The sequence below is a fragment of the Biomphalaria glabrata genome, chromosome 5, assembly GCF_947242115.1.
Source record: "Biomphalaria glabrata chromosome 5, xgBioGlab47.1, whole genome shotgun sequence".
Taxonomy (NCBI): Eukaryota; Metazoa; Mollusca; class Gastropoda; family Planorbidae; genus Biomphalaria; species Biomphalaria glabrata.
Window position 1 is genome coordinate 11,229,735 of NC_074715.1, and position 142,562 is coordinate 11,372,296.

The 142,562-nt window shown below is 33.4% G+C and overlaps 11 protein-coding genes and 1 long non-coding RNA gene across 29 annotated transcripts; 7 read left to right on the top strand and 5 right to left on the bottom strand.

Annotated features, from left to right (window-relative positions):
* The first annotated feature begins 8,425 nt into the window (after positions 1–8,425).
* On the top strand, positions 8,426–17,144 carry LOC106062425 (calcium and integrin-binding protein 1-like). The gene is made up of 7 exons (XM_013220696.2): positions 8,426–8,534; positions 10,374–10,408; positions 11,112–11,211; positions 12,369–12,513; positions 13,206–13,315; positions 14,498–14,586; positions 15,718–17,144. Exons 1-7 carry the CDS (start codon positions 8,484–8,486, stop codon positions 15,737–15,739), a joined length of 552 nt encoding a protein of 183 aa, XP_013076150.2. The 5' UTR covers positions 8,426–8,483; the 3' UTR covers positions 15,740–17,144.
* A 918-nt stretch (positions 17,145–18,062) lies between these two features.
* On the top strand, positions 18,063–19,756 carry LOC106062423 (DNA-directed RNA polymerase III subunit RPC9-like). Its single transcript, XM_013220695.2, has 2 exons — positions 18,063–18,182; positions 19,098–19,756. Exon 2 carries the CDS (start codon positions 19,198–19,200, stop codon positions 19,636–19,638), a length of 441 nt encoding a protein of 146 aa, XP_013076149.2. The 5' UTR covers positions 18,063–18,182; positions 19,098–19,197; the 3' UTR covers positions 19,639–19,756.
* Positions 19,757–21,120: 1,364 nt separating this feature from the next.
* Positions 21,121–38,948, bottom strand: LOC106062420 (TLC domain-containing protein 4-B-like). 5 transcript variants are annotated; one of them, XM_013220689.2, is made up of 9 exons: positions 38,806–38,915; positions 31,381–31,485; positions 26,930–27,061; positions 26,237–26,320; positions 25,939–26,028; positions 25,747–25,805; positions 25,014–25,108; positions 24,776–24,849; positions 21,121–24,130 (listed from the first exon to the last, which is right to left on the bottom strand). In XM_013220689.2, exons 3-9 carry the CDS (start codon positions 27,016–27,018, stop codon positions 23,746–23,748), a joined length of 876 nt encoding a protein of 291 aa, XP_013076143.1. In that variant the 5' UTR covers positions 27,019–27,061; positions 31,381–31,485; positions 38,806–38,915; the 3' UTR covers positions 21,121–23,745. The 5 variants fall into 5 exon arrangements, with proteins under 5 accessions (XP_013076143.1, XP_013076139.1, XP_055884801.1 ...); XM_013220685.2 differs by lacking the exon at positions 31,381–31,485 and having other exon boundaries at positions 38,806–38,948; XM_056028826.1 differs by lacking the exons at positions 31,381–31,485; positions 38,806–38,915 and adding an exon at positions 37,661–37,684.
* Positions 29,200–45,994, top strand: LOC106062422 (UDP-N-acetylglucosamine transferase subunit ALG14 homolog). The gene is made up of 5 exons (XM_056028830.1): positions 29,200–29,391; positions 31,923–32,074; positions 42,621–42,743; positions 43,131–43,190; positions 43,783–45,994. The coding sequence occupies exons 1-5, from the start codon at positions 29,241–29,243 to the stop codon at positions 43,945–43,947; spliced, it is 651 nt and encodes a 216-aa protein (XP_055884805.1). The 5' UTR covers positions 29,200–29,240; the 3' UTR covers positions 43,948–45,994.
* A 30-nt stretch (positions 45,995–46,024) lies between these two features.
* LOC106062421 (all-trans retinoic acid-induced differentiation factor-like) lies at positions 46,025–50,994 on the bottom strand. Of its 2 annotated transcripts, none has more exons than XM_056028829.1 (7): positions 50,758–50,994; positions 49,645–49,796; positions 48,294–48,371; positions 47,680–47,751; positions 46,503–46,618; positions 46,305–46,402; positions 46,025–46,183 (listed from the first exon to the last, which is right to left on the bottom strand). In XM_056028829.1, the coding sequence occupies exons 1-7, from the start codon at positions 50,815–50,817 to the stop codon at positions 46,067–46,069; spliced, it is 693 nt and encodes a 230-aa protein (XP_055884804.1). In that variant the 5' UTR covers positions 50,818–50,994; the 3' UTR covers positions 46,025–46,066. The 2 variants fall into 2 exon arrangements, with proteins under 2 accessions (XP_055884804.1, XP_055884803.1); XM_056028828.1 differs by having other exon boundaries at positions 50,752–50,981.
* A 1,603-nt stretch (positions 50,995–52,597) lies between these two features.
* Positions 52,598–66,794, top strand: LOC106062436 (methylthioribose-1-phosphate isomerase-like). 6 transcript variants are annotated; one of them, XM_056028884.1, is made up of 6 exons: positions 52,598–52,762; positions 53,573–53,751; positions 59,693–59,928; positions 60,650–60,819; positions 62,364–62,765; positions 64,083–66,794. In XM_056028884.1, the coding sequence occupies exons 2-6, from the start codon at positions 53,620–53,622 to the stop codon at positions 64,214–64,216; spliced, it is 1,074 nt and encodes a 357-aa protein (XP_055884859.1). In that variant the 5' UTR covers positions 52,598–52,762; positions 53,573–53,619; the 3' UTR covers positions 64,217–66,794. The 6 variants fall into 6 exon arrangements, with proteins under 6 accessions (XP_055884859.1, XP_055884858.1, XP_055884856.1 ...); XM_056028883.1 differs by lacking the exon at positions 52,598–52,762 and adding an exon at positions 52,780–52,920; XM_056028881.1 differs by lacking the exon at positions 52,598–52,762 and adding an exon at positions 52,838–52,963.
* Positions 54,128–57,778, top strand: LOC129926245 (uncharacterized). 3 transcript variants are annotated; one of them, XR_008777871.1, is made up of 5 exons: positions 54,128–55,454; positions 56,571–57,032; positions 57,151–57,215; positions 57,371–57,452; positions 57,560–57,778. It is a non-coding gene; the product is annotated as an uncharacterized LOC129926245 (long non-coding RNA). The 3 variants fall into 3 exon arrangements; XR_008777870.1 differs by having other exon boundaries at positions 54,128–55,007; XR_008777869.1 differs by having other exon boundaries at positions 54,131–57,032.
* A 138-nt stretch (positions 66,795–66,932) lies between the features above and the next one.
* Positions 66,933–83,178, bottom strand: LOC106062418 (ceramide glucosyltransferase-like). Of its 3 annotated transcripts, XM_056028879.1 has the most exons (11): positions 83,013–83,178; positions 82,508–82,739; positions 76,488–76,626; positions 76,258–76,360; positions 76,087–76,104; positions 75,472–75,573; positions 74,417–74,529; positions 73,523–73,701; positions 73,046–73,132; positions 72,561–72,750; positions 66,933–71,709 (listed from the first exon to the last, which is right to left on the bottom strand). In XM_056028879.1, the coding sequence occupies exons 2-11, from the start codon at positions 82,603–82,605 to the stop codon at positions 71,521–71,523; spliced, it is 1,218 nt and encodes a 405-aa protein (XP_055884854.1). In that variant the 5' UTR covers positions 82,606–82,739; positions 83,013–83,178; the 3' UTR covers positions 66,933–71,520. The 3 variants fall into 3 exon arrangements, with proteins under 3 accessions (XP_055884854.1, XP_055884853.1, XP_055884855.1); XM_056028878.1 differs by lacking the exon at positions 83,013–83,178 and having other exon boundaries at positions 82,508–82,776; XM_056028880.1 differs by lacking the exons at positions 76,087–76,104; positions 83,013–83,178 and having other exon boundaries at positions 82,508–82,775.
* A 10,564-nt stretch (positions 83,179–93,742) lies between these two features.
* LOC106062417 (ribonuclease H1-like) lies at positions 93,743–107,424 on the bottom strand. Of its 3 annotated transcripts, none has more exons than XM_056028658.1 (10): positions 107,286–107,424; positions 106,634–106,743; positions 105,979–106,073; positions 101,285–101,527; positions 99,703–99,798; positions 98,772–98,889; positions 98,268–98,322; positions 96,355–96,439; positions 95,660–95,784; positions 93,743–93,992 (listed from the first exon to the last, which is right to left on the bottom strand). In XM_056028658.1, the coding sequence occupies exons 2-10, from the start codon at positions 106,738–106,740 to the stop codon at positions 93,900–93,902; spliced, it is 1,017 nt and encodes a 338-aa protein (XP_055884633.1). In that variant the 5' UTR covers positions 106,741–106,743; positions 107,286–107,424; the 3' UTR covers positions 93,743–93,899. The 3 variants fall into 3 exon arrangements, with proteins under 3 accessions (XP_055884633.1, XP_055884634.1, XP_055884632.1); XM_056028659.1 differs by having other exon boundaries at positions 107,301–107,407; XM_056028657.1 differs by lacking the exon at positions 107,286–107,424 and having other exon boundaries at positions 106,634–107,154.
* On the top strand, positions 107,323–111,079 carry LOC106062966 (40S ribosomal protein S7-like). The gene is made up of 7 exons (XM_013221277.2): positions 107,323–107,454; positions 107,737–107,811; positions 108,379–108,450; positions 108,698–108,838; positions 110,187–110,251; positions 110,730–110,880; positions 110,969–111,079. Exons 2-7 carry the CDS (start codon positions 107,737–107,739, stop codon positions 111,044–111,046), a joined length of 582 nt encoding a protein of 193 aa, XP_013076731.1. The 5' UTR covers positions 107,323–107,454; the 3' UTR covers positions 111,047–111,079.
* Positions 111,080–112,924: 1,845 nt separating this feature from the next.
* Positions 112,925–124,000, bottom strand: LOC106062414 (peroxisomal membrane protein PEX13-like). Of its 2 annotated transcripts, none has more exons than XM_013220680.2 (6): positions 123,866–124,000; positions 120,065–120,410; positions 117,106–117,266; positions 116,801–117,000; positions 116,246–116,371; positions 112,925–113,836 (listed from the first exon to the last, which is right to left on the bottom strand). In XM_013220680.2, the coding sequence occupies exons 1-6, from the start codon at positions 123,946–123,948 to the stop codon at positions 113,502–113,504; spliced, it is 1,251 nt and encodes a 416-aa protein (XP_013076134.2). In that variant the 5' UTR covers positions 123,949–124,000; the 3' UTR covers positions 112,925–113,501. The 2 variants fall into 2 exon arrangements, with proteins under 2 accessions (XP_013076134.2, XP_013076132.2); XM_013220678.2 differs by having other exon boundaries at positions 120,065–120,413; positions 123,866–123,990.
* LOC106062416 (trifunctional enzyme subunit beta, mitochondrial-like) lies at positions 123,980–137,669 on the top strand. Its single transcript, XM_056028656.1, has 15 exons — positions 123,980–124,108; positions 124,262–124,376; positions 127,254–127,307; positions 127,762–127,894; positions 128,619–128,650; positions 129,347–129,414; positions 130,012–130,099; positions 130,679–130,962; positions 131,353–131,440; positions 131,830–131,954; positions 132,795–132,922; positions 133,817–133,904; positions 135,198–135,272; positions 135,975–136,139; positions 137,526–137,669. Exons 2-15 carry the CDS (start codon positions 124,334–124,336, stop codon positions 137,559–137,561), a joined length of 1,407 nt encoding a protein of 468 aa, XP_055884631.1. The 5' UTR covers positions 123,980–124,108; positions 124,262–124,333; the 3' UTR covers positions 137,562–137,669.
* The last annotated feature ends 4,893 nt before the right edge of the window (positions 137,670–142,562 follow it).

Here is a 142,562-nt window from a genome sequence, read left to right on the forward strand (position 1 = left end):
TATTTACTGTACACATTGTTAACTTGATCCGTGAGGCCCGTTCTTCCCTACGTTCGATAAAAAAAAATGCAAACGTTGACTGTGGTTGCAGAAACTGTTAATAACTTTACTAATGAATTGCTTTTCGTCGCGATGGACAAGCTGGCGATGAACGCGTATCGTGCAGTTCTGATATTCATCTTTTGCATTGCAGCTTTTACATCGTTTTAGGATGAAGACCATTATCATTGCTCGAGAAGCGAGACGTAATGAAGAAACTTAAGAATCAAGATATGTAATGTAAAGCCGTGTTCAGAAATCAAAATCCAAACAAGTGTTGTTGTTTTTTCTCAGTGTGTCTGTCGACTATGAATTCTCGGCAGCAGTAAATCAATATCTGGTTCTGTCGTGTTCCTCAGGATGGTCATGTTGGTTTTTGATTATGTCATTAATGTGGTTGCTGATTTGATGTTGAGCGACCACTATGTCAAGTTGGAAAGACTGCAACATCAGAGAAACTGGTTCAAGAACTGATGACTAATTAACGACACTGAAAAGATAAATCAGAAAAAGCAAGAAGGAGAGGCATTTACAAAACATGTGCAGTTTGTCTGGTTTCACTTGCAGACGTTATTTTAAGATCTGCAAAACAGTCAAAGATCTCAAAGTTGAGACTTAAAGCTCGAGTGGATTAATATTTTTCAGTTCATTGTGTCTCACACAAAAGAGGTAAATTTAGCAACCAACGCTATGGCTAGGGAAAGTTACGAGAAAAGAAGGCTAGCCATCACAGGGCAGCCATGGCTGAGTAGTTTGTCTATGTCGAAACTGTACAATGACGTTAGACACATGCAGTGCGTTTCTCTGAACCACAGGAACTAAAACAATGAAGTCGATTACAATCTCAATAAACAAACCGAACGCTCAAAGACATCTGCACAGTGCCTGGGATATCTGCAGTTTCATCCCTAAAATACCCAGCAAATGCAGTTAATTCATGATGCAGCTGCTCGTATTTTTCCTTTCTTGCTGCTGCCAGTGCTCCATTGATCCAAATCGTTAGCATACATCAGTATACCTTAGCAGTGGACGACCAGCGGATTTCCCGCCTTCTGTTAATACACAGAAGAATGTCTTGTGAACGTCAACCTTGTGGCATTTATAATAACTATGGTTATGTAGAAATGAAAACAAATCGTCACGCCCTTGGGCCTCTTTTCTTGGGCTTTATATGCCTTTTTTTTTGGGGGGGGGGGGCCCTCCTGTCTCTTTTGTGTGCTTTTTAAAATCTTATTTTTTAATTATTTATAATGTTTCACATTTAGCAAATATTAACTTATAGAGATTAATTAATACTGCGAAACAGAAAACAAATTCTAAATTTGCTGTTTTATAATTATATTAATAAATGTATCTCAACTAGCGAAAAATACCGTAATATTAAAGAAAACAATAACATTTTAACATAAAAATACAAACATAATTTATCTAGTAGAGCACTTTTATATTGAAAACAAAATTTTCATTATTATTATTAATATATAAATTAATTTTCATTCTATTATATACAAAATCCAACACGTAAGAATGTAATGAAACGCTGTATTGACAGTCTAAAAGTTACCGCCCTTTAATAGAGTTTATACTACAGTATTTTGTTCTTTTGATCTATATTAAAGGGAAATAAATTAAGAACAATAGATATGCAACGATAAAATAATTTAACAATTCGGAACATTTAAATTCTTACATGCCTACAGCCAACACATTTTTTTCTCTTACAAGAGCCAGTTTGGTCACATGTTGGTTGTGGGCCCGGGCACAATGAACCCCCTCGCTCCATGGCTGCTACGCCACACCTATTTGCTATTGGTTATCCTAACCCTGCTCTATAAGGTCTTTTATTTCCAGTTTTAACTTGGCAATGTATTTTTTATGAAGTCACAAAATCCATCCAGTAGAATGGTATAGATAGGCTATACTAAAGGGGTAGATCCCAGTGGTCGCCAAACTCATCAGCCAAAAGAGCCATATTTAAATATTTACAGCATTTAAGTTGATTCATAAAGCCCTTTAAAAAAACAACAACTTTAGTATAGACATTTTTAAAATAGAAATAATAAGATTTAAAAGTACAATGTTGAGCTTGTCTTTGCAAAATATGTCTTAGTTTATCTAACTGTACATCAAATAAAACTTTGTAGGCCTATCATACTTAGGCCCATACGAAGATAATGTTTATTTAAACATAGAACAAGATAAATAATATACGCTCCAAAATATCTACTAATGTTAACTATGGCCTTAATTATTTATTTTTTTAAATAAATAAATAATATTTTGTGAGACCTGCAGTTTGCGATCCCCTTGTATAGGCTAATCCATTTTTACAGAAAATGTGGCTAGAATTACACAGTAGTATGTAAACAAATAAGTCGGGTCCATTTTTCGGTCAAGCTGGCCCATTTGGGTACCTGCCCACCGGGCATTGGCCTAAAGGCCCATATAGCCACTCCGCCCCTGCTCGAAATGGATTGACGGTGTACTTTTTTTTTCACCGTTCGGTAAAAGCTGGTTATGATACAATGGTGAAAGTATTCTACTACGTGTGTTACTTGGAAATAATATTTAGGTTATTTGTTGGGGAAAAGTTTGAATCAGAAATTGAATATTATGTGCATTTCATTGTTTGGGATACTTACTAGGAACATTGAACATTAACCCGAATTGTATATTGTCTTGATAGTTCTAAGTTTTTATTTACAAATGAACTAGTTTGTGGCGTTAATTTTTATCCCGTTCCTTACAAACTTGTTCTTCTTGGGGTATGGGCCTACAATAACTTTCAATGCCTAGTTTTCCTCGAGAGTTCGATGGAATAAGTTCTTCCGCCCTAGAGTATTTTGTATCATCATTTGCATTCTGTTTTTTTACTTTCGGTATTTTTGGTTGCTATAAAAAAAATGTTTAATGATCCTTCAATTTTTCTTAATTTTTATACCAACCACATAGAAAAAGTCTAGGCTTTCTTTTTCTATTTTCGTTATGAATTTAATTTTAAACTGAGGGTAAAATTTAATAAAAATGTATTTAAAATTTCGCAAAATCCTAAAAACTAATAAGTCAATTTATCACTTTATTTTAATAAATTAATTCAAACTATCCACTATGTTCACATAAATGCAGTCTTAATATTCTGATATCTTCACCATTATTTATTGTTTACTAAAACACTAATATAATTAAATTCAATATTAAAAAACATTTAATATTTATAATCACCCATTAAATACATGCAATTGTATTGTCAATACAATTAATATCTATAATCACCGAAAATCACTGTGGAGTATATTTCTGTCTATTAAAATAAAAATGTTATTTTGTTTTTTTTTTAAATTAAATATTTGATTACTGCTTGCGGTGAGGGGCTATTTGGCTAAACATTAATATTTATTATTTTTCTATGTAGTAAATAGTACCTATGTGTTGACTGATCTGGTTCTGTAAGCGTCTTCCAAAACATATATATAAAAAAATATTAAATCAATCCTGATTATTAGAACTTTGTCAAATATTAAAAACAACAACTTAACGTTGGAATAGCGATGATCGGACCACCCCCTAAAATGTGTCTGCCTACATAAAATGCACACATCGCACAATAGCCGTAAATAGGTATAGCATGGTCCCTGCCAAAGAATAGGCCTACGTTGTTTCTGTCGAGGCTTCTGTTTTGATTCAAAAGAGAGATCTTCTCTTCGACAAAAAAAAAATATGTAACATCATTTTTTAAACCAATATAGTCTAGAACGGTGATTCCCAAAGTGGTTTATATATAGACCCCCAGGGATCTACGACGACTTCCAATGGGTCTAAAAAAGGGAAAAAAATAGGGGGGGGGGTGAGATGTAAACAGGGGTCTACTAGAGAGGGATCTCATTTATAAATGTTGTGACTATGATTATGATCTTACATTAATGTAATTAACAACTATCTCATACAATCAAAAGATTTATATCTTATTTTAGGAAATCTTATATACATTTTAATCATATTATTCAAATGAAAAAGTATTTTAAATGTTAATACCTTATTTAAATACCTTATTTTTGTCTACATGTAACTAATATTTATTATTTAATAATATTTAACACGGGCAAAGCTAAAAATGAAATGTAGACAGTACTGTTGATTATTTGAAATTCGTCTTCTTTCCTTGTCGAACCTATAATGCCTATAATGGACTATGTGCCTTATATGTAACAAAATTTCATGAAATGAAATTATGAAACCAACCAAGCTGAAGGATCACTTGAGATGATGCTGCCTTGACAAAATAGATGAAGAGTTGAAATACTTTTGAACAATCAATGACAAAGTTGAGAAACGACCTACGGTGGAAAAAAACTTTTGATTTTACACAAACCTGCATCTCATATCATTAAATAATGAATCTAACCTACAAAACAATTTATGGGCGTCCTGGCGTAACAATTTTTAGCATTGAAAGATTCTTAAGTAAGTAATTATATAATTATTTCCAAACGACATTATTCTTTATTCAGCAAGCTGAGTCCATCTTGTCTTGTAAGGAAGCATTAATATTAACAATAGAGCCTTTGTTCGTTCTATTATGGATTAAAATGTTTAAAAATCTGATTGGTAGATTATCTGAATATCAACGCAGTTGACCAATATTGAAGCAACACGTTCAATATGCGATTGTCAAGAAAATAAGGATAACTTTTATCCAATGCTCCTTAACATTTGAAGCAAGATGGCTGTCGAAAGACTTTAATGTTTGACACGACTTTTTTTTTCTTTATGACACTGTTTCTGACTTGTTGGATGCTAAAGATTTAATTTTAAAAAATTAATACAAGCTAAATTCGGTATATTAGACATTGTTACAGACCTTTTTTATAACTTCATTCAGGTTAACTTGCATATGTTGTTTTTTTTTTTTTTTTTTTTTTTGGTTTTCATCCTGCTACTATATGAAATCATAAAAAAAAAATAATACACTCTTGAAGTTGATGAATCGCCAATATTAGTTGTGCCGGAAAACATTGCAAGGGGTCTAGGAGACAAACAGTTTGGGAACCACTGGTCTATAACCGCAACTGCATATAACATTTTTCTATTTGTAGACATAAAATGTGTTTGAGATGTAGCTGTTCAGTAGATCAGCATTATCTCGTTTGCCTGAGGATATTTAGATACTGAGTTCGAATCTTAGTTTTGTTCCTTACAATGGATATCTTTGAAACGTACTGTAATTTTAGTGCATAATACACTTATTCACTTTCTCAGGTTTTTTTTTTTTATTCCTAACAATTTCATAATTTCGTTGTCGGATTAAATATAAAGGACTTTCGGAGTACCGAATTTCGGATTATCGGGACTTCACCTGAGAGTTTCCCACAATGGGGGAGTGGTTTGACGAAGGTTTTTTGATATCCCCAGTATCAGACTTGTCACTGGGTACGACGCATTCTTCTACTACAACGTCGGGGGACTGGCTAGATAGAGCCTAGCTCATGGGCGCAAAAGAGCCACCCGACTCAGCCCGCGAAGGCCGTGCCAGTCAGCCCAATTTTGCCCATTAGTGAGACCCGCGAATCAGCCGAGTCCCAGGAGAACCCGACCAACCCTCGAGTTGGTGTCCAGCGCTATCCGCTTTTCGGAAATCCCGTTATGTCTCTTACTCACCGTTGCCCCGGGGCCCCACAGGAGGGGGGGGCTGGACATAACCCCTTTGTTTACCTTTTACACTTGCCGCTGCTCATTCATCAGCGGCAAGCAACCAGTACCCTTGGCCACCCATCTAAGCACTGGCGGATCCAGGGGGGGGGGCGGTAGGGGCGATCGCCCCCCAACTCGGCCGACCCCCCCCCCCCCAGGGGGGGGGCGGACGAATTTTAGTATAGAATTCACACAATTTGTATACAAATTTATTACTTATGTTAATAATATATACTAATTATTTATATTTCAACCTATTTTTTTATTATTTCGCCCCCTCCTCTAGTATATGTTGACCGATTTGGTGGGGTCGGGAGGGGGCAATGGTATCAATCCCGCCCCCCCCCCCCATACACTTTCGAGTGTGGGGGGGGGCGGTCCAATTTATTTGTAGAAATCACAGCTTGCTAACAGAATCAATTAAATATCTATATGATTAAAACTTGTTATTGATATTTTAACCGATCTTTATATTATGTCGTTCCCTGTTTACCGTTTGGGGGTGCGGGGGGGGGGGCGTATACCTCTACTGCCCTTCCCACCTAAACCATTTGAGTGGGTGGGCGGTCCTACTTTTATGGAGAAATAATATAAACTACGTATTGATATGTGAACCCATTGTATATTGTGTCGTACCATACTCTAATCTCAAATTTTATCATTAGTAAATTTAAATGAAAAAGGGTTGCACCAGGTGTGAAGGGCGATATATGCAATTGCATTTCCCCCATCGGACAAACCAATACTTTTTCTTTTAGTATTATAGTTTAGAAATTACAAAATGTAAAAAATCTGCCACTAATATAATTTATATATACTATAAATTAAATTCTTATATCGAGTCGCCCTACTTTTTTTTTTTATTCTTTAATGCCAAATGCAATCTTTAGCAGAAATTATTAAAGGAGCGAGCATTAATCGTTTTCATTCTACCGCCCCTCCAATTTCCAGAGTTTATGTAATTTCACATGAATTTATCACAATTATTTTAAGAAAGACTTTGCATTGGAAAAGTTAGAATTCAAACGAAATTTTTCACTATAAGAATCATGATTGAGATGAGTTCTAAACCGAAAAAAGATATATTTATAGTCGCCTTTTCCCAACCTTTACTCAATCGGATATTTTTCTAGTTAAATAAATTTGGGAATATAACTCACAACTTATACTACGATGTTATTGAATATTATTTATCGAATAATTTTTTTTCGGCGGCGATCCTCAAAGCCAAAATCTAAATATGTGGGGTATCTTATCTTTTCAAGGAACAAATCGGTTTTATTTGCAATGTATTAAGGGCCTATAAATTCATATTAGAATATCTTTCAAGTACAATATTATTCAAAATGTACTTTTTTAATAGTATGAATAATGAGCTTTAGGTCAGGAGAACGCGTTTCTGCAGTGAAGAATGCAGGAAAACGCTTTTGTCGTCGGGGCTTCGCCCCGAACTTCATTGATGAATAATGAGCTGTAGATGTCAGGAAAATGCGTTTCTGCAGTAAAGAATGCAAGAAAACGCTTTTAGCGTCGGGGCTTCGCCCCGAACTTCATTGATGAATAATAAGCTTTAGATGTCATGAGAATGCGTTTCTGCAGTGTAGAATACAAGAAAATGCTTTTGTCGTCGGGGCTTCGCCCCGAACTCCATTGATGAATAATGAGCTGTAGATGTCAGGAAAATGCGTTTCTGCAGTAAAGAATGCAAGAAAATGCTTTTGTCGTCGGGGCTTCGCCCCGAACTTCATTGATGAATAATAAGCTGTAGATGTCAGGAAAATGCGTTTCTGCAGTGTAGAATACAAGAAAATGCTTTTGTCGTCGGGGCTTCGCCCCGAACTCCATTGATGAATAATGAGCTGTAGATGTCAGGAAAATGCGTTTCTGCAGTGTAGAATACAAGAAAATGCTTTTGTCGTCGGGGCTTCGCCCCGAACTTCATTGATGAATGATGAGCTGTAGATGTCAAAAGAATGCGTTTCTGCAGTGTAGAATACAAGAAAATGCTTTTGTCGTCGGGGCTTCGCCCCGAACTCCATTGATGAATAATGAGCTGTAGATGTCAGGAAAATGCGTTTCTGCAGTGTAGAATACAAGAAAATGCTTTTGTCGTCGGGGCTTCGCCCCGAACTTCATTGATGAATGATGAGCTGTAGATGTCAAAAGAATGCGTTTCTGCAGTGAAGAATGCAAGAAAACGCTTTTGTCGTCGGGGCTTCGCCCCGAACTCCATTGATGAATAATAAGCTTTTAATGTCAGGAGAATGCGTTTCTGCAGTGAAGAATGCAAGAAAACGCTTTTGTCGTCGGGGCTTTGCCCCAAACCCCACTAGGGAACCATATAGCGTTGCCCCACTTTTTCGCCGAAGGTTGAGAAATGCTGCTTTTTAAAATTCTCATATATATATATATATATATATATATATATATATATATATATATATATATATATGTGTGTGTGTGTGTGTGTGTGTGTGTATGTGTATGTGTGTTCTGTACACACGTTTATGCATAGGGTTAGGGTTTACTGTGCGTTAGGGTTAGGGTTTGGAAAAAAATCGCCCCCCCCAGTCCAAAGTTCTGGATCCGCTAGTGCATCTAAGGAGCGGGGTGTTCACTCGACGACCACGTTGAGGTGGTACTGGAACGCCGAGATCGGGACGTCACTGTATGTAGAAAATTTTAAGTAAAATAAGATACTTGAGTTGGCAGCAAGCTTTGTCTACTTGTTGAATCAATGTTTTGTAAACAAAAAAATGGGGGGATCACAAAGTGTATTTACAGACGAAGAACTTGATGATTACCAGGTAAGATCTAAATTAGATCTATCTTATTTATAGATCAAGCTATTAAATTCTAGATATATATATTATAAATAAAAACTAGAAGTCAATAATAAGATAGACCTATATCTTGTCTTGTCTGACAAAAGTCAGACTAAAGTAAAGTCAAGTCGGACTCAAGTGAACTCGTCTCAAGTGCTTAGAGTTTGAGGCTTAGACTTAGAGTACTTAGACGGCTTAGACTTTAGACTTAATCTACTATCTAGTGACTAGACTAGAAAATAGATTGATCTAGTCTAAAGTTAAATAAAATGTAGACTAATTATAATAATTAATTTATAAATTTAATTTAAAATATTTAAATTAAAAAAATAATCAGAAATCATATTGATAATTGATATGATTATGATATCAATCTCATACATAATAATTGAATTAAAGCAGAATTCCACATCATTTCATCATGTTAAATCATGATAATCTCATTTATAATTGTATTACATTTATTCTTTCTGGCTGCCTTTGGTCCTGTCTGGGGCATAGCCATAGGTCACCAGTCATCTTCCGCTAGGAGTCCAGGCATCTCCCATCTTCATGATCTTGGTCACTGTGCCATTTATTCCTCTTCTGTGCTGTCCCCTCTTCCTCTTTCCTTGAGGCTTCCGGGTTAGGCCTTGCCTCATCATTTAGTTGAACAAACTTATTATACAAAACAAAATGAAAAATGCCAAGTTTAATTTCATTATAAAGCAAAACATGATAGTTTTAGACAAATGAAAAGTAAATCAGGTTGTCTGTGGGAGAAAATGGAAACCACTAAGCTATATATATTATATATAAGCCTTAGTCTACATACTATTTACTATTCATTGGACTTTGGAATTTTATATGCACTTGACTAACTTGAGACAGATCTAAATCACAATAGGCCCTCTGCATCTTAAATGTCTATCAACTTCCTATGCCATATCTATTCTAATTAATAATTAATATTTTGATGTCCCTATAAATTTCTTTTCTGTAGTTCTAGGGTTAAATTTGAGTCTAGATCCTAGTAAGTCCTGGATCAGTGTTTCTGAGCCGTTTATTTAGCATATATTCAGTGTATTAGCTTGTTTAACATAAAATGCAAGTTAACTGATTTCATAAAGAACTCCCTGTTCTCCATGCAAGGAGATAAAAAAGAGGATATATATTGATTTCTGTTGAAATGTCTGAAATGTATAAGGCTCATCTTCTTAGAACTTGAACTCACTCTTTAAAATCATTCATCATCAGACTCCATTTTAGTGAGGGCTTGAGAGGTTAAAATCCTCTCTTTCAAAAGCCCTGGACAGAAACCCTGCTGTTTTGCATAGTACATATATATCACTGTAAAGGTAAAAAATGTGTGGTTTCCAGACCTGTCAAGACAAAAATCAGCAAGTCTTGGACAGTTAAAAAGAATATGAGACATGCTTTTATCTTTTTTTCCTGCAGCGGGTTACTGTGATTTTGGCCATAGCCATTTGAAATATTAGCCAACAGGGCAGTGGGCTGTCCTGCACTGTGCAATATTAGATTGCTCTGGCCTGGACACCCTGCACTGTGGGAAAGTGGGACATGTGGTCATGGCGCCTCATGTGCTCCCAAGTTCTGCAGGCTTTTTGGGACTTGTCCCAGTACTCAAACCACTTTTCCTTTTCCAATATTCCATTTCTATTTTTTTTATTCTTGCCAGAACATGATGAAAACTCACAGCCTGTTGTGTAGGTGGTGTTACACCTTCAAAATTATTAGTACCATATTCAATGTAGAACATATTCCATCAGCTCCTGTAGGGAATCCTTACATTTTTTTGTTTGTTTGTTTGTTCTTTTTCAGACTTTGACTTATTTAACTAAAAAGGAAATTCTTCTGTAAGTATTAAATTTTATACATTTTCTTGTAGCGGCAAAACTAGTGATTTTATTTTTAAAAACCGTTGCTTCTAACACTGTTAAATATTTGAAATGAGGCTCAAAAACTGCCATGGCATAAGAAAGTTATTTTAATTCTTAGAATAATATTTATATATAATATTTATTCATTTAGAACACTCACAAAACATTTTCATATTACGATTTCAAATATTATTTTATTATTTTAAACAACTTGTCAATTAGAATAGTTTCAGGATTCACAAAAAAAAAAAAGCCTACAAAAGATTTTATTTCAGAAATGAAGATTATTACATCTTAACCAAAACTTTCTGCAGGAAAGAATGGGATGGCAGGGTTCAAACTTAGGGCCATTGTGATGACAGTCTGAAACACATACCACATGACCATAGCACTAGTTATATATGTTTTGCATTTGCCTTGTTGTTCGCATCCTTTTATTTATTTGCTTAAAGTTATTAATCTCTAGACAATTTAGTTCATCCCTAAGCCTGTTGAACCATTAAGGCAACCCAGTAATGGAGATTAAAACTGGGGTTGATAATAATAAAGAACCAGCTACTGTCCAGAAAGTCATGCCCCTTTGTAATGCTACCATTGTACTTTATATTAAAGGAACTCTTGTGTACAGCTTTTCATTTTAGATATCAGAGTAACTACTGATTTCAAATTTGTTTTATAGTGTATATAAAAGATTCAAAGTCCTCGACCCAGAAGCTGTTGAAGCAAATAAAAATGCAAGACTTCCACTTGACAAGATTAGAGAGCTGCCAGAGCTTAAAGTTAGTTTGATTATGTATATCTTAAATACATTAAACTTATAACATTTAACACAATTACATTTATAGCAATAATATTAATGTCTTTGATTCTGAAGATTAAGGATGAGTGCAGTGTTTGACATGACTACATGTCGAGTTATTGTCATGAAAGATGAAAAAAAAGAGGATTAGACCAGAATTGATTGATTAATATAGCTTCCTAGAGGATAGTATAAAATTAAGTATATAGAGACTGATTAAACAGAGCATTTTAGCAACTATTATAAACTCTGTTGGTCTCAAATCTTTCATATGCTTTTATAAAGAATTATTTTAAGTGGATAGTGTTAACCTTAGTTACATGGCTTGGAACTGCCCTTCCAAAAAAAAAATAATTGCATTTTAGCCTAGTTTTCTGTTGGATATGACACCATCTGTCCAAAGATTACTTTTTTTTTAAGATTAAAAAAAAAGACTCTAGTTTAAAATATTTCATCTGCTCAGTGGCTGTTTGTTTTGTTAGGTAATAGTAAATAAAATAGAGTAAATATAGAAACTGTGCACTTTAGTTAGAGATGATAGAAATAGTGACGTGACCATACAGACTTTTGGATTTCAGAATAGGGCACATAAAATAAATGCCAGTGGATATTTATAGGCATTTGAAGGAAAAGTATAGTGAAATGGCTGCTAGTTTAGTGTAGATGGATTTAGTGACTAAGACAGTCATCTCTCATTGTAAATAAACAGTTGAATTTTTCTACAAACAATTATAAATCTACTTGTTTGTCTTGGATAATCGATATGTGTTGAACTCATATACCAAAATAATGTTATACCGATCAAGCAATCAAAACATAGTTTTTGTTTTTTTAACCAAACCAAATAAATAAATATAAAGGATAAATACATCCACAGATCAGTGTTTAGCCCATACTTCCTTTCAAAATTGTAAAAAAGTGATTGATTGATTGTAGTGGTTACTATAACTAAAATTGTTGCATCATGTGTTTATAGTTTTTATTGTTATCTATGATTTTACATTAGGAACCATCAGATCAGTCTATTGGAACTTCCTATCAAAAGCATGTTGGTTCCTCATTGATTAAATAACTTGTCCATAAGCTCTTTGTCTATAACAAACTTGTACAATAAAATTCATTTTTATTTTTATACAGGTGAATCCTTTCAGAGATCAGATATGTAAAGTATTCTCATCGTCTGGTGAAGGCATGACATTTGAAGATTTCCTGGATATGATGTCAGTGTTCAGTGATGGAGCCCCAAAAACTGTTAAAGTGGAATATGCTTTCAGAGTCTATGGTAAGCATCAGTTAGAAATAATAAATACAAATGACTGTCGCAAGAAATTAAGTCAATACCTAACACTGAAGGTTAATGGTTGAATCAGAGCAACTGTCACTAAACATGCACCTTTTTCTTTTTTTTTTTCTTCTGATCTATATCCAACATTACCTTCCCAAAAAATGACCATCAATAGCTTAATTACTTAAAACCAGTGAGTACTGTTATAGGGAATAAAAGTAAAGTACCCCTTTCAGACCTTGTGATCTTTAGAACAGACAATGTAAAGGTCATCTGTTTCTATGGATGACGTTTAACTAGGGTGTCTTGTGGCTAACATAATGACCAATCATTTTTTCTTTTTCTCCAACTAAAGTCAGGTGCCCATTTGAGGTGGTTGGACTAAGGGGCTAAATTGGGACTAAATCCCAAAATTCAAAATTGAAGTATCGCCAAGATTCAAACCAGAGGATGCATGTATGTATTTTCTCGGTGCCTAAAGATTTACATTGGAGAGACTGATAGATAACTACACAGCTGCTAGAAGATCTCAGAGATATTAAAAATCACAAAAAATAGGCTGTGCTCCATTCACTTTAATATTGCTATAACAATAACACCTAACTGCTAGCTAGAAAACAATAGTTTTTTGTCAGTTCTCATTCTTTACTTAATCACGTATGTATAATTTTTATTTTCCCACCTTTCAGACTTTGATGGGGATGACTTGATCTCGGATTCAGACATCAAACAAGTGATTGAATGTTTGATTGGTAGCAATGAACTCACTGAGGATGAAATGCACCAGCTCATTGATAATGTAACTATATTGCATAGATTGTATAGCAATAACACAGTATAGTAGATTGTATATCGATACCACAGTATATTACATTGTATACCATTACCACTGTATAGGAAGCTGTTGTTATTGTTTTTTTACAGAGGTAGATGTTGTATGTAAAAATGTATGTAACTTGCGATCTATGGGGCAGATAATGCCAGGTTCCCATAAGAATAGGGTGATCCAAAATCTCAAAATTTAGCCATCATCAAGATTTAAACCCACCCCTTGGTTCAAAAGCCAATTGCTTTACCACTCAGCCATCATGCCATCTGTAGATGTTGTACAATTGTACTTTACAAGGAGTTAGTTGGAAAGCTCTTGTGATTTCAGATTTGTGGACTCTAGGATGGCTACCTGGTTGTGTGACTCTGTAGTCCCAGGTTTAAACCCTGTCTGCCATCATCCCATAACTTCCTGCTTGAAGTTTGGGTTAGGATATATCTTTTTGTACATAATCTCCTTGTCTAACACTATCATGTATAGTAGGATTCTAACAGAACATGTAAAACAAATGAAACAGACAACAGTAATGAAAGCTCATTAATGTGTAACAAGTCTTGTTATTAAGGTGAATGTGTTATCTGAATAATACTGTCTTTCCCAGAAGCCAACTCTATCAGTTAGAAATGTGATGAATACAATGAAACTCTCTCAATATATAATAGCTTATCATACCCATAAATGTATGTATCAAATTTAAGCATGGCTGCTTCTAAAAGTAAGCTATTTAGGGTAAATTTTTATTTAGGTGGTTGTTTCTACTATATTATATATAAAATATTAATTAGACCAATAAGTACCCACTTAATTGCGAACCATTTAATTTAATTTTACAAGTAGCTCTTTCAGACTTTGTGATATGAAGGTCATCTCTCTCTATGGGCACAGAGTGTTATGTGGCCATCACATCCACCAACCAGGTTTTCTTTCCCCAACTAATGTCATGTACCCATTAGAGTTGGGTGAGCTCAGGAGGATCATAAAAAATCCTGAAATTCAAAATCACAGACTTCACAGAGATTGAAACTTGAGACCCTCAGTTACCCCTCAGATATCTCGCCCCACAATTAACATTATTCTGCATACTATCTGCTATTTAATAGTACATTCAATTACTACAAATATTGTTCTCTTATTTTTCTTTTGATTTGAAAGATTTTGGAAGAGGCTGATCTGGATGATGACAAGGCTCTCTCATTTGCTGAGTTTGAGCATGTTATTTCTAAGTCTCCTGATTTTGTTAAGTAAGTCGACTTGTGATTTTGAAATTTTGAAACCTTACACACTTTTAAAAAATAGGGTAACAGGTTAAAAGTGTAGGAGGTAATTCTCTCTTCTTCTTTTAAAAAATTCTACATGTTATAATGCTATTTAAAGTACAATGTCTCTCATAAATTTAAAAGCTTGCCTTGAATTATGTGAAATTTACTCTGCACATTTTTTTTTTCCAGTTAATTTTTTATTTTCAGAGTATAGAAATCAAATTATATCAACAAGATTTTTTTTTTATTGTTGTTTTTAGTTTTACTGAAATAGAGGTTGGAGAGGGATTGTGGTTTTGTAAGTTAAGCTAGTTAGGTACAGTTTTTTTTTTCTTTATGGGCACGACATGGCCTAAATTGTGCAGATGTGCCAAAAACCCAAAATATCAAATATCATATTGTATCTTTACTGATTTCTTTTCAAATTTTATTTATTAAACAACTTGTGTATTATAGTCTGCTTATCAATGCAAGGTCATGGCCTCACTAAACAGCTACAAAACACTGTACTGATTAGCAACCCTCTAGAGAAATAAAGATATCAGTAATACTTTTTTATTACAGTTTTATCATTGGTTTAAATAAAGCATAGCTTCCCTCTATATCAAATTTCATAAGGACTTCTAATTTTCTTGAAGAATTACCATTTTCCATCTTTTTAAATTTCTTTTATTCATTTAGTTTGAAATACAAAATATTTTTAAAGAGCAAGTTTGTTTTAAGAACTTAAACAACAAATTAACTATATAATTTCATTAAAATAGTGATTCCACTCATCCTATCTATTTTTTCTTTTAGGGCTTTCTAAGGAGCATGTAGAATACTTTCAGCCATTTTTATGATAAAAGGCTTAGAAGTTTAAAATATTATTTGCATAATCCTAATAATATAATTATTCTTACTTTCCTTAAGAAATTTCAGGTATCGATTAATTTTACAAATTTAGTATTTTAAATACTGAGTAAAAATGGTACACCCAAATGTTGTCAACATTGTTAAGCTTTGGAGCAAAGTTTTCTGTTATTTAGGTTATCTACCCTCATACTTTTATTTCAGGGCTTTGTTCATCAAGGAAATTAATGACTAAAAACATATATTTTTTTTTTATTTCAGCTCTTTTCGTATCAGAATGTGATGAAAGGAGAGTTGGCAGCTTAAAGCTGACTGCAGGGTTTTTCTGGCCGTCCTATTTCTAATGGCTGTTATATATAATATACATTTAAGCCTCTTCAACTATTTACTTTCCATGCTACTAAATATTTATTGGTCAAAATTTGTTTTAATGCCTGCTTTATATTTATTCTGTACCAGTAGTATGGCCATCTACCATTCACACTTCATAGAATTTTTTAGGATTGCAGTTTTCAGAAAGCTGAAAATGTCTATATTTTTTAACTTGCTGCTCACTTAATAAGTTTCTTTAAATGATGCATAAGGTAAACACTGCTTAAATCTAAAATAAAAAAAAAATTTTTTTAAAGTAAAAATTTGTTTTGGTAAGATTTTTAGGCTTCATTTTTTGCATTTCTTTGCTTTAAATACCTACTAAATTAAGTGATCATAGTTCAGTTAAAGATTAAAAAAAAACAACCCTATATTTCAAATTTATAGAATGTTTTTACAGTTTGAAAACTAAAATGAAAAGATTGAATATAAGTCAATAAAAATCTTATCACATTTACTTACAGAAATTTTAAAAGTACCTTGCTTGTATCCAATGTGTAGATATATCAATAATTATAAGAATTACAAAATCTTGTTTTGGTACTTAATGTATGAATCTCACTTTTTTCAATGGTAAGATATAAACTCAAAGATTATCTTCCTTCTAAATATACTCATTTTAATGTATATTACTCTGGTTAGATGCATGTATTTCACAATTATAAAAAGAACTACTGCATGTATTTTTGTTATTACTAAAAACAAAATCAGTTGTACTCAATTACACTGCACTGCTATATTATTAAATGGTAAATTTAAAGGCACATTCAAAGTAATTGTAAAAAAGACATAAATAATAATTTGTTATGATTAGGTAAAAAAAAAATAGTTTCGACCTAAGATTTACACTTTATTTCATTTTGATTTAATTTTAATGTTTTAATTTAATTTTTTTTTTTGTATCATCCAATTTTCATCTCAAATGTTGACAGACTTGCCAAGTTCTAAAGCAGAACATTTTATCTGTGATATTTTGATTTACTAAGAAAGAAATGTTATGCCTTATATAAAATATTTGTTATTTACTGTTGTTATTAAATCCATCTAATCATAAACTCTGTTGTTTTTTAATCACAGAGAGCATTTTTGTGAGACCCAAAAATTTTAAGTCAGTCAATCTCACTTCATTTTCTTGCCATTTTATTATTGAATTTTTAATTTTTTTTTAAAAATTGATTCTCTTATATTTGTATATCATGGACTTTATAATAGTGTTTGATTATGCAAAAAAATATTATTTCTTCTATATAAATGACACAAATTTTTTATTCTAATTATAGTAGACATTTTACTGAAATAAATATATATATACACAATTTTTGGTTTTGTTAATTTTTATCTGTAAAGTACTTTTTATTGTGGAATAATTTGTAATATTTAATTGATACAATAAACAATAGTTTTCTCAACTTAACAATATTTATTTACAATTTGTTTTTATTTTTCCTAAACCCTGAAACTTTGATAATATGGATGAAAATTTCAAGTTTTTAAAATGTTAACATAATATAATAATAAAATGTTAAAAAGCTTAATGTTAGTTAGAAATAAAAAAGGCCACATAGTTCACTTAAAAAAAAAACACTTCTAAATTCACCTGTCCATTAGCACTCTGATGTTTAGATGTTTCAAGAAAAGTAATCATATCAAACATTTAAAATGCTGTAAAAATGAGATCTGAGTTCTTCAAACCTTTTCAATTAAATTTCCTTAAGTAAATAGCTCATATTATCCATAGAAGCTAATAGAACTAAAAATAAAATTGTATCAATACCAAATAATTGTATGGCTATCAACATAAAAAACAAAAAACTTTCACTTAAAAGAGAAAATTATATTTAACTTGAATAGTAAAAGAATGACATATTTGTGAATTTTTTTTAGCTGTTTATTTATTGACATTAAAAAAAAAATATATGATAGTTGAGCTACTACTTTCAACTTCAAAATTGTAAAATATTTTAAATATAAACTTACAAAAAAAATATGCTCTGAAGCATAAACAAAAATGGGCACAAATTCTTTTTCACAGACAATAAAACTGATACCCAGGGCCTGAGTAGGTTGGGTTAATTTAGCTTAGTTTCTTTGCTCAAACGGCTTTTCCACTTTCGGGGGCGTTAAAAATGTGTAAGTGCATAGCTAGTTTGGCAACACCAAAGACATAAAAATGTATATAGGTCTACGCGATATCTAAAATGGGAGATCTTTAGTAAAAGAAAATTAGATTAGAATGACAGCATTAACGAATCTTTAGTTCCAAAGATCACATATTTTCTAGATCTAACTACCTAACAAGATGATAAACAATGCCACGGTTTGAAAAAAAAATCGTCGAAAGCATTATAAATTTTGTATGTAATTTAGTGTCATAATCTGTATCTTTCCCTTCTATATCGGTACATTTGTTTTTGTTACATTGAATCTAGATAAATAGATCTAGGTCTAAGTAACTTCGTTAGAAAAAAAAGGCAACAAATGATGTCAAATTGACTCAAATGCGTGCTTGTACTTGCAAACTTCAATAACTTGCAGTGTGCAGGAGTTGGTCACTTGCTAATTGCTTTATTTTATTATAAACTAGATTTCTAAATGTTTAAATCTAGATCTAGTATTTAACTACACATTAGACATAATATTAGTATAAGATCTACATCTATATAATAATAATTAAACTTGGGTTACTTGCTATAACTCTGTCTCTGTAAATCAATGATTGTTCCATGATACTACTGATACTGATAGATTGGAATCTATCATCTATTAGTCTAGTGAAACTAGAGTAGTGATACTATTTGTTCTATTATTAAAATAAGTAACAAGTGTTCTTCACAAAATAAATATATAAAAAATAGTATTTCAGAATAAAAAGACACAAATTGCTAAATATCCATATCCAATATATTATTGTCTTGTTTTAAAGAGGTGCTGTAGCTGAGTGGTAAAGCCATTGGCTCCCAAACTTTGGGACCTGGGTTCAAATCTTGGTAAGATTGGGATTTTCAATTTCTGGATCTTTGGGTGCCTTTGAGTCCATCCAGCTCTAAAATGGGTACCTGACATTAGTTGAGGAAAAGTAAATGCGCTGGTTGTTGAGCAGGTCACATGATACCTTTGTTAACTGTGGGCCACAAAAACAGATGCCCTATAGATCATATGGGTATCTTTACTTTCTCTACTTTATTGTCTTGTTTTAGAAATTTGCACATTCTTTATTTTCTAATAATCTATGATTTTAATATATAAATTTTGTTTGTATTTTTCCTCAGATATTGATTGCATTGGTTGTGCTTGTCTGGTGTTTTGTTATAGCAGCAGGAAGGCAAGCTTCCGCAAGGTATATGTTAACTCGCTAAAAGTGGACTGACCATGGAAGTCAAAAGTGAAAACTATGCCATGCTAAGCAACTTTGAAGTTCTTGGCTTACTGAGAGACATCCAAGCTGGTAGAGGCCAGAAAAAGCCAAATAAATATCAGTCCAATCTGGCCACCATCACCTACGAAACAATCAAGTGTTTGGAAAACTGGCCTTGCTCACACCATTCTGCAGAAGGCATCACCCAGGTCATGAAGGCTCTGTCCAAGTTCAAACTGACCCCTGCGGAAAAGCTACAGCTCATTAACCTCCGACCCAGCACAGCAGTTGAGATTCAGCTTGTGGTGGAGGAGAGTGAGGAAAGGCTCACAGAGTCGCAGATTGAAGAACTTTTAGATCTAATAGCCACCTACTTACCTGGCAATGAAGCAGAGAAAGAAGATGAAGGTGAAGTGATGGATGAAGAAAATGACATTGAAGAAGACCAAGGCTAATCAATACTTTTAGATTACAATGTCTATTGTATCTCTTTTTTCTGTATTTTATTTTTTTTTCTATCTAACTGATAGTGTACAAAATCTATTTATGTAATAAATATATTATTTTTAATCATCTAGCTTGTTTACTTTTCATTGAATATGTTATTATTTGAAGAAAAAAAAAATTCTATACATGTCTTTAAATTTTTTATTTGAAATTTAGTAGCAGAAAATAGGCACAACTATACATTTTGTTCATTTACATTTGAATTTTGGGTGTCTTTCATGTTCTACATTCTCTGTATCTACCTTGCTTACATCTTTCCAACATTTCCTTTAGGTCCTCTATACCCCTGAATCCCAATCTACAGCCTGCCAGCCGTATCTGGCCCATAAAGTAAAACTATTAGGCCCCTTGTAAGTTCTGTGGGAAAAAAGTGGCTTGTTAAAGACAAAAAAGGGAGGTAAAGTATTGAATCAGACTAAGACCTCCATGTTAGAAAAGTTATGACCCTTTGAACACAAGAATGAAGAAGACAGATTGCCAAGAAAGCATCTTTTAAGAATTACTGTCATCTTAGTTTCTAATTTTTGTTTGATCATTAATTCACTATTGATTTATTTATTTATTTGTTTGTCTAAAATATTGTAAAGTTAAACTTTGTGTAGCAGGCATGGTGGTTGAGTGGTAAAGCACCTGGCTTCCAAACTGAGGGGTATCAGGTTCGAATCTCTGTGAAGACTGTGATTTTGTTTTTCAGAATATTTAGGATGCCCCTGAATCCACCCAACTCAAATGGGTACTTGACATTAGATGGGGAAAGGAGATAGAAACATGATCATTACTTTGTCTACCCTATAGATCTGAAAGGGATACTTTGAAAAATACAAACATTGTGTATACATGAATAAATATATATAAAACCAATTGTATATATTATCGGTATAGAAAATACTAAAAACATGCATATATGTAACCCTGCCGGACCAAGTATATTATCGGTACTTGTGGTTTTAGTTATAACAATAAAAAAAATAAGATTTACTAATATTGTACTTGATGTCTGCTTTCACATCAGTTATAATCAAGGTCAGAGTTAATGCTTTTTTTTTTATTTGACAAGGTCAATTAAAATAGACTTTGGCCACTCAGGATTGTATGGTGTAGATTTGTTGCACTTAGTTTGCAAACATTTGAATAATGGTTAATTTAAGCAGATACAAGAAAGTTTTTTTAAGCATTAACCCAGAAGTACCTATTGTATAGTGGAAAAAAAATGTTAAACTAATGAGCAATAAATTTTATGAAAGATTATAAACAACATTACAACTTAATTAGTGGACACAAAATGTGCCAAATATAAAAATTAACAACTTAATTAGCATCAAATATTTTTATAAATAATTTACAGCCATAAATGCTTTGAAGGTTTTATCTGCCAGGCAAATCTCTTTATATAAATTAAGAAAAAAAATTAATAACAACAAACGCTACCGTTGGCTTTTATTACAGTAACATTTATTAAAGACACTAATAAAATTGCATTGATTGATATTGTAAGTTTCCTTTAAATTATTATAAACACAGATCTATCACTTTTCCTCTTATCTTTCTAACCCATTTTGGTCTGAACAAATTTGACTCAGCTATGCTTCTACAATAAATATCAGAAATCTGATGGCTCACAAAATAGTAAAAAATCATGTAACTCATTTCTACTTATATCCTTAAGACAATGCATATTGTGTGACGGGATGGCACATACAGCTGATTTCTTAGCTGTTTTGTGGACCATCATTACAATACATTTTTTTTAAAGCCAATTAGAACATGGATGCTCAGCTCAATGGATGAATTAATTGAGATACATTGACATAGTATTGAAAAGGGGTGAAGGCGAGTATCATGCGCCTAAACTAGTAAGCTTTGGGCAATAGGGGTCTCTTTAACAATTGCTGGCTACCCACCAAAAGAGAAGGAAAACTGAATTCAAACCTCTGCTGCCTTGCAGCTATACCCAATCAGGGGAAAGGCTTTGGGAGTCAACTCTGAACAAAAATCAGGATCTAGCAACCGTTATGCTGTTAAATCAGTTTGCACCACACAGTGCTACAACTTGCCAGAGCCTGCGACGCTGGTGACACCAAACTGTATAGGCACTAGCCGTTCCTTTGGATACATCAGCTGCACGGAGAAGGGGAAACTGTGGTGTGGGCAACATTGTTCCGATACCCAGACATTCATCTCATTTCCATGAGATAATCCATACTCGCCTCGCGACTGTAGGAGGCCATACTATATTGAAAAGTTAATTTCAAAACAAAGATTGAGCGCCTGATGCTGGGATACCATCTTGGTTTAGTTGTCTTGAGAGGGGAAAAAAGGTGGTTTTTCTGTATACACAGAAGTTGTGTTTATAACTGAATCTTTCAAGTTAAACAGCTCAAAGCCAATCTCAACAAAGAGAACTTAACAACAACATGAACATTAATATTTAATATCCAGTGGTTCAAGAGTGCAACTAAAATTTTAAAACAAAACATGATAAAATTGAATATGTTAATAAGAAATATAATGTCACAGAGAGTAATATTTTTTTAAAAAGTTGTAAAATAACAAAAACTTACAAAAATGAAATGCAATTTCCTTGCTACGCTGAATTTTTAATCACAAACAAATGATATCAATATTCTGTGTAAGAAATGTATTGATATAGGATACCACAACATACTATAAAATAAGAATTTTTTATTTATTTCTTCTCTGCTTCATAATAGTAGCAAAAAAAAATTGGCCCCACAAAGAAATACATTTATGATTAAAAGTTTACAAATTTGGTAAGAAAAACCAGACACAAACTTGTCAAAATGAAATAGTATTGAAGAAAAAAAACAAAACAAAAAAACAAATTTTTAAATGTTATTAATGCCACACATTTTTTAGAATTTAGTATTTTTTTCATTAAAGAAAACAATAATAAATAAAGCATTCAGCTGTAAGATTTTAAATAGATTTAAAACTGAATACAAGAAAGTTATAGACATGGTAAAATAATGCACTCTTCCCTAATCTTCAATGTTTCATTGGCTTGAGAAATAATTCCTTTGCACTGATAAATATAAATGAGATCTCATGGCCTAATAACCCTAATTGGTCCTGTTCTTAAATTATTAAACAAGAAAAAAAAATTCATACTTGAACTGTAAATAAGATGGCTGTAATAGCAATGAAATAATAAACCAGTTTTTGAAAGCAAGTCATCTACAAAAAGTTCAACGCTAAATAAAACAACTGAAAGAACATAGAATACCATATCTGAATATTGTAATAATAATGTTTATTGGCTTCTACTGAAGTTACTATATTCTTGTCATGCCTAATTTTCAAAGACATTATTCTAGACTCAATTTGATAACAACAATGAGCCACCAGCAAAGGGTCAACATAAAGATTCATTTGAACTGAACATATTTTATAAGTATTGTTTATATTGATAAATGAGCATGCTACACACAGAGTGTGCTCAATGTGTTTACTGTTAGAGTTTTCAATGGGTAACAAAAAAAAAATATTGTAAAGTGTACAGAAACTGAATAGCAGAATTACTTGTATAAGCTTTTTGGTTCTTCTTTTATATATTTATATATACAATTAGTGTGTAAATGAAAGATTTATACTAAACTATCAGAGCCTTTCAGAACTTTCTTAATCATTGGAAGCATAAATCAAGTTGTACAGGAAAAAAAAAAAAACAGTCGATTTTGTTGGTACCTTAAAGTGTATGTATACGCACAATGCTTATGAAGATACCAATTTAAGAAAATTCTGTTTATTTCTATGTAGTTCTATAGTTCCAATTTGTAAGTATGAGCCTTAAGTTTTCCTTTTGTCTACTTTCTGGTTTCATGACTAGGACTCTTAGCTAAGATTTTTAAATGCAAAGCTCAGCTGAAGATTTGTGCTGACAGACCACCCATTTCACAACTAGCGCAGCATGCTGCCCCTTACACTGTATGGCTGTAACATCCACATAAAACTGAAGCAGATGGATACATATTAAAAATATGTTGAAGTCAATTTAAAAAAATCACAGAAAGAAAGAAAAAAAAAACACAGTAAATTTAATCAATATGTTTATGACTGACTGGGTGATTTGTCTTTGTGAATATTGTTTTAAAAGTGTTGCTGATTAGCTTGGACCCTGATGAGTTCTTACCATCAAATTTTTCTTTCTCAAAAAACATGCAACAAATTTTATACGCCCCAACACAGATTTTATAGAACCAGTAAATGTTGATGATGTCGAGGATGACGCATGGGATAATCAAGCACAGCTGAATGTATCCCAGGCGATTAAATGCAGGGGTGTTGTAGACACTGTAAACTCTGTGCCAATAGGACGGCATTACTGCAATGCGGACAATGAAGAAGGTCACTGCCATGGCCACACCATTGGATACAAAAACAAGGTTTGCTTTGTCATAACCGAGCTGTGACAGAAACCACCTATGAAGAGAAGTTATTAGCAAAATTATTAGATTCTTACTATACAATCTAAGTATTTAAATGATGAAAACATAACTTGTTTTTCAAAACTAAATATTTTAAAACACATGTAACCAAACTTTGGTAGTGGTTGGGAGTTGCTAGTTGCAAGGTCTCTAACTCTGTTTCTAATTATACAGTGTATTCTAGTTAATGTATCTATTGTAATAGGAATTGTCTCCAAGACCAAAGAATTTGAACAAAAGTATATTCCATGCCCCTTCAAAGACCCAGCTCAGACCTACATATTTAAAAGTTTACTGCATGTGAAGCTAATAAGTAATGGTTTTGCAAGATCTTCACTTTGCTGATAAACGTATCTGAATGCAATAAAAATGTCATAACCAGGCTGCGGATGTATCAATAGGACTGTTACATGCTTACACAAAAGTCCACAAAGATTGACAATCACACACATATTTGAGGTACTCAAATGCATCTAACATCTCTACTGTGCACAAAAATTAGGCTATTCACATGTGTATTCATACTAAAAAATATAGGTTAACAGATGTTATGAATCCCAGTAACAAAGCTTTGAACTGAATCAACAAAGAGTTGGACTGAATAAATGTTAGAAAAGTAAATGTAATACTTATCTAATACCTTTGATTTACAAATGGTGTAGAAAATTCAGCAACTAATCTATAATTGGCAAAGTAAGGTAAAACTCCATAGGTCTGTAAACATAATAGTCGAAAGCATCAATTATTTACTTGTTAACCAATAAGTTAAATTATATATTGTATTCAGTACAGGTACTAAAATTATATCAATACTTAAATAAATATATAAATATTTAATATTTTTTCCCTAATTATTCATACAGTGAAATGTAACTTACCATGACATAATAATATGCATAAATTGATGCACCATGATGGAGCACATAGAAAACTTCCCCAATCTGCTTATAGTGGATGGTCATGATTATAACATCTATAAGTAAAAGTAAAAACAATTATGCACTCATCAGAAGGCTTTCGAATTAATATTGTAGAAAATCCATTTGAAATTTTCAAAGAAAATGAGCCTGGTAACTAATCTGGTAATCATGGTGTGTAAGTGTGTGTGTGAAGATTATAGATGATCAAACACCTAAAATTTAAATGACTAAAAGGCTGATCAAGACAAACCCTAACTGTAAAGCCCCAGGGAGGGACAGATAAAGGGGGTAGCAATAATAAACCTCTGCCTAAAGTATTTTTTTTCCTTTTTAACCATGATATACAGGTGTGTTCTGTTCAATGATCAAGAAATATTGCTTTTTTCAAATGAGTTTAAATTTATAAATATACTTATTCATTTTAAGTACTAACAGCAATCACACAACAGGCATGCAGAAGAGCCAATGTAAAATTACCCTATTCTCATTTCAAATATATATCCTCTCTACTAGTTATTCCCATAAATACAATATTGTCCCATGTAGACCTTACCTTTATACCTCAATACCTTTTTCTTAAAATGTAGACTATACTTAAGTAGGAGGGGGGGGGGGGGGGGGGGGAATGGAGGACACATACTTCCAAGTTTCATTCTACTTTAATAGTTACTAGTATGAGTATATTTCATACCTGATGTCATATAACCAGCTACAATAGCACAACTTGTTCTGACCAATGGGGAATCCCACCTGTTATTTAAAAACACCAAATCTATTATAATTTTTTAAATCACTTTTTATTTTAACAAGTGCTACATGTTTTGATATAAACTCCATTCCATGCTTTCTATATTTTTTGTAACGTTTACAAAGAAAATATTACCAAATAGGATTTTCAGTAATTTCATCATCGTTAATCATTGTATATGCACACATGCAGCTCACGACAACAGAGTGCACAGTTGAGTTAATCCTGAAACAAGATGTTAAACATATCTTTGAAGATAATTTCTACATCAATACTGGAATTACTAAAAAGCATACACAGAACACCCTAACCAAAGAAATGGCTGTAAATGATCTGCTAATGATGTAATTAACAATAAATCTAGAGAATTAAATTTATAGTTATATTATGTGTCTACCTGTCTTTTTTTTTTAATTAAAAAGTTAATAATTACCTATTGTTCCAATCTACTTGCTCAGTATCAGACAGAAGGCTATATTTGGTACATATCTTTGATGATAATTTTGGACTAACATACCTGCAGAAAAATACAGCACAATCAAACGAACTAGTTGGACTAATTGTATATATACATTTTAACCAATATGATCTACTTTCCTTGGACAAATTGAAACAAAGGAATTAAGTATATATGTCATGCTATTTCAACCAAGTTCATGCTCAATGCTGTTGAGTGACTTTCTAACCCTAACTTCAAACAATGTTTACTTTCACTGTACATTTTCAGTATCCATTAAGAGCTGGAAGGACCCAGGAACATCATAAGAATAAATTGATTACTTCTTATGTGCACTAATGTTTCAAAGAAATATCTTATGTTTTTTTAATAGTCAAATACAGTACTATATGGCTAACACTTTCAAAATATTTGTCACACTAGCCTCATATGCAAATTAAAAAAAAGCAAAGTTGTGTTATGGTGAAGAACATTCTCAAATTCAAATGAATAATTCTGGTCCCCAACCAAACTAATATGTTGGGCTTAACAGCCAAACACTGTATTATTTGTCTACCACTTTTAAAATAACTGGTGAAAAATGCAAAAATGCAATTATTTTTAGCATCATTATATTAGCACTGAGTTAAAACTACCCAGAGTCAACACTAATGTTTATAGATCAATTACCTATACAAGTACAAAAAGAAAGCACAACTGAATGCTGCCACTGGATAATAGGTAGTGTCAAAATACAGGTTGTCTAGGCGACGACCCATTTTCAGTCTTTCACTTTCTGTCCCCCAGTCCTAAAGATACATGCTGAAAATGGAATAAAAATTAGTTAATTTCACACAAGTCAATATTTTGGTGAAGAGTAATGATGCCATTTATATGACCTCTGAGCCCAAAACAAAAAATATGAGTTAAACTTTCAGTTTAAGGCTTGCAATAAAACAAAAGGAAAATAAATGAATGTGACTGAACTAATCTAATGATTTAAGAATACAATGAATCAAATGAAGTAAATTATATGTTTAACATGCACCGTCTAATAACATGACTTATGACACGATGTTCCGCCATTATGTAGATTTCATACATTGTAAACAATAACTGCTACAAAAAGTTTCAAAATTTAGCAAATTTAAACATATATGTTAATAATAAGAAAAAATAAGGTGGGGTGAAAAATTAAGTAATAATTATTTTTGAACTCTCTTTAAACTATAGAGATATAGATTACTGTTTAGGTCTAAGTCTAACAGTTAGTACTAAATTAATAAATCCTATCTTAATAAAGAACAAGATTATCTTAAGATCTTGTTAGGTTGACACTTAAAAGTTACTCAAAGTAGGTCCTAAATTAAATTCAATCTTGAAATATATATACCTAGAAATACTAAATTAGTATTTTAAAAATATTTAAAATTAGGTTAAGAGATCTACGGGTTGTAAATCAGATTGAGATTCTTTACTCACACTAGTTGTTCTATGGTAAAAAAAAAGTAAAGGTCCCTTTTCAGACCTTGCGATCTATAGGGCAGATGATGTAAAGGTCATCTGTTTCTGTGGCCCATGGTCAACAAGGGTGTCATGTGGCCAGCACAATGACCAACTGCCTTTACTTTTCCCAATAAATTCCTGGTATCGTACCCATTAGAGCTGGGTTGACTCAAGAGGTGCCCAAAGATCCTGAAATAAAAAATCCCCGTCTTCACCAGGATTCGAACTCGGAACCCTGGTTCGGAAGCCAAACGCTTTATCACTCAGCCATCATGCCTCCTAGTTGTTCTATATTTCTATAACATTAAGTCTGTTATTTATCTTATTTCATTTATATAACAAGTGATTCACAACAAGAATTGTAAACTAAAAGAAAGTCTTATTTTTCACTGTTATTTTGTTAATCAATGACTAGATCTAGATCCAGATTTACCAATCCTTTGATTTATTATCAATGCAGCAACTGTTCATTAAGATATAACTTCAACTTCAAGTAAAAAAAAAGTATTTGATTCATACATTTACAGACAATACAGTTTTATTCAGTATGAACTAGATAGACTAGAATCTAGACATTCTATATCTATATCTAGTATAATCTAGAATTAGAATAATCTAGAAAAACTAGAATCTGGCAAGACAAACAACTGTCTGGTCTGGTGTCTTGATAAAAATAACATCATCATCATGATATGATGATTGATAAATTAGTTTTAGCAGCATTTATTTTAATGATACTTAACTCTAAACTACTAATGATCTAATTAAATCTAATTCTAATACTTCAGAATCAAGTTCACTCTTCAGTGAATTCAGTCACTTGGCTGACTTGGACTTGGTAAAAATTAGGTTACTATTTTAGTATTTATTTTACGCAAAAGCAAGCCGACTTTAATAGGTTTAGGTTTTTTAGGTTTAGTAGGTTTAGGAGCTTATTCAATAATGTCTACAGTAAGACCACCTAAAGAACCGGATCAGGCGTGGGCGGCATAATATCGCCTATTACCAATAAAATTATTATCAACGTGCAAATGTCTACTAAATAATATCTTATTCAAATTTAATGCAGCTGTACAAACGACAAATAATAAAATACAGCCTACTTATTTTATTAAGAATAATAAAATTAAGTCCATTGCTTATGTTGACGCCGATGGCTTGCCAGGATAAACAAAACTGCGTACTATTATTTTTACATACGTTAACGAAACTAAGAATGTGTAATAATTAATGGTACTTACTCAGACGCAAATATAAATTATAATCGCACACATACTTTAACAAGTTATTCTATTTGTTTCATGCCAACAATTAATATTTAGATCTACATAGATTTAAACATTAATCCTTTTTATTTAGTATTATATATCAAAACTGGCAAACTACATCTTTAGTTAAAGAAGATTAGAAGTTTGGATTGTTCTGGGTCAAATAGAGTAAAGCCCCTTGTTTTAGTTTATTTGTTTACATTTTCTAGACTCCTATTGTGCAGTTTATGATGTCGACTTCTTGCATTTTAGTAATCGTATGCTTCATTGCAATTTTTATAGCTATTTTTAAAACATTTTATTCAAAAAGATCACAAAAGAAAAGAGATAAAACTAAACCTGAAGATTGGGCATCGGTTCTTATCGTCATTGGTTCAGGTTTGAGTTTTTGAGTCAGTTTGGTTTGACTTAACTTAACGTCTTAACTTTAAACTTTAACTTCATTGCAACTGAACTTGTAACGACTTGTTATGATTACTGTGATTTATACTAATTTGGCTAAATCGATATCTAGATTAGATCTAAATTAACAAATTTATGTCACTGATCAACATGCATAAAACGCTAAACCTTAGCTTACAAATAGAAAAACAAAACCTAATCAAGGCTAATCATGAAATACTCAGAAATACACAAGGATAGAAGAGCACATTTATTATTCCATACGCTAGAAAAAATTTATACAAGTGCTTCTTCTTCCCTAGCACCATTAGAGAATGGAATGGGTTGCCTGAATCAGCCAGGAAAACCAATGACTTAGCCGAGTTTAAGTCATTGATTAACATGCATGACTAGATTGACACATGAAATGCGTAGGATGTACAATTTTTTTGAAGTAATGTCTGTAATATATAAGATGAGAAGATAACTAGATTGTCATATGAACATGCGTATAACATAATTATCTTCTTTTTTGAAGTAACATCTGTATTTCATAAAATAAGATAAAGTTAAGCCCTTTAACTTCACCATGTCCCCTTTGATTGAATTTTAGTTTCGGATGTTCATTCAGAAACGAAAATTATTAGGTCATTTAATTTTTAAATCCTGGCTCAAATCTCGTACACTGCCTTCAGTGGCTACACTCAACAAGGGATAGAAGGAGACAGTGTTCGAACCTGGGATCATCATGATGATAGTCAGTCCAAAGTGCATTCCATACAACCAAGCATCCATCCCTTAGTCTTAGTTAGTTTTGTTTAATTCCTGCTTTTACACAAGCTCTAGATTTTGGTGAGTCTAATAGTTTATCTCTATAATATAAAGCACCAAGTAAGGAGTATGTATGTATGTCCCAAATAAAAATCAAATACCGTTTGACCAATCTTGATAAAAGTTGGCATAAATGTTCCTTAGATCATGGTGGAGACAGTAGTGTATGTTTAATGTGATCAGCATAATGACCAACTGCCTTTTACTTTCTCCAATGTAAGTCAGGTACCCATTACAGTTGGATGGACTCAGGGGCATTCTAAAAATCCTGAAGTACAAAATCCCAGTCCTCATGGAGATTCAAATGCACAACCTCTCAGTTCTAAAGCCAAGTGCTTAAATACTTAGCTGCCACACCCCATCTGGTTCCAGATAATATGAATAAAATGCTCTGTACACTTTATTCATCCATTGATACAAGCCAGAAGTTTATTGGTGTTCACCAATCTATCAATTGATTTTTAGCATCACATTATTTCTGTGCTTGGCTTATTTAGTATGTTATACCATGTATTGGGGTTAATAGCCTATTCTGGATAGGTGTGTCTAGTGACTATTAATTCATTGTCTGGCCAACTGGCACCTCTCCCATTTCTCCTTGATCTCAGAGTCTTGTGTCACGCTCCATACATTATGCACTGTGTTGTAGTAATAATCACTTACTACTGTATACTGTGGGAAGCGTGGAGGAGAGGCTAAGTGCGCTTGAACTTGGCTTGGCTTGGCTACCTATGAAGGGGGCTCGAGGTTCGACACCTGACTCAGGCAGAGTTGTGTTTACTGAGCGCCTGAAGGAAGCACGAAACAACCTTCTCCTAGATCCCCACCTCCCGCCCCACTGGTCCACAACTGATATTGGACCAAAGTGCTCTGAGCATGCTATAAGCATGAAAGTAACGCTATATAAAAGCCATAATTTATTTTATATCTATATTTTCTAAGTTTTAGCTAGAATGGCCTTGTTAATTTCTTAAATTCAAAATCCTTTGAAGAGAAAATACAAATCTCTTGCAATTGAAAGGAAAATGGCATAGAAAAAAAAAACAAGAACATTGCTCAAGAAAGTAATTTGCAGAGAAATTTTGCATTTCAGCAAACATTCTCAAAAAAAAAGTAAAAAAAAATAATTTTACATTAAATGGAAAATATCCTCACATTTGATGAATTCATCAATAAGGGATGTAAATTTGTAGAACATCAATTTTATTCAGTCAAACCTGTGACCCTCCTAATAGAAACGTAGCTGTTTTACTGAGTTGGCTGCAGAAAAATTATATTACTACAAGTTAATTTGATCTTCTAATACTCTTTTTTTTTATTTTAGACAAGAAAATTAGAACATAGAATAATATTATATACTATCCATCCATCTCAGTGGCACTACAGCCCATGGAGGGCCCTGCCCTGTTCTAGCATTCTGATCTATCCTGAGCTTTACATCTCCAGATATTTATATACTAGCTTTTTCAATATGTTTTAAAAAAAATGTCTACATATTTGGTATTTCCAGTTGATCAAAAAGCTCTTATTTTGTCTGTTTGAAAAAAACAAAACAACTACTACACAATTTCAATTAGACTAGTTCACTGTTTGCTCAATCTTTCTATTTGATAATTACAATATTCTAATTCATTGATTTACATTTGTAATCATTCTAAGAAGCTTTCACGTTTTTGTTTTAAATTTCTTGATTTCAGGAGGTCATACAACTGAAATTTTAAGCTTAGTAAAAGCAATGGGAAGTAACTATAGCCCTCGGTACTACGTTCTAGCAGAAACTGACACAACAAGTGAAAATAAAGTAAAGGAATGTGAGAAACTAAAGGAAAAATTAGGTCATTCATCACAGGTAAGTTTTGATTTTATTGATTTTTCTGTGTTTTTGCATCTCAAAACATTTCTGTCAAAGGTTCCCACATTATAACATGCATAAGAAGGCAAAACTATAAATAATGATGTTGTGTTGAACAATATATATAGGTAATACTAAACTAGCCCAGTTTTAACAAGATATCTGAACATTGTCAAATAACAATAACTGACCGTAAATTAAATTTCATCTCAAAATCATTATTTGTCCTTCTTCTGTCTTCTCATGATCAAGTTGGTGGGCTTAGGTATGAGACAGCACAGAGTTTTCCAGATCAGGCATCTCTCTATACAGTTTAACTAGTACATGGGTGTTTGGGCCTCTTGATAAAGTATACAGCTTTTAAGGGCATTCTTAGGAGATAGAAGATATGTGTCCCTTACAGAAGTAATAGATTTTTGGTTGATTGTGTCAGGATATCAACAAAGAATGCATCATCATTTGTACAGCTTTTAAAACTTCAATGGAATTCTTTGGACATTAAAAAAAAAAGATTACTTGTATGTACATTATCAAAACAGTTATTAAGGTGATAATCACCAAGATAAAATAACCAATGAGGAAGTACTACAAAGAGCAGGGTGCCAGGACATCCGCTCTGTTATCAGCAGCAGACGCCTTGGCTGACTTGGCCATCTTCGTAGAATGCCACTAGGTCGACTTCCACAAGACATCCTGTATGGCGATCTAATAGAAGTCAGGATAGCCGCTGGTCACCCACTTTTATGGTATACAGATGTATGCAAACGCGACAGGAAGCTCTTCAAAATACACACTAGCAGCTGGGAAAAAGTAGCACTGGATAGATCCACATGGAGAGAGAGCATAAAGGAAGGGTCTCGGATTGCAGATGCCATACACAACAGAAGCAGAAAGAAGGGTGAAAGTACAACGGCGCCTGGTGATTACATATGCCCAACCTGCGACCGCAACTGTGTATCAAGAGTTAGCCTCATTAGTCACACAAGAAGTTGCAAAGGGAGAAGGGTATTAATCAAAACGTAAAATGCCACAGAACAGATATCACTATTATTTATATTATTTTTGGAAGATTGAGGCAATTTATGATTTTTTTTTACAAAGCTTATATCAACTCTGTCTGCCCCAAACTCTGAACAATTTATTTGTTATTGGTAATTAATTTAATTTAGTTCGACATTGATTAAGGGAAATAAATCTTATCATATTTATAAATAGGGTTATTTGTGCATAGTTGTTTCCCCTTTATAATCTTTTGTTGTTTTAAAAAAAAAAAAGGGGGGGGGGGTATTTGTTTGGGTTAGGTTTTCGTGATTTTTCCTGACCCAATGTTTTCTTGGTGAGACTGTATATGTCGACCAAGTTTTGGGGTAGTGAGGAAGGTTGACTAAGTAGCAATGTAAAATGTGTAACCTACAAGTCACAAGATGGGTTTTTTCTCCACAAATGTGACCTATGGTATAGGACTGCTGCAAGGGTAGCACTATGACCAACTAACGATCTAGCCCAGGTACTACAAGCATAACAAATAATCTCTTTTTACTCGACCAGTAGCGCATTGAGCATGCTTATAGCATGACAGACCCGCAATACAAAATAATAAGCCTTTTCATGATGCTTCCTTATCATGTGTTCAACTTTACTCTTTCAGAAATTTCAAATAGTTTCCAGGTCATTAAGTGTTCTATTCGAATTAATTAAGATTGCGATTGTACTGTGGACTGTTTTGTACAAATTGAAACCTTCTTAAGGCCTCTAAGTAGTCGAAGTCTATGTACATGTAGAAATGAAATACGTTTCGTAAACTCACGTCTGCATACATGCGTTCACCTTTCGTTGCATCATCATGAAAGTAGGTCACAAAAGCCGCTGGTCGTCCACTTCTCCGAGGCATGCTGATGTATGCAAACTTGCGACATGAAGCTCTTCAAAATCGACACTAACAGCACTGGATAGATCCACAAGGAGAGCGAGCATAAAGGAAGGGTCCCAGATTGCAGATGTCATACACATACACAACAGTAGCAGAAAGAAGGGTGAAAATGCAAAGGCTCCTGATGCCCAACCTGTGACCGCAGCTGTGTATCAAGGATTGGCCTCTTTAGTCACACAAGAAGCTGCAAAGATCGTCTATTGAGACGTAAAATGCCACAGGCAGGTACCAAAAGAATGAAAAGGTGTACAGCATATGGCAAGCAAGCTGTGGTCTGGATTGTTTGGTAATGCCGGGGCCGATTTTGACACCCAGTCCGCCCCCTGATAGATACACATTATTGTTACAAATTGCTCAGAAATTCTTTTTTTTTTTTGGGGGGGGGGGGGTGCCCACAGAAAACACATTACACTTCTAACAAGTTTCCTCCACTATGCGTCTAAGAACACTTGTAGCTGATAGCATTGAAATAGTCTATTCATCCACTGTTATACTCCCCAAATATTCTGTTTATCTTTCGTTCTCTAGACATTGTGTTTTGGCTACCATTCTCACGAGGCTGATGTCACTAACATGTCATTGTTATCCATACCCACCCTCCCTCCAATGTCCCTTTAAACTCAATGTAAACAACACATCTGTCACACTCAGGCAGCATCTGTCTTGTTTCAAGCCGTCCACATTTGAAAAATAACGTAAACTACATTTGGTCACCGAATATTTGCCTCTAATCTACTCTCTACTTCTAGGAAGTTTGTATGTTTATAATTCGCTTGAAACTTATTAGCTTAAAAATCAATTTTTTCAAATGTTTTTATCGACTCGTGGTTTTTCACGTTCTCCAAACAAGGGGCGGGGGAAATGCCGCTATAAGTTGTGTGTGGTCTGTCTGTATGTTTCGTTACGGATATAGGCGAATAATAGAATATGCATCCTCTGATCGGGACCACTCAACTCAAGGAAGCAATGAGATTCATAACAAACGAATATTCACATTTGATTACAGTAACACCTGTAGTAAAATCATTAAATTTAGAGACCCTTCAGGATAGAAGACTTTTAAGCAAAGTAGCAATTAGGCCTATTCATAAAACACTGAACCATAATCTTCAAATAAAAAAACAACAACTAATTAAATAATAAACAAAAGACACAAAGATAAAGGCACATTCTTCGTTCCAAATGCTAGGACAAATTTGTACAAGTACTCGATGTATTGCCTTAGTCAGCCAGGAAAACCATTGACTTTGTAGGGTCTATGTCATTGATTTAACGTGAATTAATACATTGACCTAGGGAAACGCGAAGGACGTAATCTTCTTTTTTTAAAGTAACGTCTGCATTTTATTCAAGATAAGGTAATAAAAAGCATTGAAGATGTACAAAACAGGAGATAGCTTGGGAGAATGGTAAATATTTCTACAGGTTGAGCTCGAGCAATGGTTGAAAGATGAAACTGCTTGGGAGAATGGATTTGGTAGATATTTCTACAGGTTGAGCTCGAGCAATGGTTGGAAGATGAAACAGCTTGGGAGAATGGTAGATATTTCTACAGGTTGAGCTCGAGCAATGGTTGAAAGATGAAAATGCTTGGGAGAATGGATTGGTAGATATTTCTACAGGTTGAGCTCGAGCAATGGTTGAAAGATGAAACTGCTTGGGAGAATGGTAGATATTTCTACAGGTTGAGCTCGAGCAATGGTTGGAAGATGAAACAGCTTGGGAGAATGGAAGATATTTCTACAGGTTGAGCTCGAGCAATGGTTGGAAGATGAAACAGCTTGGGAGAATGGTAGATATTTTTACAGGTTGATCTCGAGCAATGGTTGAAAGATGAAACAGATAGCTTGGGAGAATGGTAGATATCTCTACAGGTTGAGCTCGAGCAGTGGTTGAAAGATAAAATATGCCGGGCGGGGTAGTTTATAATTAGGTTCTAGTTAAAAGAGCCACCAGCAGTTATGGTATTTTGCGTTGGCGATTATCACATATGGAGGCAAACCCACAAATAACAAAGCTTTTTGGTGTATCCGGTGTACAAAATACGGAATCGATACGCGAAATATTTTAAACAAACTATTTTTTTTTTTGTTTCACTTTTCTTAAATGTAAAATCAAAATTATGATCACGTTCGCTTGTAATTTTTCAATATGGCATTTTCAAAAGTTAAAGTAATTAAGTCCCCTTTGAGATCTATAGAGCAGACGATGTAGCAGAAGGGGGCCTAAGCCCGATGATTTTCAGATAAATGGCTGTAATTAGCGGCTGTTTCCCTTAGATAAGCTTTTTTTTTTTAAGTTTTTCGTTTAATTTCCGAATTTACGAAGTGTCCCGTTTGTAGAAACAGTTTGGGAGACCCTGACCTTTTAGTCTGTTTGCTGAACTGAAATGAAGATGGGGGAAACACAATACGCGTAATGTCAATAGATCAGTCTTAATGTAAACTCTGGACACAGGAGACTTTCATTAACGTCTGCATCTGTTGCCTGGCAATCACCTCGTCATCCAATAAATTGTACAACCCTACTAATGTAATAACAAAAAAAAAATATTTATAAGCATTGGCAGACTTTATTTCAATTTCATACAATAGAACGATTTGTCTTGTAAGCCTTGTCCCTCCCCCCTTTCCTCATACATCCCAGGCGTCTGCTTTTTTATATTTTATAGGCCTATTTATATTGAAAATGGTGGCGCGGTGGCCGAGCGGTAAAGCGCTTGGCTTCTGAACCGGGGGTCCCGGGTTCGAATCCTGGGATCTTTGGTCGCCTCTGAGTCCACCCAGCTCTAATGTGTACCTGACATTAGTTGGGGAAAAGTAAAGGGAGTTGGTCGTTGTGCTGGCCACATGACACCCTAGTAAACCGTAGGACACAGAATCAGATGACCTTTACATCATCTGCCCTATAGACCACAGGGTCTGAAGGGGGAACTTTTATATATATTGTAAATGCCCATTCGTAGCATATTAGGCTAACACAGTTAGCTCTTTTTATAAAGCTAATACATTAACTCACTCTGCCTGTCTGGTATAATTTTTGAACACGTTATTTCTCCCTCACCCATTCTCGGATCAAGTTGAAACTTTACACAATATTTCGGTGTACCGGTACCTAACAAAACACTTCAATAAGAAACAGTTAACCAATAATTTAATTAATTATTGGTAATTAAATTAATTTGCAAGGGAAATAAATGCTACTGGCTGAGAGATGTCACCATATGCTAGGACAAAGTTGTACAAAAGCTTCTTCCCTAGTGCTATTAGAGCATGGAATGGGTTGCCTGAGCTAGCCAGGAAAACCAGTGACTTGGCGAAGTTTAGGTCATTGGTTAATATGCATGACTGAATGCATGACGCGTAGGACGTAATAAACTTCTTTTTTTTTTTTTTTTTTTTTTTTTTTTTAAAGTAACGTCTGTATCATATAAGATAAGATGTCGCTGTATAACTAAGTTATTCCCCTTTTAACGTTTTGTTATTTCTCCCACTTCCCATTCTCGGATCAAGTTGAAATTTCGCATAATTATTCATATTCGATGATAATAAACGAATCAATAAAAAGAAAACCTAACAAATTAGTTAATGAATTAGATCTAGTTGAATTAATAAATTAATTTTCTTTTATTTAGAAAAAAAAAACGAGCTTACTCATCCAATATTGAGAGATATGCCAGTGCTTTTGCGGGTCTTCCACTTAGATAAGCTTTGATTTTTAAAACATTTTGCTTGTTAGGATAACACATTTAGCTTAATTTTTGGATGACACATTAGTCACATGTTGGGATCAAAACATTTAGCGGGCTGAAGAGTGAGGGGGAAGCAGACAAAACAACTTTGGGATGTTTTCTTTCAAATATCAACCTGGCACTGAGTGGTTAGCTTCGACGACTTGAATAAGGAGGGCCCGCGTTCAAATCGCTTGAGAGGATTTTTTTTTATTCGAATAACGAAAAGACCTGATCTACTGTAGACCTTATTTATTTTCACGACCTAATTTCTTGCAACTTAACTTCAGCTGGTTCAAGAAATAAACAAACAAAAACCATACAGATTTTTTTGTTTTCAGTAAAGTTTTCGTATCAGACCAATTACATACTTTGCACTTTGTGTTGAGGGACCCCCCCCCCCCCACTCCCCTGGTAGACTGATGATGGCTTCCTGGACTGCGCTTCGGTCCAGGAATGGATTTATACTTGATAAGGCCCTAAGTTATTTGAGTTGCGAGGCCCCTTGTAATCGACATAAGGCAATTTATTCCTTTCCTTTATCTTCAAAACAATATTGAAGGAGGGGGGGAGCCCAAGGCAAGTGGGGGTCCCTAGCTATACAGGTAGCTTATGTTACCGGTATGTAAATGCAGCACTGCTACGGACTGTCGTCACGGTGGTCGCGGGATCACTGTCCGAAGCCATCCCCCCGTCGTCATGCGGGAAGTTTCTGCTAGGGATTAATAGGAATGGCTGCCTGGTCGCGCGGTTTGCGCGACGGACTGTCGTTCTGACTTATCGATGGTCCTGGGCTCATACCCTGTCCGCTCCCACCCCCCGTCGTCCTGCGGGAGGTTTGGACTATGAAGTAAACTATCTTCAACTCTGAAGGAACATCCGAAACATGTCAAACATTTTACAAACAATAATCTCCATTTCAGAAGGAACATCTGATAAGTTACAATAAAGTATTAGCCAACCTCCCACCACCCACCCCACCCCCTTTTTCAGCCCTTGCCTATGTCAGAGTTTTGGTAAACATTGGCTAAAAGTAATTACCGGTATATCATAAATATTCACACTTACCCGGCAGTGTTACGCCACTCAGCAATACTTACAATCGGTAATGAAGTTTATCTGATCTAACAGTGTATCTATTTGATTCGTGCTGTGTATGACCCATATGGTCTGCGTGCTTGTTAATTTTTTATTATTGGTTGCAATAGACTTTATTCTAACGAAATGTAAAACAAAACTTGTGATGTAATTGAAATGGTTCTCGAAATATGGGAGCGTGTAGGCTTCTTGGCGCCGGTGGGGGTAGTCAAATGCACCTAGGTGCCCGCTTTAGACGGTGGACTTTCCCCATCCAATTAAAGTTAGGCCCCTATTCGCCAAGCTTTTAATTTTTTTGCTTTTTAGATTTTATTTAGAAACAAACGTCTCGAGCTCATTCTGGTAATAGGACTGCTTAAGAAGCAGAGGCGTAGATAATAAAGTGCGGGCCGCAAGGAGTATCATATACTCTAGATATGCCACTGACTCAGAGACACATTGATTATATTTAAGAGAACTGATAATTTAGAAAAGTGTATTCTCAACACGGAAGTCCTCTATTTGTGATTTTCTTCTTTTGACTAGATCTCCGATCCTTTAATCATTTTTTACAAAGCTTATATTAACTCACTATGTCTCTGTGTCTGATTAATTAAGAAATTTTACAAAGAGAATTAGATGAATTACAGAAATGGGAATCAAACTGGAGCATGTCTTTCCACCCAGAAAAATGTCAGTTGTTAAGATTAACAAAAAAACTAAAACAAATTCATTCCACTTATCTTATTCAGGTTAAACCAGTAACACAGACTAAAAACGCAAAATACCTAGGTGTTATAATAAATGAAAAACTGTCATGGAATCCCCATATTGATGAAACTATAAATAAAAATCAAACAAAGCGTTTGGGTTTATTAAAAGAAATTTCTATAAATCAAATAAGAACATAAAACATGTTATTTAACCTTGTTTAGGCCAATAATAGAATATGCCTCTGTTTGGGACCCCTCAACTCAAGAAAACATTAAGAAACTGGAACAGACACAAAATAGAGCAGTGAGATTCATAACAAACGAATATTCACATTTGACTAGAGTAACACCTTTAGTAAAATCACTAAATTCAGAAAGCCTTCAGGACAGAAGACTCAAAAGTAAAGTAGCAATTATACATAAAACACTGAACCAAAATCTTCAAATGCAAAAAACAAAATTTAATAAAATACTCAGCAAAAACACAAAGATAAAGGCACATTCCTCATTCAATATGCTAGGACAAATTTGTACAAATACTCCTTCTTTAGCGCTATTAGAGCATGGAATGGGTTGCCTGAGCTAGCCAGAAAAACCAGTGACTTGGCAGAATATGGTTAATATGCATGACGCGTAGGACGTAATCATCTTCTTTTTTGAAGTAACGTCTGTATTATTTAAGATAATTACCAGAAATTTATTGACTAATTAATAGATGTCTTTTTATTGATTCGTGTATTGTATTCGCCAATAATTGTGCAAAGTTTCAAATTGATTCGAGAATGGGTGTGGGGGAAATTACGTGTTCAAACGTTTTACCAGACAGACAGAGACAGACATGCAGAGTGAGTTGATATAAGCTTTGTTCTCCTCCCGCGTTCATATTATCATGTTGGAGATATTTCCTCCTATTTCTGAAATTAACTGCGCAGTGGTTTCCAGGTCAGACATCTCTCCATACAGTTTTTCTTCTATATTTTTGTTTCGGGAACAGCATCGATTCCTGGCCTAAACTCTTTAGCTACTTTTTACTTTGTCCGTGGACCATTCCCAATGCATCACCACGCGCCGATTGGTCGTGTCCAAAAGTGCCCAATGAATTCGAAATGTTGAGAACCATTTATCTAGGAATGGACAGCGTGTGTTGTTACATCAGGTCGCCGTCCTCAGCACAGCTAATTTAGCTCTAGATCCGATGGCTGTGTTCTGTAATGATGTCATCCGCTGATTGATAAAACAAGTTTGTTTTACGTGCGTAGCGCTAACTACCGTTCAATAACGTGAGGGGTTAAATCTTTGAACAAATTTTGTTTACAAAACAAGTTATTTACTGCACAGTTCCTTTGTTTTTATTTCTCTTGTACTAGGTCTAGATCTATTTTAAATGTTGGTTGTCTAAAATTGTTCTTTTTATTTTCAAAATTTATCTTTTTTTTATGTTAATCATAGCCATAGCCTGTGCAGTGATGTTGACATTTCGCATTATTGTTTGAAATTAAATAAATAATTCTTTAAAAAAAAAATCAAAGCTCACTGGCCTATATTTTATACCTAAACGGACCTATCCTTTCTTTGCAAAAAATACGCCACACTTACACTTTTATTCAACACTCTTATCTTAGCCACACAACGGCGAGCTTTTGTTTATCTATGCTAATCTGATAATGTGACATACTTTGTATGTCATGATGGTTAGTACATGTGGACTATGACCTTCAATCACAGCGCCCCCTAACGCTTTATGTTTGAGAACGGATCGGGTTAGGCTAATACTTAAGATAGGTCGGCCACTCTTTGGCAATATTGTGCACAAGTAGAAGTCTTTAAAATCTTCAAGGGTCAAGAAATAAGCAGTGAAAATCTTACCAGTATCACAGACTAAAAACGCAAAATACCTAGGTGTTATAATAAATGAAAAACTATCATGGAATCCACATATTGATGAAACTACAAAAAAATCAAACAAAGCATTAGGATTTATTAAAAGAAATTTCTATAAATCAAATAAGAACATAAAACTAAAATGTTACTTAACCTTGGTTAGGCCAATAATAGAATATGCATCCTCCGTTTGGGACCCCTCAACTCAAGAAAACATTAAGAAACTGGAACAGACACAAAATAGAGCAGTGAGATTCATAACAAACGAATATTCACATTTGACTAGAGTAACACCTTTAGTAAAATCACTAAATTTAGAAAGCCTTCAGGACAGAAGGCTCAAAAGTAAAGTAGCAATCATACATAAAACACTGAACCATAATCTTCAAATACAAAAACAAAATTTAATAAAATACTCTGAAAGACACAAAGATAAAGGCACATTCCTCGTCCCATATGCTAGGACAAATTTGTACAAATACTCCTTCTTCCCTAGTGCTATTAGAGCATGGAATGGGTTGCCTGAGCTAGCCAGGAAAACCAGTGACTTGGCAGAATTTAAGTCATTGGTTAATATGCATGACTAAATGCATGACGCGTAGGACGTAATCATCTTCTTTTTTGAAGTAACGTCTGTATTATATAAGATAAGATAAGATAAGGTCTGACTCATTCTGAGGGGAAAAATCAAGTTGCCATTTTTTTCCCTATGTGCCTATTTCTGAACATTTTGTAGTAACAAGAAAATCTCTTGCATAAAATGGTTTTAATAATGGAATGATTAACACTCACTCACACACAAAAAAACTGCATTGTTGCAAATAATAAAGTTGTATATAAGTGCAATATAAAATTACAGTAGGCTATATATCAATGTTCATGACATTGATTTCTTTGGCCTTGTGGAAAAATTGCAGCTCATAGAGCATTTGAAGCTATTTTTTTTTCCTTTAGTCAGTAGTGTGAGATTTAGATGGGGGAAGGCGTATGAGATGCTAAGGATTCAAAACAATATGGCAACATAAAAAAAAAAAACACAGTGGTATGAGTGGCTAAGTTTGAGCAAGTCTTGGCTACAAGTTTTAGTTTTTATGCCATTAGCTTTTTCTTTTAGTGAGTAGGCATATTATTTAATTAATTTAATTATTATTTAATTAAGCCCCAATGTTTATAAATGTTATTTTTATTTATAAAGTGTTTTTTTTTTTTCAGTATGAAATCTTTTACATTCCTCGAAGTCGTGAAGTGAAGCAGTCCTATTTGACCAGCATCCTGACGACACTGAGAGCAATTCTTTATTGTTTGCCTTTAACCTTCAAACTGAGGCCAGAAGTGGTGAGTTTAACCCTAACAGTTGAACTCTTTACAAGGTTTGCTCTTTCAAGTAACCTAGCACAACGACCAACCACCTTTCCCCAACTTAAGTCTGATACCCATTAGATGCTGGTGGACTCATGGGCAACCTAAAAATCCAAGTCTTAACTTAGATTCAAACCTGTAATGTCTCAGTTCAGAAGCCAAGAGCTTTACCACTCAGCCACCCTTACTCTTTCAAGATAGCCTAAAATTTATCAGTGTGAGTGTTAAAAAATTGGCATAATTGAAATCCAATACTTTGATTCATATCTCATTAAATTGAATACCCTAAATATTTATCTTTAAACGTTTACATTACCTATTGCCAAATAGTTTTAATGCACTATTGTCTGTTTTTTTGTTTAGATTTTATGCAATGGTCCAGGTACATGTATACCCATTTGTATTGCAGGGATGTTTTTAAAGGTGAGATGTGTTAAGTTTTGTTTTTTAGTATTCTTACTAGGTAAGAATACATTAAAAAATTGAATAGTGACTTCTCAGAACAAAACATTAGTTAAAGAAGTGTCTTATTAAATAAATAGTTTACTTAAAGTAGCTCAGTATTTGCTTAGGGCAATTATCTAAAGGTTGCCAGGTAACAATAGCAGGAACAAAACACCAAAAGTTTTTTTGTTTTTTTTATCAAAGCAAAAATTCTGATCCAAATTTATTGCTGAATTTGTCTCTAATAAAAAAAATTACTGCATTATTCAGGTAAATGTTTTGCAGCTTTATTTAGCATATTTCATTGCAGCTATTTTTCAGAAAGGAAAAAAAAAATATTTTTTTATTAATTGTCTGCTTAAAAAAAACTTATCAAGTAATTTGTAGTCAATACTTTAAAATTTTAAGGAATTCTTTTTATTATTAATTAGTTTCGAACCATTTCCTAAATCATCACCACCAAAAGTTAATACACTGTTTTTTTTTTCTTTATTCCATACTATCACCCCCTCCCCCTCTCCCCCAGTGTAGTAGCAACTTATGAATAAGTTTTCTTTTTCTAATATTGCAGCTGTGGCAGACAACATCAATAGTTTACGTTGAAAGTTTCTGCAGAGTACAGAGCCTTTCGCTATCTGGGCGACTACTGTATCCCTTTATAGACAGTTTTTTTGTTCAGTGGCCAGAGCTACTATCCAAATATCCAAATGCAAAATATGTAGGACGTTTAGTATAACCCTGTTATTATTATGAAAAAGTATTATTAAAAAATATAGTGTAATTTATTAATAAATTATCAATTTTAATGAACTTGTGGTGTTTTTTTAATATTTCAAAATTTAGAGAACTGGTATATTTGTTGGTTCGGTTTCCAACCATTGGCCATGATTTCCTCCCAGATTGGGAAAAAAAAATGTTTGGGAATTATTTCAGAATACTATTATCCATGCATACACTTATGTCACAACTTGTTTTGGAAAGTAGTATTGTCTCCTTAAGACCATGGCAAATGCAAGGTCGAAGGCACCTCTACTTAAACACACATAGAAACACTGCATAGAATACATTTTCCATGAGTTTTATGCTTCAGGGATAAAGAAACATGAAATATAAAAAAAACTTGTCCATATAGAATAATAATTTGATTGACATATAATATCGTTGAATAAAAAAAAGCACAGTAAAGATAATGCCAGTGGATAAATATCAATCATAAAATAATGACCCTGATAAAGTTTTACTTCCCTTTTATAGTGTCCTATTACATCATCATCAAACTCCATTTGAGTGAGGGCTTGAGAGGTTCAAATCCTCTCTTGCAAAAGCCCTAGTCAGAAACCCTGTTATTTTGCATAGTGCATGTTTGTCACTCATTTGTGGTTATCAGACCTGTTGAGACAGAGATCAGCAAGTCTAGGGCAGTCAAAAAGATTATAAGACAGTTTCCTCTTCTCCCCCGCAGCAGAGGCACAGTGACACGAAGTTTCATTTTGTTTTATTTATATTTTTGGAGTTTAGCCACACCTGCACAATTTTAGGCCATGTTGTGCCCTTATGACAAAGTTTGGCCTGAGCCTTGCAAAATATGAACCAATGGAACAGTGGCCTGTCCTGCATTGTGCTATCAGCCTCCAGCAGGGCACTCAGGGACTTCGCAGGCTTTTTGGGAGTTAAAAGACTTTAATGAATCGATTATATCATTGTTAATCTTTTCTTCAAGCTTCTTAACCTTCTATTTTTCTCGAAATATTCCTAAATTACATTTGTTTGCATCAATGTCTTTCCAAGGTCTGCAAGCCTTATCAGTCCAACAATAAACAAGTTTTTTTTATGACACATACACAATGTGTCCTAATAATCAAGTCAGTTCTTCTATGTCTGGCCAGCTGCTATGTGTACTGTCAAGTGTGACACTACAGATATATATATTTTAAATCTATGTATATGCAATGAGCATAATATGTGACTCTATTAACATGTATTAAAAAGAAATAGAAAAAAGAAAGCCATGCTTTTATTTTACAAAACCTTTGTATGGAAATGGTTTATATTCATAAACTTTATTGGTATCATGTGCAGTTTTGTGACTTCATGAATTTTTAATTTTTTTTTTTAAATAAGGATAATTGTAAAAATGCTGAGACTTCAAAGTAGATATTAACTTTTTATGTACAAAGTAGCATTTTATGAAAACACATTGAAATGTAACAAAGTTTACAAAATCATGAGTTGTCTGAGAAAGAAACAAAAAAATCTTTAAGGCAAAGTATAAAATTAAAGTCAATTAACCCCAGAGCACATGCAATTAAAAAAAAAAAAAAGAACGAAAAAGATAAGAAAAAAAAAATTCAAAAATAAATTTCAATGAAATGCATTCTCAAATGCACACACATCAAAATCATGTCATCAATACCAATGTTATTAGAAATACAATACTAATTTCAAGAAAATGTAAAAGATAAATAATTGAATAAAAAATGGTGAAAGACAATTTTGTACATTATAAAAACTCAAAATGTTTAGTTTAAACAGATGCCAGTCCTTTCATTCATTGCACCACATTGTGTGTTATGTTAAATGTTTATCTTAACATACTTTCAATATACAATACATTACATTATAAATTTTTATGCTAGAATTCACAGTATCTGGAATGTATGTGGCTAGAAGAATGTGGCAAGAGGGGGGCAAATTGTGAAAAAGGACCTTTCTTTATTAATACTTAACTTTATTTGCCATAATTAATACCTGAGATCCAATCATAGCAAGGTTCTTTCTTGGCATTAATTTAAAAAATGTAGACAATTTTTAAAAAAATTAAATTTGAAAAGCTGGTTCTAGCATCATGTCCCATATTATTTGTTCTTCACATCACTTTTCACATATCTCCTCTGTGTGCACCAGAGAAATATACAAAGTGCTACAGTTGAAGCAGTAATGCCTATAGCAAATGGCACTGTTGGAAATTTACCCTGAAAATAAGAGATCAACAAAAAAAAAAAATATATAAATGTGCAGTGACTCAAAGAGTCATAAAGTGTGAGCTCATAACTATTATTATTAATAATCTAGCTTCTAAATAAAATGTTTTACCTTATTCATACACTTGTACCCATGATAATCCTCATCACATAAACACTCAGACATATCTATACCAGAGTGAACACAGTGGGAGTTTAGTGGGCAGGTCACTGGACAAAAAAATAAAATGCAATCATTAAACATCAGCATATCTTTGATACATTACTATTAGACAACACTAAGATACATTACTGTTAAGTTAACACTCACACTTTTCACTAATGCATGGATTTTTCTCTCCGACACATGTTGTTTCTGATGTTTTGATTTCTATGCTTTCCCAGGACTTGATACCACCAGGACAACTCAAATTGACTGGTATTGAACTGAGATTTTTAAAAAATGTTACTCAGAAATGTAACAAAGCAACATTAATGTTTTAACCTGTCAGCTTCAGCTGAAAAAGGCTGTGGCTTTTAAAACACCCTAATGCAATAGTAAAGGCATTAAAACTTTTCCTGTTGAAGAGCTCCTCTGCCTCAATCAGAACATTACACACAAAAAAAGCCTTGGCGTGGGGAAAACTAAACATTTTATCTTTTTTTTTTCCTCAGCATCAACAAACTTGGACAGATAAAAAGTTTCTATAGCTCAGTGTATAAAGCAGTAAAAAAAACTGACAGTAATTTCTATTTTTTTTTATTTAAGTATATAAGCATTTATTGAATTAAAAAGAGTGGCTACCTTTAGGTTAGCAATTAGGGCTTAATAGAGTTCAATAAGTAGCCTGGTAAGCAAGCTTTACTCAAAGCAACTTAACTTTGTTTTCAATTGTAATGGAATAAACAAACAAGAAAAACATATAAAAATACTTTTAAAAAAATATATATATTATGCATACTTGTATCAATTAGTTTGGATCAGTCGTAATTAAATTTGTAATAGAACTAGACTAACAATAAAAAAGCATTTATAAAAGTAAATTTAAAAAAAAAAAAGGAAAGACCTGAATTCGAACTTATGGGCTAAAGCCTTCTCAGGCTTTTCAAGTGACGCGATAACCACTCTGCTAGCGAAGAGTCTATATACATGGAAGATTGTAGATTTATCTATTGTTTCTATTTTTTTCAAGTTTGTGTTCACTAAACTTGGGACAGCAACCTGATATAAAGGGCACTAATCCAGCTTATACCACCACTTTAGTCAAGTACTATTTCTTTCCCTTGTTTAAGATACCAAAAAAAATAATTCAATACCAATAGTTAATTAACTAATTGATTAATTTTTTTTTATTGATTCTTCTGTTGTAAGGTAAAAGAAATAATTGTACAAAATTTCAGCTTGATCAGAGATAGGGGTGTCAGAGAAATAAAGTATACAAGCTTTTGACCAGACAGACAGACAAAGTGAGTTGATAAAAGCTTTGAAATAAATAGCTCCTACATACAGATTTTGTATTCCAGTGTTCCTGTGAAAGTCTGTGATATTCAATGCATCAATGTCATTACCTTGTAAATAACTACAAAACAAAGATGTAAAACGAAAGTATTATCTATACTTGTATTAATAGGAACAAAAATGACATAAATAATGCAAAAAAAAATTATAATGCATTTAAATAGAATAAATGAACTCAACAAGTATATATTTGTACAACTAAAATTAGCAACTATGTTCAATAAAAAAAAAGTGGTTAAAATAGTGTTCAAGTATTTAAAAATATCAGAATTTCTAAATAATAATAAGGCTTGTTTTCCAGTCCAAAGATTAATGAGAAATGCAGCATTTCCTGTATTTCTAAATAATATACATATAAAACTTAAAGTATGAAAGTGTGTAAAAAAAGAATTAAGCAAAACTATCACAATGATGTAACAATGTTTGATTAAAAACACCATTTCTTGCCAGGGCTGCAATAGATTGTGCCACACATATGTTGAACTATACAACATCTAGAATCACAGTAAGCATACTAGATTCACTTGATTAATCAATTCAATTTTACTAAGAGCAAGGACTCCCTGGTCTCAAGACCTAAAGAATATATTACAATGAACTTACATGAATTGTAAAGTGTTGATACCATCAATTCCTTGGGAAAATTTCTTTTGTGTCATGCCGCACTGCTGCAGGTCAATCCTAAATAGCAGACAATCACACAAAATAGAATGTAATAATAGCACTAGTAATTTATCACAGACATATTTCAATCTGTCAGAAAATCACCAAATCACAAAAAAAAATAAAAAAAATTAATGTAGCTTTACAAAGGTTTTTGCTTTGAGGATACGACAAATAATGTATAATAACTAATAAATGAACTGGAAAAAAAATTATTTAACCACTTAAACTCTATGACCAGATCACAGGGTCCTCAGGGATCGCAAAGACCTTCCTTCAGGGAACAGAACCAGGAAAAAGAAGAAGAGGCAGACAGAGAAAGCAATGGGAAGACAACATAAAAGAATGGACAGGCCTGTCATTGTATGTATGAAATTCCGTCCAAGGAAAAGACAAAGATGAATGGAGAAAGATGGTCAACAGATCTTGCGTGGTGCCCCAATGGCTCAAAAGAATAAGGAATAGGTGAAATGAAACTATAAATGTATGAATATTTGTATAATTTGATATGTATAAACAAGCAAACTTGAAATTTCCAGCACTGATTTGTCATAAGCAGAAATAAAAGGTTTTTTAACAATCACACCATAGCAGTCAAGTTTTACTTATATTTCATAAATGTTATTTCATTAAAGTTCATAACATTGATATTAGGTACAAGAGATACAGCACTAACTTAAAGCAATTTCTCCCAGACGTCAAACAAAATTGTATCTATGAAGTGTAATTATTTTCAGCAAATATTTACAATAAATCAGACATAAAAAGAACAACCCACCACTACCAATCCAAGTTTTCAAGATTGTTTATTTGATGCATGAATTTTGGGACATTCCCAAGTCTATCCTGTTCTGATAGATACCTGACATCTGTTATAGGAAGTGAAAGTGCTGGCAGTTGTGCTGCTCTATAACACTCTCATCAACAAGTGGTTATAGAAACGGGTGAGTTTTACATTGCATAGATTGACAGATCAAGAGACTTTACTTTTGTTTTAATATCATATATATAGGTGCGTGGTGGCAAGTTAAGCACTTGACCTCCTAACCAAGTGGCCTTGATTTTTTATTAATTATGATTCTTGGGACTCCTCTGAATCCACCCAACTCAAATTGGTACCAGACATGTTCAGTAAAGGTGGTTAGTTGTTGTACAGGCCACTTGGTAACTATAATATTATATCATATATACACATTGTAACTCTTCCTCTTGGGACAATGAAATTACTTTCATTAATAAATTGCACATACAAAAAAATTAAAAAGATTTTAAATTAGAAATAGAGACTTACCCAATGATGTCCAACTGATCAGGGGATGTTGTGTTTACACAACATCTACCCTGCAACTTGAAAGCACTTGCTGAACAAAACTTGGCTAATACTGTTTTGTTTATATTAACTTGGCAGTCTAAGTTACAGATGGCTGGAAGACATGTTATACCCTATCGAAACAGAACACAAGTTGAAACAAACAAGTTTTATGTCATTGTTCATACCTAATATTAAAATAAAAATTACCCAAAACAAAAAGTCAAATTTTACAGGGTTTTTTTTTTTTCATAAAAAAAAAAAAAAAAGAAAAAATTATTTTTTTTGGCATTACATGTTGCATTGGAATCTTCTGCCTTTAAAAGAAAGTAATAATGGTCTATTATTATGGTACTAAATACCACTCAGTATGAGGCTAATCAGACAACTCTAGTTGGACCTAGGACCCACACATCCTATCATTTACCCTATTGGGTTCAGCTTTCAACATGTTTTTACTGAGGCCTTATGTTCCATGGGGAACACAAAGGAAAGATGATGATGATGATTAAGCTCTTAAAGCAGAAAAAAAAATTGACTTCTCATCAAAAGAGGTCAGCACTTCTAAAGTGAGGTTTTAACTACTACAACTTTTGCCTATTATTAAGACCTTCAATATAGCAGATTCTTGTGTATCATCATGACTGTCACCTGTGCAAACTAGCTTAACGTGCTCATAGGATCTGAGAAGTCTTCCAATAAATAAATAATTACATTGCAATAAAAACAAAGTAAAGTCGTCAAAGTTAAATCAAAATCAAATAAATCTCCCTAATATTATCTGTTTTAAAGAAACTAAAAAGCAAGTTCTTAGAATGTAACGTTAATATTTAATAATAAGTAACTAGTGACAATACTAATAGTGAGTAATAGTAGTAATAGTGAAACAGAAGAACATTTCCAAGCCGACCAAGCTGAGTTACAGTAGTTTTACACTCAACACAGTGTCAACACTGTACTTGACTCTTACACTTACTGAGTGATAATCTGATAATCATTATTGTCCAATCTTTTTTTGGGTTATTGAATCTTCATTTTCAATATTTTCATACTTTTAACTTAATTTTAATTCTTAATTTAAGTTCTTACCAATACCATAAAATGAATCAACGCTGTAAATAATAAAAAATCACAAGTAATCCTGTGTAGACTCATTTTCTCTGTTTACAAAAGCAGGTTGAGGTTCTTGTAGATCTAGATTGGGTAGACTTCCCTAGATCTATGGGAAAGGACCAATGGCGAACGCTTTTGTGCCAGTTTTTAGTTTAGAATTTATAACTCCGCAATGGTTAAACTTATTAAAAAAATGAAAACATCTGCGGACTCCTCAGCTATTGGGCGATAAAACTAAATTTGACTCTTTTTTTCCAAATCAGCTATTAAATTTATAATTCAAGTCAACTTACGGTAGGGGTCTGACCTTATCAGCGAACGCAATTTTCGCGGGAGTCATAATGAGCGAAAGGCCGTAAAAAATAGCGAAATAGCATGTTAAAATATAGGAAATTATGCTTCAATTAGTTCTATCATTTAACTTCTTCCATGAAGCATTATAACTATTGTCTCCTTGAAGCATTAGGGCTAATTTTTTTTCTACTAATCTTGTGCTCCACATCTCCTTTCTCTGCTTGGAACTGATGTCTATATATAGCCTACGAAACTTGCGATCAATTTTTTTTTAAAGAAAGAAACTACAAAATTCTATCTCGCCTCCTCCCTATAGGCTAGTCCACGTCGTTTTACTCTCCATTTCATAAACTCTCGTAACTGCGACTATTTTTTTTAAGAACACATGTTCAGTGCACTTAATCACCAATAACTCGATCCCCCCCCCACACACACACACATATACACACACGCGCGCTGATTGACCCAAAGGCAGATCCCGAATGCGATGGATTGATGATGTATGGGAGGCAGATCTACAACAGCTTGGGTTTCGGGCATGGAGACGAAAGGCTCAGGAGAGATCTTGTAATTTTATACATGTATATTATATGGTAATTCTTATATTTATTACTAAATATATAGTTCGTATTTTTTCCGCTCCTGAGTACGAATATTTTCTCCTGGAAAACTCTTGGAAATCTCCTGAAATCCTAATCTCAGAATGGTGGGGGAACCCTGTAAAAATGAATTCAGATCTTTTAAACATTTATACACATATTAATATCATTTATTAGTAACAATTTAAGAGGTTAACCAGCCCCAGTTAAAAAAAAGGAGGACGGCAAAACAGAGGTCAACCCCCATTTCCCCCCCCCCCCAACGTATAAGCCGTATAGGCCTAAGCGCTGTTAAGATCAATTGAAGCGTCATTTCACCCTCACTGGCACAGAGGAAAGTAACTGCCGCCAGCATATGACATCTGAGAGACTGTTGGAGAGCTGCGAGTCAAACATTTTAGGCGGAAAGAAAATGCGGGAAAATATGCTGGTCGTAACTGGGCGTAGTCATGTGAAACACGTAATGCACTCATCCTTAATCTTCGAAATCGAAGACATTGGGTTAAGGTTAAAAATAGGCCTATTATTTTAATATTTCAGTTTACAAACAATAACAATAGATAAGACAAAAAGAAAAACAGATTAAATCAGTCATTAAATTATCATTAAATGGCTTTTTAAGCTTATTATAGGGGCTTTCGCTGAATAGGTTTTCAGTTAAAAAGGTAATTTTGAGCGAACACCCCATAATATATTTTTTTCAACGGAATAAATAGCCTTAGCTATTATAGTTAATTATTCCCTTATGTATTTAGAAGTACAATATGCAAATCTTTTTCGGCCAATGTCCATTGTTGCTTTAAAATCGCCTTAAGTTCGGACCTATTCTCGTTTATCCGGAAACGTTTTGAGAATGAAATTTCCATACATGTCAACTTTGACCTTCAGCTATGCTTTATTGTATGAGGGAAAACGAAAGTGAACATGTGGGAAATGTAGAAAAATGGTGTCTTTGTAATACCATTTTATTAGTTCTGCAGTTACTTTTGAAATAAATAAGAATGGATAAAAATTACGGGGAGGTGTTCGCTTTATATGCCATTTCGCTGATGGGCCTTTCCATAGAGATTTCTAGATTGGAGATCACACATTCAGTTAGTGACATTCACTTTCTTGATATATCTATAAAATTATAGTATAGATATGTAGGTCAGGTCTGTGATCGAGACTTTCATCACTGACCTAGATCTAGGTCTAGTTTTTAGATCTAGAAATCTACAGGCCATTAACCTAGTGTTAGAGATAGAACTAGGTAACAGGATTATGAAGATATCTTACTGAACCGGTGTTATATGGTAATGATCAGTAGTAAGTAGCTAGAGTAAGCTCAAAGCTGCAGTGATACTACTGATACTCACTTATGATACTGATCATGACTGATGGACTCAAGTTCAGCTCACAACTGGTCTGAGTCTGAGTGATGGGCATGAGGATTGCCATGATTTGATTATTCATGTTATCTCACAGTGATCACAGTGTCAAGTGTCACTCACTCACTGTCAGTCAGTCATAATTAAGTTTATTAAGTCATATCATAATCAATTCAATATCAAAATTTAAGCTTCCATTCATCTCTAGAGTCTAGACAGTCTAAGTCTAGAGTCTAGACCTATAGAAAGACATTCCTAACTCATTTTTTATACTATAATGTTTGAAAATGTTCAAAGTAATAAGTAAGACAATTATGCCTTTACTTTAGTCTTTAGTAGTTTACTTTATATATCCACTTCTAGTTAGACTATAAAAAAAAGGGTGACAGGTAGAATCTAAATCTATCTATATACATTTTTTTTACAACATTTTTGATGAAAAAGGTAGATTAGTAAAAATTAGTTTTAGAAGCTGCAGTTTAAAATTATTTTTAAGTTGTCTTTAATACTGTCTGGGTTTTTTTATATTCACAGGTAAATATAAGTAGTAACCTCTTGTACAACAATAAATAGCTCTAACAATGACTCTGCAAGCTATACGCTATCAGCGAGGTAGCCTTGAGATCTTGGACCAACTGCTTTTGCCAGAGATTAGTAAATACATCTCTATAAATAATACAGATGAAGGATGGAGAGCCATTAAATCAATGCAAGTAAGTATATCTGGAGGTGTGGTGTCTGAATGGTAAAGCGCTTGGCTTTCAAACCAAAGGGTCCCGGATTTGAATCCTGGTGAAGACTGGTGTTTTTAATTTCAGAATCTTTAGGGCGCCTCTGAGTCCACCCAGCTGAAATGGGTACATGATGTTAGTTGGGGAAAAGTAAAGGCGGTTGGTCATTGTGCTGGTTAACCATGGGCCACAGAAACAGATGACCGTTACATCATCTGTCCTATCAAAACAAGAACGGAGCGGTACAAAAACTCGTTCGTACCTCACTCGGTCAGACTCTATCACCGCCACTCATTGATCAGAGAACATGAAATGCACCAAGATACCTGTGTGTAGTCGCTGAATGAACTCTTTATGTTGTCTGTTGTATTTGAGTGTTTCTCCAGTACTGGTTACAACTAGGTGTTGGTTCACTAAAAAGTCCGTATTTCATAAGATTGTTATTCAAATGTGACAATTTGCATTACATTGCATTAAGAAATGGTTAATCTATAAATTTTGATATTTTGAGCTCATAAGGTGCTAGGGAAATATTGAAATTGTAAAAAATGTGTGAAATTACTACCCAAAATGGCAGCTTTTGATGTAACACGGAACACCATGGTATGATTGAATTAATATCGTACTAAAACCAAGGGGCATAAAACTTCCATCTTTGTTGGAATATGTTAACAAGATCCTCATATTTCAATGTCATTATTTAGTTTTTCTCAAGGTTATCAAAATATTGATTAAACACGGCCACAAAAAGGCGTTTGAGGCGCATCGCGATGTGTCCCACTTTATACGGAATTACAATCCTCTATGAATTGTAAACAAGAAATAAATAATACGCTCAACATTGCATTTCTGTTACAACAAGCATTAAAGATTTCTTTTAAAGTATTTTTTTTGTTAAAAGCTTTCTAAACATGCATAACGAGCTTAAAATAGGTCGAGGTGTCCCAGATGAAGCGCCTGTGCTGCGTGTGTTAAGAATGGGATTATTTTTCCCACAACACTACTTTTTATGAATGAGAGTTCTTTTGAGCATCACAGGTATTGTGTAGAACAAAAAAAGTGCCGCTTCCGCTGGAAATACTAGCGTAGTAATTAACAGGAGTACGTAAACAATAGCGTGTCCCACAATTAACCATTGATGCGCCTCAAGCGTCGACACGATCAATCGCCGGCAATCTTGCACAAAAACCTCATTTAATCTGTTTTTTGTGATCTTTTGTGAATCAACAACCCATCAGGTACGTAGATATTTCATTATTCTACTGAAATTTAAGCTTATTACAAATAAGTTTGATTGCAATATCCAAATCGAAGTGCTTTTTTTATTACGAGGTTACTAAATTTAACCATTCAATCATGACGTCACGTGAAGCGTCTTGAACACAATTTAGTCTTAAATCGTAAAGTTAATCAATTTTAAAGCCTGTTACTAAACAAAAAGTTTATATTTCTAAAACAATTATGTTGATGTAATAGTAGACGTGTGTAGCGATTTAAAATAATTAATTTGTTTTTATTTTGAGAAGTAAATTGGATTAGGCGTTGAGGCGCTCCTTGGGACCCCGTGCTGGTGTTTTCCATGCATAAATTATGGCGTCACATGTAGCGTCTAATGCGAGTTCAGGATTTGTTACGTTTTCTGTATTCATGGAAGTTTTAATTAAGATTAAATGATTTTAATATATGTAATAAACTATTTTCATAATTAATCATTTTAAATGAACATTTTTTGACATCTTTTATTTTATATTTTTTGTAATTTTACTTTACATCGTTTGGGGCGTTTCAGTGGACACTACTCCGTTTGTTTACAAATGGTGTCCTAGTTTGCGTCTGTTAAGTCCAAATAGATTTTAGTGATAGTTTGTTAAAGATTTTACAGTGTCAGATAATATTAGCTACATCTAAAAGAAATAAAGCGGTACTGTTTAAGAAATATTAAATAATTAAAATTTACTTATTACTGTAAATAAGATTTAGAACTATTAGATCTTTCGTTTGAGGCGCATCTCGGACACTTGTCTTTAAAACTTTAAAGAGCTTAACTCTAGATCTAGAAATCTAGACTGATTAGACCTCTAGACCTAAATCTAGATTTACTCTAGATCTAGATCTAATTATGTAATTCATTATCTAGATTTACTCTAGATCTAGACCTAGATCTAGATCTAATTATGTAATTCATTATATTATAGCTAGATTTACTCTTGAGTCTTGATCTAGAGTAGAGTAGAATAGTCTAGTCAGTCTAGATCTAATTCAATATCTAGATTTAGATCTAAACTAGATTATTAGATTAGAAATCATTAGATCTTTTATGAATCTAGACTAGTGACTCTAGACTAGATCATTTATGACTAGATTAGAATCTAATTTTAGATTTAATAATATATTTTTCTTTAAATTGACCAGTATCTAGAAAAATATCTAGAGACTAGATCTATAATCTATATTATAGACCTATTCTATATTAAAATGTAGATAGTATCTAAAACAAAGTTTGGTTTAACCTGCACTTAATTTCCATTGTATTGTTTATACAGTATATTCAATTATATTGTATTCAGTTCTTTCAGTCTACCACTGAATGATTATAACTTAAGTTAATATAATTAACAGTACTAGTCCTATACTATTGATTGAGTCTATCCCTATCAAGCAATTATGGGCATTACTAGACTAGATTTAAATAATGCACCAATATATAATATATTATATGTTTATGAAATTTATTAGTAGGCCTATATTATATATAATAGATCTATTTATTTAGATACTTATACATTTTTTATAAATTACAGATTTCAGTAATGGAGTATCTGTTAGAGTTTCAAGGCGTCTACAAGCCAAGAAAGACTCTAAATTTACAAGCATCAAAGCCTGAGTCTCTAACACGTGTTGCTGTTTTAGAGCAGAGAGAAAAGGAAAGGTTGAGAAAAGCTGCATACAGGGCCTAGTTAAGCCCACATGAAAAAGCTTGGATAAACAGAAAACGCAAAGAAAGAAAACAGCAAGCTAATAGTCCACTTAATGTCATCTCAGCAGAGGTTGGTGAATCACTAGGTACTGGATTCCAGACTCCAGTGGCAAAAAGAATAAAGAAGGATCTTTTAATGACCTAGTGAGAGGTATTACACCTAACACTATTGCTTACAGAAATAGAAGCTGTTTCTGCTATCCATACAGAAATTCATATGGCAGTCAGTGCCTGCATGATGAAACATGTGGCTCTTGGAAGGTGTTCAAACTTCAGAAACAAAATGGTAAGTACTTGTATTTATTTATTTTTAAATAGCACTTTACAATTATCTGAGAAAAAAACATTATTCATTTTAAAATTACGTAATTGATTTCTAAATGAAAGTGTTTCTTTTTCTTCAGTAGTGCAATCTCAGTCAAATCTTGAAGACTCTTTGGATGTCAGTCCCATATGCTCAAATTCAAAGGTAAAGAGCTTTTACATATAAACATTTTAAACATTTTCATTGAATCTTATGTTACCTGTATTGTATAAGTTGTTTTTTAATAATATACCTTGCTAAATAATTTTAGACTCATTTTAGAAATTAAGTATTTCAGCCTCATGTTGTTGTTTTTTCAGGCCCAAACAATTTTCTTCACTCATCAAAAGTACATTGTAAATAGCTGTGTGATTGTCAAGTATGGGGAAATATTCTATCCAGGTATAATTTTTTGCACTGTGTACCTTTTAATTTCAATAAACAAGTTCAAAGTATGTTTTAGATTGAAGTATTAACTTTTCAACATTGCTGGTAATTTTTTCTAACAGGAGTTGTGATAGAAGTCCTGGATGATCAGCGCAGAAATAATTTTTTAAAAAGGCACAGAAATTAAAGAAATATATAAATATATATATCCAGAAGTGCAGGACATACAGTTAGTGTATGCAGACATGATTGTTACTGAAGTGATGTTGATACCAATGGCAATAGTTTGAGAGTGGAATGTTTTGATTTCTGAATTTGTCAAATAAAATTTGTGTACAGTTTTATGTGTTTTCTTTTCTTTCTTTTTTTTTTCAAACCTTTTTCTGTGTGTTAAAACTAACAAAAGATATAAAATATATATTTGTCAATAATTAAAAATAATAATGATCATTCACTTGTGCACAGATAAGACAAAAATATAAACTTATAAACATTATTTTAAAAAATGGTGTCCCATGAAGCACCCGCGACATTTTGTGAAATTAAAGCAGCATTTTTACAAATGGGTACTTTATGACTAGAATAGTGAACTTAATAACAAGTCTAATGGATCACTTTAGTGCAAAAATAAAATAATTTCTATATTCTCACAGAATATCTTTTAAAAAAACTTTAACTTGTAGTGTCACAGGTGCTACGGTGTCCCAAATTTTGAATTAAGCTCAAATCCACTTTTTCTATGCAAAAGCATAAATTTCAGTATCTAAAGACTAATATCAATAAAGACAGTTATATTATGCTAAAATACAATGAATTTATCAATTGGTCATTGTTAAATTATCAAGTGGTGTCCCGGTGATGCACCTGTGACGCAAAAGGGGGTACCCCTTGAATAGACACTGCTGTCAAAATCTACATCTTGCAATTCATTTTCTATTGATAAATTCTTAAAGTGAACTGGTTGAAGAAGTGAATACAGTTGAAATGAAACCAAAAACTTCAACTTTAATTTTTAGCATAATGTGACACTTTTTGGCACCAGTACTGGAGAAACACTCTTTTATGTGTATTTTTCTGTTGTGTTGTCTTTATATGAGAAACGAGTCCTTGTAATCACAACAAATTTCCGTAAGGATCAATAAAGCAGTCTTAGTCTTAGTCTTAGTCTTAGTCTATAGATCGCAAGGTCTGAAAGGGGTATTTTTACTACTACTTACATTAAGTAAGAAAATAAGTACCTAGTTTTTAGTGATTCCACTTTTTTTTATGCTTTACTTTAGACATTACAACCTGGCAGATCAAGAAGAAAAAAAAATTAAAAATACAGCCTGTTTAATAACTTCTCGTACAAATACATTCTTTTGTTGTTGTTTTTTACTGGCGCTTTATGTGTGTCTGGTATTTTTTGGTTACATGAAAAGCTAAGGTCTATTTAACTAATCAGTACAAGTTTAAGTGTTTTTTTTTTAAAGTTTAAGTTTATTTCAAATGTACTTTTTTAAATCATTGATCTAGAATGACATTTTTTAAAGCTGCATTATTGAATAAAATTGATTAAACTTTCTACAAGTATATGAGGAGAGACAATTATTAAATCTGTGAAAACCAGGATAAAACATGTATGTGTCAATTCATACAAATTACAAATAATGTGACGGCATTAGAAAACTTCACTGCATGCACTTCCAAATAATTCAGTGCATAGTGAAGCAAATCAAAATACAAACTGAGAAGTAAAAACACAATTAAAATGCATAATATGAATGGACCTCATTCACCAAAATGAACAGTCACGTGATGGCTATAGATAAAACAATGAAAAATATGGTCACATGATATCCATTTTCGATTCGAATCAGGTCGTAAGCTGTATAGAAAAGATATGGAAGCAGATGACTCAATGATGTTTGTTTACAATTGGTGAATGAGGTCCATTGTTCTTAAAGAAGTCTATAAAACATTACCACAGGAAATTAGATTGAAATAATCAATCACATTATATCAGCATGAATATTGAGACACTAACCAGTAGAAGCCCCACTCAAAGAAAATATATTGAAAACTGAATGCAATGGAGACTACAGCAGTTCATCACAAATATTGAACTTTTTTTTCTAATCATATCCTGTATTTTAGGACCTTGAGAAGGAAAGATAAGGTTTTCTTGGATAAGGGGCAAGTTATACTAGTGATACAAATAAAAAAAAAAGCAAAAATAAAGTTCTTTTTTAATCACCAGCTCATTTTTTTTTCAGGTGAGAGGGGCACCAGCAATAGCTATTGTTGGTTGTCTAAGCTTGGCCATTGAGCTCACAAATAAAGAGTTTCAAAGTACTCAAGAACTGAAAGATTTTGTTGTAGAAAAACTTGATTACCTTGTTTCAGCACGCCCCACAGCTGTAAATATAGCAGACGCTGCGGACAAAGGAAAATCAATGATTCAGAAGTTAATTGATGATGAAAAATTGGAACTCGATGAAATTAAGCTCAAGTAAGTGGAACAAGGTTAGAAAAAGGTAAACAAAGAAATATCTTAACCTTTATTGTTTGTTTTGTTTAGTGTTATAACTTTAATATTTAAAATTTCTTATTGAATTTGAATTAAATGGCCTGTTTTGGCACCACCTACACTATTTTTAAAGAATGTTCAATGCACTTTTCATCTTTCCTGTTTAATGACATTTGCTGAGGGTGAAGGGTATTTGTTAAACATTTCTTTTGCTACCTTTACTTGCTTTAGATGTACATCTTAGCTTGAATTAAATACTGAATTTAAAATTCCTAACCTCAGTTACCCTATCTCTGTGAAGAGAGCTCACCGCCCTCTGTGCCAAACAGCTTAGGAGGACGTAAGTTAAACCTCAGAATTTGAACTCAAGACTCTTGAAGTGTTGCAGACAAGTGGCTATTCTGCAGCTTGACCCTCTAAACTTTAAGTGAAAAAAAAAAAGCAGAGGGGCAGGGATCTTTTGTTCTGAACGATATGGCCTAAATTGTGCCGATGTGCCAAAAATCCAAATATATTTGTCCTGCTGCATTATATTGATTTTACACTCTTAGACAATCCTGATAGTATGGATCATAGAAGATCCTTGCAGCCTATTCACAGGGGATACACTGAACTATTGTTGATTGAAGTTTAAAAAATTAATGCTCTTTCTTTTTTTTATTCTCATTCTTCATTGAAAAAAATAAAATAATTTTATTTAAAGACTTGTCCAAGAATTTGAAGCCATGCTTCAAGCAGACATTGATGTCAACAAAAGAATAGGCCAACATGGTGCCGACTATATCCTGGGTGAGAACAATGACCAGCCAGTGAAAGTGATTACTCACTGTAACACAGGATCTTTGGCAACTGCTGGCTATGGAACTGCTTTAGGTTCGTTGTTGTCATTGTTACAGACTTAAATCTCACATACATTTGTACACATTTCTATCGCAACTCTTATTGTATCTTTACTTTCTATCTTTTTAGTGACTCAAAGTATGTGTGTGGTAGCCTAAGTGACCTACTTTTTAAAAAAGTGTGTTTTACATTATAGAGACCTTTCATTCTATGGGGGCAGGTGATGTCTATAAATCTCATATGTTTCTATGACTGACAACTAACGAGGGTGTCATATAGCCAGCACAATGACCAACAGCCTTTACTTCCTCAGCATATGTCAGCTGGATGGACTCGGGGGGTGTCCCAAAAATCCCAAAATTCAAAATCCCTGTCTTCACCAGAGTTTGAATTCAAGAGCCCTCTGTTAGGAAGCCAAGCACTTTAGCACTCAGCCACTACGCCCCTCTTTAGATTATAGAAAACGACATGAGTGAGCCTTTACAAAACATATATTTTAGCTTGGGCACAGTACATCGAATTACCAAAACGGCTCATGTCTATTATTGTGACATTTTACGTCTGGAGACATTTGCACCATCTTAAGTTAAGTATTTAAAATCACAAGAGCAGGGTGCTTTATACACAGGTTGGATAGATTAAGGGTTTAATAGTAATAGTAAACAATACATTGCCCCAAACTCAGTGGGGCTCATTGCCCTAGCTATCCTGTTATTAATGTCCTTATCAAGTAGCATATCATTGGAGATAATGAAGCCAAGGTAGGAAAAATTACTGTAAGAAAAAAGGAATTTTTTTTCTTTTGTAAGAAGTATGTTTGGCTGAGGTTGTCAGTTTGTAAACTTAGAGACGTGGCGAAAATCTTGAACTCACCTATCTCCTCCCTAGTGTGTCTAAACAATAAAAAAAAAAGTGAAATATTTTGCTTTTTAAGTTAAAATTCCTATCACTCTGTTAGTGAGCAGGGAAGTTGAGGGCTGATGAACTTATCAATCTGTTATTGATACAGTCTGATGGTCAAGCTGCTTATGTAACTCCGCTTCTAGTATCTTATATATAATATGGGATATTTTACAGTTCATTTCCTTCTTGGGCTGACCTTTAATAAGGATATCATGTGACCAACACAATGACCATTCACCTTTACTTTCATACAACAAATATCATCTACCTTTGGAGCAAGGACAAGCTGCCTGGTCGCGCGGTTAGGGTGGTGGACTGTTGTTTGAATTTATTGATGGTCCTGGGTTCAAACCCTGCCACTCCCATCCCCCGTCATCCTGTGGGAGGTTTGGACTAGGAAGTAAACTATCTTCAACTCTGAAGGAACATTCAAAGCATGTAAAACATTTTACAAACAATATCCTGAATTTAAAATCTTTCTTTATTTGCAGTCCTTTGGAAGTCTAGTGCTTTTCCATTTTTCTACCCTATCTGTTGTTTATACTTGTTTACAAAATTAATATTCTACTTGTTTACAGAGTTATATTCTACTTGTTTACAGAGTTAATATTCTACTTGTTAAGCTGTTATTGCAATATTTAGCTGTATTTCATTGAGACATTACTGCCTTGCAGGAGTTATACGCTCACTTCATGAGCAGAATAAGTTGGAGCATGTGTACTGTACAGAGACAAGGCCTTACAACCAAGGTGCTAGACTAACTGCCTATGAACTGGTCCATGAGAAAATGGAGGCCTCCCTGATCTGTGATAACATGGCGGCAGCATGCATGTCTTCAAACAAAATCCATGCAGTCATTGTTGGTGCTGATAGAGTGGTGGCCAATGGAGACACTGCCAATAAAATCGGAACATATCAACTGGCCATTGTGGCCAAATACCATGGTGTCCCCTTTTATGTAGCATGTCCGAGGACGACATTTGACCCTCATATCAAATCTGGCAAGGATATCCATATAGAAATTCGACCTCAGGATGAAATGACCACACTTAAAGGGATACGAATAGCTGCCCCAAGTAAGTTGTATATTTCGTGCAAAGTGGATATTTCCTTGTCTCTGTATAAATAAAACATTTATTTTCATATTTCTTAATAAACTTGAAGATTTTAATGTTATGCAAATATGTGTTCATTTTATTTTACTCATTCATGGAATTTAACATTTTTATTGTGTTACTTAATATTTGTTTTTAGCAAGTTTAGAAAGTAATTTGTATATGTTTGTCTTTGCAAACAGAACAATCAGTGAAATAGTGTCTCTTTATATTCTTCTTATTTTTGTATTTATAAATTATGGTTTGAAACATGTGCTTGTTTGATTGAATAGTATGTTGCTTTTGCCATTTCCCTCTGAATTCTTCTTCTTTGTTATCATTTATATATTGGCGGGTTCAGACAAGTTGTTCTATATCTGAGGTGAACCATACAGTGGTTTCCAGATCAGGTAGTTCTCCATATAGTTTTTATCCTAACGGAGGGTTTTGGGCCAGTGTCTTGTTCATGCATGCAGCTTTGAAGGGCATGGTTTGCATCCTCTGGTGATGCTCTACAAGGGCAAGTTTCACGAGTCCCAGTTTTTAGCTTCTGCCTCTGAATTGAAATTCAAGTAAATTCTAGGTTATATAAAACAATTAGTTGTAATTGTAATAATGTTGTAGATTTAGAGTTGGTTGTAGACTTGTATTTAGAGTTGCATTCTCAGTCATTCCTATGACTTGTTATGGAGAGTATATTGTCTCCCAAATTGCATGACATATGCTACACTGAAAAAACACAGTTTAGAATATGTTTTCCTTGAGTTTAATACTTTCAAACTTAGTTTATTAAAACAAGCATAGTGAAGATAATGATAATCAATAACTGTCCATCACAGAATAATGACACTGAATAATCTCCTGAATGACTTGGAACAATGACCCTGATAGCTAGCTTTGTTTTGCTTATATAGCTTTCTATAAAGACTACACTGCATTGTTACTAAGTATTTTCTTCCATGTTCTATCTTAAACTTCTATCATTCTTTAAATATTTCTAAATTACATTTGTTTACATATCTCTCCAAGGTCTTTGAGACTTTTCAGTCTAACAATAAATAAGTTTGTTTTTTTCTGACACATACACTATGTGACCTAATAACCTGGTCATTTGGTCATTTCTCATATATGCCTGGCCAGCTGCTATGTGTGCTGTCAAGGGTGACTATTCCTTTTCTGCACTGATTTTACAAAAACTATTAATTTATCACATAAATAAAATTGATGTTAAAAATTACTACAAGATTTGGGTAGCAAAGTATATTGTTAACCTTATTCTCTTTCAATTTATTTATGCAGATATTAGATGCTGGAACCCTGCCTTCGATGTCACTCCAGCAGAGCTGATAACTGGGGGAATCATCACAGAGTTTGGTGTTTTCAAGCCTCAAGAGTTGCAGAAACAGATCTCCAAAATATTGGGCAGTGGATAATTTAAGTGCTAGATTTTTTTTCAGAATATTAGCCATAAATACAGATTTACTTTTTATGTCAACTGTAAACAGTTGTTTCTATTTGTTCGTTTATTGATCTGAAATCTAGTCATTTTCAGAATTTTTTATTTTTTTGTTATTATACCAAAATAACCAGCATTTTTTACTATTCTTCTTATAAATTAATCAAATATACAATGTAAATGTTAATACTGTGTGATTGTGGGCTAAAGTAAATTTATTTCATGATTTCATTTTTTTTTTTTTTTTGCTTAATGCCTTTGTTAATAAGGAATGAAAACAATGTTGTAATTGAACTTCTGTACTTAGGTCCTTGGTAAATCAGACTGAATTCCGCTATTTATTGCACTGCCCATTTTGAGGTCATAATATTTACTCAGCCCTGCACTAAAAACAAATTATTTTGCACAATCAAGAAGATTAATAAGTCATCTACCAAGCTATGTAAATTCTTCTGCATTTGCTGTCATATCTTCCATCTGGTCACCCTAAGGCTTTTGTCCATCTTTTTAAAATACCTCTATTCAACTCAACCTTCATGGAACCTGGGTGGGTGGAAAAAAACGTGCACATGGATCTAAAATTTCCTAGAATTTTCCTAGAAATTAGACAGTTGATTTCATTGGAAAAAGAATTTCTAGCTCATTGGACACACTGGGATAAATCTAGTTTGACCATTATAATTTTTCAAAGTATAAAAAGAGATTAAATTTGGCTAGAGAACCAGGGTTAGTGTTTGGAGTTAGTGTCTTTGGGTATTTCCATGTGTAGTCATTATATTATTCATGAGTTTAAAAATTGCTCTATAAGTAGTTTAAAAGATGTATTGTCTTTTTAAAAAAGTATTTTTTTACAAGTATTTCTTGTTTAAAACTATGCAAATAATATTGCTTTGAGCACACATACAAACAAAGCTTGCTTTTCTATCTTTTATGTAGAAAAAATATCAAGAAATATAAAAGTAAAGTTAAGTACCCTTTTCAGACCTTGTGATGTATAGGGCAGATGATGTAACGGTCATCTGTTTCTGTGGCCCACAGATAATGAGGGTGTCATGTCAACTTATCTTCCCTAACTAATGTCAGTTACCCATTAGAGTTGGGTGCACTCAGAAGCAATCTAAGAATCCTAGTCCTCACCAAGATTTGAACCTGGGACATCTCAGTTTGGAAGCCACTTGGCCTCCTTGCCTCCAAAAGAACATATAAAAGCAATAAGCATAATGTTAATAAACAAATAAATGTCATGAGCTGTATACGCCCTTGTGAAGTTTTTTTTACATTAACATAATGTAAGAATGTAGATCCAGCAGCTGCCTCAACACTTGATACATCAGATCAATATTCTTTTGTACTTTAAATGTACTAATGAAAGGTTTCTATTTATGCTTAGGCTTTTTGTCATGTGTTTACTTTGATGTAACAGATGGTCTAGGTGCAGGAGCTGATAAAACACACAAGTGTCCCAATGTATTATTGCTTTCATTATGTCATCAACTTTCTACAAAGCTTATATCAACTCACTCTGTCTGGTACAAATTTTGAACACCTTAGTTCTCCCACTTCCCATTCTTTAATCATGCTGAAACTTTGCACTATTATTCATTGTTCCTAACAAAATATGAATCAATAAAAAAAAATTAACCAATTAGTTAACTAAATAGTGTTAATAAATTGTGTTTGATATTGATAAGGGGAAATAAATCTTACAGTATTGATATATGGCTGTAAATATAGAGTTTTTCCCTTTCAATGATTTTTTTTAAAACTACATATTATTGTTTTTTTTATTACTCTTCCTTGTCCCAGCAAGTTTTGTACTTTCCTAGAGCTATTCAATTGTCGGGCTTATCAAGTTATGTAATTGTCCATAACAAGTTCATTTGTCTTGCAGGAATGGATAAAAAGTGTAGATCCAGAAAAATAATGAGAAAAAGTATGTGTATTCTTCTTCTTCCAATTTGAATTTGGCATGAATTAAATTTGAAGCACTGAAGCCTAGGCAATAAATTGGCAAAGTGTTGTCCCTAGTGTTTCTAAACATGTGTACTAGTGGAGTATTTCAAATACTTTGGTGATAGGTTTTGTGCTAAATGACTTAAAGTCATATTAAAGTATCATAGTTTAATCATTTCTTTTTGAAGGTGTGTGTTTAGTGAGGGATCACATTCTTGTGGCTCGAGAGGTTCTGTATAACATTTACTATTAAGTTTTGACTGTCATAATATGTATTACATTTTTACTGTTAGTCCCACTTTATGTATGAAGACTAGATGTTTTGTTATATCCAAAGATAACTTTTTTTTTTTTCTGTTGTTGCTTATCTTTTCACTTGGTCTGAATTTGCTCAAGTACCTGTTTGACTATAAATAAATATATATAGTTTGTCTATCGTGGTTCCACTTGACTAAATCCTTTATTGACATTACTATTTCTAAATCATGAAATTGGCTACAAGTGACAAGCATATGGCAACTGCCATGCTGGTTTGCACATTTACTACTATACCATATTCAACAGAATTGGTGATTTCCAATAAATGTTTTATCTAAACAACACATCTTCAGAGTTGTCAGTTCATGTTATACACTACCAGTACTAGTGTTCCTACTCCTTGTTGCTTGCTTTCCTTTCATACTTCACTAAATAGTTGATTGCCATGGCTTACCCAATAAAAAGAAAAGATGATACTTAAGTAAAGACATGTTTGTTTATTAGATGAATTAAGTAAATGACTATGGAATACAAATCCAGACATTTTGTCAGTGACTAAAAACATTGATAAAGGAAGGACAGGACTAAAAAATATCAAATATTGCTGGTGAAGGCTGACAGTGAGCCCTTATCATCAGGGTCTCTACACCATTGTACAATCACATTTTTAAAAGTCTATTAGACGTGAGATTTTAAAAATAAATTATAAACTGTTCTCCCTCCACTTTTACGTCCACATGGAGAGGTAGAGATGACTACAATGACATAAGTACATGTACAATCAGAGAATTTCATCTTCAAGAAACATGGTATAGGCCAAAGCCTCACCACAGGGTCAATAGTTTACCACATGCATTTCAATATATTTTTAAAATACCATTGTGTAAAGCACCTTATTTTGAAAAGGAAAAAAAAGGTTACATAAAATATAGAAATATTATTAGACTATCATAATATGAGTATTAAAGAGTGTTAGGCCACTGAGTTAACAAAGAAATCAACTTGTGAGGATTCACATGTGTGTTGGGTTTGACAATGTTTTGTGTTGAAATGATCAGACTGCAAAGATCCCATAAATACATGGATATTCATTTTTCTCAGAATACACCCTCTGCATATATCCTTTCTTACCAAGTTGGTTAATTTACTAGGTGTATATACAGCTAATAAACTCTGCTTGTAAAGTATATTCATTTATAAAATAGACCAGTTTGTGGACAATAAGAAATAATATTAAAAAATCAGTAGGAGAAATATAAATGCTTATTTGTTTGAGAAAATAGATGCAAATAAACATGCATAATTATACATTACATTACATGAACTACAAAAAAAAATAATTCTGAATATCCATGTATTGATGTAATCTATGGCTAAGATAGATTAGATTTTTTTTAAATGTGGGAACATCACAAATGAATGCATTCACTTATTTGCTCATCAGCCCCATAATATATATATCAACTTGATAATTCTAAGTCCTGCACCACAATTTCAAAATATTGATACAAAAACTGACATATTATTTGGGCTTCATATAAGCAACAACAAAAAAAAAAAAAAAAAAAATGGAACTAAACTAAAAAAAAAATAGAACAACAAACCCTGACAAATCATGAAATATGCTATTACACTAGCAGGACTAACTGAAGACATTATAATTAAAATTCACTTAGTTTACCCTTCTATTTTTGTCTTCCCCCCCCCCCTTCCAGTATGTAATTTAAAAGTTGACAAACATTTGTTATCATGCTTTTTTTTTTTCTGGGTAATAATAACAACCAAAATCTACTGTTTGTTTCTTACTCATCAATCCTGAATTTATAGTAATAATAGTACAACTTTGCATTAGAACAAATACCACTCTTGTTAAGAATATAATGTAAAAATAAGGGTTGTTAAAAATGGAAGAAGCTACATAAACAAAATACAAAAACAGCAGCAAAAACCAATACATATTTAAAACCAATAGAGCTAAGGAATATGTGAGGTGATTTTGTTTTTATAGCTAACATTTGACTTTTCTTTGAAAAATAAAACAAAAAACCCTAAACTTCAGAGAGATTCATATTGAAAGTTCCTCCATAGTTATGTTCTTCAATTTGTGCAACAATGAGACAACTGAATAGAAATATATGTACAGCATATTATTCAACTGGATGAACACATATCTAAATGCTTGAACTAGTAACATTAACACACTCAGGCAAGAACATGATTTACTTATAATGGCAAGATCATAGGAGTACACTCTTACTTTATACATACATACATACATTTTTAAAATGTTTTATTTTGAATGAGTATTTGAAATGACTAAATCTGAAATGAAGATATAAAAAAATAATTAAAGTACACTGGATTTCTATATATTTCTATATATATATATATATTTAAAAAAAAAAATGAAATTAAGTAGAACTTGAGAAGGAAATGAAAACTAAAAATGTAACAATAATTGAATGTTTTTTTTTAAACTACTTTCTTTCAATTAAAATAATAATTGTAAAAAAAAAATATTTGTAAAAAAAAAAAATAATAATAATAATAATATTAAAAAAAAAAAAACAATACAATTTTGAAAAATATTAAAACCATTACAAAATATTTTGGCAAGAATACTACTCTTTTAATATCAGTAAAACAAATAGAGTGAAACATCACAAGTTTCGTAGTCTGACTAGTTTGGTAAAATGCACAGCTTCAGCAGTGAAACAAGGAGGAGACAAATAGCAATGACTTAGTGTGTTAATAAAAAAAAAAATGAAGGCAATTGACATTGTAATGCTGGTTCTTGAATTTTTCTACCATACAACAAAAAATTGTCTAGGACTGTTCTTGGCTCATTTTAACATTTTACTTAGATAAACCTTTTAATCTCATCAGCATTAATTTAAAAAGCCATTATAAATAAGTGAATAGTATTTTGTTTTCAATTGAGAATGACAAGTAATCAGATACTGTAATAACCTTTTTAAGCCTACATGGCAGGGTTAGTATTTTGGTTTTAGTTTCTGTGATAAGCATGTAAAAGTGTGGTATGTGGCCAGCACAACTATTAACTGCAAATTTGTCTTGAATTAGATAATGTCAGGTATAGTCCAGGCTAAAGATTCCAAATTTTAATATTTTTTTTAATATTTCGCTTGCACAACCAAAATGTAAATTCTCAACTCATTAAATATAGGTCTACTCCTCTGTACAATAAGTCCTACTGCCAAGCTAAGAGCTGTGATTGTACAATAAATAAGAAATAAAGAAAAGTATAAATGTTATTTCTCTGTACATGCAAACAAAACCAGCATTGGCGAGTGAATGTAACCGAAAACAAACTATACATTGCAAAAAGGTATTCTTCTGAAAACTAAAAATAACATCATAGCCTGCCAATGGTGGCCATTGACTAGCATCAGTTATTCCTCAGAAAGTCAGTGGAACAGACAACCACATCATATACACCCTCTGGAGCTCAATATAGTCTGGTAGTTCTGATCAATGATCACTTCACTCAGCATTCAGATGAACCAATTCAAACACACAGCAGGAATAAATATCAAACTGCACAGCATGGGCGTGGCCAATGTGTGCTTTAAGGAAAAACTCCTGAGGCTAAAAAATGTGTCGACAGTATTATTGTTTCATTTGTGATGCATGATAAATGCAAAGAAAAATTATTCCATTCCCTTTATTTTAAATATCGTCAATGCAATTCCAAAACTTTTTTTTTCATGCCATTTAAATAGAAAAAAATAAAACTAGATGTCTAATTATACTTGAAAAGCAGCCAGATTAAGAAAGAAAAAAAGACTTCTTGTATTCACTCATTGTGCCAGAGATAAACCAAACAATATTAAGACAAAGTCAAAAATAAAATGAGTATTTACACTTTTGACTTGTCATGGTATTTGATTTTACTAATTAATACCAAAAAAAAAAAAAGGTTAAAAAATAAAAAGGTATTGTATAAGTAATAAATAAGAAAATAAACAATGCAAAATACACCATAATAATTTGTTTGCACTTAAGTTATATGTACTGGGAAGATCTACAAAAGTGTTATCCACAATTGTAATTATTGGAAGATACATCGTCTGGTCTAAATACTGAAATATCTCAATAAATATCTGTTTGTTGTATAAATTAACAAAGGTGACTAGGAGAGACAAACTGCATAACAATCTCAATATTCAAATAAAATAGTTACAGTGAGAAATGAAATAATATCTTGCAAGTAAAATTTATTTATTTCAGATGTGTCAGGATAAGGGGACAGCACTGTTAGTGTTAATTGCTAACAGCATGATGGAAAATCCATTTAATGCACACGATTTCTTTTAACCTTTTGTTTTTACAATTATTTATAATAAAAAAAAAAAAAAAAAGAAACGTAGCCCAACATCCTTTCCATAATATGTGTAAACCCAAATGTAAATTTTGTTATCACCCCCATCCAATAACATATCAAATTCATCCAATTCTTTAAAATGTTCAAATAACCTATCAACAGATACCAGAAAATCTATTTAAAAAAAATAATAATGTGTTGGTAAAGTGAAAAAAAGCAAATGGCAAGACAATAAAGAAATAATATTTTTTTTAATGTGCTTCAGAAAATGTTTTCATGATTAGGATAGACTGTAAGATGGAACAGCCTAAAAAATAGTAATTCAGGATGTGATTGTCTTTACAGACAAAGCAGAAATACAGATCTAAACTGACATCTGGATAGTATTCAAGCCTTTAAACTCAAAGTGTCTTCGAAATAGTGTATAAATAGATAGTCCATTCATTTTGTTAGGGTTAAAATTCATTACATAGAGATGTTATCAACATGCTCTTGATGTTACACAAGTGACTCACTCAGCAATAACTCATCAGCAAAATGTGTTACTTTACATATTTACAAGTTTCATTAAATGTTACAGCAGTGACAAGTCTCAGCGGGGTAACATTCTATGACAATACAGTTCAGAATGTTTCATGTAATCAACTCTTGTAGTTTATCCACGCTGCCACTAACACTCATGGTAAAATATTGAAAAGTTCAGCAGAAAGAATGTCGCATTTTTTTCACTTGCTTTGGCTGGGGGGTGCAGAGGTGACCTCAGTTGTTATGCCACCCCATCTAATTTTATACTTTCTGGAACGCCAAGTGATGATGGGATCCCAGTGCGCTCGACACACCAAGATTGGATAGGAGATTTCATTCAGAATCCACCCAACAAGAAATTCAAACTTGGAAAACGGCAAAGGACCTTGCTGGAAAATTTGAAGAAAAAACAAATTAAAAAAAAACAAACAAACAATTACAATAATAATTGTTTTTTTTTATACTTAGAAGCAACAAAAGAGAACAAGTGTATAATTTACATGAGATTTTTATCTGCAAAAATATTATTAAAAGTGTATAATTTACATCAGATTTTTATCTGCAAAAAATAGCAGTCTAGTAGAAATAGGAAATTTTTGTGTTGAGCATGCGAGACTCCAGAACACTTAACAGGAAATGAGTGCTAATGTAATTTTTTAAGCATTAACATTCATGTCACATTGTTTTGTTCCTGGCAAAATGAAATTTACATTAAAAAAAACTTTGTTTTGAATGAGATATAAATATTAATTAGATCTTTACAAGTATTCCTGACTCAGTTGAATGTAGCTCAGAAAAAACAAATCATTGGACTAGAGTAATTAAAAAAAAATAAGTTCATAAAAATCAGGCAAGCTGAACGCCAGGTAAGCGAATACACAAGTCGGAGTCAAACGAAGGAAGCTAAGAATGAGCTGTGACAATCAGACTTTGTAGACTTATTACTTTAAGAAAAGTCATTCAGGGGTATTATATAAAATCAGCCTTCTCCAAGAGACCATGACAGTGATCACAAATGTCTGACGATGTCAAAGACCTTTTTTATTTAACATCACTTTCTATAGAGAATTGAAAACAAGTATTATCAGTTTCAGTTAAGTGAATCTAAACAGTAAGAGCAGTACAAAGAATAACGTATCTTCAGTAAATTGTATTTATGCTTCCATTCCTGATTGAAATGTGTGATACCCTGTATAATGAAAAAAAGATGGACATCTACTAGGAATATTCAGTCACCTACCTGGATAATAGAAAGAAGGATGTAATCCAATAGGAACCATATGAGCACATGAACCATAAAGAAGACTAAAGGAGACCAGGAAAATAAGTATTCTGTGACGAACGCCATAATCAACCCTTGTACGATACACTGGTAGATGGGTTCAAAGAACATGGTTGTGACCACTGTAGCATTGCGGAGTTTGGTCCATCTAAAACATTGACATGGAATATTTTTAAATTAGTGAACATAATGCTTCAAGTATCAGGAGGCGAAGCTTACAATAAAGCAACACACATAACATATACTATTATTTGATTATTAGAAAACAAATGCTATATATATATACAGACATAAATGTTTGCACAACCATAAACTTCTGAATTGATCAATCCCTTTAACTTGGTAAAAATGTCAGATATCCTTCCCTCTGCTAATACTCTTCCACTCTAAGACACAGAAGTTCAAAGTAATGAATCATGTGGACCTAAAATGAAATAACTTACCTAATAAGTCTGTCATGAAATGTTGTAAGTGAAGTATAGCCAGAGTTCTGTAATGCTGTCTGACTACACAATAACACCTTGTATCCTCTGGAGAAAGAAAAGTTTAAATAAAATGATACTTTTTGACCAAAATATTGAGGAGAAACTCCTTATAAATTTTTCGAAAGGTAATAGTTTTGTTTGTTTGTTTGTTGTTTTACATACTTACAAACACCTTTCTGCTATTTCTAAATTTATGCATTTTTCTCAAACCTAATATATTATCAGCTTTTTAATGTTATCAAAAAATGTCTTAATGCTTATTTCCATTTCAAAACAGTCTATATTTGTTACTTCCCCAGCCAACCTAAGCAGCCCCTTATTCAAATTCTCAATATCAAGCTCAATTCCTGAACAGAGGTCATTTCCAAGGAGCAATCATTCATACTTCAAAGCTACCCCAAGGAGATATTTAGTACTTCAATAAAATTGTCTTACCTGTCTAATACTGCTTGGGCTAACATATAATCCTCTGCTAAATACTTTCCAAAGTGTGCCAAACCTCCAGCTTCCTCTATTATTTCTTTACGGAAGAGGGTGGACATCCCAGATGCACAGTTAATACCAAGAAAATTGGCAACCAGATACATTTTACCATGATGTGTCCCAAAAAATATCTGTTGGATAAAATGTTTATTATAATTGTGATTTATGATTTTATATAACATTTCCTTTCAAAACTTTTTGAATAAACTAAAAGAATTTGTATCCCACAATATTATCCCTTTACAATTAATCTTAAAAATCCATTTCTATTCCTCAAATGTCCGAAATACAATCAATGGACAACTTTTAGCCCACTGGGAATGATAATCAAATGGGAGAAAACAGAAAAGATTCTGAGGCCTGTGAAGGATGTGATTACAAAGATTCTATATTAGTGTTCACAAGTTCTCGGAGAAAGGCAATAAAAGATTAACATCGCATCATCTGCCTTATGGATGTGTTGAAGGGAAAGTTTGGCCCAACAAAATAAGTAAAATGTTATGTTGTATTTTTTCTTCCTCTTTAAAAATAAAATATTTAATATACAGAAAACAAATGAGTAAAAAAAATAAATGCAAACTAAAACTCTATGGCCATGGCCATATCACAAGGTCCTCAGGGCTTGCAAAGACCTTCCTTAAGGGAATAGTACCAGGAAAAAGAAGAAAAGACAGAGAAAGGGATTGGAAGACAACATAAAAGATTGGACAGGCCTGTAATTGAAAAAGATTCAACAGTATAAGACAGGAATGGAGAAAAACAATCAACAGATCATGTATTCATGTATTCCCCAACAGTTCATCAGACTAAGGGATAGGTGAAGGTTAAAGACGTATAAAAATTTACCTTTTCTAGATGTGATACAAATCCTGGCCTATCACAAACAAATGGCATTTGTTGAACGAGTCCTATTTTTTCTGTCATGTGTAAAGCCATATCCATTAAAGTATCTTCTTTCACTGAAAAAAAAACAAAAACAAATTATCAATGGATTTAACATTCAACTTTTTATGTCTAACTCAAACATATTCAAAGGAGTTTATGGGCACTAAAGAGCTCAAAGCAGGGGCCATTTATCTCTGAACACACAAAACAATTTAAGAGACAAAAAAAAATATGAATCAAATCTAGTTAAATTTGACTGATTTACTCAGAAACATCTTACTAAAAAATATCTTTGTTAATTATAAACATACTGGCTTTCAAAATAGCTAATGTTTGGTTTTCATATCACTCTTAGGTTCTCAATTTATTCCCCTCCCACAATAAAAAAAAAACACCCATTCACTCTTTAATGTATAGGTAACTCTACTTGAGTATGGGCTTGGTAGGCTAAGATTCTCTCTTCAAATCAAAAGTTGACAGAATCTCGAGTGTTGTGCCTATGTTTCCATACAAGTTAAGAGCAAACCTCAAGGAAAAGCATCAAGAGCATGAAATACTATCAGTGGTCTTTACTCTTCATTTCTGGCTTCAGTTTCTACCTTTTAAAAAGCCTACATTAAATTGTTGATAGCATAACTTTGTGTCCTATCTAATCATTCCCTCCTTTTCTTTGAAAACAAACTAATAGAGTGGGAGATGAATGGACAAACAAAATGTATAACCACTTTAGAATGTTCCATAATGAGGTTGATATTTTTTGTAGATGAAATATAGTCATATTTTTATCATAATAATAATAATAATAATAATAAAGAAATCCAATAATAAAGAATACATTAATGATACTTACTTTTTAATACTACTGTCTGATATTAAAAACAAAATGTATAACCACTTTAGAATGTTCCATAATGAGATTGATATTTTTTGTAGATGAAATATAGTCATATTTTTCTCATAATAATAATAATAAAAAAAAGAAACCCAATAACAAAGTATACATTAATGATACTTACTTTTAATACTACTGTCTGATATTAAAAATAGGTCGTATTTGGCTGCCTCATAACCTCGAATCATGTTATTTATTTTTGGATTAACTCCTACATTTTTCTTGCCTATAGAAATAAAAAAAAAAATATATTTTTTTAAAAAGACAAAACATTTAGCAAAGGCATTTAATAAATTCCAGTGCAATATGGGAAGCATTTCAACAGACCATAATGGTGTTTATAAAATTAAATGCAGTCCCTGCTTGGTAAATAGGATCTAAACATCTTATCCATTTAGTTATGTCCATAAGATATCTGATGAAAAGATCATTTGGTTTTGTAAGTAAGAATCAGCTTCTCTTCTGTTAACAATGGATTTATTTACACTACATTAGAGAACTTATTTCCAATGGATTTATTTACGCTACAGTACAGAACTTATTTCAAAGTTAATATGTAAGTGATATATATCTTTTTTTTCTCATCCAAATCTGTAACAAATGTCAGTCAATAAGTTAGTTATTAAAAAAATTTTAAGAAATTTTTTTCATTGGGAAAATTGTTAACATAATGAAAAAAAAAAAATCTAATTATTAAAACTCAAACTCAACGTAAACAAACTTTACAACAAAGCTGTACCTTTTGATTCAGTATCACCTGTGTGAGTAAAATAAGTTGTGACGCTAACAAGTACCACTGACAAAACACTTTTGATATAACATTCCTTTTTTTTTTCTTAGATAAACAAATAATACTTTCCTAACTGATAAAATCTTTTAAAGTACAATGTCATTATCAAAACATACTTACCAATAAATATCTTTGCATCTACTTTAGGATACTTTAAAATAAGACTTTGAGCTATCATAATCACAGAATCTAATTCATCTTGAATACAAAAAAGTATTTCATACTGGGAAGAAAATAAAACTTTGGTTTTACATCATAAATTTAATTACAACATGGACTTCAATTACTATTGGCAATATTGTCTATCAATCTTATCTAAATATTACATATGCACAAACAAAAAAGATTACCTGTGGATATTTGAAATTGAAATATGTTTCTAGATTATCAAACAGATTGGGATCAACTCCCACTAAAGGTTTGATGATAGAGATGCCAGGAAGATCTTCTACCACTGGAGGGGATAATTTTCTGGACAATTTCCATTTTCTTGGAAAAGAAAACAGGTTTAAAAAAGGTTAGAAATATAGTGCATGCTAATTAAGTCACACTTTTTAAAATTTATAACTAATATATAAAGTAGAATGTAAGGAGTATGTATGTATGTCTCACATAGAAATCAAAACTGTCTGACCACTTTTTTATATTTATGTAATCCCACTAATGGAAAAATAAAAGTCTTATTATAATAACACTGACATTCAAGGAAGAAAACTGATATGGTTAGGAAACCACACATTAGTAGACTTATATAATAAGTCTAGTCTATTACTACACACACGCTTACCAGTAAAGGTCTCGAATTTACCAGATTTAATTGTCAATTTTTAAACTATTTAATCATACTAAGGCTTAATCTAGGAGCTTAACAGACCTGAAATTATGAAGTTCAATGAAAATTGATTGACAATAAACAGCACCCCCCCCCCTCCACACACACACCTTTTCAATCATAATTCCTTTTTTTGTTTCCTGTTTTTTAAGTCTTTTATTTGTGTTAGGATTATTATCCCTTTCATCCTTTTTAGGATTATTATCCCTTTCATCCTTTTTAAGTGAATTCCCCTTAAATTTCTTTTAACCTAATAAAGAAGTAATGCTCACTGTTTATTAACTAGTCATCTAGAATCTACATATATATATAGATAAACTAACTAACAACACCTGAGTTACAAGGAGTTTGATTATTTAAGTTAATCCGTTAAAAGAAGATAACTTTAGTCACATGAACAATAGGAACATAAAAAATACTTTTAAAAAAAACAAAGCTTATATTACGCGTAACGCTATCAATTAAATTAGATTGATCATGTAATTATATGTATGATTGGCCTAGACATAATAAATCTGTGATTAGAAATATTTTTACCATTTGTTTTTGTTGAGCTTGTAGCACTATGATTCTATCACTTGTATGGACCAGTTGTGAAAGGGGGAGAGAAGAAGGGGGTATCTTGATGAATGTTTATATGATTGTTTTTTTAAATGTATTAAAAAAAATGTTAACTCAGGAGTCCCCAAGGGGACTAATTCAATTTATACCACCACATCTGTCAAGTACGATTTCTTTCCCTTATTTAAGATACCAAACAAAATTAATTAAAAATTGCTAATTTTTTAAAATTGATTCTTGTGTTGTCAGATATAAGAAATAATTGTGCAAAATTTAAGCCTAATCCAAGATTGGGTGTGGGAAAAATAAATGTGTACAAACTCTTTACCATACAGAGAGTTAGCAATCTTGAATTTTTCTAGAGTCTAGACTATTCTAGATAGTATTATATATATGAGTGTTTCTCCAGTACTGGTATCAAAAAGTGTCACATTAGGCCACAAATGAAAGTTTTTAGTTTCATTTTAAGAGTATTCACTTCTTCACCCATTGTAATTTAAGAACTTATCAATAGAAAATGAATTGGAATATGTACATTTCCTCGGCAGTGCTGGCATTTCAGGTGCATCACTGGGACACCATTGATGATTAAAGTACAACTAACTGTTAATTTGTTTGCTTTTTTAGCATAATTTGAATGTTTCTATTGTATTAAGCAGCTAGATAGAGAAACTGAAGTTTTTGAGCACTTACGTTATTTTTGCGCTCAATTTAAAAAAAGGAACACAGTAGCACCTGTAACACTACTGGTAAAAGTTTTTTAAATAAGATTTTTTTAATAAGAAAATAGAATGTATGCCATACTTGCATTATAACTAAATATAACAGGCTATTATTTGCTGCAATATCTCAACAATAATTCAAGCATTTATTATAACATGACTATTATATCACATGTTGCAGGTGCTACAACAGGACACCAATATGAAATATATATATTTTTTTTTTGTTAATACATGCTGAAATACAACTTTTTAAAGTCTGTAAAAACATTACCAATGTTTTTTGTTTACTATTGGTGAATGAGGTCCATTCTTATTACAATTCAAAACTTTGGTGAAAAAAATAACTATGTCTAGATCTCTGAGAGCGGTGTTACAGGTGCTACAGTGAAAAAATGTGGGACTCCATGTCTATCAATGTCTCCTGTTAATTACTATGTAACCTTTTCCCAAGAAAATGTCACTAATTGTGTATTAAGCAGTATTAAGCTAAAAGATCCTAGAAATAAAGAATCACCCTTTGTGTCAGGATACAAGACACCGATAGCAAAGACAAACAGACACAAACACTCTTTTGTTCCCCTGGCAATCAAATCATTACATAAGAGCAATCTGATATAAATTTTGTCACATGTAAATTATGAGTGAGTCTGGTGTGAATTTACATTTTGGTTTCTTATAGTTATAATGTTTTTTGTTTGGTGTAATGCACAAATTGTAAGACAAAATTTCCATACAAACAATAAAGATTATTATTATTATTATCATCAGAGATACCTAAAAGTAATTCCCATCACATTAATAACTTTGTTTAAAAAAATATTGTCCTTTTTGTGAAGCGCATTTGAGGTGCTTCACCTGGGACACCAAGACGTATTTTACTAATATTATATAAATTTTTACAGTTTTAGAGAAAAATTACACTATGTAAATTAATCATTGATGCTTTAAGTAACAGAAACACACTAGGGAGCAGAATCCTTTTACTTTGTTTACAATTGATAAAGGTTTAAAATTCCAAGTTTACTGGGACACCATGTGATGCACCTGTGACATCTAAGTAATAACAAAGTAAATATAAAACAAAAAGATATTGATAATGCAACAACATTATAGTGTTAACCTATTTCGACAAAAATGCCTGTTCAATAATCCTTGCTTTTAGTAGAATCTTATCTTATCTTATCTTATATAATACAGACGTTACTTCAAAAAAGAAGATGATTACGTCCTACGCGTCATGCATTTAGTCATGCATATTAACCAATGACTTAAATTCTGCCAAGTCACTGGTTTTCCTGGCTAGCTCAGGCAACCCATTCCATGCTCTAATAGCACTAGGGAAGAAGGAGTATTTGTACAAATTTGTCCTAGCATATGGGATGAGGAATGTGCCTTTATCTTTGTGTCTTTCAGAGTATTTTATTAAATTTTGTTTTTGTATTTGAAGATTATGGTTCAGTGTTTTATGTATTATTGCTACTTTACTTTTGAGCCTTCTGTCCTGAAGGCTTTCTAAATTTAGTGATTTTACTAAAGGTGTTACTCTAGTCAAATGTGAATATTCGTTTGTTATGAATCGCACTGCTCTATTTTGTGTCTGTTCTAGTTTCTTAATGTTTTCTTGAGTTGAGGGGTCCCAAACAGAGGATGCATATTCTATTATTGGCCTAACCAAGGTTAAATAACATTTTAGTTTTATGTTCTTATTTGATTTATAGAAATTTCTTTTAATAAATCCTAATGCTTTGTTTGATTTTTTGTAGTTTCATCAATATGTGGATTCCATGACAGTTTTTCATTTATTATAACACCTAGGTATTTTGCGTTTTTAGTCTGTGTTACTGGTTTGCCATGAATAAGATAAGTGGAATTAATTTGTTTTAGTTTTTTTGTTACTCTTAACAACTGACATTTTTCTGGGTGGAAAGACATGCTCCAATTTGATTCCCATTTCTGTAATTCATCTAATTCTCTTTGTAAAATATCTGTGTCTTGTGTTGTTTTTATTGTTCTATATATTATGCAATCGTCTGCAAATAATCTGACTTTTGTTCCTGAAGTAATGCAATTTGGTAAATCATTTATGTAAATTAAAAATAGTAGTGGACCCAAGACTGTTCCTTGAGGTACACCTGAGTTTACTGTTATCGGTGTTGATTTAGAGCCATTTATTATTACAGTTTGTTCTCTCCCTATCAGAAAGTCTTTAATCCACTGATGCAGTGGACCACTAATGCCGAAATATTTTAATTTTTTAAGCAAACTATGGTGGTGAACTTTGTCAAAAGCCTTAGAAAAATCTAGTAAGATAGCATCTATTTGTTCACTATTATCTAAACCTTTTGAAAAATCATCAATTAGTCCTATTAGTTGTGTTTCACATGATCTATATTTCCTAAAGCCATGTTGGTATGGTGTGAGGACATTACTTCAGCCTAAGCCAGGTGTTCCATGTTACATCAAAAGATACCATTTTGTGCATTATTTGACACATTTTCTACAATTTTAAATTCCACTATGTACCTTTCAAGCTCAAAGAATCACAATTTATACATTAACCATTTCTAAGTGCAATGAAAAGAAAATTGTGACATTTTAATAAGATTTTTTTGAGTTATATTATAGACTTTTTAGTGAACCAATACCTATTTCTCACCAGTACTGGAGAAACACTCATCATATGCTATATATATTATAAAATTAATATATATATATATATTATTAGAGTCTAACTCTAGATTAAGTCTAGATTCTAGATCTATAATTTACTATAATAATATCTAATAATATTATTAATATAATGATCTAGATTAGAATTGACTAGATCTATATAATCTATATATTTTAAAATATTTATATCTAGAAAATAGTAGAGATAGAATCTAGATCTAGATCTATCATCAGAAGATAATAACTTAAACTTTGACTTTATCACTATTATCAGACTTGATTACTATACAATAAAATAATAATTATATAATAATTTGATTATTCATTCATAATCATATCATATAGATCTAATAATATAGATTATTTATAATATTGTTACAAATGACCAGTGACAGGAAGAGGTTAACGTGTAACTCCGGCGAGATAACACAGCAGCAAGTGTTCTCTGGAATGTACATGTATAAATGAAGACAGGATGTGACGTGTCCTTACGTGTTGTTCCAGAAGATACAAGCAGTGTTTGTGCAACATTGGAGTTCTAAGCGATTAGGGACTCTAGACTCTATATAAATCAGAGAGGTACTGTGAAAAGAGTCGTAGGAAGAGTTTTGAAGAGTCGTTGGTACAGTCGTCGTTACATTTGTCTACTGTGCGAGACAGTAAAAGAGAGATGTGTACGACTTGATACAAGTTAACAAGGGTAGAGTTAACTGGAGTGTTTTACAGTCATTAAAGTCTATACAGCGAACTACAATGGACTTGAGCCGTTACAGTCGATGTAAGACGTGTACGGCTCTGATTCGGTAGACATGAGAACGACTTGGAACAGTTGAGTAGAGCGGAATATGGCTTGATGCAAGTTGAGAAGAGATGAATTGCAACGAAGTATAGCTAACTGTAAACTAGTCTAAACTGACAGATATTGTACAGTCTTCTACACTACATGTCACAATGACAAATTGTTAGAGTTAATAGTCAATAAAATTATATGAAGCTGAAAGTTGAGTCAAGTTCTTTGCAGTGTTTTTATTTGTTTGCCTACTTGTACATTTAATTTAGCCAGAAAATTCAGAAATATGTAACAATAAGTCAATATTATTAATATAATTAATATAATAATAATTATTAATATATGACATATATTTCATTTGATATATACAATATCAACTTAGATGTCTTAGACTACTAGAGTTTAATCATATGACATGATGATGATATGATCATAATGATCCATAGGCTTCTATTTATTATTTTTTATATTATTCTAGTCTAGTAGATTCTACTAGAGTCTACTCCTAGCCTAGAGTCTTGCTAGATTCTATATACTAGACTAGTAGGCACCTCTACAAAACACTTTGTAACACAGTGCTAGTGGCATTTTTAAATAGCCTCTAGTCTGAATTAAATACTAAATAGCCTGGGCCCGGCCCTGCCCTCCCTCTCCAAACTTAACTTAACTAGGAGAGACGAGAGTCGAGAGTCAAGACTCAAAACTCAAAAGAGTGAGTAGACTAGATTCTAGAGTTAATAACAAAATGTACAGTAAATCATTAATCAAGTCAATTTTAAAACAAAGACTTACCCATAAAAAATTGCTAAAATGTGGATTAATAAGTTCACAATGAATCCGACAAATAATACTATGCAAAGTCCGAAAATAACATACTCAGCCGGTTCCATCGTCTTAATACTTAGGATGCATTTCACTAACTGACCCGTCCCATGATTCAACACTACTGGTACTTTGTTGTCAACTATAAATGTTTTGTTTCTCCCGAAAGCAGGATTGTATTTGTTGAAATCGTCTTAGAGTTCTGAATGAAATTTCAAAAGAAAACTTTTAAAAATTTGACTTCCTCAGAGGAGACTCTGTTTATATTAAAAGTAGATGTAGGTTTAAAATTAAATTCGACATAAGCTTTAGAAATATGAGCATTCATGGGAGATATGCCAACTTTTTTTGGGTGGGAAGGGATCCGAGTTCAATATAATATAAATCAATATTATTTGTTCAAAGTTTTTGTACAAAAAATGCTAGTTTTTAATTTAAATTGTAGCTTATAGGACTAAATGGACCTCTCTCAGACCTTACGATCTATGGAGTTCAATGATGTAAAGCTCGTCTGTTTCTATGGCCGACGGTTAACGTAGGTACCAAGTGGCCAGCACAACGACAAATCACATTATTTCAGTGTCAATGGAAAAGGCTTGAAATGGGGATGGAGGTCCGAGAAACAGACGTGTGTCAAGTATTATTCTTGTTTCATAAGCCTCGATTCTTGAGCATTAGACCACACCATCGCACAGAGAGGTATATATAGAGAGACGCCTATGACATACAGTACGTAACAGCCGTTGCTTGAGGTTTTGTATTAATAAATATATTACGCCAGCGTTGTCAACAAGGAGTTATATCGATTGATCTTTAATCCCATGCCTAATCTAGACACGTTTAGCATAATTAGGCTATAACGTGCATAGAAGTACGTGTGTCGTCATCTTTTCTTATAAACCTGAATACCTGTAGGCCTACTTTAAGATCGATCGTTGCTTGTTATACTTAAGTCTCTATATACATTGACTCTACGTTTTTGGGGGAAGTGATCCAGTCATTGTGGATTAATTGTTTATAAGATGTACGAAAAATATAGACTTTCATTTGGCCTTTGTCATCCTGATTTAAGAGTGGTATGCCTATTTCGACAACATGTGAGGTCCTGCGGTGCCGGTGTAGGTTACAAAAAAAAAAAGCATATTAGTAGGCCTATACAATAATTATAATTTTGGATATCCCTTCCGCAATCTACATACCTTTATCTACTGAAATCTACTCCATTTTAATTTCGATCAATATTAATCTGTTTCTCAGAAGAAAGAAAAAAACAGCAAAATATTTTTTTTAATCCTTATTTAAAAAAAAAACAAAGCTCATCTAAAAAGGAAGAACCCCGTCCTTAAAGCAATATCTACCAATAATGTACAAGTTATTTCCCTTATTCGATATCAAACAAAATAATTAATTACCAATAATTAATTAAATTGACTACTTAAGTATTTTTGTTTATTGATTCATGTTTTGTTAGGAACAATAACTATTTTTTAAAGTATCAAATTGATCGGAGAATGTGTGAGGAAGAAATAGAGTTTACAATTATTTAAGGGGATAAAATCCAACAAATTTAGCTCTATCTGTGAATACTGAAGTATTAGTTTCCCTTTGTTGCTATATAACAATTAAAATAATGGATTAACAGTAATTAATTGTCAAATTGGTTCCTTTTGTTTTATTGATTCATGTCTTGTCAACGTCGGTGAATAATTGTGCGAAGTTTCAACTTGATCCGAGAATGGGTGTAGGAGAAATAACGTGTACACATTTTTTAACCAGACAGACAGACAGAGTTAGTTAATAAAAGCTTTGTAAAAAAAAAGTCACATTTTAAAGACTCAAAATATAAAAGCCTGGCACATCGCATAGAGGTTAGTGATTTTGCCTAAGTCCATTATTTTTCAATTTCTACTATATCTAGTAGCTTATAATACACTCTCTTCATAGGAAATGTTGAAATACTAGTATGCATATAAGTTGGACACAATTTGAAACAACAATTAATAAGTAGGTTTTCATATTATCTCGTGAACTGCCGTGCTACACTGCGGCCAAAGAACACTGAACAGATTTTTTTTTTTACGAAAATGTTTTTTTCTTTTTATGAGGATTGACCCATTATAAAACAATTAGATCAATTATATATTCATTATAAGAAATCAGTTAGGCCAGGTTAGCATTTAATTTCACATTCACTTTCACCTATCCTTTGGTCTGCTGGACCGCTGGGGCACCACACAAGATCTGTCAACTTTCTTTCTCCATTCTTCTCTGTCATTTGTCTTTGATAGAATTTAATTATGATGTTCTTTCTGAAAACATTGATTCCTGCCTTTTTACCTACCTGGTTGGACCACTTCGGGGGCCGATTTTGAGTTTGTGTTTCCACACAAACTGTCTTTGTAACCTTTGTTTTTTTTTTGTTTAATTTATATTGTTTAGACAGGTAGAATTTGTTGCCGATATTGCTGTACAGTAGACAGAAAATTTGTGAAAAGAAGTAGTTGCCAATATAATAGGTGACCCGTACACGTTCTAGTCAAATAGTTTGAGTTAAAATTCAAGTGTATTTAATTTAAAGACGCCATATAAACCGGTATAAGCCAACAATAATTTAGGCTGAAAACGGTTCTGCTGGTCACAGACATTCAAACAATCGAACTTAATGCCTACTTGATTTGTCAATTGAATCTATGAAGGTCTATAAGTACAAATATATAGCTTCGATTCCTGGACTATAATTAGGGCATCTAAAGCATGGAACGCGTACTGTTATCACTAACAGGAGAAAGGCAAAATCAAGTAACCAGTGCCTAAACCAGTAAGCCTCGGGTATGAGAGGCTCATTAACCTTAGCTGGTTACCTAGGCCTACCTATAAAAGGAAAACTCTGAATTCAAACCTATGCTGCCAAACAAGGAAAAGGATTGGGTAGTTCTCTCTGGGGAAAAAATCAGGAGCCTACTACAGTTCGGCAGATTGCAGCAATCCATAGCCGAGCAAGCGACGCCGCTGTTTTTACTATTGTCGTTCCTTTGGACAGCTACTATAGATGGGTGTAACTGCCTTCGTGGGTGTCATCGTTCCGACCATAGCTGATGCCCAGGTCCAATAGTCGCTTCGGGACTGAAGGAGGCCATATTATAACGTCAAATTCTAGGCCCTACGCCAAGCTTTCGCAATCTGCGGAAGAAGTGTATAAAGCTTTTGAGACACTGGTAATAAAAGATTATATATGTGTTATGTGTTAGATCTACTTGAATTTTTTTTTTTTAGAAAGTAAATGTGTGTTTTCTTGCGCACAAAGCCCTCGGTATCCGGTCACAGAAACAGATAAACATTACATCTCCCGCTCCTTATTTTTTATTTTAAAAAAATGACTTTTTACAATATACAATTTATCAATGTCCGATAGTATGTCGACAGACATACCAAAAAAATATTATTGGTAAAATCGTTCTTTCAAAAATAAGTATATAATTACGACATACGCTTATCCATAATGTAGGCCTATTAGAAAGCTAAAATAAGAGCATACGCAATTTATTTTGTAAAAATGATTTATACTAAATATACATTAAGTTTCTAAAGTGCCAGTGCCATAAGCGAAAAAGGGTACAATGTGAGAGAGAAAGAGAAAGAGTGAGGGAGAGAGTTTTAGCTAAAAATTAGCTAAATCGACGGCAGATTGTCACCACTTCCGTATAACAAAAATTACTTCCGACTTAGATATTTATTCCTATGTTCTAGAATGTGTACGCGTTTGTAACGTAGACTAGATTAAATGTTGTTTTCTGAAGTTTTATTAGACCTATATCACAATTGCATTTAGAATTTAAAAAAAAAATCTAAATCAGTTTACTAGAGTTTGATCTACTAGATTAGATTACATATAGATCCAGATCTATAACATTTTTTTTGAGTTTTTGTTTTTTTTAAATGTCCCAGTGTTACCGCCCCCTTTAAAAGAATGTGACCCAAATTGCAACAGGGCTCTTCTTACAGTCACAGTTGGGTGACTCATCAGCACGAGTATATCCCTTAATGTTACAAACACCGCATAGTTTTAACAGGTGACAGTTCTGTCACGTGGTATTATACGTCATTTCGGGTAGCACGAAAATAAATTTAAGCATACGATTTCAATGAGAAAATAGGCCTTAGATCTCTCTCTATTAGTCTATATTTATATATTTCGTAAACAAAACGTTGCATGGGGATTGAGTCTTAAGAATATCCCTGATGACGTGCGTTGGATTTAAAAAAAAGAAGTGGGAGAAACTTATAAGGAATGAGCTAACAAAAAAAAAATGTGACCCAAAATAATACGGTGTTTACTAAACTTTGATGTAACTCGCAGATCTAGATCTACATCTGGCTGTAAACCGATCCTAAAAGAGGTTCCGAGCCAGTTCAGCTTTAGCTCTGTTTACTTAGGGAAGGATTTTACCATAAGCCAATGACGTCACTAGGGTCGGTGTTACCCAGTGCGGTTAGCTCATTGGTGTACCCAACCCCAATCAACTTTACTCAAAATTCTCCCCACCCCCATTTTTTTAAAATACAATTCCTCTATTCAGCTTGCAAATTTATCGGCTAAAATCAGATGGGTGGAAAAACCTGACACGTTTCTCGTTAACGGCTCTAACTATTTTCGTAAATATTTGACAGCTAATGCCATTTCCACGAGAAGATCCATAATCTCTGAGAGACTGAAGAAAGCCTTATAATATCTTTGGGAACAGAAGTAGGCTAATAACTATTTGGCCACACTGTAAAAACTCTAGTTAAACCGTTATAATTTGTTTAAAGTAGGCCTATAAAAAAATTAATTTAAAATTGGCAAGAGGACTAGACAATCTTTATTTTTAACAGGTATAGGCTACGTCAGCGGGTGTTTCCGCATGTATATAGGCCCTATTCATGAAATAGTTTAACCATAATAAAGTAATAGACATTCAGGACCTTTTTGGGCATGAAATAGTTTAGGCCTAACCATACAAAAGTAATAGACATTCAGTACATTTTTGGGCATGAAATAGTTTAACCATAATAAAGTAATAGACATTCAGGACATTTTTGGGCATGAAATAGTTTAACCATAATAAAGCAATAGACATTCAATACATTTTTGGGCATGAAATAGTTTAACCATAATAAAGTAATAGACATTCAGGACATTTTTGGGCATGAAATAGTTTAACCATAATAAAGTAATAGACATTCAGGACATTTTTGGGCATGAAATAGCTTAACCATAATAAAGCAATAGACATTCAGGACATTTTTGGGCATGAAATAGTTTAACCATAATAAAGCAATAGACATTCAGGACATTTTTGGGCATGAAATAGTTTAACCATAATAAAGTAATAGACATTCAGGACATTTTTGGGCATGAAATAGTTTAACCATAATAAAGTAATAGACATTCAGGACATTTTTGGGCATGAAATAGTTTAACCATAATAAAGCAATAGACATTCAGGACATTTTTGGGCATGAAATAGTTTAACCATAATAAAGCAATAGACATTCAGGACCTATTTGGGCATGAAATAGTTTAACCATAATAAAGCAATAGACATTCAGGACATCTTTGGGCATGAAATAGTTTAACCATAATAAAGCAATAGACATTCAATACATTTTTGGGCATGAAATAGTTTAACCATAATAAAGTAATAGACATTCAGGACATTTTTGGGCATGAAATAGTTTAACCATAATAAAGTAATAGACATTCAGGACATTTTTGGGCATGAAATAGCTTAACCATAATAAAGCAATAGACATTCAGGACATTTTTGGGCATGAAATAGTTTAACCATAATAAAGTAATAGACATTCAGGACATTTTTGGGCATGAAATAGTTTAACCATAATAAAGTAATAGACATTCAGGACATTTTTGGGCATGAAATAGCTTAACCATAATAAAGCAATAGACATTCAGGACATTTTTGGGCATGAAATAGTTTAACCATAATAAAGCAATAGACATTCAGGACATTTTTGGGCATGAAATAGTTTAACCATAATAAAGTAATAGACATTCAGGACATTTTTGGGCATGAAATAGTTTAACCATAATAAAGTAATAGACATTCAGGACATTTTTGGGCATGAAATAGTTTAACCATAATAAAGCAATAGACATTCAGGACATTTTTGGGCATGAAATAGTTTAACCATAATAAAGCAATAGACATTCAGGACCTATTTGGGCATGAAATAGTTTAACCATAATAAAGCAATAGACATTCAGGACATCTTTGGGCATGAAATAGTTTAACCATAATAAAGCAATAGACATTCAGGACATTTTTGGGCATGAAATAGTTTAGCCATAATAAAGCAATAGACATTCAGGACATTTTTGGGCATGAAATAGTTTAACCATAATAAAGCAATAGACATTCAGGACCTATTTGGGCATGAAATAGTTTAACCATAATAAAGCAATAGACATTCAGGACATCTTTGGGCATGAAATAATTTAACCATAATAAAGCATTAGACATTCAGGACATTTTTGGGCATGAAATAGTTTAACCATAATAAAGCAATAGACATTCAGGACATTTTTAGGCATGAAATAGTTTAACCATAATAAAGTAACAGACATTCAGGACCTATTTGCACTCCGTCTTCAAAGTCTAAATTGCACAGGCGTGTCATACAATTGTAAATACTCTTGTACATACGCTTAATCTGTTATTCTTGTTTAAGTTGGTTACTTTTACAAAGGTGGATTTTTTTTACCACAAGGGTGTCACGTCCTGGTGGATGTCATCCGGTGCGGCCTGCACACCCTGCTGTCATTATAATAGCCATTGTAATTTTTAGACATTACTGCTGAAATGAGGATAAGTAGCATATATCAGTGGCGTCACTAGGGTCGGTGTCACCCCTGTGCGGTATTGTTGGGGGTGTCACCCCCCCCCCCCCCGGAAAAAAAAATTCTCACCCTAAAAAACAACACTATTGTTTATTTTATTTCTTTATCAAAGTTATGCATGTTGCACGTCAACCAGCCCATCAACATTGGTTATTAACGTTACCAATAGAGAAATATTTTCCCGCACAGGCATTCGCCGTCTAAGGGAAGTGACGTCTAAGGGAAGTGACGACTGAACGTCGATTGAGATTTGTGAGACGTTCACCTCGAACACTTTTTCATGTGGCTGTGAAGCCCGAGTTTGGAGAGACACTCCTGTCCACTTGATAGCATGTCAAGGTGGCTTTCACTTTGGTAGTAGAGGAGTCAGCAATTTTTCATACGGCACGCTTTTCTTCAAGAGCTGAGGCCATGTTTTCTCGCTGTCTGTAGCTTTCCTGAATGTCTAATGCTTTATTATGGTTAAACTATTTCATCTGGTGATTATATATGCCCAACCTGCGATCGCAGCTGTGTATCAAGGATTGGCCTCTTTAGTCACACAAGAAGTTGCAAAGGGAAAAGATTGTCTCTCGAGACGTAAAATGCCACAGAGTAGCTTTCTTGGTCACCGTTTCACTCAAGTTAGTGCTGTCTAAGGCAATCTCTTCCCAATGGTCAGTATCAATGTTAGTAAGTAAAAAGTAAAGTTCCCCTTTCAGATCTTGTGGTCTATAGGGCAGATGATGTAAAGGTCATCTGTTTCTGTGGCCTACGGTTAACAGGGGTGTCATGTGGCCAGCACAACGACCAACCGCCTTTACTTTTCCCTAACTAATGTCAGGTACCCATTAGAGCTGGGTGGACTCAGGGGCGCCCGAAGATACCGAAATTAAAAATCCCAGTTTTCACCAGGATTCGAACCCCAGTTCGGAAGCCAAGCGCTTTACCGCTCAGCCACCGCGCCTCCGTATCAATGTTCACTGATTTTAAATCCCGTTTTATCACAACCACGTGAAGGAGGTGGGGGGCGACCAGTTTTTCTTGAGCCAGACGCGAGTTGCCCGTACAGAATGATTTTTCGGGATGTGGTTGGAGTCTAGCGAAGGTCGATGCGGCCTTTCCTATGCGTATTTTTGTTTATCCCCTCTTCTAGAGACACGCCATCTTGAATTGTAGATCCAAGATATCATTAGATACGCTGACCAAAGTCAGCCTTAACATGAAAACCGAAAAGAAAGCAAAAACATGACCGACCACGTCTAACATGGCTTCACACCTTTTTAGAAGTTCATAATTTCTTGGGCACCAGCAGGGAAGTGGCTATGACAGTCGCCTTAGAATGATTTTTGTAAAGAGAGCTTGCAGCCTTATGCGTCGAATGACGCGCGAGAGACTTAATTCTATGTGTTTCTCAACATTTTACAATAAAAATGTTACTTTCGCCACTCAGCAGATTAGATAAGATGTGTGGGAGAATGCCCAGGAAGCCAAGCTTTTTTCTACATTTCTGAGCTTCAGAAACTCTTTCTCCTGGCGTCTAAAACGCATTATTTATCTCATAATAATGCTGATTACAAGTCAAATAGAGCTAAATTAAGAAGGTCTGGGACATGTTGATATTTAACTGTGAGAGACATTCGAGGTTGTAGTTTTTTTTTTTAAGTTTTATTTTGGAAAGGTGTATTTTTCCTACTTGGGTGTCACCCCCTGATGGGTGTTACCGGGTGCGGCCCGCACCCCCCCCCCCCCGCGTGACGCCACTGGCATATATTGCCTACCACTCTGCCAGGTAATTACAAGTATCTTACATTGGGATCTCTCTTCGGGGCCCACCCATTGTATATTAAAATGCAAAAATATTTATATTATCACACCGTCCATGTGAAAAGACGGGTCACTTACAAATAATACCAATGCTCATGCTGCAGCGATACAGCCCCATGTAAGGAAACGTTTTGTGGATTGAACCGTGACCCCCGGTCAACCAAGAACGTGACTTAGTAAGGTATAGGTAATAGTTGCTGACCGTAACCATTGCATGGCTGCGTGTTAGCATTACTGCTTAGCCTCAGCTTAGGCGAAGATCAAGTTGGTGTTGATTGGACACTGGGTAGTGGTCAACGTTGTTCTTAAATCTACATTCACAGCTTGTTAAGCGATAAGCGATAATATCTTAGTCTAACAGAGGACTAATTAGGAGAACGGAGACAAATCTTATCCCACGAACTTTGCGAGCCTTGCGTGTAGCGAAGTCATACAGTATATCATAAAATAGCTCAACAGCAAGAATTAACAAATGTTTCAATCTATCTACGAGAATTTTTGAACTAAAGTAATTCTTCATTAGTTTGAGGCGCGAGAAACTTCTTTCACCAGATTCCAAAATTACGGGATAATGCCGTTTTTTTTATCGCGCGTAGGATTGGCATTTTCCTTATTTAATGACATCCCAAAATGACAATTTTGTCTAGATCTAGATATTTCTGGAGATTCGTATGAGTTTTCTAAAGCTTTTAATAATTTCCGGATATTTCCAGGACTTTTTCGTAGGCCCTATATTTTGCAATTTCAGGAGATTTTGAGGAGCTCCTGGTAAATTGACAGGAGGCCGCGGGAAATCTATTATATGTTATACAATGGTTTAATTTAATAATTTATACACCTAGAATTAACACGGGTCCTATGAAAGTGCGGGGCCCACTGCGGTCGCATAGGTAAGTGCGGAGCCCACTGCGGTCACCTAAGGCCGGCCCTGCAAAATAGCAGCGTATGCTACGCCGCCGGTCGACTAGTGTAATATAAACATCATAAAGTTTGTCATTAAATTTATTACGTCTTTTAGTTGTTTTTTTTCTTCTTCGTTCTCATGTTTATGTTGGAGTGTTCAGATGACTAGACCAATACATGAGATGAACTGCGCAGTGGTTTTCAAATCTGGGAGCTCTCCATATAGTTTTCTTTCTATTGGGGAGTTTTGGGGCCAGTGTCTTGTTCGGGACTCTTGGTAAAGAATGCAGTTTTGAAGGACATGGCCAGCATTCGCTGGTGACACTCCACAAGAGCAGAGTTCGCGAGTCCCATTTCTGAGCTTTCGGAACATATGTTGTCTCATTCTGTTATGTCCGATTCTGAGGCAAAAAATTAACCTTTGGTCATGTCGGGAAATTTTTTATAGGCGTCGTCTGTCTCTCGTGACGAGACCGCATGTCCATTTCTCGTTTATTTTATTGACTATTACTGTCTTCCTTTCTTTCGGATAAGAGTGCGATGTTCAATGGACCTCATTCACCAATCGTAAACAAACAACATTTAGCCATGTGATTCTCTATTTCTTCTATACAAATTACGATATAATTTTAAATATACAATGGCTATCACGTGACAGTTTTTCCCCGTTGTTTTATCAATATAATCACGTGACTAATGTTCTTTGTTTACGATTGGTGAATGAGGTCTATTGTGAACATGTTCTCCCACTCTGTGACTCTTGACAAGCGTGTCCACCTTCTCATTTCCTTTTCGACTAAACTATCCAAAAAAATAAAAAAAAAAAAACTTCATGTTTCCCGACGTCCAGTAAAACTTCGGGTTGAGACCTCTTCCAGTTCTGGAGTAAATAAAGGGAAAAAATAAATAAATATAGGCCTATATACTAAATTCGCTGGATGGGTCCAGAATCATCGTTCAACTTCACCTATTCCTTATTCTGTTGAATCGTTGGGGTACCACTAAAACAGCTCAGCACTTTAATGGTTAAAAGCACATTATTAACAAATATATATTTGTATATTTATTGTTTCCTCCCTTTCTTCCCCAACAAAACTGCGTATAAAGAAGGTATAAAACAAGAAATCTAGGAATCAGTTGTAAATATATAATGTAGATGGGAGCGCTACTACTGTTAGCTTTCCCCCCCCCCCATAACTTCCTCACAGTGAACCAAAAAGAGTATGGTGAGAGTATAGAGGTGCCTAAGAGGAGGGAGAAAGCACAAAAATAATCACCCTCCTCCCGTCAAAAGTTTTGCATCTGGTCTTGTCCTTACGACCCCCTGTTTAGTTTGTGATAAACTGCACAGCCTTCTCAATCATTTAAGACTAAAAAAATTACTAAATTTAAGAGGGCTAAATAGACAGACATTGAGGTATTTATAGGAAAAAGTTGTAAATTATATCAGAATCTCATTAAGTCCAAAAGAAAAGTAAATTACTTCTCAATCTCATTCAGTTCAAAGAAAGTAAATTATATATTCAACAAAAGATTGGTTCAAACTTGTCTACTGACAAAAATGTTCATACCATATTGAAAACAAAACACCAACTGAATTGTATAACAATGTTAAATGATTTTCTTTATTTGTTGTTTGTTTTTTTCATCACAAGTTACATCAGCTCACTCCAAAGCTGTTATACAATTTGTAATACTAACAACTCCATCAAACAAGTATGTACAGATGACCTATCAAGTGTATTCCTAATGTGCTTAACATTGTAGCCCATATTTTTCAGCACCGCTTTTAGCTAGCCTGTCTGCTGCTTCATTGGAGGCGTTTCCATTGTGACCTCTGACATAAACCTGAAATATACATGTCACTGTTTTATGAGATCTAGTAGAAAATTCAGTTTATTTGTAGACATAAGCTATGTTTTATTTTACCAAGGCCTGCTGGCCAGCTGGGGATGTGATTGGCTTCTGAGACAAGAAACGCATGTGAAAGATGACACCTTTCATGACTCCTGACCATGAACTTATAACCCTTTCCCTGTGAGAGAAGCAAAGTGCTATTCATGACTAAAGATAGATAACTCCACTTCACAAAAGGCAAAGCATGTTTTAAAAAGTTAGAAACAAAAATATGATAGATACTAATGAATTAGCAACTTTAAAGACCAAGCCAATTTTTAGCAGCTTAGACAATAGAAAAATTAAAATAACACAGCAATGAAAAAAAAAACAACCTAGACATGCATGCAAGTGAGACCTGGACACAGATAAATACAACCGAAAATCTACTAAATACTTGGGAACAGAAAATCTATGGGGCTATAGAAGAGGAAACTGGGTGGAAGACACACACTTACTATGAGATATATCAATAGTATGAAGACCCACCTATATAGACATAAATAAGAAGAACAGACTACATTGTGTAGGTCACCTTGAAAGAATGTCAGAGAACAGAGAAGCATAAATTGTATACCAGCAAAACCAAAAGGCTGGTGACCCAAAGGCAAACCACAAATACAATGGATTGATGATGTGGAAGCAGATCTTAAACAGCTTGGGGTTCAGGCTTGGAGACAAAAGGCCCAGGAGAGATCTCAATGGAAGGATGTGCTGAGAATGTGTAGTGCCACTGTGATGGATGGAATGAAACAACCTAAAATCTACACACAGATTCTCCTTTCTTCTTCTTTGTTCTCATTTTTATGTTGGAGTGTTCAGATGACTAGACCAATATATGAGATGAACTGCACAATGGTTTCCAAATCAGGGAGCTCTCCATATAGTTTTCTTTCTTACACACAGAAGATTGTGATTGTAACAAAATGATTCTAAATAATCTGCTCCAAAGACCATCTTGTTTTAAAGTTCAAACTTTCTTTTTAAAAAACTACAGCCTTTAGGTGAATTCAATCATGCAAAAAAAAAAATAAATCTTAACATTACTCAGCATAAAAAATAATAATTTATTAATTGTTAAGAAAATTAGGATTAGTAAAAACTTTGGGTAAGTGGTGGCTTAAAATTGGTATACATTTAATCTGGGCAAAGAGAAAGTATTGGACTTTCAGGATTTGGGGCTTGTGGCCAAAGCTGAATATACTGGTCTAAGACGTAAGCATTTGTCCTCAAATTGACATTACTGATGTAATTTTCCCCATTTAAGTTTTCTGACATTTCAAACTCAACAACCAAACTCATTTGCATCGTCAGATTCCTCAAACAGGTCATTATTCTCATTGAACATGAAAACCCCCAGCGCTGTTACTTATGAGATTTCGCAGAAAAAGAAAGGTCAATGTAGACTATTTTAAACAAAAATTACAGTTAGCTCCATAGGTTTTTTAAAAATGTAGCAAGAATTTAATTTTTATTTTAAACACATTGCAGCAGTGCAAGTTTTGTAAAGCTTTTCTAGGCAAAGTGGTAATGAATAGTTAGTGTTTGAATTATTTTGCCTTGGAATTGAAAAGGATAAAAAAGTGTGATAAATGACAAGCACAGTGCAGAATGCCTACCCATTTTACATTAATTCCTTTTAGCTCTTCATCCAAGGCTTCAAAATCATCTTTATTTATCACTGGATTACCCGTTGAATTAATCCATTGTTTCTTTTTCCAGCCTTTTATCCACTTTGTGATACCTGTAATCAAATTAAAAAGAAACAAAGTGCATTAGTCAAGAAAAAAAAAAAAAAAAAAGAAAGCTGTCCCATTAGCTAGCCCTAAAACAGATGCATTCACATGCACAAACTATGGCAAACCAGAATTGGCTTGATTAGTCACACCAGATTCTGCCCTGTCTTAAGAAGAAATATATTATTATATTATTCACACAGGTCATTGTGCTGGCCACATGACACCCTTGTTAACCGTGGGCCACAGAAACAGATGACCTTTACATCCATCTGCCATATAAATCAAAAGGTCTGAAAGGGGGACTTTATTTTTACTTACATCAAGCCAGGGACTTCATTTATCATCAATGGATTTGATTATTGCTTACACTTAAAACAAAGGCAGTGAAATAAAAACATTTAAAAAAATTATTATCATTATTAATCAAACTGATTATCTGAACTAACAAGATTTGAAAACTTTGAAAAAGCAATTAAGTGGAATACATTTAGCAGTATCTATTTAAATTTAAAAGTCCTCTAATTTTGGAATGAATTCTTAAAGTACTGTTTCTTGTATTAAAAAAAGAAAGTTACCATTAATAAGAAATTGACTGTCTGTGTGGAGAATCAAATTTGGAATCCCTTTCTTCTTGGCAATTTGTATAGCACGTAGTGCAGCCTGATAATGATGATAAAAAAAAAGTATTTAATACAGATAAAACATAACATAAATAATTACTCAAGTTACATAACATACACTAAATTGTGCATCCAACATTCTCAAAAATCTATATCAGAGGCAAATCTTTCAGAAGCATCCAAGTCAATGCATCTCATCTGTTGTTTTTTTGCACATTGCCCTTAGGATGATTAAGGTTTTCCCTACATCCATTTGATTTGTTTCCCATTGAGGATGTCTTGTGTTCTGCATCTTATATATTTTCAAAACATGATTTGTTAACATAACCTATGCCTGTTTTACCAGGTCAAATTCAAATGGCATGCTGCAGAATGAACTAGTTCCTAATTAAGCTCTTTCGCTGCCCTGATTGTCAGGATATTAGAAAATATATGGTATTATTAACTTAACAGCATTATCTAATATTGCAGATCTGGCAAATCTTATCTTCTTATAAAATACAGAATTTACTTCAAAAAAGAAAATGATTACATTCTACAAATGTCCCTAGGTCAATCTAGTCAGGCATGTTAACCAATGACTCAAATTCTGCCAAGTTATTTGTTTTCCTCGCTGACTCAGGCAACCCATTCCATGCTCTAATAGGACAAGGGAAGAAGATGCTTTGTACAAATTTGTCCTAGCATATGTAACAAGGAATGTGCCTTTATCTTTGTATCTTTCTGAGTATTTTATTAGGTTTTGCTTTTGTATATGAAGATTATGGTTCAGTTTTTTTTTTATAATTGCTACTTTACTATTAAGTCTTCTATCCTTAAGAGTCTCTAAATTTAATGATATTGCTAAAGATGTTACTCTAATCAAATGTGAATATTCCTTTGTTAAGAATCTCACTACTCTATTTATGTCTGTTCCAGTTTCTTAATATTTTCTTGAGTTGAGGGATCCCTCAATGCAATGTAATATTACTAACTTAACAGCATTGTCTGATATCGCAGATCCTGCAAATGATACTAAACAGTAATAAAATAAATTGATGAACACTTACACTTATATTTATATTGGAACAACTAAAGTTCTAATCTCTGTTTTTAAATTATATCCTGGTATTTATAGAGGAAAACAGTTGGCAACAAAGGGCTTCTGAAAGAGACAGCTGGATAGCTTCTACACAGGTCACAGGACTGAGACGAAAAAAAAACAACAACCTTGAAGAAGACAGGTGCAGACAGCGAAATGAAAACTTAAAAAGAAAAAAGACTTTTGTTGGACAATGACTATGTTTGTCTCAAGTGATCTGATGAAATATGTAGGTCCCAACTGGGTCTGCATAATCAATGCTGCAGTCATCCTTAAGCTTTGGACTCAGAGATAATACCTTATTTTACAATATTTCATACAAACAAAAGATGAGATGAATAAAATAATGCTGATGTGTCATAAACTAAATAAGTTTAAAAAAATAAAATTGGAAGTAAATACTAAACACCATTAAAACATATCTTATCTACTTATAAAAGAAAGTCCAACTTAAAGGAAGAGTGAATAAAAATAGGGATGAGAACCACTGCACTTTAATGTACAGCATCATTTAGGAAAATGACCACTATCATGCAAAGACACTTCCCCCCTCAACATAACTGCTTAGTATGGACCAAAACATGGAAGGGTAAAGAAGATTTTGAAACTCAGTTTTGTTTGCAAATATTTGCTATTAGGAACCATAAGCAAGTCTTTTTTTTTATTTTCTGAATATTTCCTAAAGATTAAAGCCTTCACAAACTATTATTGCCTTGAAAATTGTATTGTGATGGTGGTTATTTATCAAATGAAAAATCCATAAAATAAAACAAACACAATTTCTTACATATATTTCAGCCCGGTTGTTAGTGGGCTTTCCCTGAAGCGGTTCACTGATATTACTATAAGAAAAAGAAACAAAACATAAACATAATTGTTTTATATTTAAAAACACAAGAGTAAAATAATGCCAAGTAGGAAATGACAAGATTGAACTAAAAAATACAACCTGTAATTTTAAGTAAGAAAAATTGTTATAATGTCTTCTTTGTCTTGAATACAATGTGGTCAAGAGGCTTAAACCACTTGACTACCCTAACAGGCAGAGTTGTATTTACTGAGCACCTAAATGCAGCACAGAAAAACTTCAATCAGATACCCCCCTCCCCAAACTGGTCCAAAACAGACTGGACCATGACACTCTGAGCATGCTGTAAGCATGAGTGTTTCACTGTGTAAAAGCTTTAAAAAAACAAGTTTATCTTTTCTTGGTTGCAAGTTGGAGATTCACTTAACTATCGGGAAGTTTCATGTAAACATAATCAGCAATTTTGGAAAAAAACAAACGTACTCAGGATCGTTAGGTGCCCAATAAACTCCTATCCCAGCTCTGGCATCTGAACGACCATTAGAAAAGCAGCCACCATCTGTATACACTTCAACACCTTCACTGTCACTAAACTTTGACCCTATAAATACATTAAAACAGATAACTTATTTAGGCTTAATCTATGTAAAAGAAATTGGATTAAAAATAGAAATAGCTCTGTCCTGTATTAATAAACTAAAAAGTATTTACAATTTGAAACCCAGATCCTGATTATTTTTGCTAAAGTTAAAAATTAATTCCCAGCAAAACTAATATTTCATCGATCCTGATTATTTTTGCCAAAGTTAAAAATTAATTCCCAGCAAAACTAATATTTCACTCAAAATGTACTTCAGAGGCATCAAGGGTTTAAAATCATAACTTCATTTATTTAGTAGAAGAAAAAAAGCACTAATTTTGTAATACTCCAAGTCCATGTTCTTGGCTGCCTGGTCATCCGGTTTGTGCGCTGGACTGTCATTAGGATTTATCGATGGCCCCAGGTTCAAACCCTGCCCGCTCCCATCCCCCGCCGTCCATGGAAGGTTTGGAATAGGAAGTAAATTGTCTTCAACTCTGAAGGAACATCCAAAACATGTAAAACATTTTTAAAAACATACTCTTAAAATTTGACAAAATATTTTGAGTCTTTTGTAATAAACACTGACAGAGGTGTTTAAAAAAAAATGTTTAAATTAAATAATGAGGATTATATTAACAAACCTTACATTAACATTAAATATTGATATATATTTCTCTATAGTCATTATTGTCTTTGCATATCATATCTCTCTTTATATTATTAAAAAATATTACTTAAAAACACCCAAACAAACAATGGGTTCTTTATCTGATTTAGAGAAAGAAAAAAATAAAACACACACACAAACTTTATGCCAAGAAGTTTACCTACCTGTAAAATCAGACATTTTGTTTTCCACTTTGGCAACTTTACAAGGAGATTCATGAGACAAATCCAATGTTGAGTAACTACGTTTAGAACCAGGTGCTGAAAAAGTGAATACAGAGAATGGTAGGTAAAATTTTAACAACCATGTAGCACATTTCCCTTTTTGTTGACATCCGCTGCTATAAGAGTAACATCAACATGGGGCTAGGTGACAGAGTGGTTAAACGCTTGACTTCTAGCCTGGGGTCCTGGGTTCAAATCTTGGTGAGGACTGGGATTTAGAAATCTGTGATTTTTAGGGCACTTCCGAGTCCACCCAGCTCTAATGGGTACCTGACTTTAGTTGGGGAAAGTAAAGGTTGTTTGTCGTTATGCTGGCCACATGACACCTTGCTCATTAACCGTTGGCCAAAGAAACACTGACCTTAACATCATCTTCCCCATAGATTGCACGGTCTGAAAGGTGAACTTTACTTTTTTTTTTAACATCAGTGTCCCAGTTATAAGCTATCCCGACAAGACCAACGTCTAATCTTTCGACTCAGGACCGGACACAACAGAATGCGACAACACATGTACCGGAAGCTCAAAATTGGAACCAGTGAAATCTCCCCATGTGGAGTATCACCAGAAAATGCCGACCATGTCCTCCAAAACTGCTCTCTTTACCAAAAGGCCCGTATAAGACACTGGCCCCAAAACACCCCAATAGAAAGAAAACTATATGGAGAGCTCCCTGATTTGGAAACCACAGTGCAGTTCATCTCATATATTGGTCTAGTCATCTGAACGCTCCAACATAACAATGAGAACGAAGAAGTGTTTCAGTAAAATTAAAACTGTATTCTTCCGTAGTGGTCTGTACTCCTATAAGGTTGTTGGATACTGAACACTGAGGCTGAAAGAAGAATCAAAGCCTTTGAGAGTTAATGCTACAGAAAAATGCTGAGTATCAGATACCAGGAAAAGAAAACGAATGAGTTTGTATTTTTAAAAGTCGACACTCTGCCTGGCAAAAATGAAGAACTCCTCAATACTGTGAAGAGAAGAAAGCTGAGCTGTTTTGGTCATATTGTAAGATTGACTCACTATCAAAAGTCATTGTAAAGTCAAGGTACAGTGGAGGGAGCATGAAAAAAAGGTTGTCCAAAGAAAAAATGGCTGGATAATGTAAAAGAATGGACAGGCCTCTCTATATCTTGCTAAGAACAGCCGCTGACCAGGAAAAGTGGAGGGTTACAGGAACTGTTACAGCACCCCTATGATAAAAGTCAAGGGACAGATGAGATCATCATCATCATCAAACTCCATTAGAGTGAGGGCTTGAGAGGCTCAAATCCTATCTTGCAAAAGCCCTGGACAGAAACCCTGATGAGATCAGATTTTACCTTTCATGTTTAAACATTTTTTTTATTTCTTAAAAAAAAAAAAAAAAAAAAGCCTTTAAAGTAACTGCACCTGTAACTAACAGTTTATGAGAATGTAGTATGACAAGCCACAGTAATGGACACACCTCTTTTTAAAGAATTTTTCTCATATAACTTTATTATCTTGAAACTTACAATATAAATGTATTTGTTCTTACCAGTATAAAAACTATTCTCCAATCTAGATAATGTTGTCCTCACTTCTAGCAGACCTGTTTTTAAAGTCTCTATACTTTCCAAAACATATTTCATATTTTTATTTAACAACTGCACTGAGTAGGCTAATGATTGTGGTGTTGACTCTGTATCTGAGGAAGATTGTGATGATTTTTCTGGAGTTTTAGAACATAAGTTAGCCAACGGGTTAAAGTCTGAGCTCTTGGAAAAAGCTGAAGATGCATCTGAAATTGGAAAAAAAAAAGTTAAATTTATTTAAAACAGAGAACTTCAATACAGTGTTAAATTACCTAAATTTCTGGCTTTAAAAAAATATTTAAAATAACAACCCCTCTTCAACTTTAAAAAAAAAAATGGTATATAGTACAATGGCACTCTCCAAAAGAAGAGTGTTTAACCATAGTGGGAGGGAAGAAATCTGACTGATATATTCAGATCAAAAGTTGACAGTACAATATGTTACATTCTATCATTAAAAAAACAAAGCTTATCCCAGTTGACAAACCAAATTAATCCCCACAAAAAAAATCTTTTAAAAATCATTTGCCAATTACAATGACGTCTATATAATGTGTATTCTCTGTGGTTGAATTGTGAAAATAGGAGCGTCCAAAGCCAAAGGTTTATTTTAAGAAAATCATTATTTATTAACAAAAAAAAACTTTTAAAAAAATGTTTAAATTCCTCTCTTAAAAAGAACCAGAACAGTAGCGTAATAACTTAGCTGAAAAAGACATTACAGCACTATGGACAAGGTAGGGGTAACAATGAACAGTAATATAAAAAAACAAAAAAAGAAAACAAAAACTAAATAACAATGATGTAGGCAACCAGCTGGTGGAAAAAAAAGTGGTCTGAATGAATAGTGAGTTGGAATAAAATAAGGTGTGTATAAATTAAATGAAAACTTCAAATAAAAACTCACAATTATATCAATTTCAAATTTATAATTGCAATATTAGAGTAATTTAGAAGTGTTTTTAAAAAAACATCCAGTGGTGAGGTATTTGAAATAGTGAAAAAAAAAAGTATGCACATTAGGATGGCTGCCTGGTTGTGAGGGTTTGTGCATTAGACAGTCATTCAGTCATCTCAATGGTCCCACAGTTCATAACCTGCCCGCTGACATCCCCTGTTGTCCTGCAGAAGGTTTGGAGTAGGAAGTAGTTTATATTTAACTCTGAAGGAACATCCGAAACATGTAAAACATTTTACAAAATCATTTTTGAACAAAATACATGATTTTTGCATTAGTAGGTATCTTTGCTATAGCTGCATTTAGCTTAATTATATTATAACAGCTGGAGGTCACTCATATAGGCAGCGGGATACACATCTGAGACCAAAAGAAAATCTGCTGCCGAGGACAGGCGCAGACGGTAAAAAAAAAAGTCTAAATCAACCACCTGCGGACAATGGTTATGCTTGCCCTGGGTGTGGCAAGACATGCAGGTCACAGCTGGGGCTGCGCAAGCACAGGAAATATTGCATTCCTCACTAATCTTCGGACTCGAAGACAAGCCTTATTATTATTATATTGGGAAGCCCACAATATAATAATAATAATATTAATAATAATAATAATAGCAAAATTATGTTTTGTGAATAAGGCATGGTGGCTGAGTAGTAAAGCACTTGGCTTCCAAACCGGAGGGTCCATGGTTTGAATCCTGGTGAAGACTGGGATTTTTAATTTCAGGATCTTTAAGCACCTCTAAGTCCACCCAGCTCTAATGGGTACATAACATTAGTTATGAAAAGTAGTGCTGGCCACATGAAACCCTCGTTAACCTTGGCCACTGACCTTTCATCTGAACTGGGAACTTTCTTTTTAAACTTATGTTTTGCGAAGTCAAAATAAAAAAAAATTCATGTCTAAGTTTCCTTTCTAGATATTTAACTCTTTGGCTCCGGAATTAATTCGGAATTATTTGCCACTTTTGGACAGAATTAATTTTTCCGCCATTTTAGAGTGCGCTACTTTGCTTCGATATAACTTGTATAACTTTTTTATTTATTATTGGAAAATAATAAACTTGATATAGAATTAAAGAGAAATGAATACTCTTTCCATTTCTTATGTTTTCTAGTTTGCAAATTATGTTGTTTTTGTAATTTAGGGTTTTGAATATAAAAATTAAAAATGAAAAACTCACCAACTGACATTGAAAATATCCATCCAAGTGCATGTTTAAAGAAATTTATTGTTGAAATTGAATTGAAATAGCTTTTTTTCTCATTTTTATCCATTTGTTTACAGAACACCACAGAAGAAACAGCAATAGATGCAAAAAATAATAAACTGGAACTAATAATCCAATGTCACTACTTTAACGAAAAAGCCCATAAAAAAAGCAACACGCTTGGAACAAAACACTTTTACCCTAAAACTAGTCCAACTGTAAAGCATATATATATTTATATTATTTTCTTCTAAAGTTCTTCATGTACTTAGTATATAAATATTCCTTCTAGTTGTGATATTCAAATTCATGGAAGCAGTCAATATGAATGTGTGGGTTCGACTCCCATCCAGCGCAAACATAAACCGTTCTCCCTGACCCAAAGTGTTTACATACTCTGTCTTTCTTTATAGTTATAGGTCTCCATTCTCTGAAAATGGATCTTATTCTAGCAGGGGTGTTCAATTTAATCCTATGGTCAGCATAGCTATTTATTTTGCTAACAAGACTATCAACAATGTGATTGTCAATGAAAAAAACATTCCATCTCAATAGATGCAGTGCTGACTAAGTCTAGGTTGACAACCAAATTTCTTGGTGGAATAAATCTGAAATTGTTCTGTTTCAGTGCCTAGATGATAGATCTACATCTATTTGATTAGATTTAGATCTAGATAATGTAGATCACACCATACCAACATGGCTTTAGGAAATATAGATCATGTGAAACACAACTAATAGGACTAATTGATGATTTTTCAAAAGGTTTAGATAATAGTGAACAAATAGATGCTATCTTACTAGATTTTTCTAAGGCTTTTGACAAAGTTCACCACCATAGTTTGCTTAAAAAATTAAAATATTTCGGCATTAATGGTCCACTGCATCAGTGGATTAAAGACTTTCTGATAGGGAGAGAACAAACTGTAATAATAAATGGCTCTAAATCAACACCGATAACAGTAAACTCAGGTGTACCTCAAGGTACAGTCTTGGGTCCACTACTATTTTTAATTTACATAAATGATTTACCAAATTGCATTAGTTCAGGAACAAAAGTCAGATTATTTGCAGACGATTGCATAATATATAGAACAATAAAAACAACACAAGACACAGATATTTTACAAAGAGAATTAGATGAATTACAGAAATGGGAATCAAATTGGAGCATGTCTTTCCACCCAGAAAAATGTCAGTTGTTAAGAGTAACAAAAAAACTAAAACAAATTAATTCCACTTATCTTATTCATGGCAAACCAGTATCACAGACTAAAAACGCAAAATACCTAGGTGTTATAATAAATGAAAAACTATCATGGAATCCACATATTGATGAAACTACAAAAAAATCAAACAAAGCATTAGGATTTATTAAAAGAAATTTCTATAAATCAAATAAGAACATAAAACTAAAATGTTACTTAACCTTGGTTAGGCCAATAATAGAATATGCATCCTCCGTTTGGGACCCCTCAACTCAAGAAAACATTAAGAAACTGGAACAGACACAAAATAGAGCAGTGAGATTCATAACAAACGAATATTCACATTTGACTAGAGTAACACCTTTAGTAAAATCACTAAATTTAGAAAGCCTTCAGGACAGAAGGCTCAAAAGTAAAGTAGCAATCATACATAAAACACTGAACCATAATCTTCAAATACAAAAACAAAATTTAATAAAATACTCTGAAAGACACAAAGATAAAGGCACATTCCTCGTCCCATATGCTAGGACAAATTTGTACAAATACTCCTTCTTCCCTAGTGCTATTAGAGCATGGAATGGGTTGCCTGAGCTAGCCAGGAAAACCAGTGACTTGGCAGAATTTAAGTCATTGGTTAATATGCATGACTAAATGCATGACGCGTAGGACGTAATCATCTTCTTTTTTGAAGTAACGTCTGTATTATATAAGATAAGAAGATAAGAGACAGCTAAACTAGTTCTAGATCTACATTGAACATTAGCTGGGGGTGGAGCTGCTTCATCAGCTGATAAACTTCATCATTACTAGACCTAGGCCTAGGTCTAAATCTATAAATTAATTTACTAGATCTAGATCTATATAATTAGATTTATCAATATCACCATCAGATGAAACAAAACCACTGTCATCTGAATTCTTATACTTTTTTATCAAAGAAATATTTAGATCTACAAAGTTTATATGGCCTTGGTTGAAGCTCCATGTTAAAAAAACACGCACACAGAAAAAATAAATGTCATCTCTTTACAAACTTCGTACAAAATAAAAACACGTTAAATGAAGGAAATTCCGGATGTTTAGCAAAGGGAAACTATTCTAGATAAACAATTAAGCAATAAAAAACAAGAATTGGAGAAATGGAAACGAAAAAAATAAATTTGAAATAGCCGATGCCCCCAGCGTTGGTCCGACTTTTTTCCCCTTTTTTAAAATCAACGCCCTGTGCGTTGGTGCGGAGCCAAAGAGTTAAGAAATAAAACTTAAAAAAAAAATACTTACTTTCACCTCCAATAAATTTATAGCAGTCTTCCTTTGAGGGGAATTTTTTGAAAACAGGGTTAGGAAATCCTTTAATTTGTTTTTCACACTCAGGCCTGTAATTAATGAAAAAGAAAATGCACAAAAAAAAAAAAAAGACTACATCTACATAAAATTATGATAAATTGAATAATCTAAACTTTTGTGTTTAAAATATAAATTAGGGAGAAACAGATCTTATTCAACCCACTATAAATATATACCTAAGACTATCAATATTTAACATTCTCTCATTAATAAATCTAGTCTATTTCATCAAAGTTATACACTAACATTAGACTTACAAGATTAAAAAAAAATATCTTTGTTTGACATAGACTTCATAGAGTCATAGAATAGATTCTAAATTTCTATGTCTATTTATAGTCTAGATCTATATAATTATAATATATTGAGTCTGATATAGATTATTATAGATCGACCTATATTTCTAATTTCTATACAACTATACTATAGATACTAGAGTCTATATTTGATATTAGAATATATAATAGTATATATTGTATATATAATAATATAAAAAGGAAACATTTTATATCGAATTAAAAAAACAACAAACACAACACATAAAACTAATAAAATCTTAAACTGGCTTAACTTAAACTAAAGGACTTACCATGACAAATAGACACCAGGAACCCTACCTCGTTTCACAGCATAAAAAAATTGTCCAGACTTGGACAAGGACATGGTTTCAAAGAAATACGTAAACAACCGATTCATAGACTACGATAAGAATCATGAAAATAATTTATTCTTTAGAAGACAGGCACTAGACTTACTGTCACTTAGTTAGACAGTGACAGTTCACTAGTCTGGCTTTTCGATATTATTATTAATTTAATACAAAAGTTTATAAGTTTATCTTATCTCCATTCACAAATTTGTGACAAATAATTTTGAAATATAGAGTCTAGATAATTTTTAAATGAAATGTAGGAAAATTGAATTTGAAATAATGAAATGGACCCGATAATTTATTAGATCTAGCTAGATCTAGACTCTATGGGTATATCATCATTTCTTAAATTCTTTTATTATGACTTTAGTCATTAGATTAGTGTCTTTAACTTTAACTTTAGTCACTTTCTGCTTGTTTTGACTTTAACGAAACTCGCCTGTTTTCCAAGTTAAACATTTACACCTATCAAAATATACATGTAAAAATATAATTTTCTCATGAAAGAAAACAAACTTAATTATAAAATATCAACATAAAGTATTAATATTCGCGAGAAAAATATCTATACAATTTAATAAAACCGTACTTTTCAAGTACATACGTTTCAAACTATTTTTTAAACTTTGATTTTAACAATTTTGACCCAGAATTAGCTAGTCTAAACTGTAGGAGTATGTTAGGCATTTTTCAATGTTGTCAATTTTAGTTTGATAACCGAGTACAGCTTCCTTTTCCGGTAGACGGTCGCCTCTAAGGTACACATATTAATTGTAAACACTTCAAATGTCTAAAATTATTATTTGTATCCCTTAATTTATGAAAATTAACACAAGAATATAAAGAAATAAGAGTATAGTAAATATTGAGCATAATTTTAATTATGATTTTCCTTTATAAACCTTGATTGGGGCTGATTTAATGTGATAAACTCTTGCATCCACTACTGTAACATTCTCTTTTTTAACAAATTTACGGACAGCCAGATTTGTTTTTCTACTTGAAAATATATTAATTCATATTTATATTTTGTTTAATAGATGTATTCGGCGAGTGCGAAAATAATTAAGCCTCAGGGCGAAAAGCCTGATGAATTTGAGTCTGCTATTAGTCAGGTGAGTTGGTTTCTTACTTTCCATTGCCATTAAATGATTAAAATACATTAATTTTATTAGTATATTAGTATTGCAATACAATGAATACATCAATTATCATGATCATTCATTCATTGTAGATCTATTTGTAATAGCATGAGATTATCATTATGCACATTAGCTTAACTAGTTTAGATCTTGAGTATAGAATTTTATAAAAAAAAAAAAAATTTAAGACTTAAGAAGTTAAGTTAATAGTTTTTCTAGAGTTAAGATATGGGCATTATGGCTGATATGTATGATTATGTTGTACCAATGTATCATGTATGATTATTTGTAACAAGATCATATAGATTTAGTAGTCTGTAGTCTATATCTAGGCCTTGGGTATGTCTATCTATAGAATATAGAACTGATTACTTATGTTATTGTGATGTGCCACAGATCTTTAGCTGGGCTGTGACAGATCTTGTCATTTATTTTTAGTTTTTGGTTTTCATCTATAATGATAATTTTTTAATCACTATATCTTTTTGTGCCTTTTAAATATTCATATTCATGGTTTTCTTTAATTGTTGAATCCCTTAGGCTCTTCTGGAGCTTGAGATGAACTCTGATTTGAAAGCCTCTCTGTACGAGTTATCCATCACTGGAGCAAAAGTAAGTAAACTACATCATTTGTGTAAATATCTCTTGTCACTTTAAAATGATTAGTACCATTTATTAACTTTCAGATTGTGTACAGCACTTAAGAGGCTAATAGTTATATTGTACTACTCTTACTACAGGCTGTAGAAATGTTTTTACATGTATTCATTACATGAATGTGTAATATTACCTGGAAACATAAAGTCTTTATAACCTCAAAAAATTACTAGCCTGTCATATTCACTTTTCATTATTTCAGGAGATAGATATGCAGGGGAAAAAGGCAATTATCATTTTTGTCCCAGTGCCTCAGCTGAAAGCATACCAAAAGATTCAGACCCGTTTAGTTCGTGAGCTAGAAAAGAAATTCAATGGCAAGCCTGTCGTTTTCATTGCTCAGGTAATTGTGCATATTGTAGCAAATAGTTTTTATTTATATTCACTTTAGTTTAATCTCTAGCCCATTGACTAAAAGTCAAACTCAATTTCCTTCATGCACGTAGGAAAAAAAAAAATATATATATAAAAATGGTTTGGCGTGTTTGACACGTAAAAGAATTCACAACTAAAATATTTCCCAGCGCATGATTCTCGATTTACCATAATTTGTCAATCTTCTTGGTGGTTACATATTGGCTTGTAGTACTAATGGTTGTCAAAATGCCTGGAATTTTGTTTTAGCAATTGAAAAGCATCTTTTCTGGAAAAAAATGAAGACCTGGAATTGTTTTATTGTGGCTTTTTTTAAATCACCCAAAATAAATAGAATTAAACAAATTAAATGTCATTGTTGGGTTGGAAATTGGCAAGATTCTCTAAGATTATCTTTCCGTTATTTAGTGGTTATCAATCAAAATATTTTTCCTATTTATAATTGTTTCCATGGATGTCTGGAGAATGCCAAAGCTTGCCAACATTCAATTGATTTTCTTTACAAAATATATTTTTATACAATTTATTGCAGCTTTTGGCAGCAAAAACATAAATAATCCAAAGACATAGTTTTATGAGACTGCTCGTGAAATTGTTAATGAAATGGAAGTGTTTTTTTTTTATTTTTTTATTTTTTTTATTTTGGAAATTGTTTGCTTTGGATAAGCTATCAAATAATACACAGAAGCCAGTTTCTGAATTACATTTTAGTGGTTGACGGACCTTGAGCTAAAATAAAGTAAGCATAAAATCTTTCTGCGAAAGTGTATTTTTCATATCACATTCAGGTTATCGACTGTGCTATTATTTTAATATAGCGTCATCGATTCCTCCCTGAGGCCTAAATAATCAAGAAATCCTCTTTCTTTCACATAGACTAGTAACTCAAAATTGCAGCTGAGTTGTCAGAAGAACAGCATGTAGCAATCTAAATGATTGTACACCAATTAGAATCTTTTTGGTGGTTTGGGTGATTGTTAAAGAACTTTCTAAGTGAAGCTAGAGATAAAGATTCAGTTACTTGGAAGAAATTTCTGATGCTAAATCCAAATAATGAAATGAAATACTCTTAACCAAAGGGTTATTATATTTATAAGCCTCTGTAAAAACAAAATGGGGGGGGGGGGATACTTTCACAAAAGTAACCTGGAATTTTGTGACGACTGTGTTATGCTCCCCCCTTTTTTTTTTCTTCAAGTGGAAGTTGTGCACTAATACTTACAGGCTATGTATACTTTGTACTGAATATAGGGCAAAGACACATGACAGATTCTGTATTATTTGTCTTACATAATTCTTATATTTTATTTCTATAGAGAAGGATTTTACCCAAGCCAACTAGAAAGAGCAAGAGGAAAAACAAACAGAAAAGACCAAGAAGGCAAGGGTTTTGTTTTTTTTTTAACTTCTTTTTCTTCTAGCCTATTTATTGATTAATGATTAAACTTACTGATAAACTATTTGTTGATTTAAAAACAATATTATTCTGGTGAAAATTATGTTCCTTTTGTATTGTTAATTTTCTAATTAAACTGAGCCCCTCACACCTGCTTTATCTCCTTTTTTGGATGCCCCAAAATTATCCTACCTCAGACAGACCCTATTACCTCATCAAGATTACTCAGGGTATTGTGTTATATTTAGAAGTCATTTTTATAATTGCTTACGCTTCTAAAGAGCCTTCAGCTTAAACAGCAAATAGCTAGCTGAAAGAATTGTCCATGACATTGAAAAAAAGGTGCAGTCTTCATTGTCAGCCCTCTAAACTCTAAATCCACTGATGAGGAAGGTCTGTTTTTTTATCACTTGTTATAAGTCTTAGTTTATAAAATGTTTAAATATTTGTTTATTTCCTACAGCCGCACATTGACAGCTGTCCATGATGCCATTCTTGAGGATTTATGCTACCCTGCTGAGATTGTTGGAAAGCGTATTCGTGTAAAACTAGATGGGTCTAAAATAATTAAAGTACATCTGGATAAAAGTCAGCAAAATAATGTTGAGCATAAGGTATGTATGTTTCAATTGTGAGTTGGTAACAAAAAAAAACACATTTATTTGTTATTGGATCTAAATCTTTTTATCTATTTTTTTTCAGCTGGATACATTCACATCAGTTTACAAGAAGCTCACTGGCAAAGATGTTACTTTTGAATTTCCAGAGTTCGTTTTGTAAAGACTGGATATGCATTAAAAACTTATAAAAGAATTTAGTTCTTGGTGTCAATTTTTTAAATAGTTATATATTTTTTTTACTAGCATGGGTAGAATAATAAGGAATACAAAAATACATTTATGGCAGTGGAGTAAACAAAGGTGTAGAACCTTAAACTTGTATCCAGATTCTATTTCTATATACAAATAATACAGATCTGAAAATATTTTTAAGGCATACAATATAAATAATAGTTGCTTTAATAAGGTATAGAATTTTTTTTAAAAGTAGATATTTAAATTCTAAGGAAGTATAGGGGGACAACTAAATAACACAAAAGAAGTCCTTACTGTATGGCCTTTAAGCTTTCAGCTCGTGAACCAGTTTGCTCATATTCATCTGCAGACCTTAATGGATGCTTTTATTTACCAAAAACTAGATAATTCTTTCCAGATGGGCACATCAAACAACTAGCTAAATAAAAACAAGATTTAGATCCAATATTCAAAAATTTAATTCTGCCTCTGCAAATATTCAATGCATCAAATACATGTTCTGTTTGAGGACTTCTGCTTACATGAACAAAACCATTTTACAAAATATAAAGAAAGGGCTTTTTGGCTCACAATATATTTATTGCGTAGAACTATAACAGACTTCTGTATTGATATTCTTATTCTTCAGCTTTTAACTTAAAAAGTACTATATACTTTGTGCAATAAGTGAATTCTAAGTTGATATATCATCTGCATCACTTGAAGTATGTAGCCATTCTTATCTTAAACCATGATATTTCATACTATCCAATAAACTTGTGACATATAATAGGAGAGACAGACTGTGAGATGGACATTTTATTTAATGTCTTAATCCGTGCTGTGGTATCAAGACTACACATGAGACAGACTGTGAGATGGACATTTTATTTAATGTCTCTTAATCCGTGCTGTGGTATCAAGACTACACACAAGAGAAATTCTATTGTGCTGATAATTTCAGTGCTTCAAATAATTTTTTTTTTCTTGTGTTTGAAGAATTTTTATAGACATGAAAATAGTCATAAATTAATAAAAATAATTTTACTGATAAATAAAGGTATTGTTTAACATTTTATCTTGAAAACAATACAATATCATGCAATATAATTTTTACTTAAAATTGTTTCTTTTCATTGGCTTATTGTCAAGTACATGTTCATTTACAGACTATATTAAACCAAAATATGTATTGCTGTATATTCTTGTAACATTTATTTTAAATTACAAGCTCAGGGGTGTAATCTTAAATTTACCTTATTAGTTGTAAGCAATATATGAGGTATCATTTGTTTGCATTTAAGTAATCATGTCTAATTTTAAATTCAAGATATTGTGTTTCTAGCCAGGGAAACTTGCCACAATCATATAAATGAAGGGAATATAGTGTATCATGATTCATCATGTTGGCTATGAACTAATTAAACTACTGCATTTCTATGGTTAAATTTTGAAAAAAAAAAAACAACTGCCTGCTCTGGAATAATTAAATGTTTATTACCGGTATCAGTATCATGTCTGCTTCTTATAAGTTATTAATTAATATGTAAAGGTATTCCTTCTAAAACTTTAATGGGCTCAACATGGCCTAAATTGTGCAGATGTACAAAAAAAAAACAACAAAATATCAAATACCAAAAACTTTAGCCTCTGTCTTAACCAATGGCGTAGCTAGGAATTTGCCATCATTTGGGGGCCCCTGGATTTTGCATAATAATTAATGTAAAAAAAAACTTTGAACACTTATTTGGGGACCCAGAGAGATTCTCAAATATTCTCTCTTCCCCCTCCCCAATACATATAAATTTTGATGGATTTTATTGTCATGTCAGTTACCAACACTGTAAAAAAAAATTACTCATAGTTATACTTTTCTTAAAGATGTTTTATTTGACAATAAATCATGAGTTCATACAAGACATCTTTCATTACATCAATAAACAATCTTCTTGTCTTTTACTTAGTCAATTCAAAGATTTCTTTTTATTTCTGTATAATAGAGGAAACAAAAAAGGTCAGAATACAAGGTGGCACATTTCTGGGAATATTTATCATTTTCACTGATGGATGCGAGATTGCTGGCTATAGAATCCAATCTGAATTTCACACAATTTTCATTTTTAGCTTTGATGAACACAAGTACAATTATGCTTTCAGGAAGACCTGTGCAATTTAGAGATGATCTGACATGTTAACATGAGTTTACATTTGTTTAACTTAAAACAGCAGAGCATTCACTAAATACACTTGCATAGATTCAGCCCAAAGCACCGATCCAGGAATGCAAATAGTTCCCAAACAAAACATATTAATAAGTTGCTGAAGGTGAATGTCATCAAGCAAATAAATTTCCTGCTGTTTTTTATTTCACCAGAAAATCGTACACAATTCAAAAAGTTCAAATAGTATCACAGTTTGCCATAACACTGAAACTCAAATGCTCACTTGTCAACGTCATTAAGTATATCAGCAGCTGACTTGCTACTATTGTCTTTTAGTAGACCTGTTTTAGTGTCTTCGCAAAATGCAGAGTCAAGCTGTGATTCATCTAAATTTGAAACTTGTGATTGCGTTGAATCAAAGACTTGCTGCAACTGTGACTCTGGGCTAAGTGTACTTCTATCTGTTGAAACGGATGATGGCTGATTTGGTGTTTCAGTAGAATGTTTTGTGCCGCTTTTCTTTCCAAGAATGCTGACATAGTTAGCTGGAATCATTCCAGTTTTCTGTCCATCAACGCATGCTAGGAGCCAACCACGAACTTGAGGTTGTAATTCTGAAAAAAGTTTAATAATAAATAGATATGGTACCAAATTTTTACTCAATAAATAAGGATCATATGAACTCTGGAAATACAAAAAAAAAACAAGTTTGATCCAGTCTCTTCTAGCTACAGAGGTAATCCTCATAAAATAATTCATCTAATTTATCAGAAACTGTGTATAGGAAATTTTACTGGAGGTTTAGTATCAATAATTAAAAAAAAAAGTTAAAATAAAAGGCAAATTTTTTTAATGTTAGTTAAAGCTTTAGTCTTCAGGGTCAGAAGTTAAATAATTATAACCCAGGAGCAAGTTATGTAAACTTAATCTCTAATGAGGATGTCATACTGCCAGCAGAACCACAACCCCCCCCCCCCCCCAAAGAATGCAATCTTCCACTATGAGAATATAAAGTGTCACCTCACATGGGTGACCCATCTACAAACAGATGTGATTAAATGATCATCTAGCTGATGAGGGCCTTCAGACATAAAGGGTCAGCGAAGAGCCAATCCTTCAGCCAGGCCATGGGATAAAATCTATTCCTGGGTCAAAGGTTCATAAAAGAGATTTGTTTATTCCGAACCTTTTGGACATCTCAACGAGTGTATGGACTCAATGAGTTTAAAATCCAAGCCTTAAATATCTTATAAATTACAGATGCTCCTTCACAGATAATTACATATATGTTATGAAGTATGTGTGCTTGTTTCTGATATAACTACAAGTAAAAATAAGCGACAATTTGATAGTATTGGCTGAATAGATTCTGATGTAACCCTAAGGAAGTCTGTAGTAGAATTTATAAATAGAAGTGGGAAGAGACAAGTGTAAGACAAATGATAGAAAGGCTTGTGACTTGTATTTTGTTTAAGTTGTTTAAGATATCATTCATTTGTGTTTCTACATACATTGAAAGTGCAGTGGCTGAGTGGTAAAGAGCTTGGCTTCTGAACCAAAGGGTCCCTTTTTGAATCTTGGTGAAGACTGTATTTTTAATTACAGGATCTTTAGGGCGCCTCCAAGTCCACCCAGCTCTAATGTGTTCCTGACATTAGTTGGAGAAAAATAAAGGTGGTTGGTCATTGTGCTGGCCACATGACACCCTCATTAACTGGGTCACAGAAACAGATGACCTTTACACATCATCTGCCCCATAGATCACAAGGTCTGAAAGGAGGGTACTTTACTTTTTTTTTTACAACATACATCTGCTGCTTGCCAGAAGTTTGGCTTAAATATTAGTCAAAGTAAGACAGAACACACATACTGCACCTCATGTAACCATTAATGGCCAACCACTGGAAATTGTTGACCATTTTTGCTATCTTGGCTCCATCACATCCAACGATAAAGACATTAACAAGAGGATAGCCAAGGCAATAGGCACCATGTCAAGGTTCCAGAAAAGAGTGTGGGACAATACCTTGCTGACCAACAATATCAAAGCCTTAGTCTACCGGACCTGTGTGAAGATCACTCTGCTATACGGAAATGAAACATGGTCAACCAACTCATGGCAGGGAAAAAACTAAATATCTTCCACCTCGGATGCTTAAGGAGATCTTTAAAATAAGGTGGCAAGATAAAATTACCAATGAGGAAGTGCTGCAAAGAGCAGGGTGCAAGGACATCCGATCTGTTATCAGCAGCAGACGCCTTGGCTAGTTTGGTCTTGTTCACAGAATACCACAACTTCCACAAGAAATCTGTATGGTGATCTAACAGAAGGCAGAGGAGCCACTGGTCGTCCACTTTTAAGGTATAATGATGTATACCTATGCGACATAAAGTTCTTCAAAATCGACACTAACAGTTGGGAAAAAGTGGCACTGGTTAGATCAACATGGAGAGTGAGCATAAAGGAAGGGTCTCGGATTGCAGATGCCATACACAACAATAGTAGAAAGAAGGGTGAAAGTGCAACAGCCCCGGGTGATTACAGATGGCCAACAGCAGATGAGTATCAAGGATTGGCCTCTTAAGTCACACGAGATGTTGCAAAGGGAATAAAGATTGTCTCTTGAGACAAAAAATGCCACAGACATACATCTACAATGATGTTGAAAGCTGTTAAACAGATGTCATGTTTATTTTGTTTACAAAGAAGTTAGTTCAAGTTTTATTTCAGTTTGGTATTAAGAGAGTAATATGCCTACAATGATGGAGCTACAACCAAATAACCAAGTATCAGCAGTCCTATATATATCCATGTTTTAGCTGTGCATGTTAATTAGACTTAAAGTTACTCTTTTTTCCTTGGCCGATTCAGGATTCTTAGAGCTTTCTTCTGTTATCCAAGATATTTCACCACTCAGCCACATTTTGATTTGCCAACGGATACAATTTTACAAGATGGTGACGACTTTTTCTCTCCTTAAAATCAAGGCCTAATTTAAATGCATACATTTGAGATAATGTACCTTTAGGAGCAACAATAATGTTTTGTCCAGCACTAAATGAGAGTTCTTCAGAGTTTTGTCCTTGAAAACTATAGTTTGCCCTAGCAACAAAATGGTCATCTTCTCCACTGGACCAGCTAGCTTGAGCTAAAAAAAAATAAAAAAATGTCAGACTGAAAGATTTACTTAAAATTTAGACCCCCACCCAATATATATATTATAGAAAATATATATAGAGAGAAAAAAAAAAAGAGAAAAAACGCGAGAGAAAAAAAAGAGAACAAACACGTAAGATACTAGATTAGTACTTATTAGTACCAGAAACACAATAATCACCCCCAAGGTATAGCAAAATTAACCCATTTAAACACACATTTTCCTTCTGTGATAAAGTCAATGTTTATTGTAACTACAGTAGTGGTAGTCTTACATAAAATTGTGAGGGCCTACAGCTATCTGAATACCTGTATTCCTAAAATTTAACACAACATGTTACCTAGCATGAAAAAGCTTTACCCATATAATATTTAAAAAAAAAAAATTGTTAACAAACAATAATAATAAAAAAAGAAATACCACTTTCACTTGAAAAAGCAGAGATCAGTTTCCAAATCAAATAAGGTCCTCCCATAATGATTCCAAAAAACAGAAGAATGGGCCATGAGCTTTTTCCAGATCCACCAGCCTGAGATAATTTAGCAGCTTCAGCAGAAGCTAACTTCCATAGCTTATCAGCCTCCCCTTTAGGACGCAACCGAAGAATTTCTAACAGTTTTCTGAACAAGAATCAAAACATGAGAAAAAAATAATTTTATAGTTACTGTTCTAGAACAGATGTAAAAACTGACATAAAAAAAAACCTGACAAATAAATGGACAAACCTGAAGAAATATCTCAGTGTTCTGATAAAAGCAAGAGCAGAGAAAACTTGTATCAGTTGAGATTTCAGTCGGGTGAAATTATCAGCGACCCCAATGACAGCCCTAAAAGAATTGTACACAGCTTGAAATGTTGAGTCCAACATCATCCCAACAGAATTCACCTTAAAGAAACAAAAAAAAATCAATGAAATGGGATGACGGTGCAATACACAAATGTTTTAAAGTGTGGAATGATGGAACACTTTGGACAAAAGTTTATAAAGAGTGTGAGACTGAGACCATGATAAACATTATATGGTACCGATAATATTCACTTTACAGATTGGTATCGAGACCAATAAAATCTAGGGTTTACGTTCTCTTATTTATTATGTGTGTTTGTTCAAAAATATACAGGTGTTTATTGTGTTGCATTTCCTTTTAATCAATTATTCATTTGAACATTTATAAATTAATGGTACACAGCTACATTTTAAGGTTCTTCAAATTGAATAATAATCAGGAGTGTTACACACACATGTGTACAAGATAAGAATTTTATTGGACCAAACAAGTGGCGTAGCTAGCCGTTTAATTAATTAATATCCAATGTTCTTTCTTAAATTAAATGTAAGCTGCTAACCAGGCTGAATCAAGTTTACTAGATTTCTTTAAATCTCTGAAGGCAACGCACTTTTACACACTTACGCACATTTTGTTACTCCATTGTTCAGTATGCTGGTTTCATCTAGATCTAGAGATTATGATATAAATGCCTTAGACTCTAAAATAGCAGAATCTGGCACTTAATGGGCATCGCGAACAAGTTGAAGAAGAATGACAAAGACAAAATCTAGGTCATGTCACACAAATCGAACCTATTGTAATATTGGGTGATAATGAGCCAAATATTTTAGATTTTTTAAGCAGTTCACCTGACATCACAAAACTGGATTAATTTTTCCAAATGTTGAGGATACATTGTCATGGATAATGATGGGTACAAATTCTGTAGTCTTTCATTGACATCATCTTAATTCATTATCTGCTCGAACCATTCTCTGAGTTTGGCTGGAATTCAGGTTATTCAATAATATTTTTCGGTACACTGGACTGTTTACACACCTTTTTATCGACATCAGCACACACTGCTAGGACGTCCTCAGCAAAATAACTGAAACTAGTTTTAAGTGCTTGGTTTAAACGCGCTGGAGTGCCAGAGGAGAAGTTGTGAATACATTTTCAAAAATTATAGAAACTCTAGGAGACATTGACTAGAACAGATGAAAACTCTTCTACTAGGTCTGAAGCAGACAGATTTTTAGTTGCTATGCAGTCTTCCTTTTTCACATGCCTTGGGAATTCGGCCCCTGTATTAACAAGAGATTATCAATTCGAAACTGCGCACTAAAACGGAAAAGATTAAAAACATTTTTAACTAGGCAACTAGTCAGAATAACATCGCTGAAGCCAGAATGCATGTGCTCAGATTTTGTGATTAGCGCAGAACTTCAAAGACATGTTAGCCACAAGATGCCAGGCAAAAAAGGGGAAGATTCTGTATTAACACACAAGAAAGAGCCAAGGATGGAAATGTATTCTTCCCTGGAGGTTTCTTCTTCTTCTTCGTGATAGTTCAAGAAATAATAAACTGATAAATATACATTATGTCTGAAAAAAACCCTAACCCATTTCGCTGTTTTATCTTTTTCTTTTTAGGAGTTGGGGGGGGGGGGGTGGGGGCATCAAGAGGAGCTGTTGCACTGGTCATCATATACCCTAGTTACGCCACTGGACCAAACAAATGGAAATTCAGTTTGGCTACCATGGCCTAACTCTGTGTTGCTACTCCTAAAAATAACAATAGAGATGCAAACACAAAAAAAAACAACATTCACAAACGTAACATATGCACAAACACCCACATGACCAGCACTATAAGAACTATGTAATTGTGGGATGAAGAAGTTTTTAAATCTTTCTGTTTCAGCCTTAATGGTGAGGAGCAGACCACTTTGTCCAGATCTGATGTACTGTAACTATGGTTAAAGGAATGGGTGAAAATTGTCTTTAAGAATTTTGAGTGTTTTGGAAAGGCATCTTTCATGCTTTTCATGAGATGGTATCCATGTTTGAGTGATATATGATGCTTATTTAATTAGTCTATTTAGTCAATGTCTTTGTGCCAGTGAAAGGTTCCTATACCAATTTTGCAAAGGTAATCAGACTACTAATGGTTGCTGTATACATTTTTTAAAATTGTTTTGTCAATTTTAAATTTTGCTAGGTTCCTGAGAAAGAAAAGTGGTTGATGCATTTCGGTATAAAGATTTTGGCAGTGTTCCCAGCATTTTATCTTGTTGTTGATGGCTGAACCTAGGTATTTATATTTTTGCACTTGGTCTACGGTTTGGTTGTTGATCTGAATTCCTAATATCAACAATCATTTACTAGAAAGTCATCTATACACCATCTGTAAAAGGTGTCAACTGTCGAAGGATATAAACTTTCATTAACTAGGACTAGGCTGATGGTGGCAAATTCGATGGGATTAAAATGTCATTAATGTAGATAGTATATACAGTACTGGTGAAAGAACGCACCCCTGCTGTTCTCTAGCGCAAAGGCATTCGCTTTAAAAAATTTTATCAGAAAGTTTAAAACCCACACTTACATATGTTTACTAATATTCAAATCAGATACTATACCTTTTTTATAATGAGATGTGGTTGGATGGTGTTAAAAGCGGGTGAAAAATCAAGGAATAATATACTAGCAAAGTGTTTTTGAGTACATCATGATGACAATACAGACAATCCAACATTAAAAGTATTGCATCTTAACAGGTTGTACGCAAACTGGTGCAAAATTTATACAACATATGAATTTAAAAAAAAATTCTAAAGTAAATGCTATAAATATTGTCTACCAGTAAAGTGTTTGCAAAATTATAGGAGCAGTTACATTAGTAGTTACTTACGGCATAAACTATACTTTCGATAGATTCAAATGCCGGCCGTGAACTCTCTTCTGCATGCTGAGCAAATCCACTTCTTACATCTCCCATTCGATTGGATGAAAAGTTTGAATAAGGGCTAGAATACAAGTTGCCATAACCCCCATATCCAAAAGGGCTGGAGTAATTGCCATAACCACCATAGCTGCTGTATCCTCCCCCATAGCCTATACTAGGACCTCCTAATCTACTGTTGAAAGTTGGTTGTTGACTTGGTCTAGGAGGCACTGGCGGTGGTGAGGTCATTGAGGGATTGGCAGAAGGTGGAATTCCCATTGTCGCTGTTAGCCGATCTTGGGATCCAGGCACACTGCTTTAGATAAACAACATATAAAAATACATCCTATTATCATCATATAATATTAATAACCATCAATGTTAAATGTATGTATTGTTACTATTCTCTCTTCTCCATATCAGGCCTTCTGTAAACAATAAAAGACATCTAACTTGACAACAAGAGTTCCAAATAATGTCTATATGTAGTACTTTAATGAGTAAATAAATAAATAACAGTAAATATGACAAAATAGACAACGCAATAAACTGACTACACTGTATATCACTGTCTATCTCATCTTGGACTCGTACTGCTTCACTCGAGGACTCACTCCACCCAGACCGACTTCAAGGCAGACTAACAGCCCCGGTCTCCTCACTATCTGTACTGAACTGCCATAAACACTCTGTTTCTGGTCCATGAAGGCTCTCGACCTGATCACATGACCATAACACAGGTTATATTTGCGTGTACTATTAGTACTGTCCATTGACAACCGCTGACCTGTGTCATTTGCCTGAGTCATGTGTCAGTAGGTCACACGCACATTAAAAGTATCGCCCCGCCAATACAGTTACAACAGTATAATAAATCTATTGACAGTATAGTGTAATCTTATCTTATTAATATTATGTCTCATCTTATATAGATCTATATGAATTGTATAGTAATTATATAATAATAGATATCTAGAATCTAGATTATTCTAGATGTCCCTTCAAAACACTCACTACTACACTCAATGGATGATAGAGGTAGATCTAGAAATTAGGGGTGCACCGGATAGTACTTTTTGATATCCGGCCGGAGCCGGATATAACCGGATAGTACAATTAGATATTCGGCCGGAGCCGGATACCTACATGACTCAAACAGCTCGTTTTACTGAAGTTTTTGCCAATCTTCTATATAACATACCTATATTCATATTATTTTGTTATTTACTTTCTTACTTTAAACTCTATCACTGATTGATAAATTAAAATGAACAGCATTTTTTTTTTTGACTTGGGGTCACCTGTCAATCAATGAACTCAATGTGATGGGCTAAACAAATAAAAGGGGAAGGGAGTTGTTCATCTAGAAATATACCTGGTTACATTAGAGGTGTGGCTCTTGTAGTCCAGCCCCCCCCCCCCCCTAATAAAGATTAACTACTAAGTAAACAAACTCAGTTCCCTCGAAAGGTGTGACCACTAGAGAGTGTCAATACGCTGACATTAAACCTACGTCCATCGTATCTGACTTGGGGTCACCTGTCAATCAATGAACTCAATGTGATGGGCTAAACAAATAAAAGGGGAAGGGAGTTGTTCATCTAGAAATATACCTGGTTACATAAGAGGTGTGGCTCTTGTAGTCCAGCCCCCCCCTAATAAAGATTAACTACTAAGTAAACAAACTCAGTTCCCTCGAAAGGTGTGACCACTAGAGAGTGTCAATACGCTGACATTAAACCTACGTCCATCGTATTTAACTTGTGGTTACCCACACATAAAAAACTCAATGTGATGGACTAAACAAATAAAAGGGGGTGGGAGTTGTTCATCTCTACCTCTGGAGATATACCCGCACAGCTAGACAGACGTCTGGTCAGCATGACGTAGTCAAGGAATGTAGCATTTTAACATGTTAACTCAAAGGTCAAGACAAATTGAAAAAAGTGCCAGCCATTGCTGCTCTGTATGTAAAGCGCATTTATGATGTAAAGTTTCATCTCTATTTATATTAAGTTATTAACACGCCTTGTCTTTATAATAAACGATGTTTGGTGCATATTTTATAATGGCTCTATTTTTAAGCACATTATTTTGTTTTCATATAAACATTAATACATTCTATAACAGACAGTAATGGAACGAGGTCCACTTTATGCATATTAAATTATGTACTTTTTACTATCCGGTTTACTATCCGGTAGTGATATCCGACCGGAGCCGAATAGCACCGGATAGTAAAAAATGCCGGATATTCGGCAGAAGCCGGAGCCGGAGGGACTATCCGGTGCACCCCTACTAGAAATAAATTTAATTCTAATCTAGAGTGACTAGATCTAGTCAATGTAGATATTGAAACTCGAGATCTACTCATCTCTACTCTAGTATTATTATTAGAATCTAGATCTAGATGGTTTTTCAAATTTGAGTTATTGACATATTTAAATTCTGCATAAAAAGTTGTAATAATAAACATTTTACCATTTTTGTTATTTAAATGCTTAGAAACATTTATATTTAATAAATTAGTAAGTAAATTCTTGACATATAAAAAAAAAAACGGGGTTCTTTGAGATTTTAGTTTTAGCTCAATCAAATGTCACTTCCCTAAACAATACTGAAAGAGAAACTATGTTTAACCAATGGTATCGCTTCATTCTTACAGTAGCTGTTAGGCTTAGTGACGGCCTAGTCCATGCTATGGTACAGTTATACATAGATATATATATATATATATATATACAGAGAGAGAGAGAGATCTAAAAGCATTAGGATAACCAACTCGAGGTAAAAAGTAACATTTTCATCTAAGCCCCTCCTTGTCCTAAAAAGTAAATAGATGGTGTGTCTGACTGATTCTAATTTAACGAACTGGTCAGTGTAAAGCTAGTCTAGACTACGTGTGGTCGGTCGGTCATGACAAGACAACCAAGTGATAGTGTTTGTGTGTGTTGAGTGGTCAGGCGAGAAAATACACACTGCCATGGTTAGTCAAGCACGTAAATCTACTTTCAACACATATTTTTTTCTTTACTTACAAGATCTAGATCTAACTGCATAGACGAAGATATATAATTTCTTTTACGAGAATGTAAACTTTACTGTATGGTCTCCCGTTGTACAATAAGTCAATAGATTTAATTAATAGGTTAATGTGACGTCACATAGAAGCCCGGTGAAAATCTGGGTATCATTTTGGATGGGCAGGAAAATTACATCAGAAAAAAATCAATTACTAACCTAAGTTATTATTGCAAATTAAAAATAAAAGAATAATATATTCATTATCTGTAAATCAAAACACATATTATTATTATATAAAAATTTTTTCAAAATCGTCAGTTTCCCTTGCCTTTAGTAAATTAGTTTAAGTACTTTAACTATTTATAATTATTATTAAAAAAATAATTGAATTGATTGATTTTGATTGAATGGGATTGTGATGTGAATGAAATCATAAATCATATTATTCATATCAATGAATTGAATTCAATAAAGATTATGATTAAGTCTTAAGATATCAATTTAATCAATCATTTCATTTTATCTGATTTACGGTAGTTTAGTAATTATGATTATCATCATCATATCTATTATCAAGTATTATCAGAATCATTGACATGAATCATGACTGATTTAGTGATTATCAGATCTAGATAGAATTATTATATAATTATACTAGATCTAGAAGCATTGTCATTATTATAAATCATAAATGATTATAGCCTAATTATAGGTCTAGAAAAAACTAAACAAAAATACACGTACGCTGACATAGTATTCACAGGATAATGTGTTGTATTTTGATAATTTACTCCAGGTCTTTCCCAGGGTTTGAGGGGGGCAGACATTTTGTATAGATCTACCGGAAGTTCAGAACGTAAACACTCAAACAACCACAACAAATGCAGGCTTCTGTTGGTGGCACTGTGACTGTAGAATTTGACTCGATCTAGATCTATTTGACTAATTGATTTCTAGATCTAATAGTCTAATACTAGAATATTTTATGTAAGTCGTAGGCTTTACTTTACGAATAGTAATTTTATTACTATTGAAATTTAGAGGTAGATCTAATCTAAATCTAGTATTCTATAAGTTATAGTAGATGTTTTGTGTGTGTAAGGCTAAGGGCATTAACTCCATAATACATGCATGTCACAGGTCTACAGATTGTTTACTGGTCAGAGTTCAAATCATAGGCCAAAGCTCAGGTCGAAGTACAACATTTTGAAAATGGCAGCCCTAGTGCAGAGAAAAGTTTTGTCATCATACACATGTAAGTTAATGTTAATTATTAAACTTTTTAAAAACTTACATTAAAAAAAAATCGAATAACGGGTCATATTGATATTCATATTACTTTACTCATATGATGATCTTTAGAATTTGATTAGTAATTTACTGAGTCTGAGACTACTTAACTTTAACATTATTGATTATTAACTCATACATTAGAATTAGATCTATTGATTATCATTAAGTTTTACTAGAGATCTCAAATGTAGATCTCTCTACACTCTACAATTCTACATCACTTTTACCCTTGTCTTAGTCTTAGAGATTTTTATTAAATTTTAGATGTCAGCCTGACATTTTCCAATGAATAAAAAAAATTGTAATATAAGATCTATATTAACTGTATATTATTATAATATATATGATATATCTAGATCTATATATTACCTAATAATAAAGTGATATAGGCCGCATTATAGGTTTACAATGCTACCAAATTTATCTTTCTATGTTATATAGGAGCAAAGTTATGCCGTTTTATGTGTAGAAAAATGGACTATAGAAAATGTCAAAAAAACTGTGATAAAAAAATGAATTCTTGTCTTTATCTCATCGTAACTTTATAACCATATTAGATAGAAGCTTGAAATGTGGAACACATCTACCCCATTATATGATTTTTAATTTGAATGTTTCATCTCACATGCAGCTAACATTCATTCACACTCACAGATAATCCAATTATTTGTAAATTGACTTTAATCTTTTTTTTTAGAATGCCGTTTAGTAGAAACTTCCTCAGCTTTATAATATATATAAATATAATGTGAAATAACTCCTTGATAGCATTCTCTCCACTAGGTTTATCAAAGATGGCCATTAAACAATGCTTAAATCATTTTTGTACTTCATATTATCAATGAGAATTGCTAATGTCTGGCGCCGCATGTCGCTGCATCATGGCGTGACTTCATTTAACATCATTAAGATGAGCCCAAACTTGCCTTAATAAGCTGATTTTCTTTTATATTTTGAGTACCTAAGTATAGAAAAAGAAAGATTTCTAACTCTACTCTATAATAGAAATATTGATTTTAATACTATAGTCATAGATTGCTAAGGTAGTTATAATTTTTCCATTTACCCATTTAAAAAAATAGCCTAATTTGGCATCATTTATAACTGATGACAGCATACTAGGGTAAGTTTTTTTAATTTTGGAGGACAAAATGTCATTAAAAAATTATGAAGTAACAAACTTAAAGCATAAATCTAGATCTAAATACAATAAAAAAAAATACCAAGCTTGCTTAAAAATGATAGTAAATGCAAAATCATTCTTACCTATGACTTTACTGTACATTTTATAAATAAACATGACTTTCTTTTGTTGACAATGTGGTATCATTCAAAAGCTTAGGAATCCTACTTTAAGATTATCACAAGGGTTTTTAAAAAATGAAGCAAATGTGAAACAACAATCAATCAACTCACCATGGGTTTGAAAGTCTAGCCATGCTGTTTCAAAACTATATAGCAGCTAGTCTAGCAGTTTATAGGTCAGTAGAGTAAGGATGTCAAAGTACCTAGCTCTAGACTAGTAGACACTAGATCATAGTAGATCTACCACACTGACACTGTGTCTTGAGACAATCCACAGGGCAGCCAACAATTTTAAAATGGCAATAGTCTAATCTGTAATAGATGTGTAATCTGTAATCTATAATATACTATATAGATTTAAGATTGTATAGTCTCTCCTTTTATTTTGTTACTCCTCTCTCTGTGTATATATATATATATATATATATATATATATATATATATATATATATATACATCGCAAAGCGATTAGATCATGTCATCGTAATGAGATAAATGTGTAGGCATTAGCTATGGTCAGAATGATATTGCCCACACATTAGTTCCCCCCTCTCCATGCAGCTGATGTATCCAAAGGAACAGCAAGTACAAATACAGTTTGTGATCAGAGAGAGATATTCTTATTAATTCTTCTTTTTCCTTTTTTTTTTTTCCATTTTAAATTTATGGTATAAAGTGAAGAGACTCTTTGTCTGATAAGGTCATGACTAGAACTTAAGACTTAATCATTTCACAGGTTTGACATTACCATACTTGATCAAAGCTATTTTAATAAGCTAATTTAAATTTCCCCTTGGAGACATAATGTTTATATGGCAGATTGTTTATTAACAAGTTATTTTTTTTATGACCCATTTAAATACTTAGAATCGAAAGCAGAATATAATTGTAATTTTTGTGTGAATCTTGTCAATTTAAGACTTTAATTGTCTCCTATATATGTACTTGTATTAAGCTATTTTTGATAATGTGAACACAAAAATAATAATCAAAGTCATACAATATTATCTGTTAGACAAGTTCTTCAAAAAAGAAAACCAATGTTTATAAAGGCATTTAAAAACCCAGATAACCATTCTTTATCCCCCTACCCTTTTCCAACTGGTCCAGACAAGCAATAGGATCTTATTGCATAGGAAAGCTAAAAGCATGAAATTGGGCTAGACAAAACATTAGGTAAAAATATTTGTAATCACAAATTTTTTATTGTTTGTCTAGATCTATTACAAATTCAAATACATGACTGATCCAAACTAATTGATATAATATAAGCTTTTGATTTTTTTTTATTAAGTATTTTTTAGGTTTTTCTTGTTTTTTTTTTGTTTTTTTTAATTAAAATTTTTTTTTTTTTTTTTTGCGGGGGCACTCAAGTAAATATTTCAAGTAGAAATATCAGTGTACATCTTATTAAATTCAACCATGTGTTTCGAAACTTTGATCTAAATATCCTGTGCTGTGATACTTCCTATTCAACTTATAAATTATATAGTAATAATATTATACATATTTTTTAATGAATATTGTTTTACAGCTGGACTTCGCTATATCACCACAACATCTGCATACAATGCCTCCGTTCAAACAAGTAAGAAAAATATTATTTAAAATAATAGATTTTTGCACACAATACAAGCTATTAAAAAAACAACAGAAATTAAAAAAAAACAAAACACTATTTAATGAGGTTATTTGAATTGATACTTATTTTAGATACACATTCTTTTCAAATTCTTTTTTTTTTTTGTTGGTGTAAACTTTTTTCTTCACATTGACTGTACAAACCACTTCATCTATGCACTAAAGGCAACAATTTTGTATAGATAAGAATCCTAACGAAACCAAAAAAAAACCAACAACAAATGATAGAGAGGTGTCAATGGCAGACAAAATGTATTTAAAATAAAGAAAATATAATGTAGAGCATTTAAGTGGGCAAAATATTTTCTACAATATTTTGCTTTCATGCTAGCGATCAGTTACCTCTTTGACTATATTTAAAATATGCTTTAAAACATTTTCGTTGTTTTTTTTTCTTCTAGAGAGTAAAAAAACTCTTAGCAGGCCAAATGTCAAGAACATCGTCCTTGTTGAAGGTGTTAGGACTCCCTTTTTAATGTCTGGTACAACCTATAAAAATTTGATGCCTCATGATCTGGCCACCCATGCTATGAGGTGAGACAAGTATAATTTAGAAAGATAATAAAAATTTGAAGAGACATAATTTCCAGGCCAAAAAAGAGTAAACCAGAATGTCCTTTATTTTTTAAAATGTTTGTAAAATGTTTCCATGTTTCGGATGTTCCTTCAGAGTTGAAGATAATTTACTTCCTAGTCCAAACCTCCCGCAGGACGATAGGGGATGGGTATGGGCGATAAGTCCGAACGACAGTCCATTGCGCAAACCGTACGGCCAGTAATACTCTATGTCTAGCTCCTAGTCAAGACCAGTGTGGAAGTCTTTAGTTGTGTGCATTGTCACAGTATCCACCCCCCCACCTACTATTAAGTTTGACTTTGGCTTCTTTGAGCTTGACAAATAAAGGGCTGCAACCTTTTGTTTTAAAAATAATAATTTCCCTTTAGTTAAATTTTACATTGGCCTGTTTGCAGCTTTTTGTATGCTGACATTGATTTGGGATGATTTTTTTTTTCTGATTTGTATTAATTAAGCATGCCATTCTCTTGTTCTAGAGATAAGGGTCTTGGTCATCACAGACTGGGGGTTCCAGCACACTATCTAGCAGCAATTGTTTCTTTATCTGATATGTTAGCTCGTTGTTGCCCATTGAAGACCATACTTAATGTATTTATGTATAATCTGATTTATTTCAACATTGTGTTTGTATTTTCAACATTGTGTTTGTATTTTCAACATTTGTGTTTTTATTTGTTTCAGAGGATTAATTAAAAGAACCAATATACCATTAGGTAAGACTTGCTAATTTCATATGAATTTAAGAGCACCTTTAAATAACATTTTAATTAGATTACTAACAGCAAAGTGAAAAGGCTATAAAGCTTTAAAAGATACAATGATCAATTAGATTATTACTTTGCATGAGTGTAAAAAAATATTATTTTTATATAGCATCAATAGAAAAAAAAAAGACTTAGTGACTAACGATTGACCTAAAAAACTGGCAGTTTATGTATATATTTGGTGGAAAAAAAACAACTATCTAATTGACTACACAGTAAAAACTCTGGTTTGACCGTTTATGACTAAAAAAAATATATCCATCTTAAAATTAATTTTGATAACATCTTTTTTATTTTGAATACAACTTCAGCAAGAATTACCAACTCAACTAAAATCTTTCTTTGTATTCAGTAAAGAATTGAATATATGTCCTAATGTAGAAAGGCATTAGCTGCACTTTAAATAGAAGAACTTGATTGTGCAAAGCGCATTGGAACGTCTCCTTGCAGTAATAAAGCATTGCAAGAAATAAATAGAATGAGAAGTTATAGAGCACCATCAGCTTTAGAAAAGATGAATAGATTTTTAAAAATATATTTTTTTTATGTAAACTTGTTAACAAAGTAAAATATGCAAATATTTATTTTTTCATTCTATCTTGTTTAACTCATGCATTTCATTATTATGTTTATTTGTCACTACAGATGCTGTAGACTACATTGTGGTTGGCACAGTGATCCAGGAAGTGAAAACAAGTAATATAGCAAGAGAAGTAGGCATTGACTTTGTGCATTTCTTCTTTGCACTCATTCAAAATTTTTAACAAAAAAATAATGGGAGGGGTTTTAACAATCAATCGTTTCCTTCGTCCATTTCTGGATGCCAAGCTAGTAGTGAGTCTGTCATCAATTCATCTGTCCAAGTCTTAGGCTTAGAACTATTCAAGCCACTCTCCAAAAACTATGTCCTTGTCTAGGCTTTTCAAAATTTCAATTATAGTTCCTTTAGTTTTTCTTTGGATACATTTTTGTTTTTAAGTCACAGGATGTTTAACCCTGTGCACAACATGGGGAGGGGGTAGCCCCTTACAGATTTTGTTAATAAGGTACCTAAACCTTCATGGATCCATCCATTTCCTATAAAGTTACAAGTGTTCATTTTTGTCCAGCTTGATATGTTATTCTGTCTGTATTCAACATATATGAAAGTCACAACTCTTAACATCACATGAGGTAGCTTTAGTTGAAAGATTTTTTTTTTTTTAATTTTACTTTTAATGATCTTTCTGGCTTAAATTTTTATATTTTTTTTGCTTTTGTAACTGTTAGTGGTGATGCCCTGACATTGTTATATATTGTAATTATTTCAGGCAGCATTACAGGCTGGGTTTTCTGACAGGATTCCTGCCCACACTGTGACCCAAGCGTGCATCTCATCCAACCAGGCTATCACCACTGGTAACCACATTTGTTTATATAACTAACATAGCATGGCAACATTATGATGCAACAGTTTAACACTTGGCGTACAAATCTCATGATTGAATCTTAGTGACGGATACAATTTTAGCCATTTTTTGGGGGGTTAATAGAGCGTTACATGTTACACGTTTAAACCACTGGCTTTAAAAACAGTTTAACTTAAGGCCACTGTATTGTATTAATATGTTTATAACAGCCATCTGTTTCTCAAATCACTAAGTCAGGGAGGAAAATTTTAGCACTAGCCAAATGCAAGTAGGCCTTTACATAATACTCAGAAATGATCATCAGGGGAAATTTGTTTTCCATCTTTGGCACTTACAAAAACAGTGTAAATAGATCATTAATTACTTAGAATTTAAAGAATTATTTTCACACTAATTGGAATTCATTATTACTTTACATTTTGTTCTTTTTTTTTTCTAACATCCTAAAAGTCTAAAGCAACTCTTTAAGGGAAATACAACTGACATCAGCTTAATTATTGTTATTTTTTATGTGCCTGATTAAAAGAAAAAATAAATTTTATTATATATATTTCTTTAATTTTCTCAGGAATGGGTTTAATAGCTGCTGGACAGTGTGATACAGTCTTAGCTGGTGGTGTCGAGTTCATGTCTGACGTCCCAATCAGACATAGCCGCCAGATGAGAAAAATTCTGTTGGCGTCACAGAAAGCCAAAAGCTTGCCAGCAAAGCTCCAACTTCTGAGACAAGCCCTCCGGCCAGCTGTCTGGATTCCTGAACTTCCAGCAGTGGCAGAGTTCTCAACGAATGAAACTATGGGACATTCGGGTGATAGGTTAGCAGCAGCTTTCAATGTATCAAGGCAAGAACAGGTAACTGCACTAGAACTTTAGGCCCTTACTTCGGTATTTATTAAATTTAGTATCCCTTTTTTTTTTTTTTAGAATAAGGTGTTACTTTCTAGATGTTATCCTATACTCTTAAGCAAGCAATTCTTGTATGTATGATTGAAAATGACTCTAACAATTTTCTTTAAAATTCAAGGTATATGTATATATGAGTGGAAAAAAAAAAAATCTCAGCTCATTGATCACATAGGGAAAACTAAAGGTCGTCCATTATATAGGTTTAAAAATGTTATCGTAAATTAATTTAGCAGACCTGCCAGAGCACATACCACTCCACCAGGCTGTCAATTTTTCAATGAAAATACACTTAAGATGCATGTGGTTAATGAAATGCATTTTTTTTTTCCAAATTAGGATGCCTTTGCTATTCGATCACATGCTCTTGCACAAGAAGCCACAGACAAAAATCTTTTGATTGACAGATTAGATTATAAAGTACCAGGTTGGTGTTATATTTCACTCTTAAAAGGCTTATATTTCTATTATATTTCTATCAGGCTATAATTATGTTTGTATAAGTCTGGCTGACCTTGTCTGATTGACTTTCTTGTAATCTTTTTGAAAGTTCGTATGTTTCCATATTTTCTCACTTATAAATCTTTACGGAACATTCAGCAGTAGTGATTTCCAACATGACTGGCTTTTAATATTACAATATTTGAATTTTATCCAAATGTTATTATTACCTAGTACTCTCCCCTCCCACTCACAATAGCTTTTCTCCTATGTCATTTTAACGACAGATTCCTTTTTTAATTCAGTATCTAAAATCCTCATTGTGTTTCAATCTACTCGTCTTATTGATGATAGTTCTTCCTTATTTTGTTCAAGGTGTTGCAGAGACTGTAACTAAAGATAACGGCATCAGAGTGTCTACCATGGAGCAGCTGGGAAAACTAAAACCTGCATTTATCAAACCACACGGAACAGTTACAGCTGCCAATGCATCTTTCTTGGTGAGTTTTATTTTTTTTGTCCATCCAGTAGCTATTGTGTGAGGTATACATGGTGTGCACATTAAATATTCACATATCTATTAGCGATTTGTGTGTGTTTACAAAACTTTTTTTGATTTGGAGTGTATGTGAAATTGTATTCACTCCCATAACGAACCTATTTTATTCAAATGCAGAAATTAATCTCAGGTTGTGAGCAATCTTGACTTTATCCTTGCCAGGTCTTGTGTGCAGCCTTATTTTATTGCTCTCAGTTGTATCTTTTTGAATTAATCCTTTTTTCTTTCCAGTTTGCAAATGGCAAACATCAATGTGTCTTATAAAACTGTCACTATGTGCGTTATATCATCTCCATCTTAGGCACGACATGGCCTGAATGTGCCAAAAATCCAAAACTAAACTAAAACTAAACTTTTAGGCAAAAGGAAGGAGAGTTCACAGTTTTTGTATATTTGAATCCTATTATTAAATTCACATGAAATAGATGTATTATGATAAACTAGTATATAAAAAAACTTGACGAACCTTGACTTGCTATGTTATTTTCTTTTCCCCCAATTATTTTAAACTCACTTTGTGGTGTCACATTTTTTTTTAAAGCTGCTTCTAGCTGTACTCCGAAATAGGGGAGTAACTATAGTTGATGTTTTTACTGTAAACAAGAATTATGACTAGGTGCTTGAGTTTCCCTCATTGGCCTGTGAGACATTGGGTTACTATGCATAGCTCTTGACACTACAGTTGCTGTATTGTTTTGGGATAAACATAGAGCTACAATTAAAAGTTTACTTACTACAGTGCATTGTATTGAAAACAGTTCCTTTTCTTCTTCCTTTGTAGACTGATGGTGGATCAGCTTGTCTTATCATGTCAGAGGAAAAAGCTCTTCAAATGGGCTACAAGCCCAAGGCATACCTCAGAGACTTTCTCTATGTAGCTCAAGATCCTAAAGACCAGTTACTTCTTGGGTAAATGGAACCTTTTTATTACTGTTACCACTTTGTTTTGTTAATTTTGAGATGGCTATAAACTCATTAAGCAAGGATATTTTAGCCTCTGAATTAACACTGTCATACTTAATTCAGTAAAGTCTAAATATTAAATAGTCTAAAAATAATGATATTTTGTTTAATTTTACTGAAGACTTTCATGTAGAATGTTTAGTGTTCATGTTTGCCATTAGAATACATTGGTACTACTAATAAATGACAATGACTATTAACAGTCAAGGAAGGCAATATTCAATTGACACACTCTCAAAATGCATTTTTATGCTTATGGTCATCAAAAGACTTTTAATGGTACCAATATGTTTAAATCTTTAAAAGCTTGTATTAAGTATGAATGACTAGATAAACATATTGATATTCCTACAAACTAGAATAGTTTTTCTTCTGCTATTCTAACTTAAGTACCTTGCTACAGTAGATGACCTTAGTGTGTGAAAAGTAATGACTTATGTGCTTGTCAAAGCCAATGTATAATTGTAAAGTGCTTGTCAAGGCCAATATATAATTGTAAACAATTATCCATACAATAGCAGTGTGTCTAGATTAAGCCAATCCTTTCTGTCTAAATGTATCGACTGAAAAAAATAAACCTAATTTTAATGGGATAGAATTTAATAGAAACTAATATAAAGCATAACATTCCACATATACTTGCAGTCAAATTGTTTTTGGTTTTGTTTTACATAACCTACTTGTAGACTTACTGTAAAAGAAAGCAAATCATTTTGGCAATGTCTATTGTATCAATATTCTTACCATACAGTACACTATCATTACAAGACAAGTATTGTGACAATAACCATTGATTTTATGTAAACCTTTTTTTTTTTGTTTCTGTTGTTGTTGATACAGCCCAGCCTATGGCACACCAAGGGTATTGAAAAACGCTGGCCTAACTCTTCAGGACATTGATGTCTTTGAGTACCATGAAGCTTTTGCTGTAAGCAGATTTTCTAGTTCTTTTTGAAATCTATAAACTGACTTATGTTTTAACTAATTTCGATACACATTTTTCTTTTATTGAATGTAAAAGGTTTGGGGGGAAGTAGCAGAAATGTGCACAGTCTAAAAAAGTAAAGAACCGCTTTCAGACCTTGTGATCTAGAGGTAATCTGTTTCTGTGGCTGATAGTTAATGAGGGTGTCATGTGGCCAGCACAACGACCAATCACCTTTACTTTCCCCAACTAAAGTCAGGTACTCATTGGAGCTGGGTGGACTCCACAGTCTTCACAGAGATTTGAACCCTGGACCCAAAGTTCGGAATCCAAGCACTTAACCACTTGGTCACAATGCTTCAGTCTTAGTACAGTAAAAACTATTCTATAATTGTAATTTATAAGACTTGTAAAGTTAAAGTAAGAAATTTTTTTATACATTTTAAACCAGGTAAATTAAATAGTTAGAGAACAAAAATAGATCTGAATATTCTTGTGATATAGAACTAGAATAACTTATAACACAATTTCATCAGTACTGTAGTGAGAATGTGATCCTTATATAACAATATAATAAATGTTATAATAATAATAAATAATATAAATAAATAATAATGTAAATATATAAATAAATAAATGTTGTAACATAGAATAAAAACAAAACTGAAAGTGTTTTTTTCTTTCTCTACTTGTAAAAAATAGCAACAAAAAAAAAAAGCCACTAAACTATTAAGAAGAGACAAAGAATAAAAGAGTTGGAAGAGTTAGCCCAAGTAATACATTATAACTGTTTGACACTGTGTACTCTTAGACTATCTTAGGCTATTCGGTGCATTGGGAGGCAAGCTTTCTCCATAAAGATCTGTCACTGGCAATATCTGTTAATGTCCACTGCTCTGAGGACCTCCATGAAAGTGTGGCTCCAGGTTGTACAAGGATGTCCCTGTTTGTGCTTTCCTCATATTGGACTTCAGGTCATTCCGCCACCTGCTTTTCCTAAGCCTGGGTGAGAAAGGAGGGTTTGGTGTGAGGCTAGCTGACCCACCATGTAAAACCTCAATTGCTACTGAAACAGCAAACTTTAAACAAAGTTAACTTGAATAAAAAGAAACAAATAAAGACAGTACACATTTCCTGAAGAAAAAAACACACCAAAAACGCAATGAAAAGAATAACTATATTTTTTTTTTAGTATTTTATAAAAAGGCTAGATCTAATTGGATTTAGGTATCTGTTCCAATATATATTTTTTTCTGATGTACCGGTATCCATTTGTAATTTCTCTGTATTTTACAGGGACAACTGTTATCAAATTTTAAAGCAATGGACTCTGATAGCTTTGCAACCAAATATATGGGACTGCCATCCAAGGTAATTTAACTAACTGTTTTTATGTTATATTTCAAAGTCCATAGCAAAAGAAAAAAAATAACATCCTCTGTCATTACATTGATAACTACTGTTAATTGTGAAAAAAATCAATTATAATTCTACCTTTTGAATTCTAAATGAGGCTTGTGGTGGTTAAAGAGTCAATAGAAGAAGTAAAAACTTGATTGCCATCTATCTTCTGACACCAATTTTGAAAGTATTAGTAGTTTTTTCAATAACAAAAAAAAAAAAAAAAACTAATTGTTTTAACAATTTGAACATTATTTATTATTTACTTTCTCTCTTTTACTTATTATTCTAATTCTTTTCATAACTATATGATTTGTGTGTTTGTAAATGTTATAGATTAAAAATAAATTAATTATAGTAAATTAAATCTCTTCATTTGTTGCTTCATCATTTTGGGGGGGGGGGGGGTGCGCTGATTTGAAATTTATTATTCACTTTTATTTCTCTTGGTCAAAGAGACAAAAGCTAGCTCTTGTTCTCCTTGATTCCAGTTTATTATAGCCTCTTGGAAGATAGTTTTTACACATTGTGTTCAAACCAGCCAGTTTTCAGTGCTGCAAAGTATACATGCAACTTTTTGCTATTTTTCCAAGGATTTCTGATTGTATATATGTATTTTATATTCTATGATATATTATAATAATACATTGATTCAAACATGCTCCGTTTTAGCCTGGAGCACCACCCATGGAGAAGGTGAACCTGTGGGGAGGCTCCCTATCTCTTGGCCATCCTTTTGGGGCCACTGGAGTCCGCCTTGCTACCACAGCAGCAAATAGGTTGATTCACGAAGGCGGTCAGTATGCCTTGATAGCTGCCTGTGCAGCAGGAGGCCACGTAAGTTCATTTAGTGTTATCTGTAGTTGGTTTTTTGTGCTGCCTTTAGGCGCTCAGTAAACACAACTCTGCCCGAGTCGGGTGTCGAACCTCGAGCCCCCTTCTAGGTAGCCAAGCCAAGCCAAGTTCAAGCGTACTTGGCCTCTCGACCACGCTTCCCACTTTCATATAATATAACTTGACTTGAAATCGAATAAAGCACTGAAAAAATCCAAGAGTAGAATTTCAGAAAAACTTTACTCCATAAATTCAATAATAATAACTCATTAATTGAAATGAAAATTAAGAAACACAATGTATATAAAAAAAGCCAAATCAATAATATTAGATAGGGGTTGGTGGTGGCAGAGTGGTAAAGCTCTTATTTTCTGAGCCAAAGGTCTTGGGTTCGAATTCTAGTGAAGACTGGGCTTTTGTATTTATTCAAGGGGTTGGTGGTGGCAGAGTGGTAAAGCTCTTGTCTTTTGAGCCAAAGGTCTTGGGTTCGAATTCTAGTGAAGACTGGGCTTTTGAGTTCCAGGCATTTTAAGGAGCCCCTGAGTCCACCCTACTCTCATGTGTACCTGACTTGAAGAAAAGTCAAAGTGGTTGGTCGTTGTGACACCCTTGTTAACTGTGGGCCACAGAAACAGATGAGCATCACATCATCTGCACTATAGATTGTTAAGTTTTAAATGGAATCTGACCAAAAAAAAGATAGTATTAGAAAAGTAAATCAATTTCTTCTTTCTCAACTAATAGATTGTGTCCCTTTTATATTGTTTACCAATCCCAAACAAACAAACAAACCAATCCCATTACTCAGGAGATAGTTCCAATATGGAAATTCCCAATCTTTCTATTCATACTAGCTCATTTTAGAATTCACCTTCACCTATTCATTAGTCCGTTGGAAAACTGTTGGGGCACCACATGTGATCTGTTGATCCTCTCTTCCTCCCTTTCCCATGCCTTGAATCTCTTTCAATGACAGGCCGGTCCATTCTTTGATGTTGTCTTCCCATCGCTTTCTCTGTTTGCCTCTTCTTATTTTCCTTGAACTGTTCCCTGCAGGAATGTCTTTGTGCGCCCAAATATGGGACCTTGTGATATGGCCATTTATTGAAAGCAGGTCATTGTGGGGACAAATAAAGTAATAATTTTGTTTCCCATGAAGTGACAAGATCAAGTAGATTATTACCCTAAAAAAAATGTTTAAAATTTTTTTCTGTTTAATATCTATTCTATTTTAGTGTATGCCTTTGAGAATTGTGTATTTAACATCCATAACTCACCATTTTTTAAAGTGCAGGCCTTGAAAACATATTTCTTTATATTACTGCTTTTAAAAATTTATACAATTAAATAGTCTTATTCTCAAATAACAAATACATTTATTTATTTCAGGGCCATGCTATGATTATTGAACGCTATCCATCTTGAGAATTATGGAAGTAGTAATACTTTTACACAAATTTATTTATGACACAAAGTTCGGTACACTCTGAGAGTTGTATTCAAATAAACAATTTTTTGATTTCATTTTTTTTTTTAATTCTTTTTGTAATTTATTCATGACAGAAAAAATACAAAAGTCTTTTCATGAAAACATTTTATTTTTAAATGTAGTGCCATATTTCTGTATTTTTGTCTGTTTCACACTGTTACAGCCTGTTGTTTCATCAATGAAATATTTTATTTATTATGTCTTCAAGGCCATCTCATTACTTATGTGGGCATTGGAAATCCCAGCAAGGTTATCTAGGCTGCCATATTAAAAAAGTACCTTTTGTATGAAAATTGTCTGCTTCTAGTTTCTTTTTAAATAGCTCATATTCATGTTGAAAAAGCTTTGTCAAGAAAGATTAAAACTAAAAACATATACATTAGCACACAAAAATGTTCAGTAATTGTGAACATTGAATATAGGAAAAAGTTAACTATGGACTTCAGGTTTTGAACTTTGCCATTACCTTAATTGTTGGTTGCATAGCATTGACCTTTCATCCTTAGCCTTGAATTTATTTTCATGATAGTTTTTTTAGTTTAATTTTGCACATGCTCCTGTTCCGTAGTAGAGTGATAATCTTGTTAGGTGTTGTGTTTTTTTCCACATAGATTTATTTATTTGAAACCTAATGGGCTAGAGTTGATAAAAGTTTATATTTTTCGAGCCTCTTTTGCTTGGTATTTTTAGTTCCTAGTACAATAAATAAAGATTAGTCCATGAATGTCCAATCTATGATTATATATATATATATTTTTTTTTACAAATGTGATAAAAAAACATAACAAGGTCCATTCACTTAATGGTGCGACTGTTGCTTTTGTCTGAGAGTGTAAGTTAAGCCTTGAGTTCTTGTGCATGGTGATGGCCTAGACATAGTGCTGGCTGAGTATGAGAGTTAGCTTACTGCATGCACTTACATGTCAGTTGATTGTGTATGAATAAATCTAAAGCTAGTAATGCTTCACTGGAGTGTTGCCATTTAATGAAATTTGACATTTTCATATTTTGTTATGACTTTTGTCATTAAAAAATATATACATGTTTATATATATATATTTTGTTATATAACGAAACAATAAACTTATGAGGAAAAAAATTGGGTAAGTTTGAATTATTTATTAAATCTGATTGTCTTGAATGAATACATAAATAAATAAAAATATTTGTAAACTTAATTTAATTGTCACACGGTGTACGCGTCAAGGTCTTAAGAGATGTGTGAACAGGAAGTTCACTTAGACATAGGTTTTTGTGAACGTTCAAATTTCTAAACAGAAGATTGGAGAATGAAAATAAGTTAATTAGAAATGAAATATTTTTTTTTCTTTATTTCCTGTTCTAGAGGTTCCTAGTTTGAAAACCTTAAAAGAAAAGGCAGATAAGTGTCAGGGTCGTGGTTAAGCCTTAGCTCGTTTGCCGGGCCACTGACATTCAACAGGCACCTTCGTGCTTACAATAAATCATTGACTCGCTGTTAACAATGTAATAGTTTAATGATATGAATGTATGTCATAATGGCACGCTGATGGAGTAATATCATTGAGTTTAAAATATTATAATATTGTGGTTATATTAATTAAACAATGATTCTTCACCTTGCTATCAACTCAACACATTAGTACGCACAACACTGGCCCACTGCTGACTCTAGTCTCTAGTGTAGACTTGATAATCTCAGAACTAACTCCCCGTAGAGACGTATGAAAAGACACATTGGCAACGAAACAACTGTGAAATACAGTACTGCCTTAGATACTCAGCCTAAACAGGGGTACACAGACGGAAAGAAACGTCACACCAGCATAATAACAAAAACCCTTCCATAAGCTTAAAAGCAAGCCAACAAAGAAGGCGCGTTCAAAAATTGTGCACCTAACAAACATTAGTACTAGAATATCATAACCTACGAGCTAAGGCTTTAACACAACCCTGACAATTAGTTTATATCGGGTCATTTAGTTATTAAGTTTCAAGTTTCATATTAAATTCTTAGTGAATCTATAATTGAAATTAAGTTACTATTGTAATGCTTATGGTCTGTATTCAATTTTTGCGTCATTTCTACATGGAGAATTTCAGCGTTTTATTTTGTAAAGAGGAAGTCTGTTCTTTCTTCACCTCAACAAGTATCTCCGGCAAGTTTTGGACATTGAATCATCAGACAGTTTCTGAAAATACCAAGACGTATGAACCACACCATTCCATTGTGATATTAATTAATTTAATTATAGTATTTTCTTGTAAGAGGCAAATTTGCCATTGCAATTGAGAAATAAAGGAATTATAGCTTTATGACTGGACTAGTGCACTGCTAGTAAATGTACTTTCGAAAAAGGTCTCTTTAAAAAAAAAAGCTCAACTAACTCTGTCTGTCTGGTAAAAAGTTTGTACACATTATTTCTCCGACACCCAATGTCGGATCAAGCTGAAATTTTCGCATAATTATTTCTTTTAACTGACAACACAATAATCAATTTAAAAAAAAATTAGTTAATTAATTATTGGTAATTAATTATTTTGTTTAGTATCTCGAACAAGGAAAAGAAAACAATATATACAATAAATACAATATATACAATCTTCTCTAGTCATAAGTACCTCACTAGCAGAGTGGTTAGCGTGTCGCCCCGAGGAGGCGTCAGAAGTACCTCACTAGCAGAGTGGTTAGCATGTCGCCCCGAGGAGGCGTCATAAGTACCTCACTAGCAGAGTGGTTAGCATGTCGCCCCGAGGAGGCGTCATAAGTACCTTACTAGCAGAGTGGTTAGCATGTCGCCCCGAGGAGGCGTCATAAGTACCTCACTAGCAGAGTGGTTAGCATGTCGCCCCGAGGAGGCGTCATAAGTACCTTACTAGCAGAGTGGTTAGCATGTCGCCCCGAGGAGGCGTCATAAGTACCTCACTAGCAGAGTGGTTAGCATGTCGTCCCGAGGAGGCGTCATAAGTACCTTACTAGCAGAGTGGTTAGCATGTCGCCCCGAGGAGGCGTCATAAGTAACTCACTAGCAGAGTGGTTAGCATGTCGCCCCGAGGAGGCGTCATAAGTACCTTACTAGTAGAGTGGTTAGCATGTCGCCCCGAGGAGGCGTCATAAGTACCTTACTAGTAGAGTGGTTAGCATGTCGCCCCGAGGAGGCGTCATAAGTACCTCACTAGCAGAGTGGTTAGCATGTCGCCCCGAGGAGGCGTCATAAGTACCTTACTAGTAGAGTGGTTAGCATGTCGCCCCGAGGAGGCGTCATAAGTACCTTACTAGCAGAGAGGTTAGCATGTCGCCCCGAGGAGGCGTCATAAGTACCTTACTAGTAGAGTGGTTAGCATGTCGCCCCGAGGAGGCGTCATAAGTACCTTACTAGTAGAGTGGTTAGCATGTCGCCCCGAGGAGGCGTCATAAGTACCTCACTAGCAGAGTGGTTAGCATGTCGCCCCGAGGAGGCGTCATAAGTACCTTACTAGTTGAGTGGTTAGCATGTCGCCCCGAGGAGGCGTCATAAGTACCTTACTAGTAGAGTGGTTAGCATGTCGCCCCGAGGAGGCGTCATAAGTACCTCACTAGCAGAGTGGTTAGCATGTCGCCCCGAGGAGGCGTCATAAGTACCTTACTAGTAGAGTGGTTAGCATGTCGCCCCGAGGAGGCGTCATAAGTACCTTACTAGTAGAGTGGTTAGCATGTCGCCCCGAGGAGGCGTCATAAGTACCTCACTAGCAGAGTGGTTAGCATGTCGCCCCGAGGAGGCGTCATAAGTACCTTACTAGTAGAGTGGTTAGCATGTCGCCCCGAGGAGGCGTCATAAGTACCTCACTAGTAGAGAGGTTAGCATGTCGCCCCGAGGAGGCGTCATAAGTACCTTACTAGTAGAGTGGTTAGCATGTCGCCCCGAGGAGGCGTCATAAGTACCTCACTAGCAGAGTGGTTAGCATGTCGCCCCGAGGAGGCGTCATAAGTACCTTACTAGCAGAGAGGTTAGCATGTCGCCCCGAGGAGGCGTCATAAGTACCTTACTAGCAGAGTGGTTAGCATGTCGCCCCGAGGAGGCGTCATAAGTACCTTACTAGCAGAGAGGTTAGCATGTCGCCCCGAGGAGGCGTCATAAGTACCTTACTAGCAGAGAGGTTAGCATGTCGCCCCGAGGAGGCGTCATAAGTACCTTACTAGCAGAGAGGTTAGCATGTCGCCCCGAGGAGGCGTCATAAGTACCTTACTAGCAGAGAGGTTAGCATGTCGCCCCGAGGAGGCGTCATAAGTACCTCACTAGTAGAGTGGTTAGCATGTCGCCCCGAGGAGGCGTCATAAGTACCTTACTAGCAGAGTGGTTAGCATGTCGCCCCGAGGAGGCGTCATAAGTACCTCACTAGCAGAGTGGTTAGCATGTCGCCCCGAGGAGGCGTCATAAGTACCTTACTAGTAGAGTGGTTAGCATGTCGCCCCGAGGAGGCGTCATAAGTACCTTACTAGCAGAGTGGTTAGCATGTCGCCCCGAGGAGGCGTCATAAGTACCTCACTAGTAGAGTGGTTAGCATGTCGCCCCGAGGAGGCGTCATAAGTACCTCACTAGCAGAGTGGTTAGCATGTCGCCCCGAGGAGGCGTCATAAGTACCTTACTAGTAGAGTGGTTAGCATGTCGCCCCGAGGAGGCGTCATAAGTACCTTACTAGTAGAGTGGTTAGCATGTCGCCCCGAGGAGGCGTCATAAGTACCTCACTAGCAGAGTGGTTAGCATGTCGCCCCGAGGAGGCGTCATAAGTACCTCACTAGCAGAGTGGTTAGCATGTCGCCCCGAGGAGGCGTCATAAGTACCTCACTAGCAGAGTGGTTAGCATGTCGCCCCGAGGAGGCGTCATAAGTACCTCACTAGCAGAGTGGTTAGCATGTCGCCCCGAGGAGGCGCCATAAGTACCTCACTAGCAGAGTGGTTAGCATGTCGCCCCGAGGA

What these genes read in the sequence shown, in the direction of transcription:
- LOC106062422 (XM_056028830.1), top strand. Translation starts at nt 29,241, where the DNA reads ATGATGTCGACTTCTTGCATTTTAGTAATCGTATGCTTCATTGCAATT. An exon ending in AATTAGGTCATTCATCACAG is followed by an intron (nt 32,075 to 42,620) that starts GTAAGTTTTGAT and finishes TTTTTTTTTCAG; the next exon opens with TATGAAATCTTTTACATTCC. An exon ending in TCAAACTGAGGCCAGAAGTG is followed by an intron (nt 42,744 to 43,130) that starts GTGAGTTTAACC and finishes TTTTTTGTTTAG; the next exon opens with ATTTTATGCAATGGTCCAGG.
- LOC106062416 (XM_056028656.1), top strand. Translation starts at nt 124,334, where the DNA reads ATGGCAGCCCTAGTGCAGAGAAAAGTTTTGTCATCATACACAT. An exon ending in CAAGTAATATAGCAAGAGAA is followed by an intron (nt 129,415 to 130,011) that starts GTAGGCATTGAC and finishes TAATTATTTCAG; the next exon opens with GCAGCATTACAGGCTGGGTT. An exon ending in ATGTATCAAGGCAAGAACAG is followed by an intron (nt 130,963 to 131,352) that starts GTAACTGCACTA and finishes TTTCCAAATTAG; the next exon opens with GATGCCTTTGCTATTCGATC.
- LOC106062423 (XM_013220695.2), top strand. Translation starts at nt 19,198, where the DNA reads ATGGAAGTCAAAAGTGAAAACTATGCCATGCTAAGCAACTTTGAAGTT.
- LOC106062420 (XM_013220685.2), bottom strand. Translation starts at nt 27,018, where the DNA reads ATGGGTCGTCGCCTAGACAACCTGTATTTTGACACTACCTATTATCCA. An exon ending in TTCTTTTTGTACTTGTATAG is followed by an intron (nt 26,321 to 26,929) that starts GTAATTGATCTA and finishes ATTTTTCTGCAG; the next exon opens with GTATGTTAGTCCAAAATTAT. An exon ending in AGCTGGTTATATGACATCAG is followed by an intron (nt 25,109 to 25,746) that starts GTATGAAATATA and finishes TTTTACTTATAG; the next exon opens with ATGTTATAATCATGACCATC.
- LOC106062425 (XM_013220696.2), top strand. Translation starts at nt 8,484, where the DNA reads ATGGGGGGATCACAAAGTGTATTTACAGACGAAGAACTTGATGATTAC. An exon ending in AAGAACTTGATGATTACCAG is followed by an intron (nt 8,535 to 10,373) that starts GTAAGATCTAAA and finishes GTTCTTTTTCAG; the next exon opens with ACTTTGACTTATTTAACTAA. An exon ending in ACTAAAAAGGAAATTCTTCT is followed by an intron (nt 10,409 to 11,111) that starts GTAAGTATTAAA and finishes TTTGTTTTATAG; the next exon opens with TGTATATAAAAGATTCAAAG.
- LOC106062418 (XM_056028879.1), bottom strand. Translation starts at nt 82,605, where the DNA reads ATGGAACCGGCTGAGTATGTTATTTTCGGACTTTGCATAGTATTATTT. An exon ending in ATCAGACAGTAGTATTAAAA is followed by an intron (nt 74,530 to 75,471) that starts GTAAGTATCATT and finishes TTTTTTTTTCAG; the next exon opens with TGAAAGAAGATACTTTAATG. An exon ending in TCCTTCTTTCTATTATCCAG is followed by an intron (nt 71,710 to 72,560) that starts GTAGGTGACTGA and finishes CAAATTTTCCAG; the next exon opens with CAAGGTCCTTTGCCGTTTTC.
- LOC106062421 (XM_056028828.1), bottom strand. Translation starts at nt 50,817, where the DNA reads ATGAGTCTACACAGGATTACTTGTGATTTTTTATTATTTACAGCGTTG. An exon ending in TCCATGCATTAGTGAAAAGT is followed by an intron (nt 46,403 to 46,502) that starts GTGAGTGTTAAC and finishes TTTTTTGTCCAG; the next exon opens with TGACCTGCCCACTAAACTCC. An exon ending in GGTACAAGTGTATGAATAAG is followed by an intron (nt 46,184 to 46,304) that starts GTAAAACATTTT and finishes TCTTATTTTCAG; the next exon opens with GGTAAATTTCCAACAGTGCC.
- LOC106062966 (XM_013221277.2), top strand. Translation starts at nt 107,737, where the DNA reads ATGTATTCGGCGAGTGCGAAAATAATTAAGCCTCAGGGCGAAAAGCCT. An exon ending in TTGAGTCTGCTATTAGTCAG is followed by an intron (nt 107,812 to 108,378) that starts GTGAGTTGGTTT and finishes TGAATCCCTTAG; the next exon opens with GCTCTTCTGGAGCTTGAGAT. An exon ending in CTGTCGTTTTCATTGCTCAG is followed by an intron (nt 108,839 to 110,186) that starts GTAATTGTGCAT and finishes TTATTTCTATAG; the next exon opens with AGAAGGATTTTACCCAAGCC.
- LOC106062417 (XM_056028658.1), bottom strand. Translation starts at nt 106,740, where the DNA reads ATGAATCGGTTGTTTACGTATTTCTTTGAAACCATGTCCTTGTCCAAG. An exon ending in TAAATTTATTGGAGGTGAAA is followed by an intron (nt 101,528 to 105,978) that starts GTAAGTATTTTT and finishes TTCCAATTTCAG; the next exon opens with ATGCATCTTCAGCTTTTTCC. An exon ending in CAAAATGTCTGATTTTACAG is followed by an intron (nt 98,890 to 99,702) that starts GTAGGTAAACTT and finishes ATGTATTTATAG; the next exon opens with GGTCAAAGTTTAGTGACAGT.
- LOC106062414 (XM_013220678.2), bottom strand. Translation starts at nt 123,948, where the DNA reads ATGTCTGCCCCCCTCAAACCCTGGGAAAGACCTGGAGTAAATTATCAA. An exon ending in CCTGTGAATACTATGTCAGC is followed by an intron (nt 120,414 to 123,865) that starts GTACGTGTATTT and finishes GTTTATCTAAAG; the next exon opens with CAGTGTGCCTGGATCCCAAG. An exon ending in ACACTGAGATATTTCTTCAG is followed by an intron (nt 117,001 to 117,105) that starts GTTTGTCCATTT and finishes ATTCTTGTTCAG; the next exon opens with AAAACTGTTAGAAATTCTTC.
- LOC106062436 (XM_056028884.1), top strand. Translation starts at nt 53,620, where the DNA reads ATGACTCTGCAAGCTATACGCTATCAGCGAGGTAGCCTTGAGATCTTG. An exon ending in TGGCTATGGAACTGCTTTAG is followed by an intron (nt 60,820 to 62,363) that starts GTTCGTTGTTGT and finishes ACTGCCTTGCAG; the next exon opens with GAGTTATACGCTCACTTCAT. An exon ending in GATACGAATAGCTGCCCCAA is followed by an intron (nt 62,766 to 64,082) that starts GTAAGTTGTATA and finishes TTATTTATGCAG; the next exon opens with ATATTAGATGCTGGAACCCT.